This window comes from Tamandua tetradactyla, chromosome 7, assembly GCF_023851605.1.
Source record: "Tamandua tetradactyla isolate mTamTet1 chromosome 7, mTamTet1.pri, whole genome shotgun sequence".
In the NCBI taxonomy this organism is placed as follows: Eukaryota; Metazoa; Chordata; class Mammalia; order Pilosa; family Myrmecophagidae; genus Tamandua; species Tamandua tetradactyla.
The window spans coordinates 135,242,924-135,377,747 of record NC_135333.1 but is presented as its reverse complement, the minus strand read 5'-3'; the positions used below and the strand labels follow the sequence as shown (position 1 = coordinate 135,377,747).

Genomic DNA, 134,824 nt, shown 5'->3' with positions numbered 1-134,824 from the left:
TAGGTTGAAATAGCAGTGGTCAATGAGAGTGAGGGGTAAGACATATGGGATATATTAATTTTTTCTTTTTATTTCTTTTTCTAGAGTGATGCAAATGTTCTAAAAATGATCATAGTGGTGAATACACAACTATGTGATGATATTCTAGGCCATTTATTGTACACCATGTGTGGACTGTATGTATGTGAAAATTTGTCAGTAAAAATATTTTTAAAAAAAGAAAACAATGGATAGTATTTTAAGAGCAATGATAATTTTGCAGCTTCAGGAGAAAATTAGAATTTTAGATTACTTGTATCTATCACTGTGAGTTTAACAACTTACTAAAACTTAAAGACTTTTCTGATAAGATAATTGTGTGCTGGTTGAAATTGTTATGTACCCCAGAAAATCCATGTTTTCTTTCCTAATTCAATCTCATGGGGACAAGCATATTATTCAGGGTGGAAAATTTTTATTAGATTGTTTCCATAGAGATGTGACATACCTAGTTGTGGGTATGACCCTTTGATTAGATGGAATTGAGACTCTGTCTATTTAAGGTGGATCTTATTTAGTTTACTAGAGTCCTTTAAAATGGGGAAAATTTCAGAAAACCAACAGAGACTCAGACATTTGGAGATGCTTGGAGTGCTGACAGAGAGAGCAGATACCTAGACATGGAAGTTTGGACATGCAGAGGCCAGCAGATGTCATCATGTGCCTTCCCATGAGATGCTAAGCAAGTAGAACCCAGAGTTGTGTCCCAGAGGAGCTAAGTGAAGGCCCACAGATGCTTAAAGAGGAAACCACTGGCATCAGAAGCTGGAAGCAACAGAACCAGGGACAAGGACCAGCAGATATCAGCATGTGCCTTCCCATGTGATAGACACTTGCCTTTCTTGAGTCAAGGTATCTTTCTCTGGATGCCTTGGTTTGGGCATTTTATAGCCTTAGAACTATAAGCTTGTAACTTAATAAACTCCCTTTTTAAAAGCAAAAAAAAAAAAAAGGTGTTCATACAACTCTACTAAATAAACTCAACAGTTTGGCTAATGACATAAAGGATATCAAGATGACAATCAAAAATATATTAGAGACACACAACAGCAGATTTGAAGAGGCAGAAGAAAAAATTAGTGAACTAAAGGACAGAACAACTGATTTTAAACACACAAAACATTAAATGGCAAAAAAGATGGAAAATTTTCAGTTGGATCTCAGGGAAATGATGGACAACATGAAGCCCTCAAATATAAGAATCATCAGTGTCCCAGAAGGAGAAGAGAAGAGTAAAGGGCTAAGAAGATCAGTTGAGGAAATAATGGGGGGAAACTTTCCAACTATTATAAAAGACATAAATATGCAAATCAAAGAAGCCCAAAACCACCAAATAGAATAAGCCCAAATAGGCCTACTTTTCAAGACAAATACTAATCTGTCTGTCAAATGTTGAAGAGAAGCAGAAAGTCCTGAAAACAGCAAGAGAAAAGCAGTCTACTACATATGAGGGAAACCACATAAGACTGTATTTGGACAACTCAACAGGCACCATGGAGGTAAGAAGGCAGTGGGATCATATATTTAAGATACTGAAAGAGAAAGACTTCCAGCCAAGAACTCTGTACCCAACCAAACTGTCCTTCAAAAGTAAGGAATAAGGGTGGGCAACGGTGGCTCAGTGGCAGAGTTCTCACCTGCCATGCCAGAGACCCAGGTTTGATTCCTAATGCCTACCCATGTTAAAAAAAAAAAAGTAAGGAATAGATTAAAACATTTACAGAGGGCAGATCATGGTGGCTCAGCAGGCAGAGTTCTTGCCTGCCACTCTGGAGACCTGGATTCGATTCCCAGTGCCTGCCCATGTAAAAAATAAATAAATAAATAAAATTTAAATAAAAAAATAAAACATTTACAGATAAATGAACGCTGAGAGAATTTGTCAACAAGAGACCGGCCCTACAAAAAATACTAAAGGGAGTTCTGTTAGCTGAAAAAGAAAAGACAGTAGAGGGAGGTCTGGAGGAGGACAAATAATTAAAGAATACCGATAAGTATAATTTAAAGGATAAAAATGGGAAGAAGGAAAAGAATATTTAGACCTGACAAATAAAATTCAAAGGATAAGATGGTAGATTCAAGACATAATTTTACAGTAATAACTTTGAATGTTAACAAACTAAACTCACCAATTAAAAGATTCAGATTTGCAAAATGGATTAAGAAATATGATCCATCTATATACTGTTTACAAGAGACTCATCTTAAACCCAAGGATACAAACAAATTGAGAGTGAAAGGATGGAAAAATAAGTTTCATGCAAGCTGTAACTGAAAGGAAGTAGCAGTAGCTATACTAATATAAAATAAAATAAACTTTAAATGTAAAGAAGTCATATGAGACAAAGGATACTGTATATTAATAAAAGGGATAATTCACCAATAAAAAATCATAAATGTTTATGCTCCCAATCAAGGAGCTTCAAAGTACATGAGTCAAACATTAGCAAAACTGAAAGGAACAATAAATGTTTCAACAATAATAATGGAAGACTTCAATACACCATTTTCCTTTATAGATAGAACAACCAGGATCACCATATAAATAGAGAACCTATGCAATTTGATAAATGAATGAGACCAAACAGACATATATAGGTTGTTTCACCCCCAAAACACCAGGTTACACATTCTTCTCTAGTGTTCATAGGACATTCTCCAGGATAGACCATATGGTGGGACACAAAACAAGTCTTTATAAATTTAAAAAGATTGAAATCATTCAAAATACTTTCTCTGAACAAAATGGAAAGAAGCTGGGAATCAATCACCACCAAAGAACCAAAACTTTCACAAGTTTAGTGACATTAAGCAACACACTCTTAAACAACCAGTGAGTCAAAGAAGAAAGTGCTAGAGCTATCTGGAGATGAATGAAGAGGAGAATATGACATGTCAGAACTTATGGGATGTGGCAAAGGCAGTGCTAAGAGGAAATTTATTGCCCTAAATGCCTATATTTAAAAAGAAGAAAGAGCAAAAACGGAGGACTTAGCTGCTCACCTGGAGGAATTAGAGAAAGAACAGCAAACAAACCACAATGCAAATAGAAGAAAAGAAATAAATATTAAAGAAGAATCAAATAAATTGGAAAAAAAAGAACAATAAAAGAATCAGTAAAACCAAAACTTGGTTCTTTCAGAGCATCAATAAAATAGATGGACCCCTAGCTAGGCTGACAAATTAAAAAAAGAGAGAAAGGATGCAAGTAAACAAAATCAGAAATGAAAGAAGGTCATTACCACAGACCCTGAAGAAATAAAAAATCATTAGAGGATACTATGAACAATTCTACAGCAACAAAATAGACAACTTAGATGAAATGGACCAATTCCTAGAAACACATGAATAAGCTACAGTGATGCAAGAAGAAATAGAAGATCTCAACAAACTAATCACAAGGAAAGATATTCAATCTGTCATCAAAAATGTTCTGGCCCAGGGCCAGGTGGCTTAATAGGGGAATTTTATCAAACATTCCAAAAAGAACAAACACCAATCCTGCTCAAACTCTTCCAAAAAACTGAAAAAAAGGAGTACTACCAAACCCATTTAATGAAGCAAATATCACTCTAATACCAAAACCAGATAAAGATGCTATAAGAAAGGAAAACTGCAGGCCAATCTCCCTAATGAATATAGATGCAAAAATTCTCAACAAAATCTTAGCAAATCTAATCCAGTAACACATTAAAAGAATTACACACCACAACCAACTGAGGTTTATACCAGGAATGCAAAGGTGGTTCAATACAAGAAAATCAATGAATATAATACAGAACATTAACAAATTGAAAGGGAAAAAAAATCACATGATCATCTCAATTGATGCTAAAAAGGATTCAAAAAAATTCAACATCCTTTTCTGATAAAAAAAAAAAACCCACCTCAAAGGGTAGGAATTGAAGGAAACTTTCTCAATATGATAAAGGGCATATATGAAAAACCCATACCCTGCATTGTACTCAGTAGTGAGAGACTTAAAGCCTTGCTCCCTAAGATCGGGAATGAGACAAGGATGCACTCTGCGACTACTATAATTTAACATTGTCCTAGAATTCTAGCTACAGCAATCAGGCAGGAAAAAGAAATAAAGGGCATCCAAATTGGAAAGGAAGAGGTAAAACTTTCAATATTTGCAGATGACATACTATACTTGGAAAAGCCTGAGATATCTACAACAAAGCTTCTTGAGCTAATAAACAAATTCAGCAAAGTGGTGGAATATAAGATTAATGGGCAAAAAATCAGTAATATTTCAATACACAAACAATGACCTAAATAAGGAGGCAATTAAGGAAAAAATTCCATCCAAAATAGCAACCGAGAGAATCAAGTATTTAGGAATAAACTTAACTAGGGATATAAAGGACCTGTATACAGAAAACCCCAGAATATTGCTAAAGGAAATCAAAGAAGATCTAAGTAGGTGGGAAAACATTCCCTGTGCATGGATAGGAAGGTTACATATAATTAAAATGTCAATTCTATCCAAATTGATCTACGGATTCAATGTAATATCAATCAAAATTCCAACAGGCCTTCCCCTCAAGACACATACTAATCAGTCTGTCATATGTTGAAGAGAAACAGAAAATCCTGAAAGCATCAAGAAAAAAACAACCTATTACATACAAGGAAACCACATAAGACTGAGTTCAGACTACTCAGCTGGCACTGTGGAGGTGAGAAGCAGTGATATGATATTAAGATCCTGAAAGAGAAAGACTTCCAGCCAAGAATTCTGTGTCCAGCTAAACTGTCCTTCAAAACTGAGGGAGAGATTTAAAATTTCAGAAAAACAAAGGCTGAGAGAATATGACAACACAAGATCAGCCTTATAAGAAATACTGAAGGGAGCACTGCCAGCTGGAAAAAAAAAAAAGACAGGAGAAGGAGGTCTGGATGAAGACACAGAACTGAAGAGTACCAGTGAGGGTAATTTAAAGGACACAAAGAGAAAGAGGTAAAAGAATATATGGATCTGACAAATAAAATCCAAAGGATAAGATGGTGGATTCAAGAAATATCTTTAAAGCAATAACTTTGAATGTTAACAGATTGAATTTACCAATTAAAAGATACAGATTGGCAGAACGGATTAAGAAATATAATCCAGCTATATGCTGTTTACAAGAGGCACATCTTAGACAAAAGGATACAAATAAATTGAAAGTGAAATGATGGTAAAAGATGTTCCACACAAGCTATACCCTAAAGAAAGCAGGAGTAGCTATACTAATATCAGACAAAATAGACTTTAAATGAAAAGAGACCAAGAAGAACACTACAAGGTACAAAAAATAACAATCATAAATGTCTGTGCTCCCAATCAAGGAGCTCTGAAGTACATCACACAAACATCAGCAAAACTGAAGGGATTGATGGATGTTTTAACAATAATAGTAGGAGACTTTAATACAGCACTCACCTCTATAGATAGAACAACCAGACAGAAAATCAACAAGGAAATAGAGAACCTAAATCCAATTATAAAATGGGCTTAAGATATGAGTAGACATTTTTTGGAAGAGCAAATACAAATGGCTAAAAAACGCATGCAGAGTTGCTTATTTTTATTACCTATAAGAGAATGCAGATCAAGAGAGTAACGAAATACCACCTCACACCTATAAGAATGACTGCTATTAAACAAACAAGAAACTATAAATTGTGGAGAGGATGTTGAGAAGTAGGGGTATTTACGCACTGCTGGTGGGAATGCATAATGGTACAGCCATTATGAAAGACAATTTGATGGTTCCCCAGAAGACTAAATATTGATTTGCCCTATGACCTGGCAGTACTGCCACTGGGTATATACCCAGAAGGACTGAAAGCAGTGATGCAAACAGAAATCTACTCCCCAACATTCATAGCAGCATTATTCACAATTTCCGAAAGATGGAGACAATCCAAGTGCCCATCAACTGACAAGTAGTTTAGCAAATTGTGGTATAAACATATGATGAAATATTATGCAGTGTAAGACAAAATGACATCATAAAGCACATAAGATGGGTGCACCTTGAAGACATAATGCTCAGTGAAATAAGCCAGGCACAAAAGGACAGATACTGTATGATTCCACTTTTATGACCATCATAAAGGTAAAGTCAGAGGCTTATAATATAGAACATGGGAATATAATACAGAGATACAAGGAAGCTTGAGATGGGTGAACAGTTAGCTAATGAGGTTGAACTGAATTGACAAGGAATACATAGAAGTGAAGGTGGTTTACTAGTGAGTCTGTAAGTAACATTACCATATTGAAGGTGAACATGATTGAAAGAGGTCGTATAGACATCATGTGTCTCACTAACACTACAAATATAAATAAGTTCTTGCATGAACTACTGAAAGGTATGAATCTTGTACAAAGACTGTATAAGTTTGGGGTGTGGGGAGAAACTGCTATTGAAAGCTATGGGCTGTGTTTAACAGGAAAACATCAACAATGCTGCAGCAATAACAGGAGAACTAATGGAAAGAGGGACAAGAATTAGGGGGAGGTTTGGATTACCTTTCCCTTGGGAACAATGAAATTATATAAATTTCAGAATATTGATGGACTGTTGACTGGATGTTTTACATGAGGCCCAGTAGATGGAGGTAGCTGAAGAACGAACTGACTGAGAAATAGATTGGAGAACAATGGTGTGTATATATGACCGAACATTGTGCTTCTACAAAAAGAAATGAAGTTGTGAGGCATGCAGTCACATGAATGAACCTATGGGACATTTGGTGAAGCAAAATAAGACAGAAACTAAAGAGCAAATATTGTACGATCTCACTTAGAAAAAACTTATAAGGAAACCAGGGCCTAGATTGTAAGCTCTTACAGCAGTCACATTTAGTCTGCATTGGTAATTGTCATTTCTGGATTTTGAGAAGCTATTTTTTATATGTATAACCTGGTATTTAGAGATAAGAATGAAGCCAATCAGGTCAAGATTAAGGTAATTTAGGATACAGGGGTAAGGAAGACACCGTCTGTATTTTACAACTTCACCTACTCTTTGAGACCAAAGGAAGAAAGGTTTATTTTATCCAGAACCTAAATTTTAGGACATAATCTAGTTCAACTTGTCTAGATAGATCATTTAAACAATCCAAACACAGAAAGCCTAGAATAAGAATGAGGGCCTTTAATCCTGTATAGCTTAATGTAATGCCAGGATATATCCCAGTGTATTAAGCAGATATAATATATATATATATGTATTAAGCAGATCTATTCAGAGTATATTAAGCAGATAATCAAAAAGTATTGGAAAAGTCCCTTGAGGGATGGGAGAAAAAATATGGAACTATTAAATTTTACCACTGGGGAAAGCCCTGCTACTATGTCAAATATTAGGGACACCCAAATTATTAGGTCCAGCCCTTGGTCTTGAGGCTTGCTCCTGTGAAGCTTATGTACGTAGCCTAGAAGCTTAGCCTACCTATGCGTATGCCTAAGAATCATATCTGGATGACCTCTTTTGTTGCTGAGATGTGGCCTCTCTCTCTCTAAGCCCAACTCTGCACTGCCCTCCCCCCTACGTGGGACATGACTTCCAGGGGCAAAAGTCTCCCTCACAGCATGGGAGATGATTCCTAGGTATGAACCTCATAGCACTGTGGGAACAACAAAGCCATCCTGACCAAAAGGGAGCAAAGAAGTTTAACAAATAAGGTATCAGTAGCCAAGAGAGTTCAAAAAGAGTTGAGAGGTTTCTCCACAAGTCCTTCTTATGCAAGCTTCAGTTTAGGCACTGCTACCTATCATAGTTTGCAAAAACATTCCTGCCAATCCTAAAGAATACCAAGGGAATTATATAAGATTCTACAAATATTCCATGCACTAGGGTAACTTTCCAGAAACCTATAACCTCCGTATGGTTTATGGACCAGATAGTCAGTAAGAAATTCCAAAAGCAATGAGCACACCAAATCTTGGTTACTAAATTTCATTCCTATTAAAAGAAAATAGGGCCCCTCTAGACCAGATAACTCCTCAAACCTAGAGCGCCCAGCCTCTCCAGAACATCAACTAGTTCCATCTCCCTATCCCATATTATTGACAGCCCCTTCCAACATGAAAAAGTTAGAATGGGCACAGTCCAAATTCCCCTAAAGAGTGGTAGAAAGATGAAACGTGATGGTGGAGTTATACAGAGAAGGTAGGATTTAACCAATTAATATGATTGCTGAATCATTATATTGATATCTCTTTTAGTCTCTAGTGCCTTAGAGCAGCTGGAAGGAAAAATCTAAAGATGTGGAATTGTAACCCATACCAAACTCTGAAATCTGTTTTACAACTAATTGTTGTGATGTACTTTGAAATTTATTGCTTTTTTGTATATAAATTATTTATCACAAAAAAAGAAAAAAGAGAGAAGGTCGAGTATATCAGAGGAGATAGGATTTAACAAATGAGTATGACTGCTGAATCATTATAGTGATATTTCTTTTGGTCTCCAGTAGCTAGGAGGAAAAAAAAAACAAAAATTGTGGAACTGTATCCCATACCAAACTTTAAAATCTGTTCTATAACTAGTTGTTAAAATGTACTTCGAAAGTTTTTGCTTTTTTGTATATATGCTATATTTCACAATAAAAACATGTTAAAAATGAAAAAAAAAAGCCAACAACCAGAGGCAGGGAAAGATGGTAGCTGAGTGAGATGTGGAATTGAGCTTGCCCTCCAGAGTAGCTAGTAAATAGCCAGGAACAGTACAGAACAACTGCTAGGGCCACATCAGTGACCAGACACATAGTGTACACCAGTCTGGACAAACTGAACTGGCTGAGACCCCACACAGAACTGTAAGTCCCCCAAGATGCAGAGGCCAGCACCCCTTCCCCATGGATGTGACAGGGTGGTTCCCTGAAGGAAAAGAAAACAGACTTTACTAGCAGCAAGTGATAAGCTCAAAAGCTCCAATTGCAGAATTAACAAATTCTGACTACTGAAAATAGGCCCCCACTTGGATAAACCTAGAATAAGAGCTAAAGTTACTAGGAGTTTTTGTCCCAGCAGAGAGGGAGCAGGGCTGGTGGGGGAAAAAAATACAGAGGCTTTTTGAATTGCACAGTATAAAATAATTGAAAAGAGCTGGACCCTTAAAAAGGGGGGACACACAGAGTCTGGAGATACATAGAGTCATGTACCACCTTAAGCTCTTGATTGACAAATTTGAAAAGCAGGGGTCCTGCTAGAAAATGATTTTTTGGGGAGGGCTTTCTTTTTACTACTTAACAGTTCATTAGATAGAACTGGAAGCCTTCTCATGCACAGCACTGCTCCAGGCAAGGTATGGAATTAAGCTTATCTGAGAGAAAAAGTAACTAGTCAAGTGAAAGGAGTTAATTCCCTAAAGGCTGTCCTTTCCCCAAGAGAAAGGTGGGACCCAATTCAAGTGGAATCTCTCCTTCAAAATAATTCAAGCCCCAAGGACTGAAAAACTGAAGTAATTAATGACAATCCGCAACCTCACCTCTGGCTAAACCACATCTCTGGCAGGGAGAATCCACTGAAATTAAAGGCCCCACACCACTTTATGCTGATGGGAAGCTACAGGAAGATAATTGCAACATGCTGGGCAAAATAGGAAAAGCACAGAGTCTAGAGGCTTCAGAGGAATCTGTCCACCTACTGGGCCTCACCATCAGTGAAAACTGATGCAGGTGACTCTTTCCTCCTGAAAGGAGGCCAGTCCAGTCTGGGAAAATCTGAGAGGTATCTATAATATCTGAGGAGACCCTCCTCAAAAAAAAAAAGTCTCCATATAGGCAGGGCAAGAAACAGAAAAACAGGAACTGAAAAATTGTGATCAATTAAACAGAACCTATGCTAGATGTCTAGAATAAGTTGAACTGAATGTCAAAGAACAGATAGAGAATAAAGCCAACCAGCAAGAAAATCCTAAGTAAACAAGGGAAAACAACCTCCATAATAAATTAATTAAGAAAATCAAATGCCTAAACACTAACAAAAAGTAACTAATCATATTAGGAAAATCGAAGATATGGCACAAAGGAACACATCAACAATACAAATGAGATGCAGGAGTTGAAAAAACTAATTCAGGATGTTCAGATAGACATAGAAAATCTCATCAAAAATCAAATCAAGTTGAGGGATGATATAAAGAAGGCATTGGGTAAAAAAAAAAAGAAGAAATTGAAAGTTTGAAAAAACAAATCACAGAACTTATGGGAATGAAAGGCACAAGAGAAGAGATGGGGGGGGGGAAACAATGGAAATGCCAGATAGATTGAAGAGGCAGAAGAAAGAATTAGAGAATTAGAGGACTGGACATCTGAAATCCAACACGCAAAAGAAAATATAGTAAAAAGAATGGAAAAGTATGAACAGGGTCTCAGGGAATTGAATGACAACATGAAGTTCATGAATATACATGCTGTGGGTGGCCCATTCAAAAGAATGAGAAATGCTAATGGAGGAAATTATCACAGAAGATTTCACCTTTTATGAAAAGCATAAAATTGCAGATCCAAGAAGTGCAGTGTAACCCAAACAGAATAGATCCAAATAGACATACTCCAAGTCACTTACAAATCAGACTGTCAGATGTCAAAGAGAAAGAAAGAATTTTGAAATGGCAAAAGAAAAACAATCCATCACATACAAAGCCCATTAAGACTATGTGTGGATTTCTCAGCAGAAAATATGGAGGTGAGAATGCAATGGTATGATATATTTAAGATTCTAAAAGAGGAAAAACTGCCAACCAAAAATTCTATATCCAGCAAAATTGTCGTTCAAAAATGGTGGGGAGAATAAAACATTTTCAGACAAACAATCACTGAGAGAATCTGTGACCATGAGACAGAATCTGCAAGAAATACTAAAGGGAGCATGGCAGGCAGAAAAGAAAAGGCAGGAGAGAGGCACCTGGAGAAGAGAGTATAAATGAAGATTATCAGTAAAGATAAAAAAAGAAAAAAATTAGATATGACATAGAAAATCCAAAAGGCAAAATAGGAGAAGAAAATACTGTCTTTACAGTAATAACACTAAATGCTAATGAATTAAACTCCCCAGTCAAAAGACATAGAATAGCACAATGGATTTAAAAACAAGAGCCATCTGTATACTGTCTACAGGACTTAGACCCAAGGACAAAATAGATTGAAAGTGAAAGGTTGGGAAAAGATATTTCATGCAAACAACAATTAGAAAATAGCAGGAGTAACTATACTAATATCTGACAAATTAAACTTCAAATGTAAAACAATGAAAAGAGACAAGGAAGGAGGGTGCAAGAGTAGTTCAGTGGTAGAATTCTCACTTGCCATATCAGAGACCCTGGTTCAATTCCTGGTCCATGCACTCCCTACCAAAAAAGCAAACAAGCAAAACAAACAAACAAAAATTCAACAAATGGTACTACAATAACAGTATACTCATAGGGAAAAATAATGAAATGTGACCCCACCATACAGCATATGAAAGAGACAGAGAGGGAGAGAGAGAGAGAGAGAGGGAGAGAGAGAGAGAGAGAGAGAGAGAGAGAGAGAGAGAGAGAGAGAGAGAGAGAGAGAGAGAGAGAGAGAGAGAGAGAGAGAGAGAGAGATGACAGTATGTAATAATAAAAGGAACAATTCTACAAGAAGACATAACAATCATAATTACTTATGCACTGAGCAAGAGCATTCCAAAATACATGAAGCAAACACTGACAACACTGAAAGGAGAAATAGACACCTCTACCATAATAGTTGGAGTGTTCAATTCCCTCCTCTCATCAATAGATAGAATATCTAGACAGAGGATCAATAAAGAAACAGAGAATTTGAATAATACAATAAATGTACTAGACTTAACAGACATTTACAGAACATTACACCCCACAATAGCAGGATACATGTTTTTCTCAAGTACTCCAGGATCATTCTCAAGAATAGACCATATGCCAGGTCACAAAGCAAGTCTCAACAAAAAGATTGAAATCATACAAAACACTTTCTTGGATCGTAATGGAATGACGTTGGAAATCATAACAGGCAGAGTGCCAGAAACTCACAAATATATAGAGGCTAAACAACACACTCTTAAACAACCAGTCAGTCAAGGAAGAAATTACAAGAGAAATCAGTAAATATCTTGAGACAAATGAAAATAAAAACACAAAATATCAAAATTTATAGGATGCAGCAAAAGCAATGCTAAGAGGGAAATTTATTACCTTCAATGTCTATATTAAAAAAGAAGAGCAATAATCGTGGGATTAACTGTTCACTTGAAAGAACTAGAGAGCATACTGCAAACTAACTCCAAAGCAAACAAAACAAATGAAATAATATTAGAGTAGAAATAAATGAAACTGAGATCATGAAACAACTGAGAAAATTGACAAAACGAGAAGTTGATTCTTTGAGGAAATCAGCAAAATTGATGGACCTTTAGCTAGGTTGACAAAAAGAAAAAGAGAGAGGATGCAGATAAATAAAAATCAGAAACAGAAGAGGAGACATAACTACTGACCCCACAGAAACAAAGGAGATAATGAGAGGGTATTATGAGCAATATATGCTAATAAACTAGACAATGTAGATGAAAAAGCCAACTTCCTAGGAAGGCATGAACAACCAACATTGACAGGAGAAGAAATAGACAACCTCAACAAACTAATCACAAGTAAAGAACTGGAATCAGTCACCAAGAAGCTTCCGAAAAAAGAACAGTCCAGATACAGATGGCTTCACATGTGAATTCTACCAAGCATTCAAGAAAGAATTAGTAAAGCAAAAGCTAAGCCCCAAATCTTGGAGTTTGTTCATATGAAACTTACCCCATCAAAGAATAGGATAAGCCTACTTAAAATTAGGCCTGAGAGTCACCCCCAAGAGAACCTTTTTTGTTGCTCAGATGTGGCCTCTCTCTCTTAGCCAACATGACAAGCAAATTCATTGCCCTCCCCCTCTCTACATGGGACATGACTCTCAGGGGTGTGGACCTTCCTGGCAATGTGGGACAGAAATCCTAGAATGAACTGGGACTCAGCACCAAGGGATCAAGAAAACCTTCTCTACTGAAAGGGTGCAGAGACAAAATAAAATGTAGTGGCTGAGAGATTCCAAACAGAGTCAAGAGGTTATCTTGGAGGTTATTCTTATGCATTAAATAGATATCACCTTTTTAGTTAAGGTGTAATGGAGAGGCTGGAGGGAACTGCCTGAAAATGTAGAGCTGTGTTCCAGTAGCATATTTCTTGAAGATGATTGTGTAAGAATGGAGCTTTCACAACGTGACTGTGTGATTGTGAAAACCTTGTGTCTGATGCTTCTTTTATCTATCTTATGGACAGATGAGTAAAACATATGGATTAAAAATAGATAATAGGGGAACAAATGTTAAAATAAATTTAATAGATTGAAATCCTAGTGATCAATGAAAGGGAGGGGTAAGGGGTATAGTATGTATGAATTCTTTTCTGTTTCCTTTTTATTTCTTTTTCTGAATTGATGCAAGTGTTCTAAGAAATGATCATGATGATGAATATATATAAAGAAATAATTTTCATGTTATATGTTGTTTTGGTTTGATAAAAAAAATAAATTAAAAAAGAAAGAATTAGTACCAATCCTGCTCAAACTCATAAAAAAAACATTGAAGAGGGAAAGCTACCTAACTCATTCTATGAAGCCAACATAGCCTCATACCAAAGCCAGACAAAGATACTGCAAGAAAAGAAAATTACAGACCAATCTCTCTAGTGAATATAGATGCAAAAATCCTCAACAAAATACCTGCAAATCAAATCCAGCAGCTCATTAAAAAGATTATATACCATGTCCAAGTGGAATTTATTCCAGACATGCAAAGATGATTCAACATAAGAAAATCACTGAATGTAATACACCATGTCAACAAATCAAAGCAGAAAAACACGATAATCTCAACTGATGCAGAAAAGTCATTTGACAAAATTCAACATCCTTTCTTGATGAAAACACTTCAATGGATAGGAATAAAAGGGAACTTCTTCAATATGATAAAGGGAATATATGAAAAACCCACAGTAAACATCATCATCATCAATGAGGAATGACTGAAAGCTTTCCCTCTAAGATCGGAAACAAAGACAAGGATGTCTACTGTTATCATTGTTATTCAACATTGTGCTGGAAGTTCTATTCAGAGCAATTAGACAATAAAAATAAATAAAAGTCACCCAAATTGAAAAATGGGCAAGAATAGGGGCCAAGATGGTGGCTAGTAAGATACGCGCGTCTTAGTTCCTCCTCCAGAGCAACTGCTAGGTGAACAGAAACAGTGCAGAACAGCTCCCGGGGCCACAGCAGGGAATGGACACACAGTGCACCCCAGTCTGGACTGGCTAGACTGACTGCAAGACTCTGCTGCGGTGAGATCCCCGAGCAGCATGCAATTCCCCGAGCAGTGGCAGCTGGCGGCCAGAGCACCTCCCTCCCTCCTTCCTGGGCCAGCTGAGAGTCTCGGAGAGGCAAGTTTCCCAAGCCGCGGTGGTCGGCACCCCTCTTATGCGGGCGGCTTCCTGGACCAGCTACGAGTCTCAGATCAGAGGGCTACCCAAGCCGCGGTGGCCGGCAACCGGCGCTCCTCCCCCGCGGGCAGCTTCCTGGTCCGGTGGCGAGTTCCCCAGGCTGCGGCAGCCAGCGGCCGGCACCCCTCCAGAGAGAGGAGGGAATTTCCGACAGTGGCAGGGACTGGGTCCAACCAAACATCAATAGGGGTATTAATAATAGGAGCCACAGGGTCCCCTCATGGCGCGGAAGCTGATGCCCCCACCATGCGCAGCCCCCCGGACCAACTGAGAGAATTGGATCGGAAATCCCCAGGCCGCAGAGAACGGTGACCAGGGGGATCCCTTCCAATCACGTGAGAGAAACGTGTGCTACGAGTGCCACCTACTGGGCAGGATAAGAAAAACAGATCCCAGAGATTTCACAGAAAAATCTTACAACCTGTTGGGTCCGACACCCAGGGAAATCTGACTAAATGCCCAGATGCCAGCAGAAGATAACGGTCCATGCTCAGAAGATTGAGAATATGGCCCAGTCAAAGGAACAACCAATAGTTCAAATGAGATACAGGAGCTGAGACAACTAATGCTGAATATACGAACAGAAATGGAAAACCTCTTCAAAAATGAAATCGATAAATTGAGGGAGGACATGAAGAAGACATGGGCTGAACAAAAAGAAGAAATAGAAAAACCGAAAAAACAAATCACAGAACTTATGGGAGTGAAGGATAAAGTAGAAAAGATGGAAAAAACAATGGATACCTACAATGATAGATTTAAAGAGACAGAAGATAGAATTAGTGATTTGGAGGATGGAACATCTGAATTCCTAAAAGAAACAGAAACTATCGGGAAAAGAATGGAAAAATTTGAACAGGGTATCAGGGAACTCAAGGACAATATGAACCGCACAAATATACGTGTTGTGGGTGTCCCAGAAAGAGAAGAGAAGGGAAAAGGAGGAGAAAAACTAATGGAAGAAATTATCACTGAAAATTTCCCAACTCTTATGAAAGACCTAAAATTACAGATCCAAGAAGTGCAGCGCACCCCAAAGAGATTAGACCCAAATAGGCGTTCTCCAAGACACTTACTAGTTAGAATGTCAGAGGTCAAAGAGAAAGAGAGGATCTTGAAAGCAGCAAGAGAAAAACAATCCATCACATACAAGGGAAACCCAATAAGACTATGTGTAGATTTCTCAGCAGAAACCATGGAAGCTAGAAGACAGTGGAATGATATATTTAAATTACTAAAGGAGAAAAACTGCCAACCAAGACTCCTATATCCAGCAAAATTATCCTTCAAAAATGAGGGAGAAATTAAAACATTCCCAGACAAAAAGTCACTGAGAGAATTTGTGACCAAGAGACCAGTTCTGTAAGAAATACTAAAAGGAGCACTAGAGTCAGATACAAAAAGACAGAAGAGAGAGGTATGGAGAAGAGTGTAGAAAGAAGGAAAATCAGATATGATATATATAATACAAAAGGCAAAATGTTAGAGGAAAATATTATCCAAACAGTAATAACACTAAATGTTAATGGACTGAATTCCCCATTCAAAAGACATAGAATGGCAGAATGGATTAAAAAACAGGATCCTTCTATATGCTGTCTACAGGAAATACATCTTAGACCCAAAGATAAACATAGGTTGAAAGTGAAAGGTTGGGAAAAGATATTTCATGCAAATAACAACCAGAAAAGAGCAGGAGTGGCTATACTAATATCCAACAAATTAAACTTCAAATGTAAAACAGTTAAAAGAGACAAAGAAGGACAGTATATACTAATAAAAGGAACAATTAAACAAGAAGATATAACAATCATAAATATTTACGCACCAAACCAGAATGCCCCAAAATACGTGAGGAATACACTGCAAACACTGAAAAGGGAAATAGACACATATACCATAATAGTTGGAGACTTCAATTCACCACTCTCATCAATGGACAGAACATCTAGACAGAGGATCAATAAAGAAATAGAGAATCTGAATATTACTATAAATGAGCTAGACTTAACAGACATTTATAGGACATTACATCCCACAACAGCAGGATACACCTTTTTCTCAAGTGCTCATGGATCATTCTCAAAGATAGACCATATGCTGGGTCACAAAGCAAGTCTCAACAAATTTAAAAAGATTGAAATCATACACAACACTTTCTCAGATCATAAAGGAATGAAGTTGGAAATCAATAATAGGCACAGTGCCAGAAAATTCACAAATACGTGGAGGCTCAACAACACACTCTTAAACAACCAGTGGGTCAAGGAAGAAATTACAAGAGAAATTAGCAAATACCTCGAGGTGAATGAAAATGAAAACACAACATATCAAAACTTATGGGACGCAGCAAAGGCAGTGCTAAGAGGGAAATTTATTGCCCTAAATGCCTGTATCAAAAGAGAAGAAAAGGCAAAAATGCAGGAATTAACTGTCCACTTGGAAGAACTGGAGAAAGAACAGCAAACTAATCCCAAAGCAAGCAAAAGGAAAGAAATAACAAAGATTAGAGCAGAAATAAATGAAATTGAAAACATGAAAACAATAGAGAAAATCAATAAGACCAGAAGTTGGTTCTATGAGAAAATCAATAAGATTGAAGGGCCCTTAGCAAGATTGACAAAAAGAAGAAGAGAGAGGATGCAAATAAATAAGATCAGAAATGGAAGAGGAGACATAACTACTGACCTCACAGAAATAAAGGAGGTAACAACAGGATACTATGAAAAACTTTACGCTAATAAATACAACAATTTAGATTAAATGGACGGGTTCCTGGAAAGACATGAACAACCAACTTTGACTCAAGAAGACATAGATGACCTCAACAAACCAATCACAAGTAAAGAGATTGAATTAGTCATTCAAAAGCTCCCTAAAAAGAAAAGTCCAGAACCAGATGGCTTCACATGTGAATTCTATCAAACATTCCAGAAAGAATTAGTACCAACTCTCCTCAAACTCTTCAAAAAAATCGAAGTGAAGCGAAAACTACCTAATTCATTCTATGAAGCCAACATCACCCTCATACCAAAACCAGGCAAAGATATTACAAAAAAAGAAAACTACAGACCAATCTCTCTAATGAATATAGATGCAAAAATCCTCAATAAAATTCTAGCAAATCGTATCCAACAACACATTAAAAGAATTATACATCATGACCAAGTAGGATTCATCCCAGGTATGCAAGGATGGTTCAACATAAGAAAATCAATTAATGTAATACCATATCAACAAATCAAAGCAGAAAAATCACATGATCATCTCAATTGATGCAGAGAAGGCATTTGACAAGATTCAACATCCTTTCCTGTTGAAAACACTTCAAAAGATAGGAATACAAGGGAACTTCCTGAAAATGATAGAGGGAATATATGAAAAACCCACAGCTAATATCCCCCTCAATGGGGAAAAATTGAAAACTTTCCCCCTAAGATCAGGAACAAGACAAGGATGTCCACTATCACCACTATTATTCAACATCGTGTTGGAAGTTCTAGCCAGAGCAATTAGACAAGAAAAAGAAATACAAGGCATCAAAATTGGAAAGGAAGAAGTAAAACTATCACTGTTTGCAGACGATATGATACTATACGTCGAAAACCCAGAAAAATCCACAACAAAACTACTAGAACTAATAAATGAGTACAGCAAAGTAGCAGGTTACAAGATCAACATTCAAAAATCTGTAGCATTTCTATACACTAGTAATGAACAAGCTGAGGGGGAAATCAAGAAACGAATCCCATTTACAATTGCAACTAAAAGAATGAAATACCTAGGAATAAATTTAACTAAAGAGACAAAAAACATATATAAAGAAAACTACAAAAAACTGCTAAAAGAAATCACAGAAGACCTAAATAGATGGAAGGGCATACCGTGTTCATGGATTGGAAGACTAAATATAGTTAAGATGTCAATCCTACCTAAATTGATTTACAGATTCAATGCAATACCAATCAAAATCCCAACAACTTATTTTTCAGAAATAGAAAAACCAATAAGCAAATTTATCTGGAAGGACAGGGTGCCCCGAATTGCTAAAAACATCTTGAGGAAAAAAAACGAAGCTGGAGGTCTTACGCTGCCTGACTTTAAGGCATATTATGAAGCCACAGTGGTCAAAACAGCATGGTATTGGCATAAAGATAGAAATAGCGACCAATGGAATCGAATAGAGTGCTCAGATATAGACCCTCTCATCTATGGACATTTGATCTTTGATAAGGCAGTCAAGCCAACTCACCTAGGACAGAACAGTCTCTTCAATAAATGGTGCCTAGAGAACTGGATATCCATATGCAAAAGAATGAAAGAAGACCCATCTCTCACACCCTATACAAAAGTTAACTCAAAATGGATCAAAGATCTAAACATTAGGTCTAAGACCATAAAACAGTTAGAGGAAAATGTAGGGAGATATCTTATGAATCTTACAATTGGAGGCGGTTTTATGGACCTTAAACCTAAAGCAAGAGCACTGAAGAAGGAAATAAATAAATGGGAACTCCTCAAAATTAAACACTTTTGTGCATCAAAGAACTTCATCAAGAAAGTAGAAAGACAGCCTACACAATGGGAGACAATATTTGGAAATGACATATCAGATAAAGGTCTAGTATCCAGAATTTATAAAGAGATTGTTCAACTCAACAACAAAAAGACAGCCAACCCAATTACAAAACGGGAAAAAGACTTGAACAGACACCTCTCAGAAGAGGAAATACAAATGGCCAAAAGGCACATGAAGGGATGCTCAATGTCCCTGGCCATTAGAGAAATGCAAATCAAAACCACAATGAGATATCATCTCACACCCACCGGAATGGCCATTATCAACAAAACAGAAAATGATAAGTGCTGGAGATGATGCAGTGAAAGAGGCACACTTATCCACTGTTGGTGGAAATGTCAAATGGTGCAACCACTGTGGAAGTCAGTTTGGTGGTTCCTCAAAAAGCTGAATATAGAATTGCCATACGACCCAGCAATACCATTGCTGGGAATCTACTCAAAGGAATTAAGGGCAAAAACTCAAACGGACATTTGCACACCAATGTTTATAGCAGCATTATTTACAATTGCAAAGAGATGGAAACATCCAAAATGTCCATCAACAGACGAGTGGCTAAACAAACTGTGGTATATACATACGATGGAATATTATGCAGCTTTAAGACAGGATAAACTTATGAAGCATGTAATAACATGGATGGACCTAGAGAACATTATGCTGAGTGAGTCTAGCCAAAAACTTAAAGACAAATACTGTATGGTCCCAATGATGTGAATCAACATTTGAGAATAAACTTGGAATATGTCATTGGTAACAGAGTCCAGCAGGAGTTAGAAACAGGGTAAGATAATGGGTAATTGAAGCTGAAGGGATACAGACTGTGCAACAGGACTAGATACAAAAACTCAAAAATGGACAGCACAATAATACCTAATTGTAAAGTAATCATGTTAAAACACTGAATGAAGCTGCATCTGAGCTATAGGTTTTTGTTTTGTTTTGTTTTGTTTGTTTGTTTGTTTTACTATTATTACTTTTATTTTTTTCTCTATATTAACATTCTATATCTTTTTCAGTTGTGTTGCTAGTTCTTCTAAACCGATGCAAATGTACTAAAAAACGATGATCATGCATCTATGTGATGATGTTAAGAATTACTGATTGCATATGTAGAATGGTATGATTTCTAAATGTTGGGTTAATTTCTTTTTTTCCGTTAATTAATAAAAAAATAAGTCACCCAAATTGGAAAGGAAAAAATAAAACTCTCACTGTTTGCAGATGACATCACACCATATGTCAAAAATCCCCCCAAATCCACAGCAAAGCTACCAGAACTAATAACTGAGTACAGCAAGGTGGCAGGGTAAAAGATCAACATCAAAAAATCAGTAGTGTTTCTATACACTAGTAATGAGCAATCTGTGGAGGAAATCAAGAAAAAAATCCATTTACAACAGCAACCAAAAGAATCAAATATTTAGGAATAAATTTAACTAAGGATACAAAAGACTTACACACAGAGAACTACAATAAATTGCTAAAAAGAATCATGAAAAACCTAAATGAATGGAAGGGCATATCATGTTCATGGATTGGAAGACTAAATATAGTTAAGATGTCAATTCTACCCAAATTGATTTATAGATTCAATGCAATACCAATTAAAATCCCAAAAACTTACTTTACATAAATAGAAAAACCAATAACCAAATTTATTTGTAAGGGCAGTGTGTTCCAAATAGCTAAAAATATATTGAGAAAGAAAAATGAAGTGGGAGGTCTCTTTAAAGCATATTGCTGTCTTTAAAGCATATTGCAAAGCTACAGTGGTCAAAAGAGCATGGTACTGGCATAAAGATACATATACTGACCAAAGGAATTGAGTAGAGTGTTCAATTCTTTTCATAGACCCTCTCATCTATGGACAATTGAACTTTGATAAGGCAGTCAAGCCAACTCACCTAGGACAGAGCAGCCTCTTCAATAATGGTACTCAGAGAACTGGATATCTATATGTAAAAGAATGAAAGAAGATCCATATCTCACACCTTATACAAAAATTAACTCAATATGGATCAAAGACATAAACATTAGAGCTAAGACCATAAAACTTTCAGAAGAAAATGTAGAGAAATATCATAAAACTTGTAAAAGGAGACAGTTTCCTAGATCTTACATCCAAAGCACAAGCATTGAAGAAAGAATTAGATAAATGGGAACTCTTCAAAATCAAACACTTTTGTGCATCAAAGAACTTTGTCAAAAAAGTAAAAAGGCAGCCTATGCAATGGAAGGCAATATTTGGAAACTACATATCAGATAAGGGTTTAATATCCAGAATATATAAAGAGATTCTTAAAACTGAACAATAAAATACAAACAACCCAATTTTAAAAATGGGCAAAAGACATAAACAAATATTTCTCATAAGAGGAAATACAAATGGCTAAAAGGCACATGAAAAGATGCACAATTTCACTGACTGTTTGGGAAATGCAAACCAAAACCACAATGCGATATCATCTGAAACTCACTAGTATTGCCATTATAAAAAAAAAAAAAACAGAAAATGATAAGTGCCGGAGAGGATGTGGAGAAAGAGGCAAACATATCCATTGTTGGTGGGACTGTAAAATGGTATAACTGCTGTGGAAGGCAGTTTGGCAGTTCCTCAGGAAACTAAGTATAGAATTGCCATATGATCCATTAATCCCATTGCTAAGTATCTATTCAGAGGAAATAAGGGCAAGGACACAATCAGATATTTGCACACCAATGTTTATAGCAACATAATTCACAATTGCCAAAAGATGGAAACAATCGAAGTGCCCACCAACAGATGAGTGGATAGACAAAATGAGGTATATATGATGGAATATTTTTAGCAGGAAGACAGAATGATGTCCTGAAGCATATGACTACATGGAGGAACCTTGAGGACATAATGCTGAGTGAAACAAGTCAGACTCAAGAAGACAGATATTATGATTTCACTTTTATGACCTTGATAAAGATAAACTCAGAGGCTTAAAATACAGAATATAGGGGAGCTAGAGGTCCACAGAAGCCAGATATGGTGAATGGTTAGCTAATGAAGTTGAACTTAAATGTAAGAGAATGGATAGATGTGAAGGCAGTTCACACACAGGTTTATAAGTAATATTGCCATCCTGAAGGTGAATATGATTGAAAGGGGTTTATAGAGTCATGTATCCCACCAATAAACACTACAAGTATAAATAGTTCTTGTATGAACTGCTTCAAAGATATGAATCTTGTACAAAGAGTTCATAATATCAGGGTATAGGGGGAAAACTACTATTACACACTATGAGCTATATTTAACAGGAAAATGTCAAGAGTACTCCAGCAATACCAAGGGTAAATAATGGCGTGTGGGGAGGACAGGAGTTAAGAGGAGGTTTGGATTTCCTATTTGAGAAGGGTGTGTTTATCAGTTATTTTTCTCTTGGGAGCAAGGAAAATTGTCTGAAATTGAGAGCTTTGATGATTATCCCACTAAGTGAGAATAATTTGAGATGTGGACTGCTGACTTTGGACATTATACATGATGCCCAATGGATGGATGTGGCTGAGAGATACACTGACTGAGAAGTAGAATGGTGAACTGTGTTGTATACATATGATCAAATATGCTGCTAGAGAAAGGAACGAAGACATGGGGCATGCAACAATGTGAATGAACCTGAGAGACATTATGTGATGCAAAATAAGTCAGAAACAAAAGAGAAAATATTATACGGTCACATTTAGAAAATACTTATAAGAAAATTAGGGCCTAGATTGTAAGCTCTTATAGCAGTCACATTTAATCTGGAGCTAATTATTATTTCTGGATTTTGAGAAACTCTGCTATATATGTGTAATCTGGTATTCCCTGGAATTGGGTACCTGTGTGACACCTAAGACTCAGAGTAGGAGTTCTGCAAGTCTGAAAATCAGCATTGCCACACAGAACAACTGTTGAAGAAATTGAAAAAGAGATCAGTCTTTAATTAGAGAAAAGAATGAAGCCAACTGGGCCAGGACTAAGGTAAATCAGAATATGGGGCAAGGAGGACATTGTATTTTAGAACTTCAGCAACTCTATGAAACCAAAGGAAGAGAGGTTTCTTTTGTCCACAACCCAAATTTTCTGTAGCACATAATCTAATACAATCTGTCTGGATAGATAATTTAAACAAGCCAAACACATGGAGCCCAGAATGGGAATGAGGGTTTGTAATTCTGTATAGCTTAATGTTAGGTCCAGCCACATCCTAGAGCATGTTGCACAGATACTTAAAAACTATTGTCAAATTGCTGCTATCACAACTTGCCAAACCCCAACCAAAACCATTTCTGTCAATCCTAAGGAATACCTAGGAAATTATGTAAGATTCTACTAAGGTTCCATGCACTAGGGTAACTTTCCATAAACCTACAACCTCGTGATGTGTCCCTGGACCAGATAAGTCTTGAACTGCAGAGGAGCCAGCCTCTCCAGAACATCAACTAGTTCCATTTCCCCATCCCATATTATCAACAGCTCCTTCCAACACGAAAAAGTTAGAATGCATAGTCCAAACACCCCTAAAGAGTGGGAGAAAGATCAAAGGTGATGGTGGAGTTATACAGAGACAGTCCTGTTTAACAAATGAATATGAGAGCTGAATCATTATACTGATATTTCTTTTAGCTTCCAATACCTTAAAGCAGTTAAAAGTAAAAACCTAAAATTGTGGAATTGTAACCCGTACCAAACTGTGAAATCTGTTCTACAACTAATTGTAGCGATGTTCTTTGAAATTTATTGCTTTTTTGTTGTATTTTAGTTTTCACAAAAAAAAGAAGAAAAGAGAGAAGGAAGAGTATAGTAGTGAACACTTCTCAATAAAAAAAAGTATAATAGAGAAGATAAGATTTAACAAATAAATATGGCTGCTGAATCAATATGTTGATATTTCTTTGGTCTCCAGTATCTTGGAGCAGCTAGAAGAAAAAGTGAAAAATCATGGAACTGTAACCATACCAAACCTTAAAACCTGTCCTATAACTACTTGTTAAATGTATTTGGGAATTTGTTGCTTTTTTTTTTTGTATATATGTTATTTTTCACAATAAAAAAAGTTTAAAAAAAGTATTATCAAAGCCCTTTGATGGATGGGAGAAAAAAATTGGAACTATTAAACTTAACTACTGGGGAAACCCTGATACTGTCACAAACATTAGGGATCTCAAGTCAATAAGCCACACCCTTGATCTTGAGACTTGCTCTTGTGAAGCTTATTTCTGTAGCGGAGAAGCTTAGCCTACCTATAGTTATGCCTAAGAGTTACTTCCAGAGTATTGGTGTGGTACATTTGGTACTGTTAATGAAAGCATATTAAGATATTACTGTTAACTATAGTCCATAGTTTGCAATAGGTACATTTTCCCCCATATACCCCTGTATTGTTAACTCCTCATAACAGCGTCATACATTTGTTCTAGTTTCTGAAAGAACTTTTTTATATTTGTTCAGTTAAACATAGCCATCATCCATCACAAGATTCCTTGTTTTATACATTCCCATGTTTTAGCCTCCTGCTTTCCTTCTGGTGACATACATGACTTTAAACTTCCCCTTTCAACCACATACACCCACAATTCGGCACTGTTAATTATTCTCACAATAGCATGCTAACAACCTTCTATCTGTTTCCAAATGTTTAAACTCAACCTAGTTAAACATTCTGCACATATTAAGCTCCCCATTCTCTAGCATCATTTTATATCCTAGAAACTTGTATTCTATATTTTATGTTTATGATTTTACATATTATGATTAGTTCATTTCAGTGAGCTCACACAATATTTGTCCTTCTGCATCTGACTCATTTCATTAAATGTCCTCAAGCTTCAACCATGTTGTCATGTGCTTCAGGAATTCATTCCTTCTTACTACTGAATAATATTTCATTATAAGTATATATCATATTTTGTTTATCCATTCATCTGTTGATGGACACTTGGGTAGTTTCCATTTTTTGACAATTGTGAATAATGCCACTATGAATATCTATGTACAAATGTCTATTCATGTCCCTGCTTTCATATCTTCTGGGAGTATATCAAGTAGCAGGATTGCCAGCTTGCAAGGCAACTATCTCTAAACTTGGCTTCCAAAGGAACTGCCGGACTGCCTTCATGGTGATTGTATCATTTTACATTCCCAACATCAGAGAATAAGTGTTCCTATTTTTCCATATCCTCTCCAACACTGGTAGTTTCCTGTTTTCTAATAGTGACCATTGTATGTGAAATGATAGCGCACTTGGTTTTGGTTTGCATTTCCCTGACAGATAGTGAAACTGAGCATATTTTCATGTGCTTTTTTGTCATCTGTATTTTCTCTTTGTAAAAATATCTATTCACGTCTTTTGCCCATTTTTTTATTGGGTTGTTTGTCTTTTTTATTGTTGAGTTGTAGGATTTCTATATATAATCTGGGTATCAAACCCTTATCATATATGTGGTTTCCAAATATTTTCTTCCATTGGGTAGGCTGCCTTTTCACTCTTTTGACAAAGTCTTTTGAAGCTGAGAAGGATTCAGTTTTGAGGAGGTCTCATTTATCTATTTTTTTCTTTTGTTGATTCTGCTTTGGGTGTAAAGTCTAAGAAACTACCTCCTATCACTAATTCTTGAAGATGTTTTCCTACATTTTCTTCTAGGAGTTTTATAGTACTGTATTCTTATATTTAGGTCTTTGCTCCATTTTGAGTTAATTTTTGCATAGGGTATAAGACAGAGGTCCTCTTCCATTCTTTTGGTTATAGATATCCAGTTCTCCCAACACCATTTATTGAAAAGAACATTCTGTCCCAGTTGCGCTGACTTGGGAGTCTTGTCAAAAATCAATTGACCATAGATCTGAGGATCTATTTCTGAACTCTCAATTCAATTCCATTGATTGATATGTCTATCTTTATGACAGAACCATGCTGTTTTGACCACTGTGGCTTTATAATATGCTTCAAAGTCAGGAAGTTCAAGTCTTCCCACTTCATTCTTATTTTTCAAGATGTTTTTGGCTATTTGAGGCCCATTACTCTTCCATATAAATTTGTTAATCAGCTTTTCCTTTTCTGCAAAGTAGTTTATTGTTAGTTTAATTGGTATTCCATTGACTGTAGATCAATTTGAGTAGAATTGACGTTTTAGCACAATTTAACCTTCCAATCCATGAACACGGAATGCTTTTCCATTTATTTAGGTCTTCTTTGATTTTTGTAGACAAGTTTTGTAGTTTTCTGTGTGCAATTCCTTTACTTCATTGGTTAAGTTTATACCTAGATTTTTTTATTATTTTAGTTGCTAATATAAAATGAGATTTTTTTCATGATTACCTCTTCTGATAGCTCCTCACTAGTGTATAGAAACACCAGTAATATTTGCATATTGATCTTGTAACCTGCCACTTTGCTAAACTCATTTATTAGCTCATTAGCTTGACTGCGTTTCCTCAGGATTTTCTAAGTATAAGTTCACATTGTCTGCAAATAGTGAAAGCTTTACTTCTTCCTTTCTAATTTAGATGTCTTTTCTTTCCTTCTTTCTTTCTTTTTCCTACTGGGTCTAGCTAGAACTTCTAGAATAATTTTGAATAATAGTGGTGACAGTGGGCATCTTTATCTTATTCTTGAATTTAGAGGGAACATTTTCAGTCTCTTACTATTGAGTATGGTGTTAGCTGAGGGTTTTCCATATATGCCCTTTATCATGTTGAGGAAGTTTCCTCTGAGATGTAATTTTCAAAATGTTTTTATCATTAAAGGAAGCTGGATTTTGTCAAAGGCCTTTTCTGCATCGATCAAGATGACCATCTGGTTTTTCCCTTTTGATTTGTTATTGTGGTATATTACATTAATTGATTTTCTTGTGTTGAACCACCCTTGCATACTGGAATAAAACCCACTTTATCATGGTGTATAATTCTGCTAATGTGCTTTTGGATTTGATTTGCAAATATTTTGTTGAAGATTTTCAAATCTATATTCATTAGTGAGATTGGCCTGTAGTTTTATTTTCTCATAGTATCTTTATCAGGCTTTGGTAGTAGGGTGATATTGGCCTTATTGAATGAGTTAGATAGTGTACTAGTTTGCAACTGTTGTGTATCCCAGGAAAGTCATGTTCTTTAATTCTCATTCAATGTTGATGGGTAGGATCTTTTTTATTGTTTCCATGGAGATGCAATATACCCAATTATTGGTGGTACCTTTTGATCAGGTGGTTTCCATGGAGATGTGTCTCCATCCATTCATGTGGGGTTGCTTACTAGAGTTTCTTAAGAGGTATTCTAGTTTGAAAGCTACCAGAATGTGATATAACAAAAATGGAACAGATTTTTAAAAGGGGGAATTTATTAAGTTTAAGTTTATAGTTCTAAAGCCATGAAAATGTCCAAATTAAAGCAGGGCTATAGAAATGTTCAATCTAAGACATCCAGGAAGAGATACCTTGATTAAAGAAGGCCGATGGCATTCAGGGTTTCTCTGTCAACTGGAAAAGCACATGGAAAACATGGTGAGGTCGGCAAAGCTTTCTCTCCAGGCTTCTTATTTCATGAAGCTCCCCCAGGGGCATTTTCCTTCTTCAACTTCAAATGTCTCTGGGTGCATGGGCTCTTGTGGCTCTTTCCAAAATGTTCCCCTTTAAAGGGCTCCAGTAAGCAACCCCACCTTGAATGGGTAGAGATCCACCTTCATGGGAACCATCTAATCAAAAGTTAATACCCACAATTGGGTGGGCCACATCTCCATGGAATCGATCAAAAAGCTCCCACCCATCAATATTGAATTAGGATTAAAAAACTTGGCTTTTCTAGGATTCTCAACAGATTCAAACTGGCACATTCCACCTTTTGGACCCCAAAAAGGCATGTTCTTTCCAAATGCAAAATATCTTCATTCCATCACAATACCAGAAAGGCTTAAACCATTTTAGTAACAAAAAAAACGTAATACAAAGTCAGAAACAGTACAAAATCTCATCAAAGGCAGCCAGATACATGATCTGTCCTAAAGCAAAATTCTCCCCTGGCTCTGGACCTGTAAAACTCAGACCCAGTTATATGCTGCCAACATACAAAGAATGAATAGTCGTAGGGTATATACCTCCATTTCCATAGGGAGAAATTAGAGGGAACACAGGGGTCACTGGACCCAAGCAGTTTTAAAACCTGCAGGGCAAAATCCATTAGATTTCAAGTCTGAGAGTCATAATCTTCTGGGTTTTAGAAAGTGGCAGTTCCACCCTTGCCAAGGGCCTATGCAGTGGCCTGCCCTTCTCTGAATGCAAACTTGGGGGACATTGGGAAGACCACCTTTTTCTCAGCTCCACCCTCTCCAAGCATCGGGACCATATCTGGGCTCTCTGCCATCTCCAGGGCACATGCTCAACCCTTCCACATGGTGGCAGCTAGGCTCTCCACAACCACCAAGGAATGTACTCCATCTCTCCAAGGCCTGAGGCAGCACAACTCTTCCACTGCAATGAGGTGGAAGGCCCACCTTCTGCTTTCAGGGCAAACTCACCCTCTTCAAGTACTTGGGTAGATTCCCTCTCCTGGCCCGAGGTCTCCTGACCTCAGACCTTAACCTTCATGGTTCTGCCTCTAAAGACTTCCTACCTCCACCTTGTCCCTCTCCTGAGTCTTTTAGTCCAGACTGGCAGAAGCTCCATTTATACAGATCCCAGAACACTCCCTTGTTGGCCTTCCATGCAGTAGGCAAGTATCATGTCCATCAGTCAGAAGGAGTCTCCACAAGTCCTTCCTAGATAACTCAATCTCCAACCCTGGCTTTTTCTGAAATGGCTGACTGGTTCCAAATTTGGCCAAATCCTCATGCAAGGCACCATTGTCTGGGGTGTCCCTTTCTGGAAGCCCAGAATTTTTCAGAACATCAACTTCTTTGTGCCCAAGAGTTCAGTTCTCAACTTATCTCTTTCCTGTCACATTTCATTATAAGATACAAGAAGAAATGAGGCTTCACTTGCTACATTTAATTGGAAAATCTCTTCTGCTAAATATCCAAGTTCACGGCTTTTAAAGTCTGCTTTCCATCTAAAGCCAGCAGCCCCTTTTGAAAATTTTTCTGCAAATTTAAAACAAGGGTTGCCTTCTCTCCAGTTTGCAATCACACATTTCTGTCTAGAGCTTTATCAGAGGTATCTTTAGAGTTCACACTTCTACCAATAGTCTCTCTCTCTTTTTTTTTTTTTTTTTTACATGGGCAGGCACCGGGAATCAAACCTGGGTCCTCTAGCATCACAGGCAAGTATCCCTGCCTGCTGAGCCACTGTGACCCACCCCCAATAGTCTCTTGAAAGCATTCTAAGCCTTCTCTATCAAGCACCTCACAACTCTTCTTGAATCTTCCCCTTATCCATTTAAAAAGCCATTCCAACATGTTTGGTATTTGCAAACCACAACAGCACCCCACTTCTCTGGTACCAAAATCTGCTCCCGTTTGCAAGCTGCCAGAATGTGATATAACAAAAATGGAATGGTTTTTAAAAAGGAGAATTCATTAAGTTAGTAAGTTTACAGTTCTAAAGCCATGAAAATATCCAAATTAAAGCAAGGCTATAGAAATGTGTAATCTAAGGCATTCAGGGAAACACACCTTGGTTCAACAAGGCTGACGACATTCAGGGTTTCTCTCTCAACTGGAAAGGTGCATGGCAAACATGGCAAGGTCTGCTAACTTTCCTTCAAGGCTTCATGTTTCATAAAGCTCCCCCAGCAGCATTTTACTTCTTCATTTCCAAAGGTTTCTGGCTGTGTGGGCTCTTGTGGCTCTTTCCAAAGTGGTTCCTTCTTAAAGAGCTCCAGTAAACAATCCCACCTTGAGTGGGTGGAGACACACCTCTATAGAAACCATCTAATCAAAAGTTAATACCCACAATTGGGTGGGCCACATCTCCATGGAAACAATCAAAAAGCTCCCACCCATTAATACTGAATGAGAATTAAAGAACTTGCCTTTTCTGGGGTTCACAACAGATTCAAACTGGCACAAGAGGGAACCATTTGGGAAAAAGCTTCAGAACCCACACAGCTAGAGACCTTTGGAGATGTAGAAGGAAAATACCCCTTTGAAATTTGAAAGCAGAAGAGACAGCTAGCAGACTTTCACATGTGCCTTCCTAGTAACCAGAGATGTTCTAGATAGCATCAGCCTTTCTTCAGTGAAGGTAACCTCTTCTTGGTGCCTTAATTTGGACATTTTCATGGCCTTAGAACTATAAATTTATGACTTAATAAATTCTCTTCTTAAAAGCCATCCCATTTCTGGTATATTGCATTCCAGCAGCTTTTAACAAAGTGAAACAGATTCTGGTACCAAGGAAGTGGGGTGTTGCTGCATTTTACCAATACCAAACATGTTGGAGCAGCTTTCTGAATGGATAAGGATAAGACTTCAGAAGAGTTGTGAGGATGTTAATAGAAATGGTGTTCTAGTTTGCTAGCTGCCAGAATGAAACATACCAGAGATGGATTGGCTTTTAATAAAAGGGGATTTATTTTGTTAGTTCTTCAGAGGAAAGGCAGCTAACTTTCCACTGAGGTTCTTTCTTTTTTTTTTTTTTTTTTTTTTTTTTTTAGAAGGAAGGAAGGATGGAAGGAAGGAAGGGAGGAAGAACGGGAAACATTTTTTAAACATTTTCTTGTTTTATTATATTTTGTTTGTTTGCTTGTTTTTTACATGGGCTGGGGCCGGGAATCGAACCGGGGTCCTCCGGCACGGCAGGCAAGCACTCTTGTCCGCTGAGCCACCGCGGCCCGCCCCTGAGGTTCTTTCTTATGTGGGAAAGCACAGGATGGTCTCTGCTGGCCTTCTCTCCAGGTCTCTGGGTTCCAACAACTTGGGTGATTCCTTTCTGCACCTCCAAAGGCCTGGGCTAAGCTGCCAGTCCTGAGATGAGGTATGCTGAGCTGCTTAGCCATGCTACTACATTGTGCTCTCTCATTTAAGCACCAGTCAATTAAATCAAACGTCCTTCATTGCAGCAGGCATGCCTCCTAGCCGACTGTAGATGTAAATCAGCAACAGATGAGGTTCACATACCATTGGTTCATGGCCACAGCAACAGAGCTAGGTGCCTTCACCTGGCCAAGTTGACAACTGAATCTAACTACCACAGATGGCCTAGAATGCTTTGAAGACACTGATGGGAGAAAGGTGGACTCTAAAGATACATCCAATGAGGACTTAGACAAAAATGATGCAAGGGTTATTACAAACCGGAATGCAGGCAATTCTTATTTTAAAGTGGCAATGAATCCGGCAAAACTGACTACTGGTTTTGGATGGAAGGCAGATTTTAAAATCCATGAGCTGAAGATTTCCAAATTAAATGTGGAAAGTGAAGCCTAGTTTCTCCTGGTAGCTTATAGCAAAATGTGAGAGGAAAGAGATAAGCTGAGAACTGAACTCTTGTTTACAAAGAAACCAGAAATTGATGGTCTGTAAAATTCTAGGTTTCCAAAAAAAAATGAGACCCTAGAAAATAGTACACCATATGAGGATTTAACCAAACATGGAGCCAGTCAGCCATTTCAGAAAAAAAGGATTAGAGATGGAGTTATCCAGGAAGGATCTGTGGAAAGTTCTATTGTCTGATGGATATGATCCCTGCATACTACATAAAAAATCAACAAGAGTTTTGTGGGGTCTGTATAAATGGAATTATTGGCAGTCTGACTGAAAGGGACAGAAAAGGAACAAATTGAGTGAAAAATAACTTCAAAGGCAGAATCATGGAAGCTAGCGTCTGAAGCTGAGAAACTTTGGGCCAGGAGAGGAGACCCACTCAAGCACTTGGAGAGGGTGAGTTTGCCCTGAAGGCAGAGGGTGGGCATTCCACCTGGATTCTCTGAAAGAGTTGTGCTGCCTCAGGCCTTGGAGAGGATGGGGCATATTCCTTGAGGATTGGAGAGAGCCTGGCTGCCACCCCAATGTTAAGCATGTGTTCTGGAGATGGCAGAGATCCTGGGTGCTGCCCCAATGCTTAGAGAGGGTGGAGGTAAGAAAAATGTAGTCTCCCCAATGTCCCCCAAGGTTGCATTTGGAGAGAACAGGACCACTAGTAGGACCTTGGAAAGGGTGGAAATGCTACTTTCTACAGCCCTGAGTATAAATTACTCTCTGATGTTGAAATCCAATGGTGTTTGCCCTGCAGACTTTTCAAAACTGTTTGGGACCTTGGATCCTGTTTTCCATCCAGTATCACCCTATGAAAATGAGAACATGTATCCTATGAGTGTTCCTCCTTTGTATGTTGGCACAGATAACTTGTTCTGAGTGTTACAGGTCCAGAGCCAAAGGAGAATTTTGCCTTAGGACAGGCCATATCTGTAGTTGACTTCAATGAGATTTTGTACTGCTTCTGACTTTGTAATGTATTGGTACTGTTGCTGAAGTGATTGAAAGTGTTGTGATATTGTAATGGAATGAATGTATTTTGCATTTGGAAAAAGCATGTCCTTTGGGCATCTAGAGGGTGGAATGTGCTGGCTTGAAACTGTTGTGGACCCCAGAAAGGCCATGTTCTTTAATCCTCATTCAATATTGCTAGGTAGGATTTTTTTATTGTTTCCATGGAGATGTGACCAACCCAGTTGTTGGTAATACATTTTGATTAGGTGGTTTCCACTCATTCAAGGTAGGGTGGCTTACTAAAGTCCTTTAAGAGGGAACCATTTGGAAAAAGCTTCAGAGCCCACACAGCTAGAGACCTTTGGAGATGCAGAAGGAAAACACCGGAAATCCTTATGAAACAAGAAGCCAGGAGAGAAAGATAGCAGATGTCACCATGTGTCTTCCCAGCTGACAGAGGTGTCCAGAAGCCAAAGACCCCAGCAGTTGACAGCCATGTGCTTTTCCAGCTGACAGAGGTGTTCCAGAAAGCATCAGCCTTTCTTAAGTGAAGGTAACCTCTTCTTGGTGCCTTAATTTGGACATTTTCATGGTCTTCGAACTGTAAACTTGCAACTTAATAATTTTTTTAAAGTCTTTCTGTTTCTGATATATTGCATTCTGGCATCTTTAACAAACTAAAACAGGTAGTGTTCTCTCTTCTTCAATATTTTGGAAGAGTTTGAGCAGTAATGGTATTCATTCTTGGAATGTTTAACAAATTCCCCTGTAAAGCCATCTGGTCCTGGGCTTTTCTTTGTAGATAGGTTTTTGATGACTGATGCAACCTCTTTACTTGTGATTAGTTTGCTGAGGTCTTCTATTTCTTCTTGAGTAAGTGTTGTTGTTCGTTTGTTTCTAGGAAGTTGTCCATTTCATCTGAGTTTTCTATTCTGTTAGTATACAGTTGTTCATAGTATCTTTTTATGATTTTTTTATTTCTCTGGGATCCATAGCAATGACACTCCTCTCATTTCTGATTTTATTTGCATTTTCCCTCCTTTTGTCTCTGTCAGTCTAATGAAGTTTGTTGATTTTATTGATTTTCTCAAAGAACCAATTTTTGGTTTTATTGATTTTCTCTATTGCTTCTTTATTCTCCATTTCATTTATTTCTGCTCCAATTTTTAATTCCTTTATATGAGCCAAATTAACATAGGCTATCACTCTCCTCTACAAAGTTAGATTATTTTAGCCTTAAATGAAATTACAGAATTTTAAATATAAGCACTATTTCAAATTATTTATTTTACTGTACTAAAAAGTCTAATATTAAGTACACATTTTCACTGTTGTCTCCTTGAAGGAAAAATTAACCTGAATAAACAAAATCTATATAGAGAGATTTACAAAGTAGATTAAATTTCAGAACTTTATAAGTATTCTGACAGAGCCATCAGAGTTTTTCTAGGTTTGGAAATATTATATCAATATTATGTAATTATGTTCTAGAATTTCTTTTTCTAGAAATTTTTTCTAGAAACACTATTTTGACTAATTTTAAAGTCAGTGATGTGACATATTAAATAACATTTTTCCATTATAATTTTATGAAAAGGAAAGTAATTCCAAGAGTTTAGTACCATTTGGGTGGCATGAATTATACCTGGTAATTATTTTAAGAGAAAACTCCGTTTGATCCCTATTAATTGCTTCAGTTCCCCCAAGGTTAATTAAAACTGTCTAGCTATTTGGTCTTACATTCCCACACTTAAGTTTATTATTGCAAATCACCAAAATAAAATGCTGACAAGTTCGTTTTTATAATTTGTTTATTTATGTCTACTGAGAGTTCAGAAATTTTAGAGCCCATACCTTGTTGAACATCAAATACTCACAATTCTTTTCTATCAGAGGCCTAAAACCCATATTGGCAAAAGGATCAAGAGAAAAACCATAGTAAAAATAATTTAATTTCCATCACAACACCCCCATCAAAGACAACACTCAAGTATGTTTAAAAATTAAGAACGAAAAACATTAAATTTAATTTTAAAAATATGGCTCACTGTTTTTGTTAATCCTTATTTTGACTGTTGAAAGAAGAAGAATTAGATAGAGCAAGTCAGAAAAAGAAGACACCTGGACCAGGGTGGTTGTGATTGAGGGCAAGGGGCAAGGGTGAGTGAGGTAGGGACATGGTTTGGCTTGGAAGGAAAGAGAAAAGTGAAACAGAAAGACACAGACAGAGGGAGTCTCAGGGCAAAAGAAAGCCAAAAAGACCTCATGAATGAGGTCATTTTAACATAGACATTTTGACACACTCAAATCAAAGTGGCCCTATCAAAAATGTATATAACTGTGTTTTTAAAATTACCAAATAATAGGTACAAAACAGGCATTACTGGTCTTTACTGCATCCATTAACCCCAAATCTGACTATAGGAGACTTTTATTTTCTTTACAATCTATATTCTTTGGATTTTTAAATATTATATGCTTTTACCATTATTTTTTTAAAAGTACTTAATTTAGTCTGTTAAAACTGAATTGATCCAGTAGATGGATGTGGCTGAAAGATACATTGACTGAGAAGTAGATTGGCAATGATGCTATATACATATGATTGAACATTGTGCTGCTACAAAGAGGAATGAAGTTGTGAGGCATGCAATGATGTTAATGAACCTGTGGGACATTTGATGAGGCATAATAAGCCAGAAACAAAAGAACAGATATTCTATCTCATTTAGAAAATACTTACAAGATAATAGGGGCTTAGATTGTAAGATTTTATAGCAGTCACATTTAATCTGGAGTGGTAATTGTTATTTTGGATTTTGAGAGGCTGTTTTATATATGCATAATCTGGTATTTAGAGATAAGAATGAAGCTGATCAGGACAGGATTAAGGTAATTTAGAATATAGGAGTAAGGAAGACATTTTCTGTATTTTAGAACTTCACCTATCCTTTGAGACCAAAAGAAGAACCATTTATTTTGTCCAAAACTTAAATTTTCTGTAGCACATAATCTAACTCAACCTGTCTGGATAGATCATTTAAACAATCCAAACACAGGGAGCTCAGAATAAGAATGAGAGTCTTTAGTCCTATATAGTTTAATGTAATACTTGGCTACATCCCAGAGTATATTAAGCAGATGATCGAAAAGTATTGGCATTCATTTCCTGATGTCTGCCCATGCAAATAAATAAATAAATAAATAAAGTATTGGCAAAGTCCCTTGAGGGATGGGAGGACAAATATAGAACTATTAAGCTTTACCACTGGGGAAAACCTATATACTTTGTCAAGCATTAGGGACACCCAAATCAATAGGCCAAGCCCTCGATCTTGAGGATTACTCTTGTGAAGCTTACGTATGTAGGAGAGAAATTTAGCCTACCTATAGGTATGCCTAAGAGTCACATCTGGAGGACCTTTTTTGTTGCTCAGATATGGCCTCTCTCTCTTTAAGCACAACTCTGCAAGTGAAACCTTTGCCCTCCCCACTACATGGGACATGACATCCAGGGATGAAAGTCTCCCTGGCCATGTGGGAGATGACTCCCAGGGATGAACTTGGCCTTGGCACCATGGGATCAACAATGCCATCCTGACTGAAAGGGAGAAAGGAAGTATAACAAGTAAGATATCAGTAGCAGAGAGAATTCAAATAGTCAGGCTACTCTGGAGGTCAGTCTTAAGCAATCTTCAGTTAGCCATTGCTACCTATCATAACTTGCCAAACCCCAAACAAAACCATTCCTGCCAATCCTAAAGAATGCCTAGGGCATTATATAAGATTCTACAAAGGTTCCATGCACTAGGTCTACTTTTTAGAAACCTACAATCTCCAGGTGTGTCCCTGGACCAGGTAAGTCCTAAAATGCAGAAGGCCCAGCCTCTCCAGAACATCAGCTAGTTCCATCCCCCATCCCATATTATTGACAGTCCCTTCCAATGAAAAAGTTAGAATGGACATAGCCCAAACCCCTCTAAAGAGTAAGAGAAAGATCAAAGTTGATGGTGGAGTTATACAGAGAAAGTAGGGTTTAACAAATGAGTATGAGTGCTGAATTATTATATTGATATTTCTTTTTGTCTCCAGTACCTCAGAGCAGCTAGAAGTAAAAACCTAAAATTGTAGAATTGTAACCCATACCAAACCCTGAAATCTGAACAACTAATTGTTATGATGTACTTTGAAATTTATTGCTTTTTTTGTATATATGTTATTTATCACAAAAAAAGAGAAAAGGAGTGTGCCAGTTTGAAATGATGTGTGTACTCTAGAAAAGCCATGTTTTAATCCTAATTCCATTTCATAAAAGCAGCCATTTCTTCTAATTCCTTTTCAGCATTGTATGTTTGAAACTGTAATTAGATCATTCCCCGGAGATGTGATTTAATCAAGAGTGGTTGTTAAACTGGATTAGCTGGAGCTGTGTCTCCGCCCATTTGGGTGGGTCTTGATTAGTTTCTGAAGTTCTATAAAAGAGGAAACATTTTGGAGAATGAGAGCAATTCAGAGAGAGCAGAGAATGCTGTAGCACCATGAAGCAGAGAGTCCAGAAGCCAGCCACCTTTGGAGATGAAGAAGGAAAACACCTCCCAGGGATCTTCATGAAACAAGAAGCCAGGAGAGAAAACTAGTAGATGATGCCAACGTCCGCCATGTGCCCTTCCAGCCAAGAGAGAAGCCCTGACTGTGTTCACCATGTGCCTTCTCACTTGAGAGAGAAACCCTGAACTTCATCGGCCTAACCCTTAGTTAGGGTTCTCTAGAGAAACAGAATCAACAGGGAACACTTGCAAATATAAAATTTATGAAAGTGTCTCACGTGACCGTAGGAACGCAGAGTCCAAAATCCACAGGGCAGGCTGTGAAGCCGATGACTCCAATGGATGGCCTGGATGAACTCCACAGGAGAGGCTCACCAGCCAAAGCAGGAATGCAACCTGTCTCCTCTGAGTCCTCCTTAAAAGGCTTCCCATGATTGGATTTAGCATCACTAATTGCAGAAGACACTCCCCTTTGGCTGATTATAAATGGAATCAGCTGTGGATGTAGCTGACGTGATCATGACCTAATCCTATGAAATGTCCTCATTGCAACAGACAGGCCAGCGCTTGCCCAATCAGATGAACAGGTACCACAACTTGGCCAAGTTGACACCTGTCCCTAACCATGACAGTATCTTCCCTGGATGTCTTTGATGGGACATTTTTATAGACTTACTTTAATTGGAACATTTTCTTGGCCTTAGAACTCTAAACTAGCAACTTATTAAATTCCCCTTTTTAAGAGCCATTCCTTTTCTGGTATATTGCATTCTGGCAGCTAGCAAAATAGAACAAGGAGTATAACAGAGAAGACAGGATTTAACAAATGAGTATGACTGTTGAATCATTATATTGATATTTCTTTTGGTCTCCAGTATCTTGGAACAGCTAGAAGAAAAAAGGAAAAATCATGGACTTGTAACCCACACCAAACTTAAAATCTGTTCTATAACTACTTGTTAAAATGTACTTGTAAAGTTATTGCTTTTTTGTATATATGTTGTATTTCACAATAAAAAATAAGTTTAAAAAAACTGAATTGAACACAATGTGATTGTGTGATTGTGAAAACCTTGTGTCTGATGCTCCTTTTATCTACCTTATCAACAGATGAGTAAAACATATGGAATAAAAATAAATAATAGGAGGAACAAATGTTAAAATAAATTTAGATTGAAATACTAGTGATCAATGAAAGGGAGGGGTAAGAGGTATGGTAAGTATAAATTTTTTTTGTTGTCTTTTTATTTCTTTTTCTGAATTGATGCAAATGTTGTAAGAAATGATCATGATGATGAATATGCAACTATGTGATGATATTGTGAATTACTGATTATATATGTAGAACAGAATGATTATAAATTAAGAATGTTTGTGTTTGTTGTTATATTTTTTTAATTAATTAAAAAAAATCTTATGAAGAGCAAAAAAAAAAACTGAATTGAAACATTGTAATATGCTTCCACTGAATGTAACAAAGGCATTATGCCAAAACTAATGTCAACAAATGGGGGATATTGGGGAGGGGTATGGACTCTGCAACAGAAAAGGAAATGTCATGGTGGTGAAGGCATGGCTATTTACTTAGAGTGGATTGTATGGACATGTGAATAAAATTGTTTAAAAATGAACAGAGAGAAACAAATGCTAAAGAAAATGTGGAGAAAGAGATGTACCTTTTCACTGTTGGTAGGGAAGCTGAGAGGTGCAGCTCCTCCAGAGGCCAGTGTGTTGGTTCCACAGGAGGTGAGGGGTGAGGTTGCCATTTGATCCTGCAATTGCTAGATATATACCTGGAGGAACTGAGAGTGGGGACACAAATGGACATTTGCACACTGGCGTTTATGGTGGCAGTGTTGGTGATTCACAATAGATGGAGGTGGCCTAAGGGTACAACAACTGAGGAGTGGAAGAAGGAACTGTGGTGTATACATACAACAGACTACTGAGCAGCTGCAAGAAGGAATGAAGTTGTAGGCATGCAACTAGGTGAATGCAATTTAAGGACAGTTTGTTGAATGAAATGGCAGAGACAAAAAGATCAGTATTAACATGCCTCACTCATATGGACCAACTATAATATACAAACTTAGAATTGAAGTTCAGAGCATGGATTATTAGGTTGGGACCTGTTGTAAAGAGTCCTAGATTGTATCCTCTTACAGCAGTCACATATATTCAGGAGTTCTAAGTGTTGTTTCTAAGTTCTGAGATACTGAGCTATTTATGTATAACCTGGTCATTCCCTGAAACTTCAAGTATTTATGTGACACCTGAAACTCTAATTTAGAGAACTAAACCTATGAAAGTCAGCATTACTCATACAGCAACTGTTAAAACAGTTGAAAAAGTCATCAGACTTCAACTAGAGATATGAATGAAGCTGATCTGGATAAGACTATGGTAAATCAGAATACAGGTTAAAGGATGTTATTGTCCATATTTTAAAACTTCAATTTCTGTGTAAGACCAAAGGGATTTGGTGCAAAATTTATATTTTGGGTAGCTCATTATCTAGTTTAACTTCTGTGGTGTGTATTTGAACACCATAATTACATGGAATCTTGAATAGGGTGCAAGATATTGTTGGTTTATACCTTAGTGTGATGTCCCAATACATCTCAGGGTAATTTGGGCAGAGAGTAGAAAAGTATTTGCAAAGGTCCCTTGGGGGACTGGGAAGAATGGAGGAAATGTTACACTTCCCCATTTGGGGAATTCCTGGTGTTGTTGCATCAGCACAATCATTTCAATGCACTGAGCCCCCAATCTTGGAGTTCACCCCTATGAAAATTATTCTTGTAAAGGAGAAGCTAGGCTTATTTTTAATTATGCTTAAGAGTCACCCTAGAGAACCTCTCTTGTTCCTCAGATGTGGCCTCTCTCTCAAAACCATCTCTAAGCCAACGTGGCAGGTGAACTCACTGCCTTGCCCCCTACATGGCACATAACTCGCAGGGGTGTAAATCTTCCTGGCAACGTGGGACAGGACTCCTGGGATGAGCCAGCACCTGGCATCATGGGATTGAGAAATGCTTCTTTACCGAAAGGGGGACAAGAAGAATGAGACAAAATAAAGTTTCAGTGGCTGAGAGATTTCAAACTGAGTGGAGAGGTTATCCTGGAGGTTATTCTTATACATTATATAGATATTGCTTTTTAGTTTATGGTGAATTGGAGTAGCTAGATGGAAGTATCTGAAACTGTTGAACTGTGTTTCAATAGTCTTGATTCTTGAAGACAATTGTATAACAATATAGGCTTTACAATGTGATGGTATGATTATGAAAAACTTGCATCTGATGCACCTTTTATTCAGGGTATGGACAGATGAGTAAAGAAATAAGGATAAAAAATAAATAAGTGATGGGGGTATGGAAGGAAAATTGGGTAGATTGAAATATGAGTGGTCAATGAGGAGGGGTAAGGGGTATGGGATGTATTATGAGTTTTTCCCTTTTTTCTTTTTATTTATTTTTCTGGGGTGATGCAAATGTTCTAAAAATGATCATGGTGAAGAATACACAACTATGTGATGATATTGTGGACCACTGACTGTATAATATGATTGAACTCTATTGTGTGTAAAGATTTCTCAATAAAAATATATTTTTTAAAAAACTGAATTGACCACTAAGGATGTTGCAATTCTATTTCTAAAACATCATTATGGTGGGAGGGGCAGGACTGGTGACATTTGAGCAAACTCTTTGAAATAGGAGGAATGAGCCATATGAAATCTGGCAGAGACAAAAACACTCTGGGGGACAGTCTTCTGGGCAAAAGGAGGAGCCAATGGAAAGGCTCTGAGGCCAAAGTGTGCCTGGCTTGTCCCCATAATAGTCAGGAGGCTCAGGTAGCTGTAGCAGAATGACCAACAGAGTAGTTGGTGATGACGTCAAAGAGGTGACAGAGGCTAGAACACAGACAGCTTTATGGGCCGAATATAAAGACTTGGGCTTTTCTGGGTGAAATTAGGCATCAGTGGAAATTTTTGATTTATGGAATGACACAATCAGATTTGCTTTCTAACAGGATCACTCTGAGAGCTTCGCTGAGACAAGCTGTAGGGGAGCAAGTGAGGAAGCAACAAGGTCAGGAAACTATTGCAATAATACAGGCCTGAGATTATGATAACCTGCATTAGATTGGTAGCATGGAGATGTTGAGAAATTATCAAAACTATGGATACACTTTGAAAGCACAGCATACCAGATTTCCTAACAAGCTCTGTATTATAGGAGAGAAAAGGAGGAATCAAAAATAACTTCAAAGTTTTGGGCTTGAACAGCTGCAAGGATAAAGATGAAGAAGGCAAGTAGAGCAATTATGGCATAGAAGGCCAGGAAGTCACTTATGGGTCTGTTTGAGACGCTTATTAGACATCTGTATTAGTCAGGTTTCTCAAGAGAAATTGAATCGATAGTCCACACACACGCACATGATTTATAGGAATTGAATCACAAGACCATGGGAGCTGGCAAGTCCAAACTCTATAGGGAAGGTTGCAAGCTGGAAATTCCAACAAAAGTGTCATTGAAGTCCTTTGTCCAAATTCCCCAGGGGAAGCTGGCCAGCTGGCTGGAAATTCCAGCAGAAGCCAATGCTGACATTCAGGCAGAAATTCTTCTTCTGATTTCTAAAATCCTTAGTTCTGACTTTAAGATCTCCAACTAACCAAATAAGAAGACCCCCATATTGCTAAGGGCAATCTCCTTTGCTGCTCATAGATGTATTCAACTGACTAATGATGTAAATTCCATCTTGGAAATACTCTTATAATCACAAGCATACCAGTTTTTGACCAAACAACTGGAAATCATAACCTAGCCAAGGTGATATGCTAACTTAACCATCACAACATCCCAGGGGATATGTCAAGTAGGCAGTTGGATATACTGGGCTCAAGGTCAGGGGACAGGTTCTGAGTAGAGATAAGTTGAAAGCTGTCAGATATAGATAGCATTTAAATCCAAGGGAGATGAACGAGCTCCCTGAAGGAGTGAACATAGATAAAGAGAAGTTCAAAATCTTAATCTTGGGGTGCGCCAATATTAGGAAGCCAAAGAAAATATGAGTGACAATAAAAGAGAAGAAGAAGGATGCTGATAATGTGCTCTTTCTTGACCAGGGTGATGACTACATGGGTGTATTCACTTCTTAGTAATTCATTGAGCTGAACATTTGCGATTTGTGTTCTTTGCTCTGTGTGTTATCCTTCAATACTATTTTTAATTCCCCTTCCCAGTAGTACTTCATGTATTTGTTATTTCTCCTTGAAATCTTAAAGAAATTAATCTCTTAAGCAATTTTAACAAAGGTGCAGTACACCTAGGATCAGAGCTCTTTCTCTCCATTAAGCAGCATTCAGAGAGAAAGTTAATCACTAAAATTATACACATATAAAGAATACAGTTCTCTTCAGCACTCTTCTTCCCTAAATCTTAAGGGATTGTTAAGCATAAATCACACCTAGTCTCTATGACATGGTTTATCATGAATCATGAAATGGTGATGTTATGGTCATAGTTAGTGTCATGGTCAAGTTCATGTGTCAATTTGGCCAGGTGGTGGTGTCTGTTTGTCTCATTAGGCAAGTGCTGGCCTGTCTGCTGCTATGAGGACATTTCATAGAATTAAGCCATGAGCACATAGGCTGCATCCACAGCTGTAATCATTTGTAATCAGCCAAAGGGAGTGTAGTAGTTAGATTCAGTTGTCAACTTGGCCAGGTGAAGGTACCTAGTTCTGTTGCTGTGGACATCAGCCAATGCTATGTGTTCTAGTTTGCTAGCTGCTGGAATGCAACACACCAGAGATGGATTGGCTTTTAATAAAAGGGGATTTATTTTATAAGTTCTTCAGAGGAAAGGCAGCTAACTTTCCACTGAGGCTCTTTCTTACGTGGAAGGCACAGGATGGTCTCTCCTGGTCTTCTATCCAGGCCCCTGGGTTCCAACAACTTTTCCCAGGGTGACTTCTTTCTGCATCTCCAAAGGCCTGGGCTGAGCTGGGAGTGCTGAGATGAGGAATGACAAGCTGCTTGGGCTGTGCTACGTTGCGCTCTCTCATTTAAGCACCAGCCAATTAAGTCAAACGTCACTCAAGTCACTCGTTGCAGCAGGCACGCCTCCTAGCCGACTGTAGATGTAATTAGCAACAGATGAGGTTCACGTACCATTGGCTTATGTCCGCAGCAACAACAATAGGTATGCTCACCTGGCCAAGTTGACTATTGAATCTAACTAACACAGTGCGTAAACCTCATCTGTTGCTGATTTACATCTGCAGTCAGCTATGAGGCGTGCCTGCTGCAATGAAGGACATTTGACTTAATTGGCTGGTGATTAAATGAGAGAGCACAACATAGAACACCAAAGAAGCTCAATATACCTCATCTCAGCACTCGCAGCTCAGCCCAGGCTTCTGGAAGTACAGAAAGAAATCACCCCAGGGAAAGTTGTTGGAACCCAGAGGCCTGAAGAGAAGGCCAGCAGAGACCATTCTGTGCCTTCCCACGTAAGAAAGAACCTCAGTGGAAAGTTAGCTGCCTTTCCTCTGAAGAACTAACAAAAGGGCGGGCCGCGGTGGCTCAGCGGGCAAAGTGCTTGCCTGCTATGCCGGAGGACCTCGGTTCGATTCCCGGCCCCAGCCCATGTAACAAAAAACGGAAAAACAAAATACAATAAAACAAGAAAATGTTTAAAGATGTTTCCCTTTCTTCCTTCCTTCCTTCCTTCTATCCTTCCTTCCTTCTCTCTGTCTTTCCTTTAAAAAAAAAAAAAAAAAAAAGAACTAACAAAATAAATCCCCTTTTATTAAAAGCCAATCCATCTCTGGTGTGTTGCATTCTGGCAGCTAGCAAATTAAAACAGGGAGTGTCTTCTGCAATGAGTCCAGCTAAATCTAATCACTGGAAGCCTTTTAAGGAGGATTCAGAAGAGACAGGCTCTCTTCTTGCTTCAGTGGCTAGCTTCTCCTGTGGAGTTCATCCAGACCCTCCATTGGAGTCATCAGCTTCACAGCCTGCCCTATAGATTTTGGACTCTACATTCCCCTGGTTATATGAGACATTTTTATAAATATTATATCTACAGATATTTCCTGCTAATTCTGTTTCTCTAGAGAACCCTAGCTAAAACAGCTTGGTACCAGGAGTGGCTCCTAAGAAACAGTATCTTAAAAATGGGTTTTTATGATTGGTTTTCTACTCTGACTAGACTCAAAGGCACTAAGGACTCTGATTCCCATAATCTGAATGATGCTGTCAATTTAATCCATCTGGTTGTTAGATACACTGTTTACATTAATGAGTGAAAGAGATGGGCTTAAGGCTTCAAATGAGAAGCTTACGCACTGTCTGACAGATGTAAACATTTCTATGAGCGCTTGAAGGAAAATCTTATTTCCTGTGGCCATAGACTTGAGATCTCCAAAAATCAGACTCAGAATCTTATTGATAGAGTAGCAACTTTACAGTGGAAACTGAAATCTCAGTCTTGCATGGTGTTTGCCATTAAAGTGAGGGCATTGATTGGAAAGGAGTGGGACCCTGAAAAATGGGATGGTGACATCTGGGTTGATAATGATGTCAGTGGCGAGGTTGAAACCCTAGGTCATGCTGCATCTTCTCTAGATAACCCTGTAATAGTCTGCACTGAGGACATAGCTACCCCACCTCCAGCTGGCGCTAAGAAGTTGGCCACCCAACCTCCACCTGAAGGGATTAGCCCTAGAGTGATTAATCTTGTTTCACCAGATGAAACTGCAAATAAATGCCCTGAAGCAAATGACTTGGAAGAGACTTTTAATTTCTTTCATAACCCATCCCCACCACTCAGAATTTCTTCCAGACCTATAACTAGACTAAAGTCCCAACAGGCCCCAAAAGGTGAGGTACAAAGAAATAATCACCCATGAGGAGGTACATTATACTCCAAGAGAATTGTGTGAGTTTTCCAGTTTACGTAGACAGAAAACAGGGGAATTGGTGTGTCAATGGATTTTAAGAGTGTGGGATAATAGTGGGAGGAATATAAAGCTGGACAAGGCTGAATATATTGATATGAGCCCACTAAGCAGAGATTCTGCATTCAATGTTATAGCTTGAGGGGTTAAAAAAAGGCATTAACAGGTTGTTTGGATGGTTGGCTGGAACATGGATCAAAAAGTGGCTGACATTACCTGAGGCTGAAATGCCAGAACTTCCCTGGTATAATGTAGATGAAGGGATCAAGAGGCTCAGAGAGATTGGAACATTAGAGTGGATTTATCATGCAAAGTCTACTCTTACACTCCAGGAATGTCTGGAGGATGCGTCTTTTACCAGAACTGTGAGAAATAAATTTGTGAGACTAGCACCTTCATCCCTGAAGAGCTCTGTAGTTGCATTTCTCTGTACATCAGATATTACTCTGGGAATATATATCACTGAGCTGGAATCCTTAAGCACAATGGGGATGACTGGATCCCGAGTTGGCAGATGCCAGGTGGCAGTACTTAGTTGCCAAAGACAAGGTGGACGTGGCTATCATAATAGACAGCAGACTCAAAGCAGGCATAAAAATAATCTGACTCACAGAGATTTGTGGCATTGGCTAGTAAACTACAGGGTACCTAAAAGTACAATAGATGGGCAGTCTACTAAATTCTTGCTTGAGCTGTATAAACAAAAGAGTTCTAGGTCAAGTGAACAGAAGTCTAACTTGAATTACAAAAATGGAGAGTCATAGCCCTTTAATCAATTTCCAGACTTGAGAAGTTTACAGATCCTGAGCTCCTTGAATGAGGGGGAGGCCAGGACCCTTTGGGGGAGGACCCTGTTACACTGCCACGAATTAACACTGTTAATCTTTCTCCAAGCCTTCCCCAAGGAGACCAATGGCATTTTACCAGGGTAACTGTGCATTGGGGAAAAGGAAATGATCAGATGTTTCAGGGATTATTAGACAACGGTTCAGAAGTGAACATTAATTCCAGGGATTCCAAAACATCACCTTGGTCACCAGTGGGGGTGGTGGCTTATGGAGGTCAGGTGACCAATGGAGTTGTAGCTCAGGTTCATCTCACAGTGGATCCAGTGGGCCCACACACCCATTCTGTAGTTATTTCCCCAGTTCCAGAATGCATAATTGGAATAATCATACTGAGCAACTGGCAGAATCCCCACATTGGCTCTCTAACTCATGCAGTGAGGGCTATTATGGTAGGAAAGGCAAAGTGGAAGCCACTAGAACTGCCCCTACCTAGCAAATAATAAATCAGAAGCAACACCAGATTCCTGGAGGGATTGTAGAGATTACTGCCACTCTTAAGGACTTGAAGGATGCAGGGGTGGTGATTACCACCACATCCCCATTCAACTCTCCTATTTGGTCTGTGCAGAAAATAGATGGGCGTTGGAGGATGATGGTGGATTATCATAAACTCAACCAATTGGTAACTCCAATTGCAGTTGCTGTTCCAGATGTGGTATCATTGCTTGAGCAAATCAGTACATCCCCTGGTACCTGGTATGCAGCTATTGATCTGGCAAATGCTATTTTCTCAATAGCTGTTATTAAGGACCACCAGAAACAGTTTGCTTTCAACTGGCAACGTCAGCAATATACTTTCACTGTCCTACCTCAGGGGTATATAAACTGTCAAAATCTTGTCCGCAGGGAACTTGATTATTTTTCCCTCCCACAAGACATCACACTGGTCCATTATATTGATGATACCATGTTGATTGGACCTAGTGAGCAAGAAGTAGTAACTACTCTAGACATACTAGTAAGGCATTTGTGTGCCAGAGGATGGGAGAAAAATTGAACAAAAATACATGAGTCCTCCACCTCAGTGAAATTTCTAGATGTCCAGTGGTGTTGGGCCTGTTGAGATATCCCTTTAAGGTGAAGGATAAATTGCTGCATCTGGCCCCTCCTATGACCAAAAAAGAGGCAGAACACCTAGTTGTCCTGTTTGGATTTTGATGACAACATATTCCTCACTTGGGTGTGCTACTCCAGCTCATTTATTGAGTGACCAGAAAAGCTGCTAATTTTGAGTGGGGACCTGAACAAGAAGAGGCTCTGTGACAGGTCCAGGCTGCTGTACAAGCTGCTCTGCCACTTGGACCGTATGATCCAGCAGATACAATGGTGCTAGAAGTGTCAATGGAAAATAGAGATGCTGTTTGGAGCCTTGGCAGGCCCCTATAGGAGAATCACAATGCAGACCCTTAGGATTTTGGAGCAAAGCCTTGCCATCTGCAGCAGGTAACTACTCTCCTTTTGAGAATCAGCTTTTGGCCTGCTACTGGGACTTAGTAGATACTGAATGTTTAACCATGGGCCACTAAGTTACCATGATACCTGAGTTGCCTACCATGAGCTGGATGTTGTCTGATCCACCAAGCCATAAAGTTGGGTGTGTGCAGCAGCACTCCATCATAAAATGGAAATGGTATATATGAGACAGGGCCAGAGCATGTCCTGAGGGCACAAGTAAGTAACATGAGGAAGTGACCCAAATGCCCATGGTCTCCATTCCTGCCACATTACCTTCTCTTTCCCAGACCAGAGCTATGGCCTTTTGGGGAGTTCCTTACAGTGAATTGACTGAGGAAGAGAAAACTCAGGCCTGGTTTATAGATGGTTCAGCATGATATGCAGGTACCACCCAAAAATGGACAGCTCCAGCACCCCAACACATTTCTGGGGTGTCCTTGAAGGGCAGTGGTGAGAGGAAATCCTCCCAGTGGGCAAAACTTTGTGCAGTTCACCTGGTTGTTCATTTTGCTTGGAAGGAGAACTGGCCAGATGTCTGTTTGTATACTGACTCATGGGCTGTTGCTCATGGTTTGGCTGGATGGTCAGGGACTTGTAAAGACCATAATTGGAAAATTGGTGACAAACAGGTCTGAGGAAGAGGTATGGGGATAGGCCTTTCTGAGTGGGCTAAAAACATGAAGATATTTGTGTCCCATGTGAATGCACACCAGAGGGTGACTTCAGCAGAGGAAGGTTTTAATAACCAAGTGGATAAGATGACCCGTTCTATGGATACCAGTCAGCCTCTTTCCCCAGTAACTCCTGTCATTGCCCAATGGGCTCATGAACAAAGTGGTTTTGGTGGTAGGGATGGAGTTTATGCATGGGCCTAGCAACATGGACTTCCACTCACCCAGGCTGACTTGGCTACAGCCACTGCTGAGTGCCCAATCTGCCAGCAGCAGAGACCCGCACTCAGCCCCTGATATGGCACCATTCCCCGAGGTGACCAGCCAGCTACATGGTGGCAGGTTGATTACATTGGGCCACTCCCTTCACAGAAGGGGCAGAGATTTGTTCTAACTGGAATAGATACATACTCTGGATATGGGTTTGCTTTCCCTGCACACAATGCTTCTGCCAAAACTACCATCCATGGACTTACAGAATCCCTTATCCGTCATCATGGTATTCCACACAGCATTGCTTCTGATCAAGGAACACAATTCACAGCAAATGAAGTTTGGGAATGGGCACATGCTCATGGAATTCTCTGGTCTTACCATATTCCCCATCATCCAGAGGCAGCTGGATTGATAGAATTCTGGAATGGCCTTTTGAAAACTCAATTATGGTGCCAACTACATGGCAAAACCTTGAAGGGCTGGGATAATGTTCTCCAGGAAGCTGTGTATGCTCTGAATCAGCATCTGTTGTATGGTGCTGTTTCTCCCATAGCCAGGATCCATAGGTCCAGGAACTAAGGGGTGGATATGCGAGTGGCACCACTTACTAGAACCTCTAGTGATCCACTAGGAAATTTTTTGCTTCCTATCTCTGTGGCCTTGAGCTCTAATGGCCTACAGGTTTTAGTTCCAAAAGGGGGAGTGTTTCCACCAGGAGAAACAACAATGATTCCATTGAACTGGAATCTAAGACTGCCACCTGGTAACTTTGGGATACTCATGTCCCTGGATGAACAAGCCAAGAAGGTGATTATGTTACTGGCTGGGGTGATTGACCCTGAATGTCAGAGAAAAATAGGAGTGCAACTACACAATGGAGGTAAAGAAGAGTTTTCCTGGAAAATAGGAGATCCCCCAGGGTGTCTTATAGTACTACCACACCCTGTGATTAAAGCCTATGGAAAACTGCAACAACCCAATCCAGGCAGGACTACCAATTGCTCTGAAACTTCAGGAATGGAGATTTGGGTCATCCCACCAGGCAAAGAACCATGGCCAGCTTAAGTGCTTGCTGAGAGTAAAGGGAACATGGAATGGGTAGTGGAAGAAGGTAGTGATCAATGTGAACTACAACCATGTGATCAGTTACAGAAACGAGGACTGTAATGCTGTTTTGTTCATGTTATAGTATTTAAATTATAAGATATCAAGTTTAAGAATGATCATTACCCAAGGACTTGTACCCTATTCTGGGGAAATTTAATGTGTTTCTGGTTGTATGCAGGACAGTTGAGTATTGTTATGAGAGGAAAAAAATGTGTCTTTTATTGTTTACTATTTAGAAATTAAGTATGGTTTAAGGTGGCTTGTATAGCTGCCAAGTTGACAAGGGGTGGACTGTCATGGTCAGGTTCATGTGTCAACTTGGCCAGGGCAAGTGCTGGCCTGTCTGCTGCTATGCTGACATTTCATAGAATTAAATCATGATCATGTTGGCTGCATCCACAGCTGATTCCATTTGTAATCAGCCAAGGGGAGTGTCTTCTGCAATGAGTGCTCCTTAATCTAATCACTGGAAGCCTTTTAAGGAGGATTCAGAAGAGACACTCTCTTCCTGCTTTGGCCAGCTAGCCTCTTCTGAGGAGTTCATCAAGACCCTCCATTGGAATCAGCTTCACAGCCTGCCCTGTGGATTCTGGACTGTGCCCATAACCCATGGTTATGTGAGACACTTTTATAAATATTTTATCTACAGATATTTCCTTCTTATTCCATTTCTCTAGAGAACCCTAGCTAATACAGTTAGGAATACTTGCTATGTGATCAAGAGAGAATGATGGGGTACTTTATCATTGGGGAGTTATATTATTCAGCCTAACTCACTCTCTTGTCCACATCAAGCAAGTGGTGAATATAGCTAATCTAATTATCTTTTAAAATAATGTGGTGTTTTGAAGCTTCATGTTTCCCAGAAAAGCATTTAAATTGAATTTAAATCTTAAATTTAATTCCTGTGGGTGTGAACCCATTGTAAGACCTTTTGATGAGGTTTCTTCAGTTAAGGTTTGACCCGCCTCAATTAGGATGACCTTAATCCTATTACTGGAGTTCTTTATAAGCAAAGTGAAATTCAGACACACACACAGAGAAAGCCACAGGATGCAAAAAGCTGAATCTAGTAGAGGAGGGGGAGACCAGTAGCTGCCTCCATGTACCTTGCCATGTGACAGAGGAGCCAAGGATCTCTAGCGGCCAGCCCTAGAACGTGGTCTTTAGGAAGAAAGAATTGCCGTGATGATACCTCGATTTGTACTTTTTCCCAGCCTCAAACTGGGATGGAATAAATTCCCATTGTTAAATTTGACTCATTTCATGGTATTTGCTTGAGCAGTCCAGGTAACTAAATCATATGCTTAGAATTCTACTTGAAGCTAGCAACTTCAGATAGCCTATAATTCTTTGGGAATTCCAGAATTTCACTTATCTTTTCCTTAACCATTTAAACTACTTGTAATTTTCCTCACTACTCCATGATACCTGTCCATCCAAATGCTCCTTTCAGCTAAGAATTTCTCTCCCAACAACTGTCTGGTGATCCTCCAACTCAACATTTATTTTACAGCCAACTCTATAAAATATCTTATATAAATTTACTTTTTGAGCAAATGGATTTGTATTTTATGGGGGCTAAAAAAACAAACAAAAGGACAGGAAATTCAGGCTACAGTAAAGTGAAGTGGTTGGCAAATCCTCTCATCAAAAAATAGCCATAAACCTTAACAAAATTTGTCAAATGTAACCATTTCAGGGCTCAGGAAATCAACCAACAGAAAACAACTTGGCAAACTGGTAAACCTCAGGTAAGAACAACAGGAGTATGTGGTACACTGACTGGAGCTGCTTCTATCACCTTCTTTCCCTTAGCTCAGTAAATTCCATGGTTCTACCACGATGGCACTAGCTGTGAAAACAAGTAGCTTTATTGCCAAAGGGAGTTTGAAGCAGAGGGCAAAAGACTCACCTACAAGGCATTGCAAGTAAAAGTTTCAAACTTGGAAATAAATAACCAGAGGGTAGTCCATGGGTTTGCTAGCCTTAGTTTGAGCTCCCAGTTTGGGCAAAGAGCAGCCTGGTGGACTACCAAGTAACTTAACAGGGTGATCCTGGGAATGGTAGAGCCACAAAAGGACTAGCTAAGTTCTCCAGGCATCTCTGGCTTACTTGTGAAAGGGATTGCTGGAAAGCAAAAGCAGGAATATACGTGCAAACAGCTTAAAATTTGAATGTGCTCACCAACTTACAGATACATTAACAAGGTTGGACACCTTACTGGCATCAGATGTTTGTGCACAACCTCTAAACAATCATTTGCTAACCTTTAAACTTTTCAAATATAATAGAACTACAAATCCCTAAGAAGTCAGAATTAAAGATTAAAAATACAGTAACAATAATCCACAAAACACTGCATGCAAATTGTTCAGAGCAGCATTGCTCATAATAGCCAAAAAGTGGAAATAACTCAAGTGTCCATAAACACTTGAGTTATGATAAACACTTGAGTGAATGATAAAATGTGTTATGATTATTCGGTGAAAGACTATTCAGTAATACAAAGGAACAAACTATTCATGCATGGACGGACCTAAAAAAAAACATGCTCAGTGAAAGAAGACACAAAGAATACATATCACATTGTTTCATTTATATGAAATGGCCAGAAAAGACAAACTTATGCAAAGAGGAAGTACATTAATGGTTACCAAAGACTGGAGGGGGGAATGGGGAATTATTGTAAATGGGCATGCAACTTCTTGGGGGAGATGGAAACGTTTCAAAATTAGATTGTGTGATGGTTGCATACATCTGTAAATACCCTAAAAATCTTTGAATTGTACACCAAACGGGTGAACCTGAGGTATAATAGAGCTGTTAATTTTTTAAAGTATAATGATAATTTTAAAAAAGTGAGTTGAAACATCAGTATACACAAGCTAAAAAAAATTCCATGGATTAATTCCATTACTAAAAATAGTAACAGTAAACTACAACTAAAAAAATCAAAATCTAGAACTGCTACAATGTATTATTTTAAATGTCCAGTTCTGAATAAAGTACTATGAAATATGCAAAGAAACAGGAAAGTATGACAAATACTTGGGTTAGGGGGCAGCAACAAACAAACTATCTCTGAATGGGCCCAGATGTTGAATTGAGCAGATGGAGACTTTTCATAGTAGCTACTTTAAATATATTCAAAGGTGGTCTGGTGGTGTTTCAGTGGTAGAATGCTCACCTGTTATGAAGATCTGGGTTTGATTTCTGATCCATGCAACACCACCAACCTCCACCCCCCACCCCTCCGCCCCCAAAATATATATATTCAAATAATTAAAAGAAAACATGATGGCAATGTCCCAACAAATAGGAAATTTCAATAAAAAGGAAAAATAGAAATTCTAGAGCTGAAAATTTAAATAATCAAAATAAATATTTTTAGATAGGAATAAGTTTTTAGGTGGAAGGACAGAAATAGTTCCTGAATTGTACTGATGAAATGAGGTTAATTGTAGTGTTCTAGGTATGGAGGAGAGGATTAAGCATAATGCTTAAAGAAAAAAGACATAGGAATGGGAAAGTGTCTCCCTAAATACAGTAAAAACAATGGAATGTAAAAGACAATTTATAAAATCAGCCAGAGGATCAAGGCTGAGCAGTAGGGAAGCTAGGGGAGATTGAAAGAAAATGATGGGAACTATAGACTGCAGGTATCTACGAGGTGAAAAACCAAGTTTAGAGTGAGTAAGATATGACGAACAACTAACTGTTAAGACATTATGATTGGCATAGTCAAACAGCTTTGGATGAATATATCTAAACTAGCATGCAGAACATCTGGCTGAAATAGTGGAGATAAAGTTTGATAAAGAATTGTGGGTTGGAATACTGAATAAGAATATCTACATAAATACTTGTCAGAATACATCTAAATAGCTGGCACTAAAATACCTTTGGGAGACTGCCCTTTAGTTTGGAAAAAATACACTTAAAAAGTGCTAAAGGAAACCAGAAGTGCTTGTGGTAGATTAGTTTACCATGGCCCTGGATGACACGGCTTAAAAATAAGGGAACAAAATTTGCCTGTTACTCTAGCAGGGGTAAGGGTGATCATAGAGTTTAGAGAAGAAAGATAAAGGAAGAGGAGTCAGAAAATGACATCGACAACAGGAGGAGCTAAGAAAAACTGATGGGGCAACTGAGTCATGTGTGCAATGTCACATAATTCCTCTACTCTTTCTTCAATCTAAAAAATAATTACCCCCTAGCTCAACTGTCAGCTTACCGTTCTTACCGATGCCTTGTGAATTAGTGCTGAGCTGTTAAGTATTACTGTGTGAAGTGCTTGGACTCAAAATGTGATCAGAAGTGGTGTGTGTCACTGTCAGGCAAAAGCAGATGTAACTCAGCTCTTTCTCTCTGCCACAGAGACTGACAAGATTATGAGTGGTGGCTTGGTTGTCCTGGGTCTCAGAGTAAGGTGGGAAGAAAACACCCCCAAGCTCCCTGCAATCAACAGGTAGAATAAATAAATTTTGTTCTAAACCACCTATTTTGAGGATTGTTTGTATTACACCATAACACTTGGCTATACGACCAAAATACAATTTTTTAGTTTTGTCAATTTTCTCACCCCAAAACTACCTAGGTTTAGTTTACCATCCCTTCACCTGCATTACTTCTCTTAGGCTGCAGCTAGAGTAACTTTCACATCATTCCCAGGCTTTTAGATCTTTTTTTTATCACTTGACATTGAATTGAAATTCAATTCAAATTGTTTACAAAAGCCCCCCCTATAAATTTTTTGCTACTTTCCCGCTTTAATTTTAAAGTCATACATGTCCTGGACACACCATGACCTCTTGCTCTATGTTTTTTTTTTTATTAGAAAGGAAAGAAAGGAGAGGAAGAAGAAATGACAATACAAGCAGCTCAGGGAGAAAAACACGAAGAGAGCTGTAGACATCCCGGTCTGGTAAAGAAAAGAAGCAAAGCAGAAGAGCAAGGAAAAATCAAGTCTGTCAGTTCACACCGCAATTGAGGAGGGGGTGCACTGTTCCTGGAAGTACTGCAATATCAGCTTGATGCGTGGAGTAGACGGAGCAAACTCCTATTCCATCTCCCTGCTCCAAAAATCCATTTAATATATTGTCCTCGGATAGAGGACGTATCAGATATTAAACTGATAAGAACAGATACTACACTCGATCTTAGCCAAAAGGCCGAGAAGCGATTGCTCTATGCTTTTGCCATTTCTGTTCCCATAGCAGAGTAGACAACTTCCTTAGTTTAGGATGGTCCTCATCCCCAGACCAGAAACCTATGCTGTTTATCACAGAACCTGGTCTTTCCACTATAATATTACTTATTAATAATTATTCAGTATCTGTTTTCTTGCTGTCCCCAATGTCAAAAACAGTACTAAGGAGTAGGAGGTACCAAGGGGAGGAGAGAAAAAGATCATTCGTTTTGCCTTTAATTTGATCATTCTTTTACAAGGAATGTAGGCATGGTAGTTAAAAAAATAATTGGGGATGGGGAAAGAATTGGTACTGGTTTTGCCACTTTTTTATGAGTCTTGACATGTAGAACCCTGTAAGCAGGGGCTATGGCAGTACACAGATCAGCAGCAGTGCTCTCACCTGAGCAGCTAACATCGTCATCCAACTTGCTTGTACCTGAAAATTAATGCTAACTCAAATTTCTAAATCTCTTAAAATAGATTTTAAAGACTTTGGATTTTCAGCCTAAAAGAAAACCTGTGAAGATGTATGAATGTAGTGCTGTGCTCAGAGGTCTCAAACTCAGCATTCTGGACTCACTCGAATTCTTGACTGATCAGCTTAGTATCAACATTAAGTAAAAGGCAAGTAGTTTCTCTTTGCTTAAGACAATTCTTCCAAGTGGGACTGAAATGGTTCAGAAGCTTGGAAGAATTAAGCTTGTTAGTTGAAATAAAATTGGCAGTCTTGTTTCAAAGAACAGGCAATTTGTTTTTCAGCCATCTGCCTAGTACCATGCAAGTCTATGGGTATCAAGATTCACAAGAAGTCGCATGAACTAATCCCAGAAAAATAATAAAACTTCCTACAGTCTACCTAATTACTTCAATAGTTGTTTTGAAATTTCAAATACTTTTGCTTTGAAATAGTCAAGCTATAACCATTTGGAATATCTTTAAATATCTCAGCTAAACAGGTAATTGCCCATATTGGGAAACAAGTTATTAGCTGAAGAAAATGAATTAATGGACAAATTGTTCTCATGAAGAGAATGTAAGTTAATTTTGAAAACCCATTTAGTCAGCCTTCCTTGGAATTCCAATAAAATGCACTAGTTGCTCATCGACTACTTTTCCTAAACCATTTTATATACCAAACAGCCTCATACAGCCTTATGTAAGTGTAAACAGCCTTTGCACTTAGGCCTGGCAAACCAAGAAAGGTACAAAAGGTATTGTTAAGAGACTTCCTAAAAGGTCATTCATTTAAATCAGTGTAATATCACCTATAGTAGACACCCATATTTTCACTGCATCACAATAGTTCTAATTAATTGGTAGAAGAAAATATATTAGACTCAGTACTTAAATTTAGTTAGGAAGATGAAAAACTGCCTTTTATGAATGGCTGAAAATGCCTTGCCTTTAGATTTCTGTTTATCTTCTCCAAAGAAACACATGTATAAAATTCTCAGTTGGGCATACATACTAGAAACAAGAGGAAAAACCTTTCTAGAAAACAGTGATTTTCAACTGGACAATTTTGCCTCCTCCCTCCCAGGGGACATATTTTGAGTGGTCACTACTGGGGTGAGGGAGCAGTATTACTGTCATCTAGGAGGTAAAGGCCAGCAATGCTAATATCCTACAAAGACAGGACAGCTGCCGTCTCACCCACAACAAAGATCATGCAGTTCAAAAATGTCGAGAAACTCTGTTCTAAAATAATGAATATATTTTTTGCTATTACAGCATAAATTCTATAAGAAAGTATGGATTTTTCTAGAATAAGGAATCAGAAGTTTCTTTCCAAACTTTTCAATAACGCCTAACTTAGTTCACTGATGGTTATGATTCCAGGTAAATACACATTTGAGCCTGTTTTTTTAAAAAATAGTGTGCTAGGATTCTAGGTAAGCTAGCATTATACACATGAACAATCTTTACCTAAGTAAGCAGTTAGGTTTACATCCAGTTTAAAGTGAAATATCTGTGAAACACGTAAAACAGCTTTTCAGAGTTACAGGGTTTCACAGACTATGAAAACACAGCGCTATCATGGCCTTGTGCAATTAACCAAGTTCTGAAATACGCCAGAGTAAAAATCACTCAACGTGCATCAGCCATTACTAACAGACAATAGCTAAAGACTAAATACCAGTACTCCCTGATCTGGGAAGAATTTCACTTCAAATATAGCTTTTCAACTCTGCTAAGATTTCAGCAAAGAATTTACCAAAATTATCAAGAGATCAATGTGTTAAGACTCCAAGAACAGAAATCCATCTACTAAAAATCCTTCTGAAACCTGACACACATTGACATCATGAGGGCTTAACAAAGTAAAATTATATGCACTATTCCTCTTGGTACTTGTTTTTGAAAGGAAAAATAATTTCGTGTTTTTCTGAACAAAATGGTCTTAACTGGTGAACTTTTGGCAGCTCGCTACCAAACACTTTTTCATTTTGTGAAAAAGGAATTTATTAACTTACACCTTCCATGCAGGAGACCCGGGTTCGATTCCCCGACTATGTCATGTACTCACCCCACCTCCCCCAAATTAGGATTCAATTTAAGCTAGAGCTAGAATCCAAAATTCACTTGCTGACTTTAAGCCCTTTAATAAATAACAAAACATTCACTAAGCATAACGTATCTAGACACTGGCAATTACTTTTAACAATTTTGATTTTTAGTAAAATTTAAGGTAGGGACAAACTGTCACTTCAACTTTTTAAATTATTATAACTTTCTCATGTGGCTAAATACAGCTTGCTAGGCTTACTAATTAACTTCAGTTAACTGAATTTTTCAACAGCTGAGGATTTTGTCTCTTTCATCATTTCAAACTTCAATCATGACTATGTAATCATATTCAAATAATATCTGAGACTGAGCTAGATATAAAGTTGTCAGAACTCTCAGAATTTATCAGATATGCCCAATATTAGTTCATTTATCTGACAAAAGCATAGAAAAAATTGATTTTGTTGTTCTCATAAAAACTAGGTAAATACTCCAGCATTTGATGAAGTTGTCTTACTACAACCTTTAAAGGATTCTGTAATGCTCATTAAGCAGTTTTCAAATATCATTAATGAAAATACATGATCATTTTAAAAATTATCATTCTAAGCTATCAATTTTACTTTTATGTATAACTTTTTAGGTTAGATCCTGCCATAACAATGTGTTTTCTACCTTAGCTTCAAAAATCAACCTAACTTCAAAACTCAAACCATATATTAAATGTCCTCGTGATAATCAACAAACAGTTAGTTTTCTAAGAAACCTACATAGGGAAGGTACCACGTAAGGAAGCAGTATGAGCGGTAGACCATGACTGGATCGCACAGTCGCTTCATTTCAGCGTCCAGACTATATCACCACTAGAAGTACTAATTTAATCTGCATGACAACATTTAAATTTGAGCACTCATCTCTGTTGTTATATATGTGTCTCTAAGGGTAAAAACACTAAAACACCATATTCAATTCTAAAAAGGGGGCAGTATCTTTCTTTTGTATTAAAAGACGAATTTCAGCTATCTCAGACAAATGAGTCAGCTTGTAAGTCTCAGGGAGAAAAAAAACCACACGCATCTCGAAATTTAAAAAACAAAACAAAAAACTAAAGAGAAATCCAATGCATGAAAAGTAATTTGGATTTAACTTTAGGTAATTAACTAAGACATTCACACAACATGTCAGTCTCCTATTCAGTCCTAGAGCCTGCAGTATTGTAATTTATTGTGAAACCATGTAACCAAAAACTTAAATATATCCACATCTATACCACAGTAATGCATAGTACATAATATACTAACATCTCAAAATAAATTTCTATTACAGTTTTATGCAAATTATGGTATAAGAGTATCACCTGCCACATTTTGAAATGGCACCAACTTCATGTTAAGGTTCCATGTCAATATAATAGTCAAAATCCTTACTGGTAGCAAGGCCTTATGCATTATCATCTGAACATTCAAAATCAAGCTGTTAATCTAAAAACCACAGCATGTTATCAATCAAAACCACTGCATATTCAGATGTTAAAGCAGGTAATACAGCAGGAAAAGTATTTCTAATTCACAGTTTCAAAAATAAAGGGTGCAGTTTTCAAATATCTGATTGCTTAAAATTGGTCACTCAATTTAACAACTGCCTCCTTCAATACATGTAAACTGTTTGCACAGCATTAGGAGATGTCTTTTATTTTCAGAAATTAGTTCTTACTGTTACAGGAGCACCACAAATTTGAAGGAAGAGGCTACAGTGTGAAATGAGCTCACTGAAGGATATGTTAAATAAAATTTTAAGTACAATATTAGGTACTGCAAAGCTTTGTTTCCCCACCCACCCCCAGTACAGCTCCCTTGATCAGGAAAATAGTCAACACTTACCAATAAAATATGTAAATTAGCTCTACAAGAGAGGGGGGAAAATTTAACTCAACTAAAAGAAAATATTAATAGCTAATAAACTTGTGTGGCTGGCTTCAGAATTTTGCTAAAATTAAAATTCAAAAGCATACACAGCCTTTGTATCCTTAGATAAGGAATAGAGATTGAAAGGGAATGAAAGAAAAATCTGGCCTTAAGAAATACTAGGTGGTAACACATGCACATAAGTGGATAACTGAGAAAAACTGAGTACTTAAATATTTGAATTTTAAATGTATAAGAAAATTTATAATAGAAAAAAATGGCAAATTGTTATTGTGACTTGATTTGCTGAAAACATGTGCAAATTCACACTGGCATTAAGATAACCAAAGTGTCAAAAATTTACTCCTCTTTCTCTCCAGATATGTTTTCTGTGCAAAAATAAATATCTGAAAATTGCACTAATACAATAATACTTATTTTAACTTTTGTATTATGAATAATCTGCACATGCTGCTTTACAGACAATATATATTTGTAAACTTGCTCATGCAAAATTAGTGTGTGCAACAAGGATATTATTAATTGTCAATCCCCATACTTAAAAACCCTCTAAAACAGAACAAATCTTACACGGGTGTTCTTGTCTGCCAGCTAAAAATCAATTTATGTTGACCAAACAAAAAGTTATACAAGAAAAAGAAACATGGTTTTTGTCTTGTGGAATTTTTGATTTTTAAATAAGAGAAAATTTATAAAAGAAAGAAATTCATGGTCACAAAATTTTAACATTTTAATCCTAAACATTACAGGGTAAATAGACACTGGACCCTATCTCCATATTCCATAAGTCCTAACTTTTAGTTTCATTTTAAATGTTGCCCTAACCACTAAAACATTAGTGGTCTTACAATCTATGGATGATGGAAATACAATTTCTGAAATAAATGCTATATAAGCAACAATGGAAGAAAGCCAAACTGTCTCCATAAAGGAAAAAAAATAAGTGGAACATTTTGAAGCCTTTAGACACTTCTCTTTCCATGTGATTAACCTGTCAATTCAGTGCATTGTATGGTCAAAGTAATGGTCCCCATGTTGAACAAACATCTAACTAGTGTCCATTGACTCCAAGTTAGTGGATGACGAATCTTTTTGGATACTTTCAAAGATGGCTGCCAGCTCAGGGTTAGAACTGATTTGTGACTGGAATTCACTCATCAGTGGACTCTTCTCTGCTTCGGGAATGGTTAGCAGTGCTGCTACTGCTCTCATAGCAGATCTCTTTAGTTCATCTTGCTTTTCAAACTCCTGCTTTACTGAGTTTGCCTTAACCTGTAACGTTAAATAAATTTAGATTATATGCTAGAAAAGACAGGTCTTACACAAACAAAATTTAAGCACCTAGAAATGCCTGAATGGTAAACAAAGAAAGGCTACTCTCTCACAAGTCCTAAAAGCACATTACAGTCTAAACATAGCTGTTTTCAGACTTGTTTTTTAGCAGCAGTTTTCTCTTTCACTTTTAAGGGTAAGTTTCACAAATTCCCATTATAAAACACAGAGCAATCATAGTTGAAAACAGAAAGTGGGGCCAGAGCCTTATTTGCCTAGAAAGCCCTAATCTGGCATCTATTAAGAAACTACTCCCTTTAGCTACCCTATTTATTCACTGTTTTTCAAAACACCATATACAACATCTCCATCTTATTATATTTGGGTATTTATTCTTATACTAAAAGTGCTGTTCACAGACTTGGTCTAAAAAAATATTTTGACTTTTCGAATCTGCCTCCTCGCTCCCCAGAAGCAGTATTAAACACTTCCTCTTCTCTGGTCGTATCATACTTTATAACCTGTATCAGTACTTCAAAAATATATAACACATTGTTATAGCAATCAATTAAAACATTTCAGGATAGCATTTAACAGTTCTAAGTTTTATAAAGCATCTACACTTAACAGGCTAACTTTTAAAACAAATACCTACCCGAATAAATTTGGAAAATTATGGTCTAGAATTGACTAGGAATCCTTAATACACCAAGTGTGGCTTAAGGCAATGGCTATCAATTCATTACCTTAGTTGTACATGTGGCACGTAATGGCTCAACAAGTCGGTCCAATCGCTGCAATACTGCACTTGGACAAAGGGTAGAGAGTCTTACCAACATTAAAAATGTTAGCATCTATTAGAAATAAAATAAGATAAACAGACAATATTTAGACTTTACATTATTCTCTACAAAATTCCAAATTCCAGCAAATTCTTTAAAGGGAAAATGACTAGCATATACACGAAAACTTCATTTTAATGTAATCTGCCAATCCCAATCATATTGATTTATCTCAAATTAGTTACTAGAAATACCTTACCTATAACCTGGTACCTAGAATACAGAATTAGAAAAGTGGCTCTCACTCTTGGCTGCAGATTAGAATTACCTAGGGATTTAGCAACATATTCATTCTTCAGTCCCATCCCCAAAGATTTTTATTTAATCCATCAGAATAGAGCCATAGAACCAGTATTTTTTAAAAAGCCCTTTGGGTAATTCTCATGTGCACTATACCAGGGTTGAAGAAAATCACTGAACTAGAAGAAAACCTTTATAGTACGCTTTTCACTATCTTAGCATATTTCCCAAAAGACCGGTTATTTAAATTAATTCATATAAAACCCAATAACTTGCAATCACTTTTCTCTTGAATTACAAACTCATATATTAAACAGGAATGTCTTGTTACTCCATTAAATTCTAGGAGGACTGGGTCACTATCACATGTGGAAATTTATATAAGAGTTAGAGTTCAGTAGTATGGTTGAATTACTACTACTGTTCAACTACCACTTTTGCCCTGCTCAGCCAAAGGCTCTAAACGGAAGAACAAATGAAAAAGATACTGGGATACATTTTTTATTTGTCAAATCACTCTTTTACAGAGATAAAGAGGAAAACAAAGGCAGAAGTTATAAGGAAGTTGAGCGGTATGATTTCTCTCTAGTTAGTCCTACACAGATTGCTTTGTTTTATCTGAAAACAGGTCTTCCATGTTGGCCTTTAATAAAACTCCTGACATTAAATCCAGTATATTGCATTGGAAAAGAAAAGTCACTCACATTCAGGAAAATAATATACCTAAGTTATCAGACTAGCCCCACAGACAGCCCAAGAGAATTACCAAAACAGTGATGGAAACGAAGAAAAACCTCCATAGGAAGCTACTACAGTCCAATAAAGACAGGTCAAAAAAGTCACAGATTAAAACTTTGAACAGCAAAATCTATCTGGATTCTTCCCTTGAGGGAAAAGATCTAGGGACTATTTACTAAGCAAGCTGGCACACAAAATTACTTTGACTTTTCTATTCACTTAGATTTGACTTGCTCCCCTAACGAAAAGGGTTCTGGATTTTTCTTCCTGTATGTCAACTAACGTTACATTGACTTATTATTACTTTTATATATTATAGTTTATAATATATTCACTAAAATCATGATAGGCAACTCAATTTTTCTCACTTATACATGTTAGTAAATTATAAGGGGAGAAACCTTTTGCTATAGCACAGCAAAATTTCTTTCTAAAACATTTTATAAAAAGGCACAAACATCTTACCTTAATATCATAATGGTCCTTCAAACCATCTTCAACATGATTTAGAAATTCAAAGATATCTAGTCTATCAAGACAACTGTCTAGAAGTGTGTACATACATTCAAAAGCTGCCTTTCTAATATCCAGGCCATCATCAACTGTATGCTTAAATGGGCCCATTTCTACCTGTTAAAACAAAAAAGAATGCCTGGCTATATTTAAAAGTAAAAAGACAAGCCTAGACAAAAACAATGTTATCTAACTAACTTACCTCTCTTATAAGCTCCTTTCTAACTTTTGTTTCATTGTAAAGATGTGGAAGAACAGTATCTAAAAGATCCCTTATTAATGATGGCTTGTTATGTGCTGCTGAATTGAATGTAACCAAGGCTACTCTTCTTACATTCAAATCTGGGTCTTCCAATGTTTTTAGGAAATCACCTGAAAACATTATAAGAGAAACAACATATAGTTATGGTAAGTTTAAAATATAATATGCATTATAATTTTTTTTTCTAAATTGATAGTTGATTATTGTTGGTATTGTTATTTCTTTAGTGAAGATCATGGAAGAACCTCATAAAATACTAAGTAAACTCTTATAGTTTCTCCTGGCAGCAGGGAAATTATTTCTGAAGCTGAATAGATTTTCAATTGGTAACCCATTCTCATGACCCATAATGGTGGTATGCGGTGAGAGCCTAAAAATCTCCCCATTTTAATTTATAGATACCCTATTAAGAAGTTGAATGCACAGAGAAGTGACAGAGCCAGCCAATAACAAGACTAATAACCTGAATGCTTTCTTCAAGAGTTCAAAATAAGTACTTTCATTAAAAACAACCAAAAAAAAGGTTTTAAAATTAAGTTCAAAATAAGATGATCAGGACAGACCCACTCCCACTCCTTCATCTCCTTCATAGACGGAATACTGACTCAGATAGCAAAGATGATGCTCTACCAAGTGACCTTTTTATTTCTATATTTAGTAAGAAATATATGAATGAGTAAGAGGACAAGAATATAAAAGGGGGAAACGGAAACTAACACAGGACTTAGCTAAAGAGGAAGCATTTAGGTACTTTAAAAACAGATTTTAATCTGTTATTCTTGAAGTTGACAGAGGTGGGTGCAGCGGAGGTAGATAATAGGACAAAGACTTCTGGAGTTACCAGATGATTTAAACTATTCTACTTTTTAACTATAGGACTGTGGGCAAGAGCCTCAACTTTCCAGTCTATAAAATGAAGATTATACATCTTTCAGAACTACTGAAAGGAATAAATGGCAGGTATAGTGTTGACCAGTGTCTGGTAAACATCTGGTATCCATATATAGCAATTATTTATCACTGTACGTTCTCAATACTACCATTAGCAATCTTTTGTAATTCATAGGAAAAAAAAGGAGATCCCAGGATGCTTGATCCCAGAATTTTGTAAAAAGGGAGGAAGGAGAAGCTCCAGACACTGTACACTGGTACACTCAAGTTGATACCCCAGAAAATTCCAGGACCAATTATAACAAAGTAAGTTTCAAATATATTTAAATGTACCAGACTAATTATCCTGCCCACCTCTTTGTGTGCATAGAATTATAGAAACTGGTAGATTAAAATAATTAGAATAGAGTCTGTGTCTGTTTTCAGTAATTCATCTAAAACGTTGGTATTAACATGGACAAAATGGTGGTATACACTAGGATCAGTGGTCGCCACTTTAGATCAGGCATTTACATTTTTAGACAGCTGCCTAGATGTTCAAATAGCCACAAATCGTGAACTAGACCAAATCAACTTAGAATAACCATACCAACAATGCACATTGGTGGATTGCTGTCAGCCTGAAAAGAAGTTGTCTAGGGATGTGGCAGAGGCCTCTTCTTCTTTGTCCTAATACCATCCTATACAATACCAAAAATATGAACAAGTACATCAAAGGGAACAAAGGCAAGAATCTTCTGATATATATACTTTCTTTGGATTTGTTTCAGGCACCAGCAACAGCAACCCATTTAAACCTGTGACCCTTTATTCTGAACTGTCTATCCCTTTCTGGCCCACTGCAGTATGGCATGAAACTGCACAGCTTCTTTTCTATAACCTTCCATCCTCCCTGATGGCATCCCCATTTTCCTTCAAGAAAGCACCAAAATGAGTCTTAAGAGTTTTGAACTACTACCAACTCCAAGAAAACCAGTGATGGAAACAATAAAATAGAGGGAACTTGTAAAATCCTAAGAAATCTGAAAAGTTTTTTATTGTCTTTACAGAAATAGACACCCCATGTCTTTTTTGGGTATGTTCTCTTAGCTATTCTAGGAATTAGCTCTTCCCAACTTTATCTTTTTTTATTCTCAGGTTCTTTCTTTCCACTTTATATATATATATATATAAGTTTATATATATATATAAGTTTCCACAGAGCCCCACTTGGGAGTTGAAGGCTTACAAGTAACAATACAAAATCAGAGCTCTAGGAGCCCAAGTGAGATTCATTTACACCTAGGAAGAAACTTCAGAATGGTTAAATAGATCAAGCACCTTTACCCTATTTATCCACTCAAGTTATCTAAGGTCATTCAAAACTAAAGGCAGTTAGAGTAGATGATGCAAATTTTAAAAGATGGTGAATTCACTGAAAAAAAAATGGGACAAAACCAACAAAATGAAATGCAGTAGGGTACACATATAAAGATCTGCATTTAAATTTATAAAAATCTAATATAAAGTACCTGTGGAAGATCTGGTTTGACAACAGCTTACACTTTCAAGACTAAAAAAATTTCAACGCTGCTAAGACCACATCTTAGTCTTCCCCAAAACAGACAGAACCTATTGCAGAGATAGGTCTGTTCTAGGGACATTTCACACACAGAGAGAGACACTGAAAATTTGGGGTTCATTAAGGATTCAGAAGGAAAACAACGAAGGGAAGGGGCTTTGGAAACAATGTCAAGTGAGGAACAGATGTGGAATCTGGGAATATTTAGGCCAGAAAAGACTGGCTGAGGATGAAGATAGAATAAGACTCCAATCTCCAAATCTTTGAAAGGTTATTATGCAAGAGAATGCAAATTTATTCTGCATTACAAAAATAAGGTGGAATTTAGAAGGAAAGGATTTACTTCTGTAAAAGAAAAAAAAACTTCTAAAAATTAGGGTTGTCACAAAACGGACTGACCTCAAAGTAGGCAGACAAACTGGCACAAGACAATGTGGAATAGAGTCAAATTAAGTGAAGTATTAGAAGGGTCCTTCAAAGCCAGTTTGTCTATCACTGTAACATTCTACAATATAGTTCCCAAAATAAGATAGAACATCCCAATTAAGGCATTCTGGTTATTAACTAACTTGGTTATTTGTAAAAATCATCTGGTAACAATTTCAAATTAAGGAATTTCAGAATATATATAAATTTAATTGCCAAATAATTTTTTTATGAAACTGGACCTTTATAAGCATTTTAATTGTACAGCTATTTGTTAGTTATTAAGAGTTTCGTGACATTAACTCATCTTTGAAAAAATTAGTCAATAAGTACATTTATCTTTGTTTTCACTTACCTATGCAATTCTTTAATAGAGGATCAATAGGCTGTGGATGATCAGAAATAGTAAACTTCACAGCTGTAACCACTGAACTTCGAGCATACGATGAGCCTAATAAAAAATAAATTGCAACTCTTTTGGTATGTAGTGCACAGAAATTCAGAGACATCTACATAATTTTCAAAATAACACCAGAGCTTTCAACTCCTTAAAATTCCCTTTGGCCAGGAAGGGTGCTTCTTATTGCTTACAGGATACCAAGGAGCAAAGTTTATTAATTTTATAAAATACGATTCCCCATTAGATTTCAAAAGAAACAATTTCTTCTGAGAAAGGAAGGCATTAGGGGAGCAACAGTGGAGTACCTAACCCTCATAAGAGAACTGAGTTAATTCACAAATAGCTTATAAGTTTGTCAAAGTTTTTATTAAGAAAGAAAGCAATTTCTAAAAAGCAATGGCTATTATTACTTCAGTTTAGTGTAAAAATCTTCTAGGATCCTTCATTTGAACTAAGTACCTTCCTCACCTGAACTAAGAACTTTTCACTACAGTTAGTACGAGCAAGCTTTCAGAATTAACCAAGAGGTTAATTTTTTAACCTCTTTCAGAAATACCGAGAGGTATTTGTCTTATCCATATTTTTAAGACAAAGAGTAATATTAAAATGTAGTGACTACTCAGAACTAGACCAAATTTATTTAACCATCATCTAATTACACTCTCTTCATTTTAACAACAAAATGTCACATGAATATGGCCCCATATCATGAAGCGCTACCTGTTCATATATAGTTTTACATGTAACAAAATACAGATGCTTTAATTTCCTCATTAGTCATCTTTCAATGCAATAAGCTGTCAGTTAAAGGATTTTTTTTCTTTTTAATTAGAAAACCTGACTACCCACCTGATATCAAGTACCCCTTAAGCCGTGGAAGGAGAGTTTCTGGATCAATTAGAGTGAGTTTGCCTAGACATTCGGCAACAACATTCCTGGTTCCTTCTTCCGCACACTCACAGTGCTTTAGTAATAAGGCCCAGATGTTTTCAACATACGGTTTAAGGCCCACAACTGATGCAGAGCTAATAATTTCCTTCAATGAATGAAGCAGAAGATACTGCCTCTTGGGTTGACTGGTTATTTCTTGTAAGACAAACGGCAGATATTCAGGAAGGTTGCCCACACTAATGCTGCCTAATGCATAGGATGCAGCTGATTTAACTTCTTCACTAGGAGATGAGAAGGCTTCTAATATTACAGATTTTAGTTCTAGCTGCCCACTTAAGTCAATATGATGCCCAACCTCTCCAAGGGAAAGCAGAGCTAAGAGACGAATGGAATCTGTAGATCTTGAGTTCTTGACATCTTGAATAAACTGACCTACGACAGCTGGTCCCTCTTTAGGGCATGCTCGAGTAAGGGCAGCTACACATTTGGCAATGGAATAGTAAGACTGCTTGTGAGTAAGAGCTGTACTCTGAGAGTAAACAGGACCTGTCAGCATGCGCAACAAATCCATGTATCCTAGGTTATTTGTTCCAGTGACAACCAGAGCTTGGAAAAAGTCTAGCATGGCACTAAGAGCACCTCCCTGCAGCAAGGGTGATCTCACAAGTCCAATAAGTTCATTGAGAATGGATCCACTTATCTTTGAAAGGGAGGAGGGATACACTTTTGCCAGTGTAGTAAGAAAACTGATAGCCATCTGTGAAACATGCATATCACTTTCACTGATAAGAGGTGGGAGCTCATCTAGGACTGCATCAATCATGGCTGCTGTCAAGCTGTCACTATAATTTTTAATTAGAATATCTAGGGCAGATAGGGTACCCAGTTTCAAAGCTCTCTGGTTTTTCCTGAGAAAGGAAGCAAGGATAGGAACCCCTTCTCCCAAGACAGGTCTCAAATCTATCTTCAAAGGTGACCCAGCAATCAGTGTCAATGCTTTCACTGTAGTTAACCGGGTAATTTCATTCTTTAGTCTCTCCAAGAAAATCTGAAGAGTATTAGGCAAGTCAGAACCCAAATTGTCTCCAAGGTTGCAAATAATCTGTCCCATACAGGAAATAGCCCTTTCCTTGACTTCCTGATCAATGTCAGCTGCTTTTAACCTCTTAATGGTACAGGTAAACAAATCTTTGATATAAGGAGTTGCATCAAATGAGGAAGGCTGATCTAAAGGACGAATTACTTTGACAAGCTGTTGTGTAACAAGAAGTGCTTCAGATGTAATCTTGTAAAATGGGTCTCCAACACAAGCCACCACCGGAGGGACCAAAGCCTGAACATGAGGATGGAAGACTTGAGGAGAATGGTTACAGAGAATTACATATAAACATGACAAAGCATCAATCTTCAAATTCGATGAGCTTGATTTATCATTCAGTGAGAAAATGATTCCTAAAAAGCCAAGAAAAAAATACTAATTATTTCTGTGCATACATTAAAATAAAGAAAATAAAAAGAGAAATCAAGCCCTAAAATACTGCTGAAGTTTCTAGTTCATTATATTATCTATAAAGCAAAAATTCCACAGAACATAATATTAGAGCCAGAGATTTTAGTAAGACTTTAAACTTTCTACTTGCAAATTCCTAACTTCAGATGCTAAGATGGCTAGATAAAAAAAGTTAACTCTATGTGCAAATTAAGTTGTCATGAATTTTTAAGGCAGCAATTATTTCAAGCTTATCTAAGTCTTTTTAGAGTCCATAATAGATCCTAAAAGGGACATACATACTACTACTTCCATACCTGGTACAAGTACAGGAATGTGTTGCGTTAGGGCCCCAGGTAATACATTTACCAGTTCAGTTAACATGTTAAAACAACACTGCCGGGTCTTCACACTTTTTTCTTTCATCTGTTTGTGCAACGCTTTAACAATGTTGGGAACCTGCAATTATCACATACTCATTAGCTGGTTCAGCCGCTGGTATTTTCTCAGTTTATTTAACATGAATTATGGGGGATGGGAGAAAGAGAAGAATATATCATTTTGGTTAACGTTGTAATTCAGCTATCTACTGCTATTACTACTTACTGCTAATGAGATTGTTTCATACATAAGAAAAAAGTTTGCAGCATATATTACATGTTTCTTTGCAACTGTATTTGCTTGATTCTGATAAATAAAAAATTAAAGTTAAACACAACTTTCCACAGACCAACAAAATGATCTTCCTTGATTAATTTTAATTAGGAAATGCATGAGACTAAATATAAATCTGACCAATAAAATAATTTCCAACCAAAATGTTACAAACATAATTGATAAACGGTATTCTGAATGGAAATGGACCAAATATGCATTAAAGGAAAAAGGATAAATTATGGAAAAGCAATATCAAATGGGTTCTACTTTTTTCTTTCAGCTTGGTAGTACAATGAAATTCCCCTCACTTCAAATGCAGCTACAAAGAGCTAAAGTATCAATAACATCTGCTCTAAACTTATTAATGTTCTGTAAGACAGTAAAACCAAAAGAGGGTCTCTAATGATAAATCTTATGAATGGCAGAATATAGGGCAAGCTTCTAAACCCCTCAACAACAAAACGGTAGAGATTAAACAAAGACTAAAACACCTCCAGATACATGCCAGAACTGAACAACAATCTAAGAACTAAAGACAAATCAAAATACCCAATTTCTATTCCATCACCAGAATTCCATGATTCTAAGTGGTACCTGACTTATATACATTGATTTAATTGCTTATGTCTTTCCAAACATTTTATCCCAAGAAAAACTATATCCTTCTATACAATTAATCATCCATGTTCATCTTTATGAATAAGTTTGCCACAAAATTTATTTGAACTTCTTGAAAATTTAATTGCATTTCTCAAAAGATGTATATTTACACCCTCCCCTGGTTTATTTTAGTCCCTCTCAACACCTGTTTCTCAATCTATAAAATGGACTCAGTATATAACCTATAGGATTGTTGTGGGGATTACAAATAAGAAAGGAAAATGCTTCTCACATACTAAATATTGAACAAAAATCCTAAAATGAAAATGCTTATTTTATTAATAATAAGAGCTGACATACACACACACACACACATCAAGCATTTACCATGCATCAGGCGCTACACTAAACATTTTACACTGATCATCTTATCTTTCACTACCCTGGGAGGGAGGCATTATTAAGCTAACACCTATAACAAATGAGGAAAATAAGTTTTAGAGAAATGATTAAATACCTTGTCCAAGATCATACACCTAAATTAGGAGTAAAGACAGCTATGAACACAAGTAGACTGACTCCATGCTCTAACACTTCGCCATTAATGTCAAACATAAAGATTTTTACTTCTCTGATTCTTAAAAAGTTTAATTTATAGTTTATCAAGTGAAATAAAAAAAACTTCAACTAGAATAGACAACTGCTTATAAGTAACATAATATGAACACACAGTAACTACTATACAAACATATCCTAGATAGCTCAAATTCCCTTAACAGCTTATGCTGCTAATGGCAGAAGTATACAGGCAGCCTTTAACTTTTTGTCCCTCTAAAGATTCTGGAACTCACATTTCCATAAAAAAATTTTTTTTTAAAGAATCACATTTACTACAACCATTCTTTTAAACAAACCTGACTCTGAAGCATTGTTAAAGGTGTTTCTCCTTGTTCCATTGCATCAGGGTCACAAAGCCAACTTTGCACAGGACGAGTTTGCTTCAAAAGGGAAAGGTATGCATGGAAAACATCTGCCTTTACATTCTCTTCACGCTCTTTAAATCTGGATATCAGCGCAGGAGAGACAGTTTTGTAGAATTCTGGAAGCATTTCATGTCTTGTGCTTACTACAGCATCCAAGCACTTAGCAGCTGCACGTCTCACTTTCCAACTCATGTCATCATCATCACTGTATTCATCATCGCTTCCTAAAGGATTGTTTTAATGTATTGATCATGAGAAAAGTACATTGTTTAATACACAGTGAACTGATATTCAAACTTAAGACAGTTATTCTGACTTGTCCTTAACTTTTAAGCAATAGGTAAGTTTTTAAAATTAATGAGAACATTAACAGATGCACACTGTTACATATAAATTAAAACATAAAATGATCATGATTGTGTTTTTAATTTGTTAAGCATATAAACATTTACTTTGTGTAATGAGCTGGTTATTTACTTACCCCTTTAAAATAACACAAACTTCTTTCAGCTTATAAATATTTGTAAAAAACTTCCTAACCTTTGAAACAATATGAACAGAACTTCAATCCAAAGGACTCACTAGACACAATAGGGAAAGCAAACAAACAATGTGTGACGTTTATAAAATACTGCATGAAGTTAATTTTTGGCTATATATGTGATAAAAATAATAATTGCCAATCCCAGAACATGATGTAGAACTAATTTTAAGGGGCAGGGAAATGGGAATAGGCATAGGGGTAGGATCCTGACATTTTGTGACCACAAAGCTTTTCACTAGATTCGGTGATGGACAATTAGAAACAAATCTGATTATTCTCAACCTTTCGAGGTTTTGTCTTAACGTACTTTACAGAAACTACATGACAAGAAAATTCTGCCCATGTGATAACAGAGTACCATCTTCTCTGAACTCCTTATATTATTAAATCTTAAATATTCCAAGCACAAGCATTAAGAATTGTTTATCTCATTTACATATTTACCAGATAACTGTTTGTATATGACATTTCTAAAAATTACTTCCTTGTATCATCAAAAGTTGAATCAGTTGGGAATCATCAATCAGAAGGGTGGCAAAAATATTAGTTCTGGTAGGATAAAACCTACAATTATCTAACAATATTTTTGTTCTTAGTTAAGGGTATAGCCCTGAAATGATTCCTCATGGGGGAGAAAGGATGATGTCCTCTTCATTAGCTTATCAATAAGCTTAGCAACAACTAAAAGTAGTCAGTCAAGCCTTAGAAAATTCTAGAATATTTAATAACATTTTCCAATCTCCAAAGGATCTACTTAATTTCGCTTTAGCATGTTGTATGAAAATCCAAGCAAATATTGCTAAACTCAAAGGATGATTCATTTACTAACACCTATTTGGATAAAAGCTGGAAGGTACTGCCCAAAATAAACTATCCATTTAAAAGAAAAGAAATCACTGAAATTACATTGATCATGAGTTACAGTAACACAACAGTGGAAAGACATTAGATAATTAATCCATAACTGATTAAACAGCTGAAGGACTTAGTAATATTGTAATACAAGCTGAGGTTCCCCTTTATTATCCAATACAAATTTATTGAGTACCTATCTGGTAAGAATAAAATCTGGTATTTTATCTAATCTGATAACAGAATAAAGGTACGGGATGAAGAGTCAATAACAGAATAAAATTAAAATTTCTGTTATCACGAAGCTTACATTCTAAAAGGTGGAAGACAATCAATTACAAAATGTCAGAAAGTGGTTTAAGTGTAAGGATGAAAATGAAAAGCTAAGAAGGGAGGTAAGGATATGCCAAGTAAGGGGAAGCCATGAGGTAGAAGACTGGATGAGGGTATGCATGAGAGAAAGGAATCAAATATAACAAGGTTTTTGAGAAACTAAGAATGAAGATGCTATTCTGATGGAAAAGTCTAGAGAAGAAACAGGCTTGGTGTTATTTTAGACTTCTAAGCAACTGGATATATGAACCTGGAATTCAAGAGAGAAATCTGGGATAAAGATAAAATGCTGAATGTGAGCATACTGATACTAAAGATAGTGACTGGATGAGCTCAAAAACAGAAGAAGTGTACAAAAGATAAAAATAAGCACTGAGTTCTGGGACACTTTAGTGGTCAGGGAGATGAAGAGGTATCAGCCTGGAATACTGAGAAGGAATAATCACAAAGGTAAAGCTAAACCAGGAGAATAAGGTATTTTAGAAGCCAAATAAAATACTGCTGAGACTGAGCAATACGTAGTCAAACATTTGAGGCCACTGTCAATTCTTGTCCATGATTATCGTGGGGTCCAAGATAGGGGGAAGAAAGTATTTGGAGAACATCCTTTTGAGGTATTCTGCTATAGAAGAGAGAAATTGGGTGGTAGCTGCTAGGAGTATATGGAATAAAGTGATTTCTTGTAGTTGTTTTAGTTTTGCTTTTAAAAGATGGTGCAGACTTCACAAGAAAGTCATTTCATAAATTCAAAAATACATAAAACTATAGAGTATTATCAGAAATAACAGGAAACTCACTGTAAGAATAAAATTAATTTTAGTTCTCACACAAAATGGCACAGAACGGGGGAATGCAAAACTTATTAAACAAAAGGCTGCAAAAACCAGCTCCGACTGGTTCTGTGGTCCGGGAGGAGGAGGGAGCCTGTGATGTGAGCTTGGGATTGGTACCATTTCCTTATATAGGGAAAAAATTTGAGTTAGATCTCTCAGATAGGCTGCAACCTCTGGAGCACCCAGCCAATGGGGAAACAGGGGAGGATCTGCATGTTAAGTATGGGGAATAAATGTTGCTGCCTCCTGGAACGGCAGCCACCACATTTCGGTTGTGTGCCCATTCTTGAAAGATCATTAATAAATTCTTTTCTTATCCACAATCAGGTGAGTGTTTATTCTCTTTCAGGTACGGCTCCCTTTCTGAACTTTGGGGGGCTGTCTGGGATCCAAGGCTTTGGAGGCGGATCCCCAGGGTGAGGATGAATGGGAGGTGTGTCCCACTGATTGAGCTGTCATCTGCCGTTGGGGGCCAACTTCTGACAGGCAAAAGGACCCGAGACTGGATGCTTAGATCCGCCAATTGTGAACAAAAGGGGAAGGGAAAATCAGTCTCACGGTGACCAGGCAATTCTGTGCATGGATCAAGGTAAGAAAAAAGACTATAAAGTATTGCCTTGGTGGTTGGGAAAATTATGATGAGCCTGAGGTTGAGTGTGAGTATATGAGACGCACAACATACTGCATGAAGTGAGTGCGGGATCCCAATCTGTGATTGCCTTCTCCTGCGAGGAAAAGGGCCAGAGATAGATGAGGCAAAATGGTGCTGAGGGAAAGAAAGCCAGGCAAGACTCAGAATGAATAACAGAGGCAGTCAGCTGGCCAGGGAAAAAGGGACAGGGGTACCTATGAAGTCCCCCAGGAACATTTCCCTGGATAGTTCATTAGGGAGAATGCTAAAACACTGGACTGATAGTGATAGGACTAAGGGAAAAGACAAAAAGAAAATGGTGTCAGATTTGGACCAAAGAAAGCATCCCCCCCCCACCCCCGCAATGTATTCTGGCCAAAATACAGGGCAGATAAGGACTGGCTTTGTGCCAACCTCGTGCTAATGAAAAGAAGCCCTTCTCCAAAGAGGAATCTGGCTATGCTATGTGTTGGCTGAAGGGAAGGGGGACCATTCTTTATCCCATGACCCAGACCTAGAGGCCAAATCTTAAGAAACTAAAGCCTGGGATCCTTCACTGAGAATTCACCCACCCTATGTTTTCCTCCACCAGGGTGGGGACTGTTGGACCCTGAAGGCCCAACGGAACTAACCAGTCCTCCCTACCTGTAAAGGGCCAATCACGGCCAACGGCTCCACCTGTTACAACCCACCAACAACTGAGGAAGGAGCTGAAACAATGTAAGAAAGACATACAGAATTTTTCATTTCTGGGGTCCCTGAAGGAAAAAGAGAGAGAAAATATACCTGCTGAATCCCTATACTCTCTGAGGGAAGTACCTATTGGACCAGGAGAAATTAGTTACATAAACGGCCCAATGACAAGTACAGAAGTAAAGAATTTCAAGGAGGAGATAAAATCATTAATGGATGATTCAATGGGGCTAGTCGAACAACTGGATCAAATTTTAGGTCCCAGTTTATATACCTGGCCCAAATTTATGTCCATTTTTAATATCTTCCTTATGGGGGAATGGTGAGGTGGGTAGCTAGGAAAGAATGGGAGGCAGCACCGACCCAGACAAGGGGTAATGGCAGAAGAGCAAAAATACCCTAAGGTAGATGCCAACTGGGATAATAATGATGAGGAAGGCAAAGCACAAATGAAGGATCTTAGAGACCTCATTATATAAGCAATAAAATTGGCTGTACCCAAGTCTCAGAACCTAAATAGGGCCTGTGAGGTGATTCAAGGAAAAGATGAGACTCCCTCTGCTTTCCTGCAAAGGTTGAGGGACCAGGTGAGGAAATATTCAGGAATGGATCTTGGTAGTCCTGTGGTTCAAGGAATGCTAAAGGTCTGTTCTGTAAAGAGGCCTTGACCTGACATTGAGAGAAAGATCCAGAAAATGGATGGGTGGATGGATAAACCACTGGAAGAGTTACTGAGATAGTCTCAGAAAGTGTTTATGAGAAGGGAAGAGGAAAGGCAGAAGCAGAAAGCTTAGTCATGATAAGCACGGTGAACAATGTGGTCAAGAAGAGATTAGAGACAAAGCAGGGAGGAGACAGGCAGAGGCAAGATAGAGAAATAGTATGCACCAGATGGGATAAAGGAGCAAAAAGGATACAGGACTTCACAGGGTGTTAGCACTGTGGGAAACCTGGTCATTTCAAAAGAGAGTGCCCAACTTTAAAGAAAGAAGATCGGATAATACCCCTGATGAATTTTGAGGGGTAGGAGGGTCAGAGGCTCCCACCAGGAATCTTAAGTAAATCTGAAAGTGGGCCTATATCAGGAAGAAATTACATTTTTGGTAAACACTAGGACAGCTTAATCTTCTGTGAACCACATTCCAAAGGGAATCAGATTTTCCGGTAGCTCCCTTAGTTTCGGGGGTTAAAAAAAAAAAAAAGTCCCCATTCTCAAGCCTACTAACATCTGCTGGGAAGATAACCAAATTATAAGCCTCCTGTTGTATATCCCAGGGGTATACCCTATATCAGGGTAACTTGTTGGGAAGGGACCAAGTTTTGGGGACTGGACCTGGAGGTAAGGCATAGCCAAATAGAAGTTGTCTTAGCCTTGCTTAAAAAAGATGATGAAAAAGACATCCAAGAAAAAGTGTGGGTAAAGGAGAGAAATGGAGGTGGGGGTACAGTACCCCCTATAAACACTAAAATGAAAACGGAAGAGGAGGTGGCTCGTCAAAAAACAGTATGCCATCCCATTGAAGGGAAGACAGGGACTGCAGCCCATCATTGAAGGTCTCCTTTGAGATGGGCTCTTAGAAATCTGCATGCCTCCTAACAATACTCCCATTCTACCCATCCAAAAAGTAGATGGCAGTTGGAGGATGGTACAGGACCTGAGGGCCATCAAACAAACTGTTCAAGTTAGATACCCATGGTCCCTAACCCTTATACTCTCCTCAGCAGGATAGGATTCCCTACCATCATAAATGCTTCAGTGTAGTAGACCTGAAGGATGCCTTTGGGCCTGCCCTCTTGATCCAGAGAGTAGAGACTTGTTGGCCTTTGAATAGGAAAATCCCTTCACTGGAAAGAGACAGCATTATAGGTAGACAGTCCTACTTCAGGGCTTAACAGAGTTTCCTAATCTCTTTGGACAGGAATTGGAGAAAGTGCTAGAAAAATTTTCAATCCCATCTGGAATTATTCTTTTACAGTATATAGATGCTCTATTAATATCAGACAAAAAAGACTGGCAGTTGCCTAGGCTACAAAGGACCTGTTGAACTTCCTAGAAGACCAAGGGCTAAGGGTATCAAAAAGCAAATTACACCAGAAACCCAGGTTCGATTCCCCGTGCCTGCCCATGGAAAAAAAAGTAAATTACGGTTTGTGGAAAAGGAAGTTAGATACTTAGGCCATCACATAAGTGAAGGACAAAAAAACATACACCCAGAAAGAATTCAGGTCATAACTGGATTGCTTCTTTCCCCAAAAAAGAGGGAACAAAGCAAGTTCTTAGGATTATTAGGGTTGTGGATAGATTCTTAAGCCTCTCAAACTAAAGGACGATATCAAAAACTGCTAGAGGAAGCACGTGGCGAATTAGAATGGAGGCAGGGAGAGTAGGAACCTTAGGACTCAAATGGGCACTGGTACAGGCTCCTGTTCTGGCTCTCCCCTGCCTCGAAAAGCCTTTCCATCTATTTGTTACACTGGATAATGGAACAACCTTAGGGGTACTAACCCAAACCTGGAGAGAGGCCAAAGGAGACCCGTAACCCTCCTTTCAAAATTTTGGACCCTGTCTCCAGGGAATGAGCCAGGTATGTTCAGGTTGTTGTGGCAACTGCCCTCCTAGTAGAAGAAAGTAGGAAACTGACTTGGAAGGGCATTAGTGGTCCACACTCCTCATTAAGTCAGGAATATTTTACCCTAAAGGACAAGGGAGATAGGTGACTGATTCCTGAATCCTAAAGTATAGCACAATCTTAATGGAAAATGATGACTTGGTCTTAACCACAAACAGTAGCTTAAACCCAGCCTCCTTTCTGTAGAAAGGGCCTGACCAAGCGGAAGCCCTTAAACATGACTGTTTGGACTTAAGTGAGTATCAAACCAGAGTTTGACCTGATCTAGGGTAGCTCCCTTACACTCAGGGGAAAAACTGTTCATAGGTGAATCCTCTAGGGTCCTGGAGGGAAAGAGGCACAATGGTTATGCGGTTGTAGATGGGCTAACTTGTGCAGTAAGAGAAGCTGCCCAATGATGGGTCAGCTCAAATTTGTGAATTGTACGTGTTAACTGCCCTCAAATTATTAGAGGGAAAAGATGGTACAGTCTACACTGACTCTAAGTATGCTTTTGGGGTGGTCCACACCTTTGGAAAATTTTGGGAAGAAAGGGGATTAATTAACAGCAAGGAGAAGGAATTGGTCCATGGGGAACTGGTAAAACAAGTACTAACTAATCTACTCTCACCAAGGGAAATAACTGATGGTGCACATAAATGGACATCAGAAAGGCCATACCTTTGAGGCAAAGGACAACAGGTTGGCAGATAAAAAGGCGAAGGAAGCTTCCCTTTGCCCCCATCTAAGTTAATGGTTTTACTACCCTCCTTTCCCAGAGAATCTGAGGTCCCCATATTCTCTGAGAAATAAAAGGAACTGGAACTGGAAGCAAACTCAGATAGTCCATGGAAATGGGTCCTCCCGGATGGCAGACAGATGTTGAATAAGCAAGTAAGGAGGTAAATATTAGCAGTCTTACATCAGGGAAATCACTGGGGAATACAGGCCAGAATACTAGTTCTTAAACATTTTGGGTGTGTGGGCCTCTACACCATAGCATAAATATGTGAATGATGCATCATTTGCCAAAAGGTCAATAAAAAAGTTCTAAGGAAACAGGTGCAAGGAGGAAGGGAACCAGACCTCAGACCATTTCAGAGCAGTCAAGTTCATTACACCAAGATGCCTCCAGTAGGATGACTAAAATACATTCTGGTTCTTGTAGACCATTTAACAGGAAGGGTGGAGGTGTGTCCTTTAGCCTTGGCTACAGCATCAGGAACTTTCAAGATTATCCTTGAACAAATTATTCCCCATTATGGGTTGGTAGAAAATATCAATTCTGACAATTGTAGTCACTTTACTTCCTGTGTGCTGCAGGATGCCATGTAAAGCTTCAGTATTGCATGGGGTTTCCAGACACCCTGACAGCTGCCATCCTCATGGAGGATGAAAAAGGATGACTCATACCCTAAAGAAGCATCTTTCCAAACTGGACTTAAAAACCAAGGTACCTTGGACTAAGTGTGTACCCACAACTCTACTGAGAATTAGAATTGCTCCTAGAAAAGAGTTAGGGATCTCCCCTATGATACGCTCTTTGGCTTGCTTCTTCCCAGAAAAACTAAAGCTCTATCTTAGATTCAAACGACCTTTTACTTAAGGATTATATACTGACTTTGTCTTCTGTTTTTCCTCAGGCACCATGGTTTGCTGGCCCTGACCCCACTTCTTGAATATGCTATCCATCACCATTAACCTAGCAGTTGGGTCCACATCAAACATGGAAAAAGAACAAACTCCATCCAGCCTGGCAAGGACCTTATCAAGTTCTGTTGACAACTGAAACAGCAAGCCAGATGGCACAAAAAGGCTGGACTTGCTAAACCCGAGGGAAAGGACCAGTATCTGAGTCGGACAATAAGTAGCCAACAACATTGTCCAATTTCTGAGACATAACCCCAGCTTTGGACCCTTTAAAGATTACTCGGAAAACAGATAAGGGATCTGAAGCCCAATTTAAAAATGAGAATAATTATACTGGCTATGATGTTCTAAATTTGGGATGTAACAAACCCCATCAAATTGGTGCTGACTGTAACCTAAGGTTTAGTGTTTCAAACTGTTCAGTTTGATGCTTGCCAAGTAATAGACTGCAGAGACTTCATGAATCAACAGCAAGTGAGTGTGTCCAGAACTAGAAGAGGGGGGTTAGTTGAGCCCCTCTTTGCCCCTTTTGGGGTGATGTATGGTGGACTACCCAGTTTCAAGGGTGGACAGTGAACATGGGATTGGTTTCATGGACCTGGAGGCCATTAAAGAGAAAAATAACCTTTTATGAAGGAAACAACCCAACAGATTGCAAACATCTTCAGTGTAACCCAGTGGTGATAACCACTAAGAAAGCAGACAGAGTTCCGGGTCAAGATGGCGGCTTAACAACGTGTGCGTTTTAGTTCGTCCTCCAGAACAACTGCTAAATAACCAGAAACAGTACAGAACAGCTCCTGGGGCCACGACAGTGACCAGACACACAGCGTACCCCAGTCTGGACCAGCCGGGCCGGCTGCGAGCACCCCCCAAAACCGTGAGTTCCCAAAGCTGCGGCGGCCAGTGCCCCTCCCCCACAGGCCGCTTCCCAGAGGGGAAAGGAAAGGACTTTACCAGCAGCAGTGACTGGGAACAATCAAATGCCAATTGTGGAACTAATTAACAAATTCTGACTACTAAAAATAGGCCCCCAGCTTAGGTGAACCCGATCAAAGCAGAGGTTGCTCATTTTTGCCCCGGCACCAAGGGGGCAGGACTGACAGAAAAAGGGGGAAAAAGAAGAAGGAAACAGGTTTTTGTGGCTGTGTATCTATAAAGGCTTGACTGCCTCTGGATACAGCGGCAGGACTTTTCAGGCTGCAACTGCCCCAGGCATAGGCAGAAGTGAGCTCTTTTAGGGGCTTATCTGGAGCCTGTGCCTTCCCCAGGGGAGGGGTGAAGGCCCACCCAGGTGGAATCCCTCCATCAAGGAATTCAGACACCAGGGCTTGGTAATTTGAAGCCATTAAAACCAGCCTACAACCTCTCCTCTGTCTCCAACAAACCCTCAGCCAAAGTTAAAGGTACCGCATCATCTTATGCTGGTGGGACCTGCAGTCAGACAAGCGCCACATACTGGGCAGAAGTAAGAAAAACAGAGTCCAGAGACTTCACAGAAAAGTCTTTCAACCTGCTGGGTCTCATGCTCAGGGAAAACAGACGCAGGTGACTCTTTCCTCCTGATAGGAGGCCAGTTTGGTCTGGGAAAATCTGGCTGGGGTCTATAATATCTAAGCAGACCCTCCTAAGTGAGTGTGGGGGAAAGGTACCACACGAGCAGGGCAAGAAACAAGAAAACAAGAACTGAAAAATTCTCCTCTGTTAAACAAAACTTAAGCTAAAGGTTCAGATAAAGCTGAACAGAATGTCAAAGAACAGACAGACAACAAATTCATCCATCAAGAAAACCCTAGATAAAAGAAGTGAAAACAATCTCCAGAATAAACTAATTAAGGTAATTAAATGTCTAGACGCCAGCAAAAAATAGCAAATCACACTAAAGAAATTGAAGATATCGCCCAGTCAAAGGAACAAACCAACAATTCAAATGACATACAGGAGCTGAAACAACTAATTCAGAATATATGAACAGACATGGAAAACCTCATCAAAAACCAAATCAATGAATTGAGGGAGGATATAAAAAAGGCAAGGAAGGAACAAAAAGAAGAAACTGAAAGTCTGAAAAAACAAATCACAGAACTTATGGGAATGAAAGACACAGTAGAAGAGATGAAAAAAACAATGGAAAACTACAATGGTAGATTTCGAGAGGCAGAACATAGGATTAATGAACCGGAGGACAGAACATCTGAAATCCAACAAGAAACAGAAACTATAGGAAAAAAAATGGAAAAATATGAGCAGGGACTCAGGGAATTGAAAGACAATATGAAGCGCATGAATATACGTGTTGTGGGTGTCCCAGAAGGAGAAGAGAAGGGAAAAGAAGGAGAAAAACTAATGGAGGAAATTATCACTAAAAATTTCGCAACTCTTATGAAAGACTTAAAATTACAGATCCAAGAAGTGCAGCGTACCCCAAAGAGAACAGATCCAAATAGACATACTCCAAGACATTTAATAATCAGAATGTCCAAGGTCAAAGAGAAAGAGAGGATCTTGAAAGCAGCAAGAGAAAAGCAATCCATCACATACAAGGGAAGCCCAATAAGACTATGCGCAGATCTCTCAGCAGAAACCATGGAGGCGAGAAGACAGTGGGATAATATATTTAAATTATTAAAAGAGAAAAACTGCCAACCAAGAATTCTATATCCAGCAAAACTGTCCTTCAAAAATGAGGGAGAAATTAAAACATTTTCAGACAAAAAATCACTGAGAGAATTTGTGACCAAGAGACCAGCTCTGCAAGAAATACTAAAGGGAACACTAGAGACAGATACGAAGACAGAAGAGAGAGGTGTGGAGAAGAGTGTAGAAAGGAAGACTATGAGTAAAGGTAAAAGGAAGGAAAATTAGATAGACATATAAAATCCAGAAGGCAAAATAGTAGAAGAAAGTACTACCCATACAGTAATAACACTGAATGTTAATGGATTAAACTCTCCAATCAAAAGACATAGCCTGGCAGAATGGTTTAAAAAACAGGACCCATGTATTTGCTGTCTCTACTCAAAGGTCGCGAGGCCAAGGACACAAATGGACATTTACATGTTTATAGCAGCATTATTAACAATTACCAAGTGATGGAAACAGCCAAAATGTCCATCAACAGACAGTTGACTAAACAAACTGTGACATTTACATAAGATGGAATATTATGCACCTGTAAGACAGAATAAAGTTATGAAGTATGTAACAACATGAATGGACCTTAAGGACATTATGCTGAGTGTGATTAGCCAGAAACAAAAGGACAAATACTGTATGGTCTCACTGACATGAACTGACGTTAGTGAATAAACTTAGAATATTTCCTTGGTAACAGAAACCATCAGGAGATAGAAATAGGGTGAGATATTGGGTGATTGGAGCTGAAGGGATACAGATTGTGCAACAGGACTGAATATAAAATCTCAGATATGGACAGCATAATACTACCTAACAGTAATGTAATTATGTTAAAACACTGAATGAACCTGCATGTGAGAATGATAGAGGGAGGAGGACTGGGGACATAAATGAAATCAGAAAGAAAGATAGATGGTAAAGATTGAGATGGTATAATCTAGGAATGCCTAGAGTGTATAATAATAGTGAAATGTACAATGTACAAATTTAAGAAATATTTTTGCCTGAGGAAGAACAAAGGAATGTCATTATTGCAGGGTGCTGAAAATAGATGATAATTAATACTTTAAAATGTCACCTTATGTGTGAGACTAAAGCAAAAAATGTTTGTTATAAAATTTATATTTTGACTAGAGCATTTCCTAATATAACTCATGTAGATAGTTTGACTGAATGTCATAAGTACTTGGAATCTCAGGTAGCACATGAGATTTTGTTGGTTTGTCCAGAGTGATGCCCCGATGAATCCCAGAGTGATTTGATCAGTGACTGGAAAAGTATTTGCAAGCCCCCTTCGGGGAATGGTGAGAGTGGGGAGAAATTCAACTTCCCCAAGTTGAATTCTTGATATTCTCACAAGCAGTGTGGAGAACCAAAGCTATAGGCTGAGCCCCCAGTCTTGGGGTTTGTTCATATGAGACTTAACCCCACAAAGGATAGGTCAAGTCTACTTAAAATTTAGGCCTAAGAGTCACCCCCAGGAGAGCCTCTTTTGTTGCTCAGATGTGGCCTCTCTCTCCAGCCAACACAATGAGCAGTCTCACCACCCTCCCCCCTCTGCATGGGACATGACTCCCAGGGGTGTGGACCTTCCTGGCAACGTGGGACGGAGATCCTGGAATGAGCTGAGACTCAGCTTCAAGGGACTGAGAAAAACCCTAGAATGAGCTGAGAATTAACATCAGGGGATTGAGAGAACCTTCTCGACCAAAGGGGAAAGAGTGAAATGAGACTTAAGTGTCAATGGCTGAGAGATTCCAAACAGAGTTGAGAGGTTATCCTGGAGGTTATTCTTATGTATTAAGTAGATATCACCTTGTTGTTCAAGATGTAGTGGAGAGGCTGGAGGGAACTGCCTGAAAATGTAGAGCTGTGTTCCAGTAGCCATGTTTCTTGATGATGATTGAACAATGATATAGCTTTCACAATGAGACTCTGCGAATGTGAAAACCTTGTGTCTGATGCTCCTTTTAGCTACTATATCAGCAGAAGAATAGAACATATGGAATAAAAATAAATAATAGGGGGAACAAATGTTAAAATAAATTTAGTTTGAAATGCTAGTGGTAAACGAAAGCGAGGAGTAAGGGGTGTGGTATGTATAATCTTGTTTTTCTGTTATTGTTTTATTTCTTTTTCTGTTGTCTTTTTATTTCTTTTTCTAAATTGATGCAAATGTTCTAAGAAATGATGACGATGCAACTATGTGATGATATTAAGAATTACCGATTGTATATGTAGAATGGAATGATCTCTTAGTGTTTTGTTTGTTAATTTTTTTAATTAATAAAAAAAGTTAAAAAAATAAAAAATAAAAATAAAAAAAAAGAAAGCAGACAAACATCCAGCAGGAGTTAGCAACCAAGATGCGGTAGCTGATAGGATCTACGGGATGAGGACAGACATCACTGGAAAAAACCCTCTAGGAAGGCTCAGGATACTAGTCCTCTCCCCAGCAACACTCTCTACAGCTGGCCCTTCAGTAGCGCCAAAGGTGATTCAGCTGGAGACCAGTTTCCCAATTCGCAATGATCCCAAAGTTGTCAGATGGTCAAGGCAGAAGATTTAAAACAAACCAGAGATAGTGACAGGGTATGGAAATACAAATGCCTGGGTAGAACGGATTAAGTATACAACTCAGAGCATAAACAAAAGCAACCATTATGCTTGCATAACAGGCCGACCCACTGCTTTTATTGTGCCCTTTCTGATAGGTATGGAGAAACATGAAGAGGAGTTCGATGTACGGTACTCCTTTTTCAGACTACTTCTGGTGAAAACTGTAGTTATGTTGTCCTCTCTTTTCCCTCCAGTCAGGAGTGGAAAAGTCAAGGCCACATGGATTTCCCAGCTCGGTCCAGGAAACCACTCTATCTTTCTACATGGGGATAAGGGCTCCAGGATCTTGGGACTACGGCCTCATGTATCCAAGCATGGACCGTGACTGAGGATAGTACTGGAAATTTATCAAGTTTAATCATATTCTGAGCAGACCTTTGGTGGTATTGTGGAAACGGCATCCTCTGACCAATATTATCTGAGAAGTAGAAAAAGAACTGTGGGCTCATTCAGTTGGCAAAACCAGAGAAAAAGAAAGAAAAGCTGCACATTTGGTTTCTTCAATGACCTAATTTATTTAGACAGTACGGGGTACCACGGGGAATCCTGAATGAGTTTAAGGCTAGAAATCAAGTAGCTGCAGGATATGAGTCATTCTTATTCTGGTAGGTCACCACTAATAAAAATGTGGACTGGATTAATTTACTTATTATAATCAATAAAGATTTATCAACTACTCCAGAGATGTAGTGAAGAACATCACAAGACAGCTAGATGCTACTAGTCAAATGACATGGGAAAAGAGGATAGCCCTAGACATGATGCTAGCTAAAAAGGGAGGCGTATGTGTCATGACCAGAGGTAGCTATTGTATGTTCATCTCCAATAATACAGCCCCAGATAGAACTATCACCAAAGCTTTACAAGGGCCTCATCTGAAGAATTGGCAGAGAATTCAGGCACTGATAACCCCCACATGGAATGTTTAGAAAGCTGGTCCAGAAGATGGAAAGGGGTGGCACTGTTCATTTTAACTTCTTTAATTACTGTACTTGGGATGCCGACAGTGGTTGGGTGTTGTTGCATCATCCCACGTGCCTGGGGACTAACTCAAAGACTTATTGAGACTGCCCTAACCAAGCAAATGCCTGTTCAGTATGGACAAAACAATTTGTCCCTCTTGAAAGAGGAAGATTCCTGTGATGAGGAATGTGAAAAAGCTCTTAGAAAGTTTGAAAAGGAACTAGAATGTGAAAACTAAAAAGGTTCAAAAGAAAGAGGGGGAAAGTGAAACTTAGTAAACAAAAGGCTGCAAAACCAGCCCAGACTAGTTCTGTGGTCTGGGTGGGGGAGGGAGTCTCTGATGTAAACTTGGGGATGGGTGTCATTTCCTTATATGGGATAAAAATGTGAGTTAGACCTCTTGGATAGGTTGTAACGCTGGGGTACCCAGCCAAAGATGAAAAAGGAGGGATTTGTGTGTTAGGCTTAGGTAATAAATGTGCTGCCTTCTGTAGCTTTGCGTGGCAACCATCACATTTCAGTTGTGCGCCCATTCTTGTAAGATCATTAATAAACTCTTTCCTTATCCACAACTGGATGAGTGTTTATTCTCTTTCAGATACGGCTTTCTTTCCGACACTCACCAATTCATCTGCTTAGTAACTTACTCATTTAGACATTTCTATTATGATTCATACAATACAAACAGAAACAACTTGTACATGAGCAGTCACCATTCCTTGAAGCATTTCTCTTTTCTAGAGTAAATTTCACAAATGACAGCACTATGACATCAATCTAAGGAGCCTCAGACATAACGTTTAGATTTATTCCTGAAAGTTAAATAAGCCTGAAACAGTACTTAGGATTTTTTATGAAAGTAGCTATGCATGAGTAAACTAACAGTCTATCAAAATCAAACTGTTCTGAATATCTGTATAAGTGGGTACCATAATTTTTTATAAAATTTAAGCCCTGCTTATAAAAATGCATTGTAGCAAATGTGAATAATCACATTAAAAGAAAAAACAGTCATAACTGGTAGTCAAGAGACAGCTACCAGCAACATTTTTTTCCTGTGTATTTAAAAAAATAAAATTGGGACACACTAACTTTACCCACTTTTCCACTAGGCCAATTAAGAACATTTTCCACATCCTTAAATATTTTTCTAAAACATGATTTTGAAAGTGTTACATTACCATGTTCTCTACAAGGATGCATTATAATTTATTTAATCTATTTGCTCTTAAATAAATATTGATATAATTTCCATTCTCACTTTATAAATCAACAAATGGAACAACAAATAGTGATAAGAACCATCTCCATCTACCTTACTCTTTCTTTCATGAAAATTTAATCAAAAATTTCCTTCTATTTAATTTGAAATACCTTGATCATCATCATCACCACCATCTGCATCCATAGCATTTTCATCTTCATCTTCATCATCATAATTATAATTCGGATCATAAGTAAGATATTTAAGACAAATATTTATTATGGTAGAAACATGAGGATATACTTCCTTAGGACATCTAAAGAAGAAAAAAAGCTACCTTGAATAACTACTTTTTTCCTTGATTGAACTACATTTTACTTTATTACTAAATTTTCTTCCCTTTAAATTAGGAGAGTGGTTCCCAACCTTTTCAACACCAAAGACTTTTTTCTCTCCCACAGACTTCATGTTTTAAAAGATCTACCTTTCAAATTACACTTAATCAATTTTAAAATGAATTTTCACAATTTAACATCTCTGCAATCAGGATGATTTTTACAATAAATGATATGTCAAGGATAATGTGTGATATACAGAGAGAAATCTGCACATGCTCTATTTTCTCAATATGTAACTAGAAGACTAAGCCCAGGTGAAGGTGCTCTTTAGTAAGTAAGAATATATGTGAAGATGTTGGGGCACATTTATCCAGGCTTGGTCATCCAGCTATAAATGCCCACATGGTCAACAATTACAGGAAATTGTGTTTTCTCATTAAAGGGAAAGAAATGAATCCCACGATTTCTCATTTCAGAAATCTAACAGGATTAAAGGCCACTCTAAAAACCATGAGTGGCAAGGAATCACTGCAGATTAATAGCCAGTGAGGTCTCAAGGCACTGTGCTAGACTGTCAATTCTAGCCAAAGACAAAAAAAAAAAAAACAAAAACAAAACACCTCTTACTTAACAAGTATGACCTCTAAATACATAACTGCATAATTTTTATTAAGTTTTTAAACAAATATTAGGGGAAAAAAAAACCTTAGAGTCTATGCTTCCAAACTAAGAATTACTACCCTAACAAAAAGGATATATGAAAGGCTCTTTCAGGACAGATTACTATATTGGCATCACTTTCCTACCAAAGAGGCTGAAAAGAACTAAAGATGATTATAAATACCTATGTCAAGTTCTTTAAATAAAGCTGTAACAATAAAAAGGAAACATTTTCAAAATAAATGTGAGGACTATATTTTATAATATTAAGATAATATTCATTTGGAATACCTTATTGGTTATCAGTTATCATTTAATAAGAAACTAATTAGAACACGTCTTAACTATAAAATTCAGTTCCACCTGTTGGTAAAAATCTGTTTCTCCTCACACACCTAACCTAGATCTTAATTATAATTCTATTCTTAAGGGAAGATTTATTTTTAAAATAAAGATTTTACCAGAATAAGCAAATCCACAGAGACAGAAAGTAGATTAGAGGTTACCAGAGGCTGGGGAGTTACTACTTAATTGGTACAGAGTTTCTGTTTTGTGTGATGGAAGTTTTGCTGGTAAAAGGTGTTGATGGCAGCAGAACACTCTAAATGGAATTAGTGTCACTGAATGTACACTTAAAAATGGTTAAAAAGGCAAATTTTGTTACATACACATTACCACAATATAAAAAAACTCAAAAAAAAAACATACCTTCTCACAAATGATTCAAAGGCTTGAATGCAGTATTCTCTTAATTCATCATCATCTACATTACAAAATTTTACCACCAAAGGAATTATCTTCTCAAGATATTCACCTAAGAAAAAATATATTGGGTCTTAAAAACACACAGTAATTTTTTTTTCAATTGAAGAAAACTTGAAATCATTTTAAACATTTCTTACCTATTCTATGACCAGCTTGCCTACTAATAGCAGCAATACATTGAATGTAGGTTCTCGTTGTTGACATGGAATCATTTTTTGACAGCTCTGACAAAAGATGCTCAATGAGATCTACAAAAACTATATTTCCACAGCTCATAACCAGGTGGCCAAGAGCGATAATGGTTCTTTTCCTCACTGCAAGCCTAGGGCTAGTCAACTGGGGGAGTAGACAGGTCAGAATTGAAGGATGGAAATTAACAAGAAGTCCTCCTTGCCTTAAAATAAAATAAGAAAGAAAACAACAAATGAATTACAGATGCTTGAATACTATTGAAATGCCTGGACTGTGACTTCAAAGTAAATATCCAAAGATTATGAATTTAGTTGAGAATAATCCAAATTCATAATGAAAGGAAAACTGAATTCTCACCGTCTTTACCAATGCAACTGAAAACTTACGCTAAGTGAATGCAGTTTTGAAATTTGTATCCCTAAACTACCTCCTGGAATTGAAACCTAGATTTCCAACTCTAGGATCTTTTCAACCAAGTGGCTTGGGAGCACACAGAAAAATACATGATCTTGTCACTTTTCCCCTTCCCAGATACCTAAGTTACTTTCTCTATTGATTATAGCATTTTTGTGGTAGGTGGATGGAGGAGCTTTGAAATACTCAAAATCTCAGCATCTCCTAACTCCTTCCTTTCCCTGTTTTTCTTCTTCACATCCATATACTAAATTTCACTGATTCTTACGGTCCAACCCCTATTACAAATCATCCTAGGTGTGCAGTTCAATTACTCAATAGTAGTCAAATATCATATGATATGCTAGGATAGTGCAAGTGATGAAATCACAAACAAAACAAAAATTCTGACTGGACTTGCATTGCTTATTAAATTAAGTATAAATACCTAACCCTTCTTAACAGGATCCTCAATCTATCAATGATTATTAGTCTCCTATTCACTCTTATTTCGAAAAACTAGAATAAAGATTTGCCAACTCCAAGACTACTTACGCTGATTATTCTACAACTGAGCATATCATTCCATTGAAATACTAGCAATTCTTTAAAATTCAATTCAAATACCACGCTTCCGATAAAAACTTCCTTGATCCTTTACATCAAGTAGGATGATTTCATTTTAAACCCAAGAACACACTACACTTTCTTAGTGTTGCGTATCATCCTGCCTTATACATAGCCATTTGTGCCCATATCTTTATACTAAACGATAAGCTCTTTTGTGTACCAGGAACACAGCTCTTCTCTTTTACTACATATACACCACATGAAGACACTTGATTCTTCTCAAGGTGAATTGAAATAGCGACAAATAACACATATACAAATGATGATGACCTATAATGATTATTATAATCAGTGATAAACTGAAATTGACAGATCCTCCAAAGTAGTTTTTTCTAGGAGTTACAAAGGTTTTTCTATCTTCCAAAGGTTGATTTCCAGAGGAAAGTAGAAGAGCAACAAATCTATAAAGCCAAGTTCCTCCTCTCCACCAAAATACAGTATTAACACAGCTGTTGAAATTTATCAGAATTGTTTAAAATGCAAAATTTGATATTTCCACAGGCACACAAGAATTTAAAGAGTAAAAAAAATCAAAACTGTGCTGAAATATCTAAATCACAGATTTTATTGATTACTTCTGAGAACTACAAAAATCATGTTTGCTATGCACTATCACGATAATTATAACAAACTTACTTCTTCCCTCACTCCCAGCTACACACATTTATAAAACAGTCACAATTTAAGATAAGACTAGTTTTGGATCAAAGTGTATTACATTTATAAGGAAAGTTTTCAATAAATACCCATAATATTTGCATTAGAAGTGATAAAAATAATAGGTACATTTACCTGCTCAACATATCAGCCATAATATCCAAGGCTTCTAGCTGAACAGAGACATCTTCCTGTTTTGCTATTGCACTGGTAAGACGTCCAGTTATCTTTTTACATACATTAGCAGCTAATGCAGAGCCTGAATAAATAAAAAATCAATACTAGTTTCAAGGCAAGCATGTTTAGTTCCACTTTGCATTTATGGTAGCTACAAAATACTTAAAGATTCTAAATCCGATGAGATTTGAAAGATCCATACCAGAAAAATACATTTCAAGAGACTGCTTTTTAATAAAATAATCTGTTAGACATAAACAAGAATTAGAAATAACAGAAGGGGTATAGGACATAGGGAAAAGGATATAGATTCAGTAGACTACACAAATTTCAAAGCTGCCATGAATCTCAACTACAGAGACAGTAGTAGCTCTATGGTACTTACTTCTATACATCTAGATTGGAAAGCAGCAACAAGATTTTTTCTACTTGAATCCTCTACTGCAGTAAACTATGCTATTCAATTTCAGTGATTTAAAAAAATAATAATACATGTGTGGAGGGTGGATATAAGTGTCTGTGCTGATACTGAATTCCAATGCTTAACACTATTTATTTTTGTTTCTTTAAATTTATTGACAGCTGAGTATGAGTCACAACCTTCTGACAATGCCAGCAGAATTTATGAACATTCTGCTTTTGCTTTTGTGTTTTGTTTTGGTTTGTAAATGAGTAATCAACTTTTTAGAAATTTATAAAAATTATGCATCAGTGGGGCGTTTAGTTACAACCACTAATATAAGATCCTTTTCATCCAAAAAACTTCCAAAGCTTAATTATAAAGCAGAAATGTTGGTCTAGGAGACTCCTAAGTTAAGGTTATAACTATTTATTTAAAAGTAGGTCATGTTGTTACTGACAAATGGGAGAAAATAGGAACAAGAAAATAGGAACAATCTTAATTGTTAAAATAATTCTTGTTAGAACTTGAAATTAGCTACCTCCAAACGTTCCATTGAGAGAAAAAAGGAAAATAACTATACAGATAATACAATCATAAATATACTTCAGAGCACGTGAACTATTTTGTTGAAATAAATAATTATCTGGTAAGAATGAAGTAACATTAGTATGATACAGTGAAAAAATGCATTAGCTTTGGATTAAAAGATAATGGATCTGAATGTTTACTCAATCAGATACTCAAAACTTTGGATAAATTATCTAATCTCTTAAATTTTAGTTTCCTCATCTATAAATTAGTAATACTAAGACCTTTCCTATGGTTGATATTTAGGCTAAGTAAAATAGTACATGTACAGCGTCTAGCATAAGTACCACAGTGAAAATATTTATTAAGAAAATGAAGGAAAACAACACACCCAGACTACATTATTACCCATTTAAATCTCCCCATTAAATAGGGAACTAATAATTTCAATTCATTTGCAGATGAAAACAGCTTTACTCTGTTAAGCTCAGGCAAGAACTTAGTGGTCAAAACCAATCCAAAAATTTTAAACATTACTTAGTCATCTCTGCCAAGGATCAAATGCTAATTGGTTGGCAAATTCATTAATGATAGTTTCAAATTTTCCAAATTTAGCTGTAAAACAGCTAAACTTAGGCTTTAATTACAGCTACCAGTAAACTGAACTATTTCACAGGTATGGCTCAAATGTTTTACATAGTCAATTCTGATATAAAACAAAATTAATATTGAAAATGGAGCGCTAGTCGGAAACAAATCATGATTTTGGTTACATTTTAACCTCACTGCACAGGTTAGTGTAACTAGTCTGTAGTCATGATACACATAACAATAAAAAATCTTGCTCCAAAATATAAAAAATCTTTTAGAACTGATATTCATATAAGATATTTAAATTCAATCAAAATAATAGTCACTTAAAGCTGAAAAAAATTTATTTTAAAGCAAAAGTAAGGCTTCATATTCATACGTTCAATTTTTCTAATTGTTCAAAGGAAGGTGTACAAAGATCTTTTCAGACACCGTTCTCCCTCCACAGCTGAAAGAAAAAAAGGTGGGAAAGAAATACCTCCATATAAAAAAATAAAAAGAAAATGAAGAAAAGAAGTGTTCTTTGCTTACCACTGGAAGCAGGAGGAAGTTCTCCAATTACTGTTTTAAGGCCAATACTTGAAATATCTCGCAGTTGCTCTTTATCAGAAAGCATATTAGTGCAGAGAGTATCTACAATTGTCTCTACTTGGTATTCTTTCACTTTACTTACTAGAGGGCCAAGACTGTAAAAAAAAAAAATTTTTTTTTAAATCTACATAAACACAAAAACAGAAAAAATAAACAAGTAGAAAGATTAACTTTCCTGAGGAGCAGTTGTCAACACCAATATACACCAAGCCTATATTATAAAACATTAAATGAATAAGGATATAAAAGAAATTCTTGACTGATATACTGCTTGCAATTTGGTATATGATTTTTGACCACTGATTTCCATCATAGTACGAAGAAACTAAAAATGCCTTCCACCCTTCTTCTTGACTCATCCCCCAAACCTTTGAATATTCACAAAACTTTCTAATAATAAAATGACTAGATGGTTGTTCATCCTAACAAGTAGGAGGATCCTAAAAGTTGCAATACAAGTTCTATCCTAAATATTACACTTAGCCATTTTTTAACCCTTTCTTCCTAATACCTATTGCCAAACTCTACGTCATAAACCAAAAGGATGCCTACAATTTAAAAGCATAAAGTCACTGGTTGCAAAAATCAAATGACTTAGTCCTACTCTATGTTCCAAAAACACCTTTTTAGTATTATAAAGTTATAGTTTGCATATATGGACACTGGTTGACCAATCCTTGAGAATTGAGAGAAGTCTTTCCTTAGTGTCCTTACCACAGAATTCAGCACAGTATGCAATGTTTGGTACTTAGATAGCCATCGAGAAGTCACTATATTCAAGACCGAACCAAATAAAAAAGACTTATAAAGGAAGTTTGGTTCCATCTTCAATACATGTAAAATCTTACTGGTGAGGTAAGGAACTTGCATAAACTACTTGTACATAATTTGAAGATAGGTACTACCTTCATTTTTTTAAAAAACTGTTTAATTTGATGATAGCATTTAAAAGACAAGAGATCACACGAAATAGATTTGTGTAGGTAATAAGCTTTGATGGGATACAGTCAGACAGATAGAGGCCATTTTAAATGGGAAGACGTTGTTGCAAAGATTCAGAGACTAGAATGAGTAAAACGTGTACTGGGGGAAAAAAAGTTAAAAATTTGCTTGACACAAAAGACTGATGAAATACACAACAGGTAAAGTACGCCACTATGATATTATGGAGAATCTTTTAAGTCAGGCCAATGAATTTATATGTGTTACAGTAAAACTGGGAGTCAATGCATTTTCATTTTAGTGCAAGATCTTATTGGGACTGAACTGAAAATACATTCTGTCGAGCATGGGAAGGGACAAGCTGGGTCATACTAAACAGAGAATTTTGACCTTATAAAGGCACAGATGCAACATATTTCAGGATAAGAAGATATCTGAATCCAGAGAGAAAAACGACTTCCAACGTCCCAGGGAGAACCTGTCTGCTCATGGGCTTGGGTAGCGATGGGAATGATCTCCAGGGCTGGCTCAATAGCCTTTCCCTCTATCAACGCAATAAGGGTCAGGGCTTTTACTCTGGATGCAGAAAAGGCCATCCTCCAGTGGCCCTGGGGGCCTCTCAGGACCCACAAATGCAGCTGGGAAACTCTATGCCTTGTGCTTATCATGGTCACCTACAAAATAGCTTAGTAGAATTCGCCACTGCATTTTTTTCAAGCATAAATGACACAGTGAAAATAGCTTAATTTGATAAATGATTATATCAATATCTTAAATTTGGACAGGTCAGTAAAAAAACACTGACTGCTTAGACTGCTGAACTAAAGAAATAGCAGACACAAACTAGGAGCTATGAAAGTCAACAGTACCCTATACAGGAACTGTTTAAATAGCTGAAAAAATGATCAGACTTCGACTAAAGATATAAGTGAAGGTGATCTGGACAAGACTAAAGTAAATCAGAATACAGAGTAAAGGATGGTATGGTTCATATTTTAAAACTTCAACTTCTGCATGAGACCAAAGGGAGAGATGCTTCTTCGGTGCAAAATTTTTATTTTGGGTAGCACACTGTATAATTTAATTTGTATGGTCAGTTTAGCTGAACACCATAAATACATGGAATCTTGAATAGGACGTGAGTGAGACCTTATTGGTTTTGTAGTTTAGTGTGGTGCTCGGATATATTCCAGATAATTTGGGCAGAGAATATTTCCTTTCTCTCCTGTCTCCCAAGGGTGAATTTCCTCATTTGGGAAATTCCTGATATTCTTACAGTGGAGACAACCAAATCAATAAGCTGAGTACTTGATTTTGGGTTCACCTCCAAGAAACATTCCTCCAAAGGAGAGGCTAAGCTTACTTATAATTACGCCACCTCTTTTGTCACTCAAATGTGGCCTCTCTCTAATTTGGTAGGTACTTGCCCTCCCCACTATGTGGGACACAACTCCCAGAGGTGTAAATCTTCCAGGCAACATGGGATTGAGAAAGCCTTCTTGACTAAAATGGGAAAGAGAGAAATGAGACAAAATAAAGTTTCAGTGGCTAAGAAATTTCAAATAGAGCTGAGAGGTTATTCTTATGCATTATAGGGACAGCCCATTTTAGCTTAAGGTGTATTGGAGTGGCTGGAGGGAAGTACCTATTCAGCTGTGTTCCAGTAGTCTTGATTCTCGAAGACAAGTACATAATGATACAGCTTTTACAATGTGACCGTGTGGTTGTGAAAACCTTGTGTCTGATGCTCCTTTTTCCCAGGGTATAGACAGATGAGGGAAAAAAAGGATAAAAAATAAATAATAGGGGTGATAAGGGGTAAAATAAATTGGGAATATTAGTGGTCAAGGAGAGGGCGGGCATGGGTATGGAATGTATGAGTTTTTTTCTCACTCATAGTGATGAATACACAACTATGTGATGATACTGTGAGCCACTGATTGTATAACATGTATGGACTGTATGTGCGTGAAGATTTCTCAAAAGTAATTTTTTTTTAAATGTAAAAAAAAAACAAAAGAGGCAATCGACATGCAGTCTGGGTAATTAAGAGGAGGAAAGAAGAAAATGAACAGAAAGATTGTGTAGAGGATTCCAAAATGATGGCAGTGACAATATACACGGAGAGACCTGATATGAAATACTGAAAATTGGGAGTGAAGATAAAAAGAAATCCAAAAGTGATTTAAAGTTTTAGTTTTCAGTAAGGGTAGAGGAACATTGATTAACTCTCTTGTAGACAAGTGCAAAATCTCTAAACCTGTATTTAAAAATTCAACTATCGGAATGCCAGAAGAGAATGAAAAAACAGATGGAGAGAAAATGTTTCACTACCCAGTGAAATTATTCTTCAGAAATGAAGATAAATTTAAGACAATTTCAGAGTTAAAAAGGTGAGAGAATATATCACCACCAGACTTATACTACAAGAAATGGCAAAGAGAGATTTCCAGAAAGATGGTGGGATGGAGTGGACTGAGGTCACTCTTGCTCCACAGAACAAGATAGGGGACAGGGAGAAAATGACAAGGACTGTGGTCCCAGAGTAAACAAACAGGGTCTCTAGGGTATTTTGAGGAGGAGAGGTGGGGAGATCGGGTGGGTCAATCAACTGTGATCCCCACCGGGGATGGGTTACAGCATTAGGGAACTAACTGCCCCTCCACTCCAGTCTGCCCCAGCTGTTGGTTTGGGAAAACTCCCCACACAGCTCTGTAGTCAAGAGTGCCCACGGAGAACCCAAAGGTAGACCCAATCATCCACTGTGGGGGACCAGGCCTCCAGGTGCTGGGAGAACCACCTAGCCAGTTGCGGGGAATAGCCATCCCTGCAGGCAAAGTGTCCAGCAGACACACCAGACCTTTCAAGTGTTGGGCACTGTGGGTTGGCTGATTCCCCAGGTGCTGGTCAACTCCCCAGTCCTGAGGACTGGGACCAGGCACTAGACTAATGCAGGCCAGGAATAGGTACCATCCGCCCCTTGCCCTGGCCCCTGCCATGTATGCCATCTTCAAACTGCAGCAGTGCTGGAGGAGCAGGCCTGTGGGAGGAGGAGCCTCAGAAGCACCACCTGCTGGTGAGAAGTGGTAAGTGCAGGTAAGCTAACTTACTATCTGCCTAGGTTTTTGTTTTTCCTAATTATTCTTTTATATTTTTCCCTTCTTCTTCTAGTATGTTTTTCTATATTTTTATTAGTAGTATAATTATCTTTGTTATTTCTATTTTTATATATACTACATATATTATAGATTATTTTTATTATTCTACTTCATTTTTTTCTACCTTTGCTGTACACCAGTCTGAATTCACTCCCTATATATCTTGAGGTGTCCCTTCTGAATCTGGGGCCTACTACTGTTAAGGTGGGCTTTGTTGTTGGGTTACTTTTCATACTTTTATTATTATTTCTATTTTGGGGTGCATGGGGGAGAATCGAGCCTGGGTCTCCCGTGTGGTGGGCTTCTACCACTGAAGTACCTGTGTACCCCAGCCTAGTTTTTAACAGACCCTGAACTGTATCCCTGACATGGGATCAGGAACTTGGTTTGGTGGGGAATAATTGGCAAACCAAGTGTAAAAGGAAACATTCAACAACAACTACAACAACAGAAAAACAAGTAAATACAAAGCTTTAGACGAGTGAAGGAAATCAACTTGTAAAATAACTATATTAAGATTATCAAATAACCAAACACAACACAAAGTCACAAAGTACATCAAGATCTAATCAGAAATGGCATAGCCAAATGACCAAATCAAAACTCCAGAGGGGACACAGAATATAGAACTACTCAAGGATATTTATAAAGAAATAAAGGATATCACGAAGACAATGGAAGAGCATAAAGAAAAATCTGAAAGATTAAATTTAAAAAATGGCAGATCTTATACAAAGGGGTACAATCGACCAAATTGGAAATATACTAGAAATACATGACAGCAGATTCAAAGAAGCAGAAGAAAGAATAAGTGAGCTAGAAGACAGAACAATTGAATTAGAGCAAGAAAAAATGGCAAGAAAGATGGGAAAAAATGCAACTGGACCTTAGGGAAATGGTAGATACCAAGAGGCACACAAATTAAGAATCACTGGTGTCCCCTTACAAGGGTAAAGGGCTGTGAAAGTTAGTTGGGAAATTTAACCAGGGAAAACTTTCAAACCCTTATCAAAAATACAAATACACACATCAAAAAGGCCAACGAATTCCAAACAGAATAAATCTGAAGTGTCTACTTCAAGACACTTACTGTCAAATGTTGAACAGAAACATAAACTCCTGAAAGCAGCTCAAGAAAAGTGAATTATTACATGGAGGGAAAACTCATAAGACTGATTTCAGACTACTCAACAGACACCATGGAACCAAGAAGGCATGATATATTTAAGATTCTCAATGACAAAGGCTTTCAGATAAGAATATCCTTCAGATAAGGATATCAGCTAAGATATTCCTCAAAATTTAGGGAGGGATTAAATTCTTCAAAGACAAACAAAGACTGAGAAAACTAGTCAACAAGAGACCAGTCCTACAAAAAATACTAAAGGGAGTGTCCTATTAGCTGGAAAAAAACAAAGGAGAGGGAGGTCTGAAGTAGGGCAAAGAATTGAAGAATAACAGTAATGGTAATTTAAAGGATAAAGAGAGAAGGACAAGAATATATAGATCTGATGGAATAAAAACTAAAGGATAGGATGGTATGGTCAAGAACTGCTTTTATAAGTAATTACTTTGAATGTTAATAGACTAAATTAATTGATTAAGAGATACATCTTAGACTCAAGAACACAACTAGACTGAAAGTAAAAGGGTGGAAAAAGATCTTCATGCAAGCTGTAACCAAAAGAAAGCAGGAGCAGCTATACTAATATCAGATAAAATAGACTTTAAATGTAAAGACATCATAAGAGACAATGAAGGACAATAGATATTAATAAAAGGGACAATTCAATAAGAGGAAATAACAACCATAAATTGCTCCCAATCAATGGAAGCACATGAGATAAACACTGGCAAAACTGAAGCTATTAGATAGTAATAGTGGGAGACTTCAATACACTACTTTCCACTATACATAAAATAACATGACAGAGTATCAACAAGAAAACAGAGAGCCTGATCAATGAGAAAAATAAATTAGACTTAATAGATATATATGATCTTTACACACCAGAACACCAGGATACACATTCTTCTCTATTACACATGCAACATTCTCCAGGATAGATCATATGCTGGGACAGAATCTGAGTCTTTATAAATTTAAAAAGGTTGAAATCATCTAAAACACTTTATCTGACCACAACAAACTGAAGCCAGAAATTAATAATTCCCAAAGAACCAGAGCTTTCACAGATGTATGGAGAAATAACAACATACTTCTAAACAATCAGCAAGTCAAAGAAGAAATGGCTAAAGAAATCAGTAAGTATCTGGAGATGAATAATAATGAGAACACAATGTATCAAAACTCACTAGATGTGACAAAGGCAATGTTGAGAGGGAAACTTATTGCACTTAATACCTATATTAAAAAAAAAAAGAAAGAGCAAAACTTGAGGATTTAACTGCTCACCTGGAGGAACTAAAGAACAGCAACTTAACCCCAAAAGAAATAGTAAAAGAAGAGAAATAACAAAAGACTCAAGCAGAAATAAACAAACTGGAGAATAATAAAACAATAGAATCAGCAAAATCAGAAGTTGGTTCTTTGAGAAAAATCAACAAAATTCATGGACCCTACACAGACTACTAAAGAAAAAAAAGAGAGAGAATGCAAATAAAATGAGAAATGTGGGGGCGGTGGGGGGATCGTTACTACCATTAAGAAATCCAAAAAATCATAAGAGAATATTATGAACAACTCAATGCCAACAAACTAGACAACTCAGATGAAATGTAGAAATTCCTAGAAACACACTATGCACTAACTCAAGAAACAGAAGATCTCAACAAAACAATTACAAGTAAAGAGATTCAATCAGTCATCAAAACTCTTCCCACAAAGAAAAGCCCAGGACCAGACAGCTTCACAGGTGAATTCTGTTAAACATTCCAAAGAGAACTAACACTAATCGTGGTCAAACTCTTCCACAAAATTAAGGAAAAAGGCTACCTAGATCATTTTATGAAACTAACATCACCCTGACACCAAAACCAGATAAAGATGCTAAAAGAAAGGAAAACTAATGAACACAGGTGCAAAAAATTCTTAACAAAGAAATAGGAAATCTAATCCAATGACACAGTGAAAGAATTATACAGCATGACCAAGTGAGGTTTACAGCAGAAACGCAAAGGTGGTTCAACACAACAAAATCAATCAATGTAGTAAAGCACATTAACAAATGGAAAGGGCAAAAATCACATGATCATATTGATTGATACTAAAAAAAATTAGACAAAATCCAACATCCTTTCCTGATAAAAACACTTCAAAGGTAGGAATTAAAGGAAGCTTTCTGAATATCATGTAGGGCATATATGAAAAACCTACAGCCGACATCATACTTATGGTTAGACTTGAAAGCATTCCCCATAAGATCGGGAATCAGACAAAGATGCCCACTGTCATTACTATTATTCAATATTGTACAAGCTGGAGCAATTAGGGAGGAGAAAGAAATAAAAGGCATCCAAACACAAAAAAAAGAAATAAAACTTCCATTATTCGCAGATGATAGATCCTATACTTGGAGAACCCTGAAAAATTTATGGCAAAGATACTCAAGCTAATAAATTCAGCAAAGTGGCAGGATACAAGATTAGTGTGCAAAAATCAGTAGTGTTTGTATACACAAGCAATGACCTATTTGATGAAGCAATTATGGAAAAACTTCCATTCAAAATAGTGACCAAAAGAATCAGGTATCTAGAAATAAGCATAATTAGGGATGTCAAGGACTTGTACACAGAAAACTAAAAAAAACCACTAAAAGAAAAAAATATATAGATAGTAAGACATTCCATGCTCATGGATAGAAAGAAGGTTGAACGTCATTAAGATGTCAATTCTACCCAAATTGACCTACAGATTCTCTGCAATACTAGTCAAAATCCCAATATCCCACTCTGAAGACATGGAAAAGCTAGCTATCAAATTCATTTACAAGAGAAAGAGACCCTGAATAGCTAAAGATATTCTAAAAATGAAGAGCAAAGTAGGAGGACAATCATTTCCTGACTTTAAAGCTTACTATAAAACCACAGTGGTCAAAACAGCATGGTACTGGCACAAAGACAAAAATATCAACGAATGGAATAGGATCAAGAGTGCAGAGAAAGACTACCAAACCTATGGACAACTGATATTTGATAAGGCCTCAAATCCACTAAACTGGGATAGAACAGTCTTTTCAATAAATGGGCATGGGAGAATTGGATATCAACAGCCACAAGAATGAAAGAAGACCCCTACCTTACACCCTATACAAAAATTAATTCAAAATGGATTAAGGGGTGGTGCGACAGTGGCTCAGTGGCAGAGTTCTTGCCTGCCATGCTGGAGACCTGGATTCGATTCCCAGAGCCTACTCATGCAAAAAGAAAAAAAAGGAAGAAAGAAAAAATTGGGTGTGGTACAACAGTGGCTCAGTGGCAGAATTCTTGCCTGCCATGCCAGAGACCCAGGTTCAATTCCTGGTGCCAGCCCATGTTTACAAAAAAATTAAAAATGTATTAAAGACCTAAATGTAAGAGGCAGTACCATAAAACTTCTAGGAGAAAATGTAAGGAGGGAAACATCTTCAAGACCTAGTAATAGGAGGTAGCTTCTTAAACTTTCTACCTAAAACAGAAGCAGCAAAAGAAAAATAGGCAAATGGGAACTCCTTAAGATCAGGATCAAGACCAGCTGCCTCAAAGGACTTTGTAAAAGGTGACGAGGCAGCTAACTCAATAGGAGAAAATATTTGGAAACCATATATCCAATAAAGGTTTGATATTCTGTGTAAATACAGAAATTATACAGCTCAAAACCAAAAGAACAGCCAACCCAATTATAAAATGGGAAAGTATATGAATAGACGCTTTTCTGAAGGGCAAATACAGATGATTAAAAAGCACATGAAGAGACGCTCATTGTCATTAGCTGTAAGGGAAATGCAAATTAAGACAACACTGAGATATTAACTCATACCTTTAAGAATGGCTGCTATTAAACAAACAGAAAACTGCAAATGTTAGAGGAGAAATGGGAACATATATTTACTTTTAGTGGGAATGTATAAATGGTCTAGCCCCTGTGGAAGACAGTTTGGCGATTTCTCAGAAAACTGAATATTGCATTTGACCTATTATCTGGCAATACCACTACTAGGTATATATCCAGAAGAGCTGTGGGCAGTGACATGAACAGATATATGCACACCAATGTTCATAATGGCATATTCACAACTGCCAAAAGATGGAAACAATCCAAGTGCTCATCTAAAGACTAGTGGATAAACAAAATGTGAAATAGGCACAGGAAGGATTATGCAGCAGGAAGATGAAATGAGCCCCGAAGCATATGACAACATGGATGAACCTTGAGGATGTAATTCTGAGTGAAATAAGTCAGACAAAAAAAAGGACAGCTATTGTATGATTTCACTATTATGACTCTGGAAAAGGTAATTTCAGATTACACTGCAGAATACTGGAGACCTTGAGGTATACAAAAGCTAGAGACAAAGAAAAGGTGACTCAAAGAGGTTGACACAAAGTGATGGTAACTAATTAACCGGTATATAAGTAACATTATCATACTGAAGGTGAATATGATTGAAAGGTGATGCATAGTGCCATGTATCCCAATTAAAACAATCTACAATCATAACTAAGTTCTTGCATGAACTATTTCAATGGTTTGATAGTGGGCAAAGAGTCAATAGCTGAGGAGTATGGGGGGAAACTAAAATTACATGCTATGGCCGATAGTTAACAGGAAGAGATCAATAGTACCACAATACTATCAGGGGTAACTAAGTGGGGGGGGGGGGGGACAAGTGTTAAGAGGTATTTTTGATTTGAAAGTTGGTGGCATTGCGTTTGCCAATTTTTTGTCATTATGGACCAATGAAAATAGTTTAAGATTGAGAGTGTTGCTAATTATACAACCAAACGAAGATACTGTAAGACATGCTCTGTTTATTTTGGACATTATCCATGATGCCCAATAGATGGAGGGAGCTTAACAGAACAATGAGAAGCACAATGGCAAATGGTGATACATTTATATGATGGAATATGGTACGGCTATTTAAAGGAAGGATGTCAAGGGGCACACAATGAACTGAATAAACCTTGGGGGCAATGTGTTGCGCAAAATAAGCCAGAAACCAAAGAACAAATATGCTAAAGTCTTTCTCAGAAAATAATTATAACAAAATGGGAGCCTTGATTGTGAGCTCTTTTAGCAGCTACATTTACAATTATTTGTGATACTTATCTCAGATGTAAAGGGTACAATTCATATGAGGAAGAGGAAGGGCTCCAAAAAAAGAGATTCATGGATACCACAAACAACTTTTAATACAACACTGAGTGATATTCAATGGGTTTTTAACGAGAAACTGAACTACAGAGAACAAAGGACCCAGTTATTTTTTATTTTAATGGCTCATTTACTCTTTATATAAATTATATGTCCATTGCAAATATTTAAACTTGAGATAAATAAATAAAATTATGAGTTCTGCAAAATGTTATCAAGCAGAAAGAAAGGTCACATTTGTCTCTGATGTATATTATTCTAGTCCACTATAGATGTGGGAATTCTACAGTCTTAAAAGCAAAAAAAAAAATAATAATAAATCATGTACTGTGTTAGGATCATAAGCAACACTATTCTTGTAATGCATTTCTTATTAACAAGTGGTAAAAATAATTTCTGAAATAACAGTTGTGTATATTCTATTAGTTTTTGGCTTTGTTGCAACATACATGTTTGTTAGAAATTTAAATATCTTTCACTTTGGTTACTATTAACAATAATTTAAAGAAAGGCTTTTTTTGAGCTTACAGTTCATCTCAGGACAGCTTCAAGTTTGTGTAACAAAGTTCTGAAAATAAATATCTGCAATGATGGGGAATATATTTGAAGGCTGATTTTGTCCAGTGAGTAAGCTTTTAGGGAATACTTCTGAGGAGGCTTTATTGATTTTCTTTATCTAAATATAAGAAATCCTTTGAGACCATAAGTATGAATTTAAATAACCAATACTTTTTGAAAATGAATTACATGTTGACCATTAAATATTTGTGCAAGACTTGAGACTTAAAATATATATACTGGCAAAGTACACTGACGGACTGGAGGGAAAACATGGAAATATTAACCATTCTTACCTGTGAAACCCCTGATATTCTCTCAAACACTAGGGACTCCTAAGTTAATAGGCCAAACCCCAGATCCTGAGCCTTACTCTTATCAAACTTATTTCTGCGGTGAGAAGCTAAGCCTATCTAAAATCATGTCTGAATTACTTCCAGAGACCTCTTTTGTTGCTCAGATGTGTTGCTCAAATCTCCTGCAAGGAAAATCATTACCCTTCCCTCTCCATGGGACACGGCAAGAGTGTAAGCCTTCCTGGCAATGAGGGACATGACTCCCAGGGATGAGTCTGGCCCTGGTCCTGGCACTGGGGGATTGACAATACCTTCTTGATCAAAAGGGGGAAAAGTGTAACAAGATAACCATCAGTGGCCAAGACAGTTCAAATAGAACTTTCATGCACGCTTCACCTGGATACTGCTAATTGCCACTCTTTGACAAACCCAACCAACATCATTCTCGTTAACCCTAAAGAAAACTAAGAACTCTATCTGAGATCCTGCAAAAGTTCACACACTAAGTTTCTTTTCCAGAAACCTACAACATTCAGATGGTTCCTAGGCCAGATAAGTCCTGAAACCCAGAGGTGCCAATCTCTCCAAGAACATCAAACAGTTCCATCCCCCTAATTCCATATTGTCAACACTTCTTTTCAACATGAAAAAAGAAGGATCAAAGGAGAAGGGGTTATAGCAGAGAAGTTAGGATTTAACAAATGAGTATGACTGCTGAATCATTATACTGATATTTCTCTTTAGTTTCCAGTGTTTTGGAACAGCTAAAATGAAAAAAAAAATTGTGGAAATAACCCATACCAAACTCTGAAATCGGTTCTATAATTTCTTCTTAAAATGTACTTCGAAAATTGCTTTTTTGTATATATGCTATATTTCACACACAAAAAGTTAAAACAAAACAAAAATAAACAACAACAAAAAAGAAATGCCAAAGACATTTGTTAGGCTAAAGGAAAATCATATGAGATGGCAAGTTGGAGCAATAGGAAGGAATAAAAGTAAAGGTATATACTTAAAAGGTTATATTTAAAAGATTATTTTTTCTTTCAACTATAAATGTTATACCATAGAAACACACATACTTAAAAATATATGACGCCAACAGCAGCACAAATGACAGGAAGAAGGTGAACAGAATTATGATATTGCAAGGTTTATATAATTATATCGAGGGATACAATATTAACTTTAATTAGATTGATAAATTTAAGATGCAATTTATAATATAATCCCTAGCCTAGAGTGACAAAAAAGAAAGCTAAGAGACATAACGAAAAAGTTAATGGAGGAATCAAAACAGAATACTATAAAAAACAGTAGTTGTTACCAATCTTTTGATCTCAGGACTCTTTACACTCATTAAAAATCAGGGAAGATCCTAAAGAATTTTTCTTTATATGGGTTATATCTGTTGAAGTTTACCATATTAGAAATTAAAAGTAGCAGTAAACCCATTACATATTAACATGAAATTAAGAGAAATAACTATATTCACACATGCAAAAAAAGTGAAAATAGCATTGTTTTATTTATACTTTTGCAAGTTTCTTTAATGTCTTGGCAAAAAAGAAAAATATCTGAGATCTTATTAGCTGCTTTTGCATTCAATATGTTGTTATATCAAAAGAACCGCAGGCTCTAGAAAATTACATTGTGCACTTATGAGAAAACAAGAAGCTAAAGAACAAATAACACCTTAGTATTATTCTTATGATAAGTTGATCCCAGTAGGTCCCGAAAGTCACAAGGATGCCCAGGGTCTCTGGATCACACCTTGAGAAATGCTGCTTTTTATGATTAACTTAAAAGAAGTCAGGAAAGAAAATTAAAAACACACCTAACAAATAGCAGATGGCATACCTAAAACCAACCATAAAAATATTTACAATAATTATACATGGAGTAAACACTTCTATTAAAGGTCAGAAATTTTCAGACTGGGAAAAAAACTGTATCTACAGTCTAAAAGAAACATTTTTAAGATAAAAGATAAATTCAAAAGTGGTAGAGAATTTCAGGGAAGATGGCCAAATAGAGTAGCGTGAGATTAGCCCTGCTCCATGGAAAAGTTAGAGAAAGGACAAAAGGGTGGGTGAGGCAAAGATTTGGGAGGGTAGCTGACCTGGGAGAGCCTTCCGCACATGGGACAGCCCTGGTTACAGATGTTGAGGAACTGAGAGGCAGAAAGCTGGAGCGTGGTGCGGAGCCCAAAGCAGTGCACGGACGGGAGCCTGGGACTAGTTAAGTAAGCCAGGCCGCATTCCTTGGGCACGCTACCCTCAAGAGCACAGCCCACGACCTGTGACTCAACCCACACCTGAACCCTATCACCTGCTCCCATTTCCCATGCTCCAGGCGCCCCCACCCATGAGTCCCCAGTGCATATACCTCACCACAACCCCACACCAAGTGCAGTCCAACCCACCTCTCCTGCACCCCTTCCGAGCACTACCGCCCCCTCCCTGTTTTCTCAAGGCTATTACCAGTGCATAAAGGCTGTGGGCACTAACCTCCACACCTAGGTGACCACTGCCCCACCCCACAAATCCATAGTGTTGCACAGGCTCACTCCGCCATGCGTGAGCTCTGTGTATCCGTTTATGGCACTCCCAGGCTCACGCATGCTCATGGGTCGCGATTCTCATCATTCAGCTCTGGGAAACACACTTTACAGCAGGCCTAGCACTGTGCTTGCATACGGCCCTCAGCCACACTTCCCAGCCCTGAGAAAGTGCTAACCTGTGCAGCCGGGTCACATCTGCCCCCAATCCACGAAACCATACTGGCGGCCTGCTGCAACAGCTCTACGCATATGCACAAAGGGCCCCATGCCTTAAGTGAGGGCACACCAGAGTTACGCCCTCCAGACTGGTGCACCCGCACAACTACATCCTCCCTGGCCGCTGGGTGCCCAAGTTCACAAGCATCAGTGTAACATCCCCAACCAGAACCTATATGTGCCCGGAAACAAATCACAGTGTTGAGTGCCCCACCCCTTGCCCTGCTGCTGGCTGTACAATCATTCCGCAAAGACAAGGCTTAGACTATTGAAAGAAATCAAACCCCAAAGTAAATCAATCAAGATATTAATGTGCCATGAAGACAGCAGCAGATCACTAAGCATATCACAATGCAGACAGATATAACCCTGCCTAATGACCAAATTAAAACACCAGAGGAGATACAGACACTGAAAAACTAATCAAAGACGTTCATATAACTCTACTTAATAAAATAAGTCGGACAGCAAACGATGTAAAGGAGATCAAGAAGACAGCAGAAGAGCATAAAGAGGAATTTGAAAGAATAAATAGAAAATTAGCAGATATCACAAAGATTAAAGACTTTGTTGACCAAATAAAAAACATACTAGAGGCACACAACACCAGATTTGAAGAGAGAAAAAAAAATAAGTAAGATAGAGGACAGGATAACTGACTTTGAAGACTCAAAACAGCAAATGGCAAAAAAGACGGAAAAAATTGAATGGGAATTCAGGGAAATGATAGATAAAACAAAGCGCACATTATAAGAATCATCGGTGTCCCAGAAGAACAGAGGAGTAAAGAGCTAGGAAGAGTAGCTAAGGATGTACTGGGGGAAAACTTCCGCACCCTCATAAAGGACATAAATATACAAATCAAAGAAGCCCAACGAACTCCAAACAAAATAAATCCAAATAGGACTTCCCCAAGGCACATACTACTCAGTCTGTCAAATGTTGAAGAGAAACAGAAAATCCTGAAAGCAGCAAGAGAAAAGCAATTGTTCTAGTTTGCTAGCTGCCGGAATGCAACACACCAGAGATGGATTGGCTTTTAATAAAAGGGGATTTATTTTGTTGGTTCTTCAGAGGAAAGGCAGCTAACTTTCCACTGAGGTTCTTTCTTACGTGGAAGGCACAAGATGGTCTCTGCTGGTCTTCTCTCCAGGCCCCTGGGTTCCAACAACTTTCCCTGGGGTTTTCTGCATCTACGAAGGCCTGGGCTGAGCTGCAAATGCCGAGACGAGGAATGCCAAGCTGCTTAGCTCTGCTACATTGCGTTCTCTCATTTAAGCACCAGCCAATTAAGTCAAACATCACTCATTGCAGTAGACATGCCTCCTAGCTGACTGCAGATGTAATTAGCAACAGATGAGGTTCATGTACCATTGGCTTATGTCCGCAGCAACAAGACTAGGTATGCTCACCTGGCCAAGTTGACAACTGAATCTAACTAACACAGAAATCTACTACATACAACAGAAATCAAATAAGACTGAGTTCAGACCATTCAACTAACACACTGGAGGCAAGAAGGCAGTGGTATGATATATTCAAGATCTTGAAAGAGAAAGACTTCCAGCCAAGAATTCTGTACCCAGCAAAACTGTCCTTCAAAACTGAGGGAGAGATTAACGTTTCCACTGAAGAAATCCTGAAAAAATATGCCAAGAAGAGACCAAACCAGCCATGCAAGAGATACTAAAAGGAGCTCTGCCAGTTGGAAAAAAAAAAAGACAGGAGAGGGAGGGTATGGAGGAGGTTTGAATTGAATTGTACCACTAAAGGTAATTTAAACAATACAAAGAGAAAGAGGGAAAAGAATATATAGATCTGACGAATAAAATAAAAAAGATAAGATGGTGGAGTCAAGAAACACATTTTCAGTAAAAACCTTGAATGTTAAGACTAAACCTACGAATTAAAGATACAGATTGCCAGAAGGGATTAAGAAACATAATCCAGGGCCAAGATGGTTGCTTAGCAATGTGCGCGTTTTAGTTCATCCTCCAGAATAACTACTAAATAACCAAAAACAGTACAGAACAGCTCCTTGGGCCACATCAGTGACCAGACACACAGCGTACCCCAGTCTGGACCAGCTGGACCAGCTGCGAGCCTCCCCAGAATCGTGATATCCCCAAGATGCTGCGGCCAGTGCCCCTGCCCCACAGGCTGCTTCCCAGAGGGAAAGGAAAGAGACTTTAACAGCAGCACGGACTGAGTCCAACCAAACATCAATTGTGGTATTAATTAACAAATTCTGACTACTAAAAATAGGCCCCCAGCTCAGGTGAACCTGGTCAAAGTGGAGGTCGCTCACTGGGCTAACAGAAAAAGAAAAAAAGGAAAGAAACAGAGGTTTCTGTGGCTGTGTTTCTAAAAAGGCTTGACTGCCTCTGGATTCAGTGGCAGGACTTTTCAGGCTGCAAGTGCTCCTTTCAGGTAGGAGCAGTAACAAGCTCCTTTCAGGTAGGGCTTGTCTGGAGCCTGTGCCTTCCCCAGGGGAGGGTGAAGCCCAACTCAGGGGGAATCCCTCTCCCAAGGAATTCAGACCCCAGGATTTGGTAATTTGAAGCCATTAAAATCAGCTTACAGGAGCAGCGTAGTCCCATCACGCCTCCGAAATAGTAACGTGGCAAAGATGTCACTCAAGAACGCCTTCGCGCCCGCTTCCTGCCGCCCCTCGTATCTCGTGCCTCCTTTTCTGCCTACACGCGTCTTTTCTTGCCGACATCACCTCGAGGATGGCGAACTACTGGGCCATACCACACCCGAATCGCCATAGCCCGGCGGTGGGCCCTCAACATGCGGGAGTTGATCAGCGCTCTGGTGGTAAACCTATTGATGGCAATTTTGCTGACTGTGGAGGTGACTCACCCAAACTCAATGCCAGCGGTCAACATTCAGTATGAAGTCATTGAAAATTACTATTCGTCTGAGAGAATGGCTGATAATGCTTGTGTTCTTTTTGCCGTCTCTGTTCTTATGTTTATAATCAGTTCAATGCTGGTATATGGAGCAATTTCTTATCAAGTGGGTTGGCTGATTCCGTTCCTCTGTTACCGGCTTTTTGACTTTGTTCTCAGTTGCCTGGTTGCTATCAGTTCTCTCACTTATTTGCCAAGAATCAAAGAATATCTGGATCAGTTACCCGATTTTCCCTACAAAGATGATCTCCTGGCATTGGACTCCAGCTGCCTCCTCTTCATTGTTCTTCTCTTCTTTGTCTTGTTCATCTTGTTCAAGGCTTATCTAATAAACTGTGTTTGGAACTGCTATAAATATATTAACAACAGAAATGTGCCAGAGATTGCTGTGTACCCTGCCTTCGAAGCACCTCCACAGTATGTTTTGCCAACTTATGAAATGGCAATGAAGATGCCTGAAAAAGAACCACCGCCTCCTTACATACCTGCCTGAAGAAGTTCTGCCATTGTCAATAAACCCTATACCAGCTTTTGGTCTTGTTTATTTTACAGAATGCTGCGATACAGGGCTCTTCAAACTTGTTTGATTTAAAATACATTTTCATTTGTTTGAGCATTTATTTTCAAAACACTAAGGAGCTTTTTGGACATGTATTAAAAGTGTTTTTTTTGTTGTTGTTGTTAAGCATATTATATTTGAATAGTTTTTGAAGACAATCTAGGTTAACCGAGAGCAAAGTGCCATTTGCCTTTAATTGGGGGTGGGTGGGAAGGGGGTATTTGCCATGTATTTTCTTTTTTGCACTTTCTTTATATAAATAGTTTGCATTTTGATTATTAGTTACCTTACATACTTTAAGGAAGAATGAATTAAATATTCAGAATGAGTGAGTTGGGAATAAGATCTAAAGTTTTCAGCTATGAAAAGAGGAAAAATATGTAACATTTGACTTGACTGTGGAAAATGATGGTTGCATGTTTCCAATTTGTATGTTTCCATCTTTGTAATAAGATGCTTTAATAAATCTCTTAAATATTTAAAAAAAAAAAAAAAAAAAATCAGCTTACAACCACTCCTCTGTCTCCACCATGCCCAAAGCAGGGAGAGACTTTCAAAGTTAAAGGTGCTGCATCATCCTATGCCAGTGGGACCCGCAGGCAGACAAGTGCCACATACTGGGCAGGATAAGAAAAACAGAGGCCAGAGACTTCAAAGGAAAGTCTTTAACCTGCTGGATCTCATCCTCAGGGAAAACTGACACAGGTGACTCCTTCCCTCTGACAGGAGGTCAGTTTAATCTGCAAAACCCGGCTGGAATCTACAATGCCTACAGACCCTCCTAAGGGTGGGGGGCGGGGAAAGGCACCATACAAGCAGGGCAAGAAACAAGAAAACAAGAACCAAAAAATTCTCCTCTGCTAAACAAAATCTAAGCTAGAGATCCAGAAAAAGCTGAACTGAATGTCAAAGAACAGACAGACGACAAATTCACCCAGCAAGAACCCCTAGGTAAGAGAAGTGAAAGCAATCTCCAGAATAAACTAATTAAGGTAATTAAATGTCTAGACGCCAGCAAAAAATAACAAAGGACACCTGGAAAATTGAAGCTATGGCCTAGCCAAAGGAACAAACAAACAGTTCAAATGAGATACAAGAGCTGAAACAATTACTTCAGAATATACAAACAGACATGGAAAACCTCATCAAAAACCAAATCAATGAATTGAGGAAGGGTATAAAGAAGGCAAGGAATGAACAAAAAGAAGAAATTGAAAGTCTGAAACAACAAATCACAGAACTCATGGGAATGAAAGGCACAGTAGAAGAGATGAAAAAAACAATGGACCCCTACAATGGTAGATTTCGAGAGACAGAGGACAGGATTAGTTAACTGGAGGACGAAACATCTGAAATCTGACAAGAAACAGAAACTATAGGGAAAAAAATGGAAAAATATGAGCAGGGACTCAGGGAATTGAGTGATAATATGAAGCGCACGAATATACGTGTTCTGGGTGTCCCAGAAGGAGAACAGAAGGGAAAAGAGGGAGAAAAACTAATGGAGGGAATTATCACTGAAAATCTCCCAACTCTTCTGAAAGACTCAAAATTGCAGATCCAAGAAGTGCAGCATACCCCAAAGAGAATAGATCCAAATAGATGTACCACAAGACACTTACTAATCAGAATGTCAGAGGTCAAAGAGAAAGAGAGGATCTTGAAAGCAGCAACAGAAAAGCAATCCATTACATAAAAGGGAAACCCAATAAGACTATGCATAGATTTCTCAGCAGAACCCATGGAGGCAAGAAGACAGTGGGATGATATATTTAAATTACTAAAAGAGAAAAACTGCCAACCAAGAATTCTATACCCAGCAAAACTGTCCTTCAAAAATGAGGGAGAAATTAAAACATTTTCAGACAAAAAGTCACTGAAAGAATTTGTGACCAAGAGACCAGCTCTGCAAGAAATACTAAAGGGAGCACTAGAGACAGATATGAAAAGACAAAAGAAAGAGGAGTGGAGAAGAGTGTAGAAAGATGAAAATTAGATATGACATATATATTCCAAAAGGCAAAATGGTAGAAGAAAGTACTACCCATACAGTAATAACACAATGTTAATGGATTGAACTCCACAATCAAAAGACACAGACTGGCAGAATGGATTAAAAAACAAGATCCTTCTATATGCTGTCTACAGGAAACACATCTTACACTCAAAGATAAACATAGGTTGAAAGTGAAAGGTTGGGAAAAGATATTTCATGCAAATAACCAGAAAAGAGTAGGAGTAGCTATACTAATATCCAACAAATGTAAAAGAGTTAAAAGAGACAAAGAAGAATACTATGTACTAATAAAAGGAACAATTCAACAAGAAGACATAACAATCATAAATATTTATGCACCAAGCCAGAATGCTCCAAAATACATGAGGCAAACACTGCAAACACTGACAAGAGAAACAGACACATCCATCATGATAGTTGGAGACTTCAATTCCCCACTCTCATCAATGGACAGAACATCTAGACAGAGGATAAATAAAGAAACAGAGATTTTAATATTACAATAAATGAGCTAGACTTAACAGACAATTATAAGACATTACACCCCACAACAGCAGGATACACATTTTTCTCAAGTGCTCATGGACCATTCTCAAAGACAGACCATATGCTGGGTCACAAAGCAAATCTCAATAAATTTAAAAAGATTGAAATCATACAAAGCACTTTCTAAGATCATAAAGGAATGAAGTTGGAAATCAATAATAGGCAGAGCACCAGAAAATTCACAAATACGTTGAGGCTCAACAACACACTCTTAAACAACCAGTGGGTCAAGGAAGAAATTATAAGAGAAATCAGTAAATATCTTGAGGCAAATGAAAATGAAAACACAACATACAAAACTTACGGGACGCAACAAAGGTAGTACTAAGAGGGAAATTTATTGCCCTAAATGCCTATAAAAAAAAGAAGGGCAAAAATTCGGGAATTAACTGTCCACTTGGAAGAACTGGAGAAAGAACAGGAAACTAATCCCAAAGCAAGCAAAAGGAAAGAAATAACAAAGATCAGAGCAGAAATAAACGAAATTGAGAACATGAAAACAACTGAGAAAATCAATAAAATCAGAAGCTGGTTCTATGAGAAAATCAGTAAGATTGATGGGCCCTTAGCAACACTGACAAAAAGAAGAAGAAAGAGGATGCAAATAAATAAGATCAGAAATGGAAGTGGAGACATAACCACTGATCCCACAGAAATAAAGGAGGTAATAACAGGATACTATGAACAACTTTATGCTAATAAATACAACAACGTAGATGAAATGGACAACTTCCTAGAAGGCATGAACAACCAACTCTGACTCGAGAAGAAATAGACGACCCCAACAAACCAATCACAAGTAAACAAATTGAATCAGTCATTAAAAAGCTTCCCAAAAAGAAAAGTCCAGGACCACATGGCTTCACATGTGAATTTTACCAAACATTCCAGAAAGAATTAGAACCAATCCTGCTCAAACTCTTCAAAAAAACTGAAGAGGAGGGAAAGCTACCTAAGTCATTCTATGAAGCCAACATCACCCTCATACCAAAACCAGGCAAAGATATTACAAAAAAAGAAAACTACAGACCAATCTCTCTAACGAATATAGATGCAAAAATCCTCAACAAAATTCTAGCAAATCGAATCCAGCAACACATTAAAAGAATTATACATCATGACCAAATAGGATTCATCCCAGGTATGCAAGGTTGGTTCAACATAAGAAAATCAATAAATGTAATACACCATATCAATGAATCAAAGCAGAAAAACCACATGATCATCTCGATTGATAAAGAGAAGGCATTTAACAAAATTCAACATCCTTTCCTATTGAAAATACTTCAAAGCATAGGAATACAAGGGTATTTCCTTAAAATGACAAAGGGAATATATGAAAAACCCACAGCCAGTATCATCCTCAATGGGGAAAAAATGAAAACTTTCCCCATAAGATCAGGAACAAGACAAGGATGTCCACTATCACCACTGTTACTCAACATTGTGTTGGAAGTCCTAGCCAGAGGAAATAGACAAGAAAAAGAAATACAAGGCATCAAAATTGGAAAGGAAGAAGTAAAACTATCACTGTGTGCAGATGATATGATGCTATATGTCAAAAACCCTGAAAAATCCACAGCAAAACTACTAGAGCTAATAAATGAGTACAGCAAAGTGGCAGGTTACAAGATCAACATTCAAAAATCTGTAGTGTTTCCACACACTAGTAATGAACAATCTGAGGGGGAAATCAAGAAACGAGTTCCATTTACAATTGCAACCAAAAGAATAAAATACTTAGGAATAAATTTAACTAAAGAGACAAAAGACCTATACAAAGAAAACTACAAGAAATTGTTCAAAGAAATCACAGAAGACCTAAATAGACGGAAGGGCATACCGTGTTCATGGACTGGAAGACTAAATATAGTTATGATGTCAATTCTACCTAAATTGATTTACAGATTCAACGCAATACCAATCAAAATCCCAACAACTTACTTTTCAGAAATAGAAAAACAAGCAAATTTATATGGAAGGGCAGGGTGCCCCCAATTGCTGAAAGTATCTTGAGGAAAAAAAATGAAGCTGGAGGTCTCACGCTGCCTGACTTTAAGGCATACTATGAAGCCACAGTGGTCAAAACAGCATGGTACTGGCATAAAGATAGATACATTGACCAACGGAATCGAATACAGTGTTCAGATATAGACCCTCTCATCTATGGACATTTGATCTTTGATAAGGCAGTCAAGCCAACTCACCTGGGACAGAATAGTCTCTTCAATAAATGGTGCCTAGAGAACTGGATATCCATATGCAAAAGAATGAAAGAGGACCCATATCTCACACCCTATACAAAAGTTAACTCAAAATGGATCAAAGATCTAAACATCTGGTCTAAGACCATAAAGCAGAGGAAAATGTAGGGAAATAACTTATAAATCTCATAATTGGAGAAGGTTTTATAGACCTTACACCCAAAGCAAGAGCACTGAAGAAAGAAAGAAAGAAACGGGAATGTCTCAAAATTAAACACTTTTGCGCATCAAAGAACTTCATCAAGAAAGTAAAAAGACAGCCTACACAATGGGAGACAATATTTGGAAACGACATACCAGATAAAGGTCTAGTATCCAGAATTTTATAAAGAGATTGTTCAACTCAACAACATAAAGACAGCCAACCCAATTACAAAATGGGAAAAAGACTTGAACAGACACCTCTCAGAAGAAGAAATACAAATGGCCAGAAGGCACATGAAGAGATGCTCAACTTCCCTGGCCATTAGAGAAATGCAAATCAAAACCACAATGAGATATCATCTCACACCCACCAGAATGGCCATTATCAACAAAACAGAAAATGACAAATGCTGGAGAGGACGTGGAGAAAGAGGCACACTTATTCACTGTTGGTGGGAATGTCAAATGGTGCAACCGCTGTGGAAGGCACTTTGGCGGTTCCTCAAAAAACTAAATATAGAATTGCCATATGACCCGGCAATACCATTGCTAGGTATCTACTCAGAGGACATAAGGGCAAAGAAACAAACGGACATTTGCACACCAATGTTTACAGCAGTATTATTTACAATTGCAAGGAGATTGGAACAGCCAAAATGTCCATCAACAGATGAGTGACTAAACAAACTGTGGCATATACATACAATGGAATATTATGCAGTTTTAAGACAGAATAAACTTATGAAGTATGTAACAACATGGATGGACCTTGAGAACATTATGCTGAGTGAGACTAGCCAAAAACTAAAGGATAAATACTGTATGATCTCATTCATACGAACTGACATTAGTAATAAATTTAGAATATTAAAAAAATAAAATAAAAAATAAAAATAAAAACAGAAACAAAAATACTAATTCTAAAATTTATATGGACATACAAAGGACCTAAAAAAACATAATAAAATTGGGAAAGGCAGATTGAAATTACTGGATTAAACTACCTTACTTCAAGACTTACTATAGATCTACACCAGTGTTTTTCAACCAAGAGAGAATTTTACCCTCCATAAGAGACATTTTGCAAGGTCTAGACACATTTTTGGTTGTCCAACTGGGGCTGAAAGGGGTGGGTATAGAGGGGAGAAGTTGTTACTGAAAAACAGTGGGGAAGGCCAGAGATGCTGTCAAACATTCTACAATCACAAGATAGCTTCCCTACAACAAAGAACTATCCACTCCAAAGTCAAGAGCACTGAGGTTGAGATATGCTGAGTTACACTAATAAAACTACTGTACTGGCATAAGGATAGACAAATAGAACAATGTAACAAAACAGAATTTAGAAACAGACCCACACTTACATAATCAATTATTTTTGACAAAGATGCCAATGAAGTTCTATAGGGAAAGAATGACCTTTTTAAGAAATGGTGCAGCAACAACATATGAGAAAAAAAATGAACACCAATTTCATCCTCATGCCTGTCACAAAAAAAAATTACTTCAAGGCAGATCATAGGTGTTTAAATTAAAACTATAAGGCTTTTAGAAGAAAACATAGGAGGAAATCTTTGCAACCTAAGGTAAACAATGACTTAATGGTTAGGACATAATAATCATAAAAGAAATGTTTAATTTACAAACTAAATCAAACTAAAATAAATTTAAAAATAAAATTAAAAACTTAAGCTCATCAAATTGGGGGAAAACTCTCGCAAACCATATATTGTCAAAGATCCTATATCCCCAAAGAACTCCTACAACTTGATAATAAAAAGACAACCCAAATCCAAAAGATATACAAATGGCCAATAAAGACATGACATGGGTTCAACAACATTAGTCATCAGGGAATTGTCAACTAAAACCACAATGAAGTAAATATTCGAATGACTAAAATTAAAGATTAACCCAAGTGTTATGAGAATGTGGAGCAACCAGAACAGTCACATAAAATGGTGAAAAACCACTGAAAATAGTTTGATAGTTTCTTAAAAACCTAAATAAACAACAGAATTTTACTCTGAGGCATATATAAGTAAAAACATATGTTTTTTAAAAAAGACTTGTATAAGAATGTTCACTGCATCTTTATTCATATATCTAAAACCTGGAAAGAATCCAAACATATAAACAAATTGCAGTATACTCATAAAATGGACTACTTACTAATCAGTAATAAAAAGGCATGGACTACTAACATATGAAACATTGATCTCACAGATGTTATAGAAGAAAAAGATGCCTGACACAGAAGGGTACATAGATGATTTCATTCACATGAAATTCTAGAACAGACAAAAGTAATCAAAGGTGAACAAAACGTTAACAGTGGAGACCTTAAGTGGGAGGTTGTTGCGTGTGAGGTAAAGATACAAACTTTTCTTTTTCAAATGGTTATCCAGTTCTTCAAAAACAACAAGAACCCAAACAGTTCAACTTTTCCCCAATGATATCACCTTCATCATATACTTTCCATTCTATTCTACACCACTATTATGGGTTAATGTCCCACTACCTATGTTCATTATATAGATATAACAGTATGTTTTCATATCTAATAGAATGAATAAAACACCTCTTCCCCTGACAACTGCTTTGTTTTTCTTTTGGGTTTTCTGGCTACCATGGTCCACTAATCAACACCTCAATATACTTTTGAATCAACTTGTCTAGCTTCTGATTTTTAAAATTAGGTTAATATTAAATTAACCTGGAAATAACTGAGTTATCTTATCCAAGGACAGGATAAATCTGTCAAGAGTATTTTAAAGTTTTCTAACTAGACATTTTAAAAAAGAAAAATGTATCCTTACCTCACATCACATGACACCCCAGAATCAAGGTCACCACTGTAACATTTTTTACCTTTGTTCCTATTTTATCTTTTTGTTGCTGTAACAAATGTGTATTTGCTTCTATTATATCTTTTAATTGGCTATTACTTGCTTATATGAAAACTATTCATTTGTGTACATGCTGATTCCTGCTACCTCACTGATTTTTTTAAGTATATGTATACATGTTCATTTTAACTTCTTACAGTTAAAGAGGTACCTATAAATTGCTATTTTATTAGGTGTTTTTACTTGAGCAGGTAAAAGTGCTTTTGCATCCCTAATTATACTAAACAGACTATCTTATTAAAACTGAAGACCCAATGTTGACTCTCATCCAGTGTTGAATCTTATCATTGCCTTGACAACTAATGGGAAATATTTTTCTCCCAGTAGCCTAATAAAATGATGAAATAAATATATTTACAAAGCACACGATTTTGAAGTACCATTATATACCTGGGATGAACTCCACTTGATCATGGTATATCGTTCTTTAATATACTGTTGGATTTTATTCTGAACATTTAAATCAAGCCAGTTCGAAGTTCTTTTTTTCAGTGTTATTTTTAGTCAGGATGTTAATTTGATTTAAATAAAAGACTGGAAGGTTTTCACACATACACGTTATAGAACAGTACTAGAATTATTTGTATTGGAATTATTGTATTGGAATCATGCGTTCTTTGAGGTTTGAAAGACTTCTATAAAAGACGTCTGGGTCTAGTTTTTTTTTTGATGCCAAGCTCTTTGACAATTTCCCAATTTCTTGAGCTACTTAGTTGGGCTACTTACTTGGGCTTTTCTTATTGAATTACTTATTCGTTACCATGGCTTTGTCTTCTAATTTATTACTTGTTGCTTATATTTTAATTCATTTATTTTCTTGAATATATGTATACTGTTACTTCTCCTAACCCCTTAAAATTATAAATAGAAATATAAAATAAAATGGGACCATCAAAAAAAAGCAAAAGATTCACATCCTAATGAGTAAAGATTCATACTCAACAAAACAATAGCTATGTACCTCCCAATTTTCAGTTTGGGGAGTGGAGGGTAGAAGGCAGATTCAAAGACCTTCTATTAGCATTTTTAAAGGTGAGTAAATGCTCATCATATTATTTTGAAGAAACCTTTATTTTGCTTACTAGGCACACAGCAAAAGAAAGAATTAAAAGATGAAAAAAATGATTAAAGTAAAACTATATACTCATTTGGAGTATTCTACAGCTTATTACATTTTGAAGACGCATTTTATTTCAAACTTTCAAATATCCCACATTAAGGAAACATGTACTGCATGTCTACAAATTCTACGCTGAAGAATGATTTCTCAGGTTTAGGCCTACTTTTATAACAGCTATGTCAAAACAGCCTATAATAAATCCAAAAGAAAATCCAATAAAGGTGTAATAATAAGACAGTGCTTTATTTAAACTGATACCAAATACAATATGACATACAAATGGCACATATATCAGACTAGATTATACTAATAACTTACTAAGTAAATTATTAAAGGTTTCTAAAATTTGGTATTCATAAATTAAAATAAGTATATTAATAGAATTTACTAAGAACTCAAAATGCTACTAAAAATAAGAAGTTCAACTACCAAACTCATGCCTAACCAAAAGCTCTTAGTGCACTGTACACACAAAGACAGTCAGAATTCCCATGATTTTTAGGAACGAGTCTTTGTTACCATTGTATCATGAGTGTTGTTTTGAGTTAACTATGGTTTTAACTGCTGCTATTCTTTTAAGTGTTTTATAATCACTATTTGGTTTTACTCTTCTTGATACTAGTTCTTCATACCCACCCCACTCTCCTACCCCTAAATGGAATACACAGAAAGATAGAGACAGGCTTTTTAATTCAAATGAAAAAATCAAGACTATGGTCAAATGAGAGAATCTGTTTCTGGAATTTCCTATACAGACTTCACAAGAATTAAAAGAAATACCATGAAAGCCACAATTGGTCAAAATATAAACCAGAAGAACATATTCTATGTGCAGCATATACAAACTTTAAACACGTCACCTAATAATTCTAAAACGAAATCGTAGAATGACACAGTACAAGAAAAACAAATTACTAACGATTAAAACACTGGGCTTTTTAACCAATAGGGATGAGTAAAAACAACTTACCATTTGACAGCTAAATTTTGTACCTCTCCATTTTTATCTTCCAGTAACTTCAAAATCATTTTTACTACTTTTCTTTCACTATCATCATCCAACTTGATGGAATCTTTCTGCAGTTCTGTCATCAAATCATTTGTAGCCATAAACCTTTCAAAAAATTGAAATTTGTTGATAATTAAAAGTTTTTAAAACATCAATAAAATAGGTAATGATTTTCAAACCCAATGCTATCATTAACCCAACGGGAATATAGTATATTCTAAAACCATCATCTAGTTTTTTTTAAGTGATCACAAATTTAAACTAAAAGCTACCACAAAAAGGGCAAGAAAATGTAATGAAAATTCATGATATTCTGTAATGTTTATGTATTTTTAAAGTCCTGGTAATTTCTTTTAAATAAGGTACCATTATCCAAACTTCCTGAGGTCAGTCCTGATTTCAAATTTACTGACAGGACCAAGATAAATTCTCTTTCATTTAAATTAGTTACACTGCTGCCTGAAGGTGTGGGGGGGGGAGCTTCTCTTTACCTTTTCTTTGCCTTTGATTTGAATTTTATCTTGAAAGCCTTTAACTACAAGCATCAAACACAGACCCTGCAAAATAGTATTCTAGACCAGAAAGGGCTTCATACTAAAAATTGCTGGGAAATTTCCAAATCACAAATTCTCACTCCCACCTCAATATAGTATCAAGTATAGTTTCAAAATTATGAGGAAGCAATTCTAGAACGTTTTTCCACTGATATCTACTCCTCTCCCCTTAACAATCACTGTCAAAGAAAAGGTGACCATTGAATGGCCTGATAAAAAACACAATGATCAAATCATTTAATCTGTTTTAAGCGAAAGGATTCATCAGGAGATCAAAATGAAGTAGTCTCATATTTTCCCTCAATACTGCACAAAAAAACCCACTATTTTAAATGAAATTTCTCAGAATATGACAGTCATACTCAAATAAGGTCCCCAAACATATTTAAAGGCCAAATGAATTTTTCCCACAATTCTTCGGTTCTCTCCACAATAACTTAGTAACTTTTCATTTATGTGAACTGTGAATCCGACCCCGCATGAGTAAAAATCTTATATGTTACTTTTTATGAAGAAATGCCAAAATCCATGTTGCAATCAATTAAAACACACAACGGTTGGTACTGAAACTGCTGAGAGTAGGGCAATGTAGGCAATAAATTATGGTAGGGTTACTAAAACAACTTATTTTAGCTGTTTATTACTTATAATTTTAAGGATAATTACAATAACTAGTATTTTCATTTAATGCTATCTGACAAAGCTTTAAACTACATGCAAACACAATTTTTATCGCATTCTATAAAAATGCTTATAAAGAAAAACATTCAAATTAGGAGAATACAAAATAAATTAATAGGCATGTACTTTAAAAAACGTATAGTTTTTCTAGATGCAAGTTCCCCATTTTATAACATGCTGACATTATAAATTAAAATTGCACTTTAATTTCCAAGCAGGTATTCTGAAAAGTTAAAACTGCACAGCACTTCTACATGCAAACATTGAAAAGATCTTAACCACTTTACTTAAACAAAATCCATTAAATAACCATAGCAGTATGACTGCTAAACTTGGCAATGCTAGTCATTTGAGAGAAAAATAAGCATAGTAATCATCAACCTTAGTTAAAAAAAAAAAAATTAACCCCAATTATCAGTTGTTTTTATAGTTCTGAATGGGTCCTGTTGGCATACAGATTCATTCCTTTATTTACCATTTATTCATTCATTGCTTACTATGCTAGAGGCTGAAGAACACAGACCAAGAACTAAAGAGAGATAAAATGTCAACAAGCCTCAGTTCTTGGCCTCAGAGAGCATATATTCTAACAAAGAAGTATACTGATTTTCAAAAAAATCTATGATTAATTGTTAAAATCTATGATTAATGGATAAATGGGTAAAAAAAAAATTAAAAAGTCAAAATGAACAACTGCAAAACTCACAGTAGAAAATATTTTTAGAAGATCCGAAAAACTGGACTGCAGTATGAGGTTGTACAAAGAGTTAGTTTTCAAAAGTGATGACAAATTCAGAAAATTCTGGGAATACTTTCTTCCCTCTGTTAATGTGATATAAAAATTTGTACTATAAATCTCTTTACAAGAGTTGTTTGACCAGTGTGAAAACTGTCCTTTGCAGATTCAAAAGCCAACTGTGAATGTCTCTTCAGCATTTACCGTTTTAGGTATGGTGCTACAGGCTGAGATTATAAACATAGACTCAGTGCTTCTTAATTTTTCATCTCATGGGGTAAACAGGTAAATGGACAAATCTTAATCTTCCAAATTTGTAATAATACTCAAGAGCATTTGGAAAAGATCACAACAAAGAACTGACTGTTAGTTGGATGTCAAAACATGAACAGAGGTTTCCTAGGGAAAGCAGGCCTGGAATTTAAATTTTTTTCAACTTTATTTGGGGAGTATGGTAACAATTCTACGTGGAGTTCAGTGTCCTTAGAGCATAGGTAGACAGAAAGAAACCTAACAGGAAGAAGCTGGAGTGGGAGGCTGTCAAGGACAGGAAAGACCTTATATATTCATTCACTATGTAGTAAGCCTATTATAACCAAGTTTTGGGCTGGGTACTGTGAATATAAGGGATAGCAAAAGAACCTTAGTGGACCTTACATTACAGTCTAGTAAAGGCATATTAACTTTTTAAATTACATACATTTATGCACTGTGATAAATGCTATAAAGGAAAGGAACATAGCATCAAGGAAACACAACAGCATAACCAAGTGACCTAGCCTAAACTGAACTGAGGCTTGAATGTCAAAGGAAACTGAGATGTGAAGAATGGACAGGAATTAAGGGGAGGAGGAATTGGTGCAGGTAAGCAAGAGCCAGGATTTTAAAGAGATTTATAGATCACATTAGGATTTTCTTTTTATTTTAACAACAACATGATACTACTATAAGGCATTTGGGGGGTAAATTCATGGAGTAAACAGAATGATGAGTTTTGCATTTCAGAAAGATTATTCCAGCTATACCGGGAACAAGAGTTTCGAGAACCAACTTTCATTTAGCCAAACTGAATGGAGACCAGTGAGAACAATGGCAGCAGTCCAAGTGAAAAATGACAGTACCTTGGATTAGGGTTATGACAACCCATGGAGAAGGAAAAAAATGGACATAAAGACTAATAGGTCTTCAAAATGATTTAGATAAGGGGATGGAAAGGGACGAGTTGGGGAATACCTAAAAAAAAAAAACCCACAAGACTTGGGAGTTACAATCAACCAATGTATTATGTCCAGTCTTAAATGTTATTGTGTGGGCCATTATCATGTCAGATGATCCAACAACTCATTTACAACAGAAGAAAGGATTAACCACCCTAACACACCTACCAGCTACACTGAATAGACACTCCTCTAACCCCAATGAGCAAAATCTTAAAAACAATCAAGATCTGTATATCATGAATTAATGTCCTGTGGTCTAAATTCCTCTGCTGGTGGCCAAAAGTGTGACTGAGAAATACAACAGCAGCCCGTGCAATATAAGAATTAATCTGAGATTCACAGCTAAGCCTCAATGTTATTAAAAACAGATGCAATACTTACTGCAAAGCTATACTATTTTCCTGGACAAAAAAAACTCACAAAACATCTACCTCAGACAAGGTCACTGAACAACAACAAAAAACAAACATCTACTTCTCTCACTGAGTGAGTGACTAGTACCTCTTGATCATTTACAGCTTTTCCCTTTGTATTAGTCTGCCCTCCCTAAAAAATGTAACAAGATGTCCAATCATAGAATTGGCCTCATGTTCTGACAACATACAATCTAGTGTAAAACTCAGCTTTCTTAGATCCTATCCCAAATTAGCCAATTAAATAGGTTCCTATACCCTTTTACTGAGACCCCAGTTGTTTGTGCTTCTCCCTCACTGAAATGAGTAATAAACCTAACTTGTTCAACCATGGATGTGTTTGTTCCTGGTGGTCTTTGGCTGGAGGACACTGACAGGTGTCAGAGATGCCTACAGGAGAAAATTCCAAGAAGAAAAAGGAGAAAATGGTGCTTAAAAAGATCAAAAAATTAAGCAGAGGAAATATTCACTAAATGAGTTTAAACAAGATTGTTAGGGTTTTAGGAAGAGCAGTTTCTGTAAACTCAGATGGGGCAACAGCTAAATAGTTCAGAGTTTATCTTGTAGTCAATGGGAACAATGAACAATTTAGAAAGACTAACAGTAGAGTGAACAACAGGTTAGGGAAAGGTCTAGTCAGGGAGAATCATTTGAGAACTATGCATCAGGGGACTACAGGAGAGAAGACAAGTAGTAGAAGGATGACATCAAGATTCCCACTTAGGATATTAGGTAGATGGTAACTTAACAGGCCAAAATAAGAATAAAGGTTTATAGTTAAGAGAGGGGAAGTTAAGCCAGGCTCTGCTTAACAAGACAGTCATAGACTGATATTTATGCACCAGACTTATTTTACTAGAGTGAAAGTTCTTTGAGGGAGATGACTTAGCTATAGTAAACACAATGTAGAAATAGCAGACATAATGGTAGAAATAGATACCTTGCACTACACAATGAGTAACTCTCACCACAAATCCTCCCCTCATATATAAACACAATTTTAATCGTTTCCAACAGAAATCTAGGTGATATGACCCAACTGCATCACCCAGTGAACCAATTATCTTTCAAAGATCTTGCACATGTATCACTACTATCTCATTTTTTCTCCTTTAATCCTTATAGAGCTGTGAATTAACCTGGACCAGTCTTAATACTGTTCATGTATATAAAACTAACTTTTAGTCATCTTTCTTCTTTCCAGTTACCCCAATGAGGTCCTTTTCTCCCCCCTTTTTCAGTAGTGAGTTCTAATCATCACTGATAATCAGTGTTATAAGTATACCTATATAAAAAAAAATCACAACTTGAAAAATCAAGTTACCACCATCAGTTTGCAAAGTACTTGAAAAGTGCCCAGAAATCATGTTCTTAACCTTTGCAAAACTTTATTCCTCTGCTTCAATCTGCTTTTTCTCAGACACAAGTAGTGACGATAATTCCACTTACTATTTCCGGTTATGTCACTGTAAATGCCCACACAGTACTTTCAGCTATATTAAAGCATCTTTAAGGTCCCTTCCAACTCTCAAAGCCTATGGTTTTATAAAAGCCCTGAGAATGTTATTAGCCTTTTTTGGGGGGAAGGGGTGCATAGTCTGGGAATCGAACCCGGGTCTCCCGCATGGAAGGTGAGCATTCTACCACTGAACCACCTGTGCACTCTGTTATTCATATTTTAAACAGTATTTCCCTGGGACAATGCCTTCTAGTATCTAAACCACCTAAACAAACAAACACGGAAATATAAACTATTAACATGGTGGCTGGGAAATGCTTGTACTCTACAGGGCAGTGACTTATTATTTTAAGAAGATTGTATTAAGTTGCATCCATTAAAAAAAAATAGATTGGCAGATTTTACAACAGCTCCTTAAAGAAATTTCCTAAAATCCTTATATACGTTTTCTTAACTTTGGAACTAAAATTCAGCTAAAACAAGCATCTACTTAGAACCCACAAAGTCAAGGCAGCAGACACAGTGGATGATTCAGCCCATCAAGACAAGGTCCCTACCATCAAGGGGCAAGCTGCCTGCACAATACCCCCCAGTTCCAATCAAGATTATCTATTCCCTCTTCTCTCAGTGGAGTTACGCATAGTTTGCTTTCACAGTTGTACTTATTTTCTCTATCTAAAATTTCATTTTTAAATCCTACTTCAGACTTCTCCGTGAACATGAATTTCCTTTCTAATCCTCTCTGCAACTTATTGCCTGACAATTAAATGTTGTCCTGAGTTAATTTATCTTTTTACAATGCCTTAACCATTGAATAGGCATGTGGATTTAGAGAGTGCAAGCACTAGATCTTGAACTGTTTTGCAGTCACTCTCAAATAGTAAAAGTGTCTTCTAACAAAAATATTACAAAAGCCTAAGTTTGGAGTGAACTGAAATTTAAGGCCTGGATCTTCATGTACTCTAGTCAAAATCCTGGAGAAGCAACATAACATGGCAGTTAAAAGTTCATACTCTGAGTTAGAGCTACTACTATCTAACTGACCTTGGGTAAGTACTTAACGGCTCCGAATCTGTTTCCTCAACGGTATAAATTGTCAGTATCCACTTACTAGAGTTGTGAGGATAATTAAAATCAGGTGTATGAAGCCCAACATAAGCACTGATATTAAATATTATTTACAGAGAAATAGAAGAATAATAAATGTTTTATTTAGCTCTTGACTCCTTGGAGTAATTTCAGTTGTGGCAAAGCATATGAAATAAAAGTAGAACTTAGTTACTTCTAACCCCTGAATAGTCACTATTAATATTCATATGGGGAGCATCACATGATTTATCCACATTAAAGCTTTAACTCTGATATCTATAAAATTGCCTACCTACTGGCTATATTACTTTATTTTTCCTATTTAATCCTTTATGGAACATGCATCACCAGAAATTCTTAGACTTAAAGTAAATAATATACAGCTTATCTGGAAAAAATAATCTGGGTTCACTGACGGAAGTACGTCTTTTGAGAAGGAAGTGATGAGAAGCAGTGTTTTAAGATAATGTTCTCAAACAATTTTTTTCTTCATTTCTCTTCCAAAAGTTTACTGAACTGACATAATTTAAAAAGTAATAGTAATTTTTCAAAAGACCAAGGACAGTAGCTGATAGGCACTATCCTGGCATAAAGGAAACACAAACGCCCTCTCTTGGAGTCCCTAACCTTGACATTTCTCATTCTATTGTTTCCCCATTTCTCCTAAATCCTAATAGCTCACCTTTGAAGAATGTAGAATATAAAGCACGAAAGAAAAGGGATACTGTGCAATTTTTTCAATAAACTAAGACTATAATTTAAATCCTATAAAAGGAATCTTCAAGAATGCTGAAATGTCAAAATTCTGAACCTTGGGCCCATTTCTTTACATTTTCTCTTAATGGACTATGTAGATACCTAAATAGGGACCTAAAATTGGAGACACATAAGAGATCTTCTGTAATTCCATTGTGCAATCTTTTCAGAAATGACAATTTAATCCCAAATTAGGTAATGTGCCCAGGATCTCACAGATAGTTCATGTCTGCGTTGAGTAGGTCCAATTCTCTGTCATGAGGACCATTTTTTCTTCTTTTGGGAAGCACTATTCTTTTCCTCCCCTTAGCACAAAGAAGATCGTTCTGTACAATGTTAGGCATTCCATAATGTTAGTTTACTCTGGTCATCAAGACCCTCTGTCATAAAGTATTTTAACACATATAGTGACAAATTGTGATGTCTACACCAAATAAATAAATACGTCACTTATGAAAAAAATGTTAAAACAAATGCCTGTACTGAAATTATGCAGAAAATCCTAGAAATACTTGTCTTTAAATGTTCACCATTTTAGTTTATCCTTAAATGTCTGTAGTTTAATATACACAGCACTTTAATTCCAATGATTTGTCTGTTAAATGAATGGCTAGAGTTTTTTTTAAAGTCTTTTAAAAAGTGTTAATAAAAATGATAATGATGCCAAATTACTGGAAGTTATTTACCTTTCCTAAAAACATTTTCTACAATATTCAGCAACTCTTCGAAATATGTCGATATAATTTTAGATGAATAACATATCTTCTAAGAAATGTTTTGAATCATTAAAGCCCAGATTGGGTGATAAACCATTTTAATTTTAGCACTGACTATAATATAACTTAGTATCAGAGGATTAATATTTTTTCATAGAGTTTATAAAATAAAAACAAGCATGTATAAATCTTTACCTGAAGTTTAAGAAGTTATTTAAAGAAGCTTCCCAGTACATAATCACCTATGCAGTATCACCCCATCATGTAATTTCTTTAGTCTTTCTAAGCAAGTTACCAAATACTTGACTACCTTTCTACAGAAACTGACTATAATCAGGATGAAACTTAGCTCTTTTACAGGCTGAGCCAAACTGACAGAAAACGGTGGAAAATCACACCACATATGTTAAATAAATTAGTTATATACGTTCTGTGCAAATGTTTATTTAGATAGGGAGCAAGAAAAACTCCGAAGGAAATCAAACAGCATTTTAATATTTTTTTAAAAAACTTATCTTTCTCCCTTTAGGCTTCTGCTGTAGAGCTACACATATCTAATATTACAAAATAATCAAGTCACTTCCAAATAGTCAAAGCACTAAAATATTTAGTATTAGCAAACGAGTCTTCCCAAGTTTCAAATACAATACTTAAAAAATTTCAGTTAGCCAAACTCTTTAAAAACCATATTTGATTTTGAAGCCACAGAACCAAACTGTATGAACTTCTTTGGTCACTTTACTACACCAGTTCATCAATTTAATTAGGAACGCAATCACTGCTTTTTTTCACGGTTCTACTTGAACAAAACAGAAAATTTCCTTCCTTTGGATAAGATTTAAGCATGTTTCAGGTATATGCTCTTCAGCCATAATATTTAATTGGAGATAGTTTTTCTTTCTTTTAAAATGCACGCAAATTACGACAACCAAGTACTGTGAGAACAAAACTTAAAGGATTAAAAAAATAAAAAACTCTTTTAGATTGAATTATTTAGTAACTAATTTATGAGCGGATGGGAGGTGGAAAGAAAGGAATGTAACAATTAATGGAGGGCAAGAAAGACACCAAGGTAACCGGGAATATTCTTCAACATGCATTTTATCAAGAATTTGGAACCGACAGTTCTAGTTCCCTGGAACAGAACCTCTATAATAAAATTTCATATTCACCAACCTCATATAAGAAAACCCCTCTTTTTTCAAAAAGACCCATTTGCTTGGTTTACTTTTCTGTTTAGGGTTCAGCAATACACCCATTCGGCAGTGATATTGGATATAAATATACTCTACTGAAAACCCAAGTTCAGGCTGAGGTTTAACCTGACAAGGGAAACTGACAGAGATGCTGGCGGGAAAACCTTACAAGCAAAGTTTCCTCTACCCTGGATCCCCTCCCCTCTCTTTACACCTTCTCCGAGAGAGATAATCTAAAGAATATGTATGTAACTCAATCCTCGGAGAACTTAAAAAAGTTCATCTTTCAAGCTGAATTAGCCAGTCCATTCACACCTCCGAGAAGGGAGTCTGCTGCTGGGTCCCCGAGCCGGCAATAGCAAGGGCCCAAGCGGGCTGATCGGCCTAGCGCCTCCGGCAGGCCGGCGGATAGGCCAGGCTGCCCAGTCTCCAGGCCTAGCACTCCCCTTCCCCAACAATAGCAGGTGTCTTCACCCCTTCACGCTACCTGGGACGTGAGAATTACGTCTCGGAGACAGGAAATGCGGTAGGGACGACTGAGGACGTACAGTGAAGGGACCTAGGGCCAGAACGGACAACGGCCTAAAGGAAAAGTGGGGGAGTGAAGTGACGGGGGGCATTCGGAAGGAAAGGGCCGGATAGGATCAGTGAGTGGGTAGGCTGCCGACTTAGGGGAAAACGAGGAAACAGGTTATGCCCCAAAAGGTGCGGCAAGACCAGCGCAGAAGGCCAAGGTCTCGAATGAGGGCCCTTGAGATGGGCTTAGAGACGGATTTCGGACTCACCTGAAGTCCTTGTCGCTGGATGTCATTTTCTCCAACAAATTGGAAATATGGTACGAGGCGCTCGCCATGTTGACGGCCTCGATCCCGCCCGCCGCCGCTGCTGCTGCTGGGGCTCCTCCTTTCGCTCGCGGCGGTTCCCGCTCCCAGGGTCGCAACGCGACGCCGACGCTGACTAGGGAGGCGCCTAGGAAGGCTACCCCCTCCCCGGCGAAGCGTGGGCCTGTCCCGAGGGAAGCAAAGGATACGGTGCCGACCTAACGACGGCGCTGCTCGCGGGAGGACGAGGCCATGAGAGGCGGGGAAATACAGCAAGGCCGCTCCAGAGATCCAGACACTTCCACTGAGGCCTGCCTGGCTCTCACTCTGCGAATTCGCTCCGTGGAGCAAGCGGCCAAAACCCGCCTCCTTTCCAGCGGGGGCGGGAGTGACAGACGCGGGACGCTACGGAAAGCCCGGGTCAAGGTTCACGTAGGCCCCTCCACGCACGCTTCAGAGACGCTAGTTAAAGGGCACTCCTATTGGCTGATGTCTAAGTCAGTCTTCGCTTGAACGGCCTTTTTGGAGGCATGACTACGAGCAAACTGGGATGTTCTCGCGATACTTTAAAGCAACGGTTAAAGGAGAGAGGCGAGCACTACTCTGAAAATAATTTGAAGACTGTTTGTGTATGGCATTAAGAAAATAAAGTTTACGATTTTTAAGGATCATAAGATTTGAGATTAGTGCTAGTTAAGATATTAGCCTCGATAAGAACAAAAGAATTATTAGCGGGAGCTCTCCTTTCGATTTGACGCGTGGCCTTTCATCGTGGTGTAATAATGCCACGTGAAAACCACAAATCCCAGAATTCAGTCGGGGTAGCACTGGGTCAGAGTGTCATTGGCTGCAGGAACTTATAGCGTCCTAATTGGGTTCCGTGGGAGGAGTAACTGCTGGGATTTGCAGTCTGGCAAGGCAGCAGTGCTAGATGGAATCTTTGAATCACCACGTGCTGGGTTTTTGCGGCTAATTCGGGTTTCTCCTAACAGACTTTCTTGTTTAGGGATGTTTGCAGAATTGGCTGTAGCAGTTTGGGAAGGGGCATTACGGATTCATGAATCCTGGTATTCTTAGCAGAGGCCTTTAGCGACTAACAATATCCTCATCCTCAAAAGGCCACTGAGCCCGCCAGCTCGCCCTCCTTGCCTGCTGGACACACTGACCTCTTGCCATCGTGGAGCACCTCCCTACAGCAAGCAGGACCGTATTAAAACTAATGGGCCAACGACAGGTGATTGTATTCGAAGCCTACCCGTTTTTTTCAGAACAGCTAAAAGACTACCTTCTATAGTCAGTTGTTATATAGTTGATAATCCTGCAGCTGTGTATTTTATTGTCCCCCAAATATACACAAAAAGCCTTCGGAGATTAGATATTCAAATCATTTGTTTTATTATCCAAGTTTTTATCTACTTAATACTTTGGATTTTGAGATAAATTTTGTCACCAAGAGATAAACACCTAAAACTTTGTTATGGATTTGAGGTAGGTAGAATTGGAGCTAGCTGACACACTTTTCTAAAAGAAAAAGTAGAGAGGGCAGTGAAGGGAGAAGGAAAATGATGTCTCGTTGTTTCTCCTCTTGTTTAAAAAAAAAAGCCTTTAAATAGCTCCCTACTTCTAAGTACGTCAAAACAAATAAAATCTACCATTTCTTTATCTTTCTTTCAACTACATTCGTTAAATATTATTGTTTCTAAAAGCCAGGTACTGTTATAGGCAATGACAGTTAACACAACATAGGAAATCTGATCTGGCCTCACATTATATACCTAAATTCCTCTCATTACCCTTTGTCTATCCCCATGTATGTTTTTACTTTAATACTATTTTCCTCCCCGGTGATACCATAGCTCTTTCCTCATTTTACTTAGGTCTACCATCATTAGGACTTCTTTAATGAAACATTTCCTGAGTGCTCCAGCCAAATTAATTCCCTTCTGCTCTGAACAGTCCTTAATAATATACTAAACAATATTAATAATTACAATATTAATAATATTAAACAATAGTAATAATATTGAACAGTCAAATAATATTTAATAAGCTGTACATACACATCACACGCACAAACAGGCCATTTTTCTTGTGTGGACTCCAAGGCTTAAAATCTTAGGCATCTGGTGGTAACCCTTTTAACCTATATCCAATCAGACACAAGTCATCTTTTGTCCTTTTTCATGTGTAAATCCTTGCATTTATCAGTTTCCATCTGAAATATATTTGGAGTCAGAGAACTTAAATATAAATATTTGTGCCGATTGGTTGCTATTTTAGGTAGTTCATTTTAATCTCTCTGAGCCCTCAGTATCTTCAAGCTAAGGAAATGATTGGGCAATTAATCTTCAGGGCTGGGGGTTTTTTGTTTTTTTGGCATTTGAAGGCTCTGGAAATCCAACCGCATCTCCGTCATGACAGGAGAGAATTCTACCACTGAGCTCCCTTGCACCCCCCTTTCAGAGCTATTTTAAGAGTTAAATAAGATATCCCATATAAGTCCTTAGCATTTGACCTGGAACACAATAATAATATTTATACCTAATACATCTTGCACACTTAGAAAGGTACAGAAAAACATCTAATAAAAGTTAGCTATCATTATTATATTCTTTCAGGCTTTTGTTCCTATTCCCAAACCATTCTACACAGCCAGTTTAGGGTTGTCCAAAACGTTTTTGTAGTGTTACCTATTTAACACATTATATCTTTCTACTGCAGAATAAAGTCCATATGTTTTAGCAATCAGTGCCTCCATCTGACCCTAATCATTTATATTTTACCTTTCTCCCATTATTCTAATACAAGAATTGCCCCCACCAGCTTTTTATTTTTTATTTTATCTTTTTGTTTTTGTTTGTTTTGAGTCCCTCTAAAGACCCAACTACAAGTCTTCGGTACATAGTTATAATAAAAAAAGTTATGGATCAAGCACTGTATTAATTTATTTAATCCTCAGAACAACTCTATGAAATTATACATTTTAAGTATAAAGGCATAAGTATCAGGCATGAAGAGGTTAAGTAACTTACTAAAAGTCACCAACAAGGTTCAATTAGAATTCAAAACTAAGCAATGTTGCTTCATAGCTCAAACTTCGAACTGCTACTCTAGAATTCTTCTCCCAGCCTGGAAGGCGTTCCCTCTCCTCTATCCCTCTTTTTACGGTCTTGAACCAATCACAGTGTTTATAAGTTCACTACCACTAAAGCATAAGTTCTTTAAGAGTGTGTACCATCTTTTCCCTTTTGGGGAATGGTGAGAAAAGAGGGAAATATTCAACTTCCCTATTTGGAGAATTTCTGATATTCTCGCAAGCAGTGGGAACAACCAAATCAATAGGCGGAGCCCTGGATCTTGTTGTTTGCCCCTATGAAACTTATCCCTGCAAAGGATAGGCTAAACCTACTTAAAATTAGGCCTAAGAGAGGATACATAGGTAGTTTAGTAGTTAGAATGCCTGCCTTCCATGTGGGAAACTCGGGTTAGATTCCCAGACCATGCACCCCAGAAAAAAAAAAAAGTAAAAATTAAAAAATTAGACCTAAGAGTCACTCTCAGAGAACCTCTTTTGCTGCTCGAATGTGGCCTCTCTCTCTAAGCCCACACAGCAAACGAACTCAGTCTTCCCCCTCTACATGGAACATGACTCCCAGGGATCAATCCTCCCTGATAACATGGGACAGAAATCCTGGGATGAGCTGGGACTCAGCATCAAGGGATTGAGAAAACCTTCTCGACCAAAAAGAAGAAGAGAGAAATGAGACAAAATAAACTCAGTGGCTAAGAATTTCAAGCAGAGTTGAGAGGTTATCCTGGAGGTTATCATTATGCATTATATAGATATCCCCTTTTTAGTTCATCATGTATTAGAGAGGCTAGAGAGAAGTGCCTGAAAATGTAGAGCTGTGTTCCAGTAGCCATGTTTCTTGAAGATGATTGTATAATGATATAGCTTTTACAGTGTAACTGTGTGATTGTGAAAACCTTGTGTCTGAAGCTCCTTTTATTTACAGTATGGATAGATGAGTGAAAAATCTGAATAAAAAATAAATAATAGAGGGAACAAAGGTTAAAATAAATTGAGTAGATTGAAATACTAGTGGTCAATGAAAGGAAGGGGTAAGGGGTATGGTATGTATGAGTTTTTTCTTTTTTCTTTTTTCTTTCTTTTGCCGGAGAGATGCGATGTTCAAAAAAATGATCATGGTGATGAATACACAACTATGTGATAATATTGATCGTATACCATGTATAGAATGTTCTATGTCAACAATATTTATATGTTTGTTATTCTTTACAATTTAAAAAAAAAGAGTATGTACCATCTTTAAACCCCTTCTGCTTCTTTCAGGTACTTAGTTATGGCAAGTTTGTAATGGGCGCTAATAGTATTTAATTTTTTGTATTCTTGACCACTTAGAGATTTAATTTTTATATCACTTAATATAGAATGTTATTAAACAGTGGAGTAGTGCTTTCACTTAAGGATCTGTTAATGCTAAATTAATTTTAGGTACAAAAGGAAATAAGTCTGAATAAGGCTAACCTCCAAGAGTTTTTTTTCCAGTCAGTGGTCATAAAAGAAAATTAAGATGAGAGAGCAGGAAAAATTGAATCCTTCAAGATGTCGTGAGTTTCTTTTAATATTAAACAGTAGTTTGGCTTAGTTACAAACACTTACTGACTGCTGACACAATGCCAGGCACTGAACTGTACAGTAGGGATGTAAAGGTGAATAAGACATATTCCTTAACCTTGAAGACCTTTCATGTTGATCAAATCTTAAATTTCATATTAAAAAATTACTGTATTTTAGGCAAAACTAAGAAAAATTCTCACCCTAAGTATATAATCAGAATAGTTTTCTATTTATGTTCTATATTGAAAATAAGGAATAGATGTTAAATAGATGCATTGTATTTAAAATTTTAATTATGGTAGAATTGAGGTGAGATGAATATTAAGAAATACATATCCATAAAGAAAGGACAATGAAAATGTTATGTAATTGAGTCATTGAGTTATCTGAACTTGTTGGGTTACCAATTTGAAATGTTGTCTAGTTATTTTGTTTATTAGGTACCCTGTCAAATATTTTCCATTGCCTTTAGTGATATCTTAGACCCCCTAACTTTCTAGACCCTTCAGTGTTAAAAGTCCAATCCAGTTTAGTCCAAAGGCCAGCTAAATATCCCCTTCTACTTCTAGATCCTCTAAGGTTGAGGAGAATGGCAAAGGAAAAGATAAGAGATGAGGCAAATTTTCTTTATTTAATTGGTATAGTTACAGTTCTCTTTTGACTGTTTGCCTGACAGCTGAATGTGACTCTTTGGTAAGAGACAGCACTGTAAGTTACTTGAAGTATCTCACAGAGGCTTCACTATTGCACACTTCCCTGACATAACAGT

General features: G+C 37.3%; 1 protein-coding gene, 1 non-coding gene and 1 pseudogene across 2 annotated transcripts; 1 reads left to right on the top strand and 2 right to left on the bottom strand.

The window, feature by feature from the left end:
- Positions 1 to 54,347: 54,347 nt before the first annotated feature.
- Positions 54,348 to 54,538, bottom strand: LOC143643078 (U2 spliceosomal RNA). The gene has a single exon (XR_013156119.1). It is a non-coding gene; the product is annotated as a U2 spliceosomal RNA (small nuclear RNA).
- Positions 54,539 to 59,684: 5,146 nt separating this feature from the next.
- CAND1 (cullin associated and neddylation dissociated 1) lies at positions 59,685 to 130,182 on the bottom strand. The gene is made up of 15 exons (XM_077111344.1): positions 129,378 to 130,182; positions 119,734 to 119,877; positions 92,178 to 92,332; positions 90,083 to 90,206; positions 88,213 to 88,469; positions 88,019 to 88,124; positions 86,483 to 86,628; positions 70,676 to 70,968; positions 68,822 to 68,963; positions 66,974 to 68,467; positions 66,080 to 66,175; positions 62,787 to 62,956; positions 62,537 to 62,701; positions 60,998 to 61,105; positions 59,685 to 60,251 (listed from the first exon to the last, which is right to left on the bottom strand). The coding sequence occupies exons 1-15, from the start codon at positions 129,443 to 129,445 to the stop codon at positions 60,027 to 60,029; spliced, it is 3,693 nt and encodes a 1,230-aa protein (XP_076967459.1). The 5' UTR covers positions 129,446 to 130,182; the 3' UTR covers positions 59,685 to 60,026.
- Positions 108,879 to 109,733, top strand: LOC143642668 (lysosomal-associated transmembrane protein 4A pseudogene; annotated as a pseudogene).
- Positions 130,183 to 134,824: the final 4,642 nt, after the last annotated feature.

What these genes read in the sequence shown, in the direction of transcription:
- CAND1 (XM_077111344.1), bottom strand. Translation starts at nt 129,445, where the DNA reads ATGGCGAGCGCCTCGTACCATATTTCCAATTTGTTGGAGAAAATGACA. An exon ending in TCCAGCGACAAGGACTTCAG is followed by an intron (nt 119,878 to 129,377) that starts GTGAGTCCGAAA and finishes ATTTTTTGAAAG; the next exon opens with GTTTATGGCTACAAATGATT. An exon ending in TTTGAATCATTTGTGAGAAG is followed by an intron (nt 86,629 to 88,018) that starts GTATGTTTTTTT and finishes TTTCTTCTTTAG; the next exon opens with ATGTCCTAAGGAAGTATATC.